Source organism: Pinus tabuliformis, chromosome J, assembly GCF_031772625.1.
Source record: "Pinus tabuliformis cultivar Carrire ecotype Pingquan chromosome J, CPIR1, whole genome shotgun sequence".
NCBI lineage: Eukaryota > Viridiplantae > Streptophyta > Pinopsida > Pinales > Pinaceae > Pinus > Pinus tabuliformis.
The window spans coordinates 879889809-880033987 of record NC_142295.1 but is presented as its reverse complement, the minus strand read 5'-3'; positions in this window follow the sequence as shown (position 1 = coordinate 880033987).

Below are 144179 nucleotides of genomic sequence, written 5' to 3'. Positions count from 1 at the left end.
AGTGTTCTATCAAAAATAAAAATCTCTTTTGGAAAAGTTTGTTTTTGTAGTATTTGAGTGTTTGAAAGAAAAGGGAATTTTTTGTGAAAATAACTAGTTGTCTCGTTTTGAGTGCATTGGAAAAGACAAAAAGCTCTTCTTTTAATTTGTTTGTGAAGAAAGATTTGTGTTTACAAGCATTTGCATTCTCAAACTCTTTCCTAGCTAGAAATTCATTGAAGGGAAAAGATTGCTTAATCATATTAAGTGAATTTTTTAGTGATTTCAAGTCGAGTCTTCACACCACAAGTTTCATCTCCACACCTCTTGACTTAAACAAAAACCAATAAAAATAAAGCTTAAAGTAAAATCTATCTAGTAATCTTTTTATTTCTAGGGCTCTATTACACCAACATAGCTTAGGCTAGTGTCTTGGAGTAGGGAGTAATTAACTCTCCAAGACAGAAAAACAAACAAGTAGCTGTATCTTGCGGTAGGAGAAAAATCCAATTGTTGCATCTATGCTCTAGGAAAGCTCCTCTTAAAGGAGAAGCACGAGATCGGGTCCGAACCAGTGTGGGAATCAATCCTTCCTCATTGGGAACGACGCCGGATATTCACGTATTAAAAACGGTAAACCTCGGATTAACCATTGTCGAGGAACCTGGGGTCACCTGTTGGTAAACGTTGGATTATGTCAAGGAGCCTTCAAGGGGATTGAGCTTGTTACTCTGCCCTTGCGTGCGTATCGGATCGTAGACTGTTCCCCCAGGTATATTTGTTTCCGTTGGTAACCATAGTGACCATATTCTATAGGATTCTTCCTAAGGTGATGGTGGAGGGAAGATCCCACTGTACCTGGAGCAGACGTCAGCTAGACTCACTTGGATTTTCTAGGGGGTTCTCTTCACTCGAGACGGTTTAGTGGAGGAACTTGTGCCAGTCTATTCATTAAGCAGGTTGTCAGGGTAACTGTTCCAACCGCCATTTCTGTATTGAACTCTGCGATGTTGGATTTCATCACCAACTAGTGTTTTCAGTACAGAAAGTTACTGTTTGTGTGTGGTTTGATCTCCTAGATTCTTTAGGCGTGTGATTCAAATTTGTTTGGTTATTTAGAGGCTTTAGGTGGTTTTCATTGAGATTTTACTTTGTTTGCGTTTGAAGTAGTTAAAATATTTAATCGTGGCTGAATTACCGAGGAAGTCCCGTAGACTTCGGGGCCAACCTCCTGAGTTTTCACCGAGCCAGCCTGAAGGGTTAAGAGCCCTCGTAACTCCTAGAGACAGTAGAGTTGGGTCACCTAAAGAAGGAGAGTCTTCTTTGGTGGTACATCCTGATTTTCAAGCTTTAGTAGCAGATTATAATCCACAGTCTGTGTCTGTTTCCGAAATTACTAGTAGCTTTTCATCTACTAGTGATTTAGGTGAGGAACCTGAAATATCCGAACCTGAAACTGAATTTGCTGCTACTCCAACATCGGGGTTTACCTCTCCAACTTCTAGTGGTCCTAGTTCACCCAGGGTAGAAAGAGTAATTACCCAAAATCTTCCTTCTGGACTTATAGCTATTGAAGAACTTGCTACTCTGGAAGAAGAAGTAGGCATCCCTATCCCTAAAAATCAACCTGTTATAGAACTTAGGGAGCGTGAATCAATCTTTTACAGTCCACCTAGGAGCAGTGCTTGGTATCTTTCATTGACTAACTTTTTGAAAAACCCGGGACTAAGCTTTTCACCACCTTGTATTCCTTTTCACCCAACACCTAGGGGTTACTATCCTCCGTTAAATATGTCAAGGCAGTCGTCCATGTTTTCTCAATCTCCAGAAACCTTTTTGTACGGCAGTCCTTCTGTTCCCTCTGGGTATCAGTCACTTACTGGTACTTTTTCGGGAGCATCTCCTCAACCTATTGAACAAGGGTTATTAACTGGAAATAATGATACTAAGCCATTGAGTGTAGAAGATATTCTCATGATGTCAAGTACTATTCCTAATCCACAACCTCAAGGTGGCCAGTTACCGCCTGGGGGGCAGCCTCAAAGTCCTCAATTATCGCCTGGGGGGCAACCTCAAGGTACCCAATTTGTGCCTGGGGGGCAACCTCAAGGACAGTACATACCTACGGGACAGTACGTTCCTCAAGGTCAACCCCAGACTCAATATGTACCTCAGGGTCAACCCTAGTATCAATATGTACCTCAAGGTCAAGCCCAGTATTAGTACGAGCCTCAGGGTTATCAACCCCAAGGTCAGTACTCGAACCAAGGTTTCCAACCACCTTCCGGTCAATCATATGTTCAAGGAACTGGAAATGTACCTCTGAATTATCAACCCTACCCTCAACCCGGTTATGGTCCTCAATATTCTCAACCTGTTATGGGTCCATACCCCGGAATGAACTTAGTGTGGGATCCATCTCAAACTCAATAGGTCTTGCAACCGAATGTACAGTTGTCATCTCAAACTGGACAACCCTTAGTTTCTGGTTCACCCCAGCAACCTGTCCAGTCTACTATTCAAACTTCTGTACCTTCTGTAGTTTCTCAGCCTGGGCCTAGTACGCCTCGTACTCTGCCTCAAACGACTGCTGCAACATCTGTTCAATCTACCCCACCTACTTTTGGAGTATCGACAGCTCCGGTTTCTACTGTTCCTGTATCAACTCCTCAGACATCTTTACCTCAGTCTGGATCCATAATTCAAACTTCGGTTCAAATGCCTGTAGGACAACCTGGTTCAAGTACGGTTGTCACAAGTCAACCTCAATTTACTTATCAACCATACTAGGGACAGTACCAATTTGGTCCTGCTGTGTAGCAGCCAGTCTATCAGTATCAACCATACCCTAGGTATACATATCAACAACCTCAACAACCCTAGTACGGTCTGGTTAATCCTGGTTTTCCGGGAGGATATAATATCCCAAATGCAATTCCAATTCCTAGTTATCCTGGATATCCTCCTCCTGGGGCTGGTCTCATGACCCAGAGTTTTAGGGACCCTAATCATCAGTTACCGTTTATCGCAACTTTGGACTTGCCTGACTTGTCGCACCTTACGAACGATCCCATTAACTATCTTCCGTTTTGGCGCCAATGCCGAATAAGTTGCCTAGTGATATTCCTAAGTTTGAAGGAAAATCAGGAGAGGACCCGTCGAACCATGTGATGACTTATCACCTCTGGTGTGCGTCTAATTCCATTTCAGATGATTCAATCCGTTTAAGGCTTTTCCAACGCACTCTAATTGGTCTTGCGGCCAAGTGGTACATTGAGTTACCGCGAGCCACTTTTTATAATTTTAGTCAGTTAGCTACTTCTTTTTAACTCATTTTTAGTTTCCAGTCAGATATGACAATGGCACGGAATTATTAACTTCATTAAAGCAGTCGACGTCCACTTACATTTTAGATCACATTCATGAATGGAGACGTCGACGGCGTTTAGTGAAGGTTTTTATTCCGGATCAGATCTTAGCTGAATGGTTTGTAAAATCTTTATTGCCAAAGATCACTGAGGATGTAGCTAAGGCTGGAGTCGTTACTGAAGAGCAAGTAATTGCTCAAGCACAATACCTTGACTTAGTTTATATGCAGTCAGGTACGTTACACGAGAAAATCCCCGATCTTCCTAAGCAAAATCAAATCGCTGCAGCTCCTTCAGGGTCTCATGCCACTGATGGTATGATTGGTACGGTTAACACCAAAAGTAAGAAGAAGTCTTCCAAGAATTCTTCTCCTATCATAAACTTGCCAGATTCCCTGACAGGAGATTCTTTCGCGGAAATTTCTGCCGATATTCATGTCGTAGAGTCATCTACAGCCAAATCAAAATCCGGTGGTAAGAAGAAAGGGAAGAAGAAAAATAAAACAGATAAAAATTTGAAAGAGAAACCAGAAAAAGCGGAATCAAATGATGAGAAACGCAAACCTCATTATCCTTGTCTCATTTGTGACGAAGAGCATTTTACAAGAGACTGCACTCATCGTGCAGAGGTTGCGAAGATTGTCAAAGGTTTCCAAACACCTGCTATTTTGAAGGATCCTTTTCCAAGTCAAGACAGTAAGATGATAGGTTCTTCCTCAAATGCCAACGAAGAACCCATACTGATGATGTCCCATGGTAGGATTGCGACTCGATCGCATGATTATGGAAGTAAAAGTCATGTTGATGGTAAAGAAGCAGAATCTTCTCATTCTAACCCATCAACCTCAGCTCCCGGTTCCGATCCACTATAGATCGAGAAACCTAATCCAGACTTAGTAATCAAACCGCCCGCCAAGGGTATATTTCGAAAGTCAGCTTTCAATCGACATGCGAGAGCGGCTCAGAACTATAACATTGTTGAAGATTTAGCTGTTTCACCTTCGGCAATGTCGGCTTTAGAAGTGCTGCAATCATCTCCAGCACAGCGTAAATTACTATTGTCGGCTATAGGATCTGTTGACATTCAGGACTCAAACCTTATAATTTTCGATCCATAAAATAGTACACCACGCTTACCTAATCAAATGGCTTTCCAGATCCCAATGTTAGTAAAAAACAGACCTATTTATAGGACTGTGATTGATGAGGGAGCCTCAATGTGTATTATGTCGATACAGTGTTGGAGATCGCTTGGTTCTCCTTCACTAAATCAATCCCCGATGATTCTAAAGGCCTTTGATGGCCGTGGGTTTCATCCTTTTGTCATTCTACAGGATTTACCTATAGGGGTTGAAGGCAAAACTGTTAATCTAGATGTGGAGGTGGTTGATGCCCCTCTAGATTACAACCTTCTCTTGGGTCATAGTTGGTCTTACGCTATGACAGCTGTCGTTTCATCGGTCTTTCGGCTTATAAATTTCCCTCATAATGGAAAGATCGTAACTATAGACTAGCTGACTTACTTTTCATCCGACCCAGCCTCTTCTGAAAGTATTCAGCATGTCGGCAAAACGACTATCCCGTATAAGGATGTTGGAGTAGGACTAGTTAAAGATGCTGGTTTACTGGGAACTTTTCCTTTTCCTCCTATCAATGCATCGTCTTCTACTGTAGCCATTCATATGATTTCGTCAGACACCATTGTTTATGATGATCCTTGGATTGTACCTTCCGAATCTGAGATAGACTCATTTGGTGATGTTATGCCTTTGAGTCCATATGAAATTGCATATCAGGCCGTGCAGTCGTTTTCTGACCCATCTTCAACCAAAATTGACTTAATGAATGTGGTCCATGAGGAATCACTTTTCACATCAAACTCGGATTCAACAACGTTTTCCGAACTTGTTCACACTGATGAGAAAATTCGTGAAATCCTATGTGTCGATGATTTACCATGGGAAGATCTTCATCATAGATCTTCGTTTTTACCCGAGAGTGATCGTTTTGAAAATGATTTTTCATCAATTTTTATGACTGAATATGTCAAGGAACCTCAAAATCCAATGAAAAATCCTGATTCAGAGTTAAATTTGGGAAACATTTCTCGAACTATTCCTATTGATATTTCGGTTAAGCCTGGAATTGTTGAAAACATTCATATAGGTTCCTCCTATACGGAAGATGAAATTCAAACATATAAGGCCCTATTTCAAGAATTCCGTGACGTGTTTTCCTGGTCATATGAGGAAATGCCAGGAATTGACCCCACAATTGTTGTTCATGAAATCAAAACCTACCCAGATGCTAAACCCGTCCAGCAACGTTTGCGTCAGATCCACCCGAGAAAAGTTGTTGCTATTAAAGCAGAAGTTGAAAAATTACTCAAAGCAGGTTTCATTTATCCAATTCTTTTAACAGATTGGGTATCGAATATTGTTCCTGTTAACAAAAAGCAAGGGACAATAAGAATATGTATCGATTATAGGGACATTAATCGAGCCTGTCCAAAAGACAATTACCCAACTCCCTATATCGATCAAATCATTGATGATTGTGCCGGCAGTGAAATATTTTCCTTCATGGATGGTTTTTCTGGATACAATCAAATCAATATTCTACCTGCTAATCAACCAAAAATGGCTTTCATTTGTCCATGGGGGACATTTGCTTATTGCAAATTGCCTTTTGGGCTCAAGAACGCCGGGGAAAATTTTCAAAGGGCCATGTCTTATGCGTTTCATGATATCAAGCACATTGTGCAACCCTATCTTGATGATTTGCCTGCTCATTCATTACATCAAGCTGATCATCTCATCCATTTACGAGCAATCTTTATGAGGTGTAGGCATTATCGGATTAGGTTGAATCCATACAAGTGTGTTTTCTGTATAGAAACGGGTCGGTTACTGGGGTTTGTTGTTTCGAAAGCCGGCATTCACATCGACCCCTCCAAAGTTGAAGCTATTGTCAAATTGCCTCCTCCTTCGAGTCTTCGCCAACTCCAAAGTTTGCAAGGGAAAGCAAACTTTTTACGTCGATTCATTCCTAACTACGCTGAGATTACAAAGGGTTTTACCCGGTTGTTGAAACAGAATACTCCATTCTTTTGGGATGAGATAGCCCAGAAATCTTTTGATGCACTAAAACACGCATTGACCCATGCACCATTATTGCATCCTCCCAACTACAACCAGGACTACTTCTTGTATCTCTCCGCCTCGCATTCCACCATTGGAATGGTGTTAGTTCAGGAAGATGAATTTGGTACTAAGCACGTGATATATTACCTTAGTCGAACTTTAAATCCAACTAAGCTAAAATACTCACATGTGGAGAAATTGGCATTGGCAGTTGTTCAAGCTGTCCAACGTTTTCGTCATTACATTTTACTACGTAAAACTACAGTAATTTCTGATTGCAACCCTATGATTTATATTTTGACCAAGCAATTGCTATGGGGCAAGTACTCCAAATGGATTGTCATCCTACAGGAGTTCAACTTGGAATTTGAAAAGTCTAAGTCGAAGAAATCTTTAGTTTTTGCGGAGTTAATGTGTGACTTCCCGCGTGCTGACATGGAAACTATGGCGGAGGAGCCCATTGCGGATGAATCCTTGTTTCTAATCAGCACTTTAGATCTGTGGTATGGGGATATCATCGTTTATCTCCAGACCCAATCCTTTCGGCCAGAAATATCAAGGTCAGAACGTCGAAAAATACGATTCCAGTCCCAACAATTTAGAATTATTGGAGATACTCTTTATCGTCATGGGGCGGACTCTATTTTTCGACGTTGTTTAACTCATGAGGAAGTTGAAAGGGTTCTAAATGACTATCACTCTGGAGTGTGTGGCGGTCATATGTCTGGGTATGCCACAACCCAAAAGATATTGCGCGCTGGCTACTTTTGGCCATCTTTGTTTAAAGATTGTATTAACACGGTCAGAAAATGCCACAATTGCCAAATTTTTGATCGAAAGATGTACGCTCCACCTGCTCCTCTCCACCCTATAATTGCCGTCGGTCCATTTGAAAAATGGGGTATCGATTTTATTACATGTAACCCTCACTCAGCTGGGGGGCATGCGTATACCATCCTTGCGGTAGATTATTTTACCAAGTGGGCCGAGGCGATGCCTACATTTGAGGCAGACGGAAAAACAGCTGTGATTTTCATGTTCGATCATATAATTGCTAAGTTTGGTGTTCCACAAGCGATTATCACTGATCATGGGCGTCATTTTCGAAACGTTATGATGACTGAACTTACAGGCCAGCTTGGCTTGCGTCACGATAGTTTAACTCCTTATTATCCACAAGCTAATGGTCTGGTTAAAGCCATCAACAAAGTTCTAGACATCATGATCCGACGAATCATTGGGATTCACAGGTTGAATTTGCATAACATGCTATTTTCAGCACTTTGGGCGTATCGAACCTCAGTAAAAACGTCAACAGGGTTCACTCCTTTCCAACTAGTTTATGGTCTGGAAGCTGTGTTACCCATTGAATGCGAAATCCCGTCATTGCAAATGGCCATCGAGTTACTTCCAGCCACTTCCAAAGAGGAAAAACGTTTGTTATACTTGGCTCAGCTAGATGAGAATCGACGCGATGCTGCGTTAGCGATCGAAACTCATGCAAAACGTATTAAAGCTCAGTATGATCGAAATGTGATCCCTTGAAATTTTTCGGAAGGAGACCTAGTCTTATTGTATGATCAAGCAAATGATAAATTAGGCGCTGGAAAATTCGTACCTATGTGGTATGATCCCTATATTGTCAAGCGAAAGCTAGCAAAAGGGGCCTATGAATTGGTAGACTTTGACGGGGACTCTTTAGGTAAACCCAGAAATGGTCTTTACCTGAAGAGGTATTATGCTTAAAAATGAGTGGAGAATTTTTAGTTAGGTTATTTTTTCTTTCTAGCTGGTGTGTTTTAGTTAAAAGTGTGCTTAGCTTAGAGAGTGTTTTTTGTCATTATTCCTGCTTATCTTGGTTTTACTCTTGATATTGCAGATGTCGACGCCTCTCCAAACATACATTGGTTTTGCTGATGGTGCTTGTCGTAATACACAGAACATTTCTTTCACAGCTTGGGTTATCTATTCGCCCTCTAACGAGTTGGTATCTATGCATGGGGTAAGCCTCAGTCAAACAACGAACAACATTGCAGAGTATAGTGTAGTGATTGAGTTATTATCTGAATCTATTTCATTTGGGATTTGGAGTTTGATAGTGAGGCTAGATTCTAAACTCGTTGTATTACAGCTTAATAGAGTATATGCCATTAGAAATCCAGTGTTATTGAGATTATTTTTGAGAGTGCGTCTCTTGGAACGTGAATTTGATTATATTGAATATCAGCATATTCCAAGATCTTTGAATACATTATCAGATCCAATTGCTTCTCGAATGTTAAGTAGACATTTGCAATAATCATACAAGTAAATTTAAAAACATTCCATAACATGTTTTACAAGATAAGTCGGTAATAGTGATATAGTATAATATAGGAGTGTGTCAAAATATACACCGTCCTCGATCATAGGTTGAAAAACACCTTATGATCGGCAAAAATGATAAGTACAAAAAGCAAAAATGTCATATGTGTCTACAATAGGCGATCATCCTATCACTAGTGATGATCTCGATAAGAAACCACTGTACCGGCCACCTTACAAAGGAACCTCCTAAAAGGTCCTGGGACCCCAATCACATAGCGCTATAGTCGAAGAGGAATGTCATCTATGCCAATCTCTGGAATGTCTCCTGTCAAATGCTCTAGATGGCTCTCCAATTCGGCCAAGGTCTCTGCTGATTCGTCCTGTGGGGCTGGTGCCGCTGCAGCTGGTTGTTTCCTCTCGTAAGGTCGGAGAGTGGCTGGTCGCTATGGACCCACATCTGCATTTGAAACTTTTACTATCAATTTTGGGACGAGATAAAAACAAAAAAAAAATTAAATTATAAAAATGTTGAAAATGATTTTACCTGAGTCATCCCATTGCTCTCCTGGTGGAAGAGCCATGTCTGGGTCATCGCGAAAATCTACCCCAGTGTAAGGAAAGTCCTGAATAGCAAAAACCTGGTTTTCCAACCAATGGAAATACTCAGGTTCGAATCGAATGACCTCTGTCCCCTCATTAGGATGACGGGCCATAACTGCAACCCATCGCATCAGTTTGGGCTCTCGAGGAAGTCCAACTCCAACAGTGAGGTGCTATGGGACCAACATTGGGACCCTATCTAGACCAAAGCTCACAACTAAAGCACCATATCCAAAGGTCTTCAGTTGTCCGTTCTTGGCTCTAGTCAATTGGCCTTTTACATTAGCCAACACAGCATCGCACCAGTTGAAGATGGTGCCTCGAAAGCAGTCAACTGCCATCCACATCTGGGATCCAGTGGCTACATGTAGTGTGGCACTCCCGCAAAGCCTGGTAACAGTAAACGCAATCACCATGAGTTCAGAACGGGATATGGTTTTGATGTCTATCCCTTTGTCTCTAGTCTGGTTGTTACAGAACTCTAGCAGGAGTCTATCGATAGACTGGCCACCTGGCCTAGTCCTGAATAGAGTCAAGTGTTCACCTCTCTTAGGCAAAACAGTCAAAAAGTATATGTCTGCTAGCTCCATTTTGAGCTGGTGACCACCAATGAAGAAGCACTGGTCCTGTATGCTCCACCTGTCTACCAGCCACTGCAAGAAGTCCACCTGGGCCCTCATGCCAGGTATGGCCTAGAATTTGTACAAGCCACATGCCTTCAATGCATCAATCAAAGGTTGATGATTTATCGTGGCAAGATCTACGTCCTCATCCTCCCGTTCTCGCTAATCAAGCATGATGTATACTCTACATCCAACAAAAAGGCGAATTAGAATATGAAAAATTGAAATTTTTAGGTGAATTTTAAGAAATTTAGGGTTAAAAACCATTGCTACGGGGACCAAACCCTCTCTGTTAGAGACAGTGCATGGGTCCGCACTTTGCCTTGACGGTAGGTGCGAACCCCGGCTACCTGTGTTGTGCCTGCGGGCCCCGCGCGCCCGTTTCAAGCCTAAAAATCCTCTAAAAAATGAAATTAAACCCTAAAAAACAATTTGAAACGGATGAAATTGAAGAGTAGGATGATGTGGATTACCTGGAGGAGATGGCGCTCAATTCCGACGGACGGATTTTCCGCAATCTTCATGGGAAGTTTCTGAACAAAAACTCTATTTTCTCACCCAAATCTTAAACGGTAAAAATGAATTGACGAAAGCCCTTTTTATAAGTTTTTTGAATAAAATGAATTATAAATTTGTTTATGTTTCACTTTAGAAAGGTAACATTTGCGGCATTTTTATCCATTTCAAATAGGTATGAGTAATGTTTCAGCTTTTGTTCAGGATAATGGATTTTTCAGGCGAAATCAGTCATTTTCGACGAAAAAAACATTAGTGTCACCTTTAAGCTCTTTTCTGACTCCTAAAACATGAAAAGATCGTCAGGTTTTTCTTTTTAAACTCGCTAAAACGGAACTAAAAAGACGGTCCTCTTACAGCTCTTTTTCTGACCGTAAAAACATGAAAAGATTGCCGGATTTTTGTCGTTTCAAATTCGATATTGGTTATAAAACGACGTGTCGTTGATCGCTTTTTTACTTTTTCAGATCAGAGGCACTAATTACGAAAAGTACTCCTTGGTCGTAATGGTCAAGCGGTTCTCTCAAGTATTATTTTATACTTTTTCGGGCTTGGGAGACACAAATTTACGAAAAAGGTCAACCCTGGAGTCTTCTTAAGTTTTTTCAGACTCTCTAAAATTGAAAAACGCCGAGTTTCTCCCATATTGGAGTCGTTAAAATTTAATAGTAAAGGACCTGTTCAATTACAAATAGGAACGGACCACTCCTTCTTAGGGTTCAAATTTAAACTAAGTTGGACTCATCTGAATGATGAGCTTATAATCAAGAAAATGTTATCCTCCTCAAGCTTGTCAAAAATAAAGAGGTACTTGCTAGAAATGGTGGGGGAAAAGAGAGAAAAATGAGCCTGTTTGTCATACTTTTTAACCACTCTTGAACACGACACTTTTTATTCACCTAGGTTGGGAAATCCTTTGCCTAACAGTTGATCAAACCACATTGAAAGTCTTCAGCGAGTTTCTGGGTATTAACTTTGGGTCAATTTTCACCAAACCATCTGTTGTGTCATTATGTGTTCAAGAGGTCAATGCAAATAAGCCATTCATCTGCAAAATATTTGTCATCCATCTTGACCATCCCTGAGTCAGTCCTTGCAACTAAATTTCTTCAAACTTGATCTATGATTTCGTGTTGTGGGCTTGCCTACGACAGATCGCTTTCTATCGACTTCAGCTCATTATCTAGAAATATGACCTAGAAATCGTCAGTACCTTGGGATCTGCATGCCTCAATGGTAGGTTTCTCGCCTTCGACGATACATTGCATCATTGAACTTCGATCAAAGGATTCCTTGACATGTTCGACATCAACACATCTATTCACATCTCATGGATTGTACTGAGTGCTTTGAGAGCCATTGACATTATTGGTGGTTTCTCTTACACTTGTTAACAGTTTACATGATTGACTGGTAATCAAGTGGTTTCTACCATGTTCAACTTCAACACATTCATTCGCATGGATAGAATCATACTGTTTCGGGAAGTAGAAATGAAGACCCTGGATCTAGTTTCCACCATCCACACTGCGAGGAATTTTGTATTCATTATACTGTGGACTATTCATAAACAGATGGCTGCGTCCATACTATGTCTGCATGAGTCTATACTTGTGATGTATTACAAGATCATTCCTATATCAGAGCAGTAGTTAGTTTTCTAGTCAGTTTTGATCTGAGTATGGGAATGCCTACCTTAGCGATGATATGATCTCATATACATATTTTGCATTGAATTTTTTTACAGGTTCCAACCGGGCTCTCCACAAGATGATCCTCGAAATGATAAAGTACTTCACTCTTCCTAGATGATAAATGAAATCCTCATCTACTATAGACTTCGCACTTTAGGGGGCAATCTGTTACACAAAAATATCGTCACCATGACTATTTGTAGTCAGTATGGGTCTATCATCACTTATACTATCCTCCTAAGCAAGTCTCAGACCTCAGCTCTTGGTGGTACATCCTGATTTTCAAGCTTTAGTAGCAGATTATAATCCACAGTCTGTGTCTGTTTCTGAAATTACTAGTAGCTTTTCATCTACTAGTGATTTAGGTGAGGAACCTGAAATATCCGAACCTGAAACTGAATTTGCTGCTACTCCAACATCGGGGTTTACCTCTCCAACTTCTAGTGGTCCTAGTTCACCCAGGGTAGAAAGAGTAATTACCCAAAATCTTCCTTCTGGACTTATAGCTATTGAAGAACTTGCTACTCTGGAAGAAGAAGTAGGCATCCCTATCCCTAAAAATCAACCTGTTATAGAACTTAGGGAGCGTGAATCAATCTTTTACAGTCCACCTAGGAGCAGTGCTTGGTATCTTTCATTGACTAACTTTTTGAAAAACCCGGGACTAAGCTTTTCACCACCTTGTATTCCTTTTCACCCAACACCTAGGGGTTACTATCCTCCGTTAAATATGTCAAGGCAGTCGTCCATGTTTTCTCAATCTCCAGAAACCTTTTTGTACGACAGTCCTTCTGTTCCCTCTGGGTATCAGTCACTTACTGGTACTTTTTCGGGAGCATCTCCTCAACCTATTGAACAAGGGTTATTAACTGGAAATAATGGTACTAAGCCATTGAGTGTAGAAGATATTCTCATGATGTCAAGTACTATTCCTAATCCTCAACCTCAAGGTGGCCAGTTACCGCCTGGGGGGCAGCCTCAAAGTCCTCAATTATCGCCTGGGGGGCAACCTCAAGGTACCCAATTTGTGCCTGGGGGGCAACCTCAAGGACAGTACATACCTACGGGACAGTACGTTCCTCAAGGTCAACCCCAGACTCAATATGTACCTCAGGGTCAACCCTAGTATCAATATGTACCTCAAGGTCAAGCCCAGTATTAGTATGAGCCTCAGGGTTATCAACCCCAAGGTCAGTACTCGAACCAAGGTTTCCAACCACCTTCCGGTCAATCATATGTTCAAGGAACTGGAAATGTACCTCTGAATTATCAACCCTTCCCTCAACCCGGTTATGGTCCTCAATATTCTCAACTTGTTATGGGTCCATACCCCGGAATGAACTTAGTGTGGGATCCATCTCAAACTCAATAGGTCTTGCAACCGAATGTACAGTTGTCATCTCAAACTGGACAACCCTTAGTTTCTGGTTCACCCCAGCGACCTGTCCAGTCTACTATTCAAACTTCTGTACCTTCTGTAGTTTCTCAGCCTGGGCCTAGTACGCCTCATACTCTGCCTCAAACGACTGCTGCAACATCTGTTCAATCTACCCCACCTACTTTTGGAGTATCGACAGCTCCGGTTTCTACTGTTCCTGTATCAACTCCTTAGACATCTGTACCTCAGTCTGGATCCATAATTCAAACTTCGGTTCAAATGCATGTAGGACAACCTGGTTCAAGTACGGTTGTCACAAGTCAACCTCAATTTACTTATCAACCATACTAGGGACAGTACCAATTTGGTCCTGCTGTGTAGCAGCCAGTCTATCAGTATCAACCATACCCTAGGTATACATATCAACAACCTCAACAACCCTAGTACGGTCTGGTTAATCCTGGTTTTCCGGGAGGATATAATATCCCAAATCCAATTCCAATTCCTAGTTATCCTGGATATCCTCCTCCTGGGGCTGGTCTCATGACCTAGAGTTTTAGGGACCCTAATCATCAGTTACCGTTTATCGCAACTTTGGACTTGCCTGACTTGTCGCACCTTACGAACGATACCATTAACTATCTTCCGTTTTGGCCGCCAATGCCGAATAAGTTGCCTAGTGATATTCCTAAGTTTGAAGGAAAATCAGGAGAGGACCCGTCGAACCATGTGATGACTTATCACCTCTGGTGTGCGTCTAATTCCATTTCAGATGATTCAATCCGTTTAAGGCTTTTCCAACGCACTCTAATTGGTCTTGCGGCCAAGTGGTACATTGAGTTACCGCGAGCCACATTTTATAATTTTAGTCAGTTGGCTACTTCTTTTTAACTCATTTTTAGTTTCCAGTCAGATATGACAATGGCTCGGAATTATTAACTTCATTAAAGCAGTCGACGTCCACTTACATTTTAGATCACATTCATGAATGGAGACGTCGACGGCGTTTAGTGAAGGTTTTTATTCCGGATCAGATCTTAGCTGAATGGTTTGTAAAATCTTTATTGCCAAAGATCACTGATGATGTAGCTAAGGCTGGAGTCGTTACTGAAGAGCAAGTAATTGCTCAAGCACAATACCTTGACTTAGTTTATATGCAGTCAGGTACGTTACACGAGAAAATCCCCGATCTTCCTAAGCAAAATCAAATCGCTGCAGCTCCTTCAGGGTCTCATGCCACTGATGGTATGATTGGTACGGTTAACACCAAAAGTAAGAAGAAGTCTTCCAAGAATTCTTCTCCTATCATAAACTTGCCAGATTCCCTGACAGGAGATTCTTTCGCGGAAATTTCTGCCGATATTCATGTCGTAGAGTCATCTACAGCCAAATCAAAATCCGGTGGTAAGAAGAAAGGGAAGAAGAAAAATAAAACAGATAAAAATTTGAAAGAGAAACCAGAAAAAGCGGAATCAAATGATGAGAAACGCAAACCTCATTATCCTTGTCTCATTTGTGACGAAGAGCATTTTACAAGAGACTGCACTCATGGTGTAGAGGTTGCGAAGATTGTCAAAGGTTTCCAAACACCTGCTATTTTGAAGGATCCTTTTCCAAGTCAAGACAGTAAGATGATAGGTTCTTCCTCAAATGCCAACGAAGAACCCATACTGATGATGTCCCATGGTAGGATTGCGACTCGATCGCATGATTATGGAAGTAAAAGTCATGTTGATGGTAAAGAAGCAGAATCTTCTCATTCTAACCCATCAACCTCAGCTCCCGGTTCCGATCCGCTATAGATCGAGAAACCTAATCCAGACTTAGTAATCAAACCGCCCGCCAAGGGTATATTTCGAAAGTCAGCTTTCAATCGACATGCGAGAGCGGCTCAGAACTATAACATTGTTGAAGATTTAGCTGTTTCACCTTCGGCAATGTCGGCTTTAGAAGTGCTGCAATCATCTCTAGCACAGCGTAAATTACTATTGTCGGCTATAGGATCTGTTGACATTCAGGACTCAAACCTTATAATTTTCGATCCATAAAATAGTACACCACGCTTACCTAATCAAATGGCTTTCCAGATCCCAATGTTAGTAAAAAACAGACCTATTTATAGGACTGTGATTGATGAGGGAGCCTCAATGTGTATTATGTCGATACAGTGTTGGAGATCGCTTGGTTCTCCTTCACTAAATCAATCCCCGATGATTCTAAAGGCCTTTGATGGCCGTGGGTTTCATCCTTTTGTCATTCTACAGGATTTACCTATAGGGGTTGAAGGCAAAACTGTTAATCTAGATGTGGAGGTGGTTGATGCCCCTCTAGATTACAACCTTCTCTTGGGTCATAGTTGGTCTTACGCTATGACAGCTGTCGTTTCATCGGTCTTTCGGCTTATAAATTTCCCTCATAATGGAAAGATCGTAACTATAGACTAGCTGACTTACTTTTCATCCGACCCAGCCTCTTCTGAAGGTATTCAGTATGTCGGCAAAACGACTATCCCGTATAAGGATGTTGGAGTAGGACTAGTTAAAGATGCTGGTTTACTGGGAACTTTTCCTTTTCCTCCTATCAATGCATCGTCTTCTACTGTAGCCATTCATATGATTTCGTCAGACACCATTGTTTATGATGATCCTTGGATTGTACCTTCCGAATCTGAGATAGACTCATTTGGTGATGTTATGCCTTTGAGTCCATATGAAATTGCATATCAGGCCGTGCAGTCGTTTTCTGACCCATCTTCAACCAAAATTGACTTAATGAATGTGGTCCATGAGGAATCACTTTTCACATCAAACTCGGATTCAACAACGTTTTCCGAACTTGTTCACACTGATGAGAAAATTCGTGAAATCCTATGTGTCGATGATTTACCATGGGAAGATCTTCATCATAGATCTTCGTTTTTACCCGAGAGTGATCGTTTTGAAAATGATTTTTCATCAATTTTTATGACTGAATATGTCAAGGAACCTCAAAATCCAATGAAAAATCCTGATTCAGAGTTAAATTTGGGAAACATTTCTCGAACTATTCCTATTGATATTTCGGTTAAGCCTGGAATTGTTGAAAACATTCATATAGGTTCCTCCTATACGGAAGATGAAATTCAAACATATAAGGCCCTATTTCAAGAATTCCGCGACGTGTTTTCCTGGTCATATGAGGAAATGCCAGGAATTGACCCCACAATTGTTGTTCATGAAATCAAAACCTACCCAGATGCTAAACCCGTCCAGCAACGTTTGCGTCAGATCCACCCGAGAAAAGTTGTTGCTATTAAAGCAGAAGTTGAAAAATTACTCAAAGCAGGTTTCATTTATCCAATTCTTTTAACAGATTGGGTATCGAATATTGTTCCTGTTAACAAAAAGCAAGGGACAATAAGAATATGTATCGATTATAGGGACATTAATCGAGCCTGTCCAAAAGACAATTACCCAACTCCCTATATCGATCAAATCATTGATGATTGTGCCGGCAGTGAAATATTTTCCTTCATGGATGGTTTTTCTGGATACAATCAAATCAATATTCTACCTGCTAATCAACCAAAAATGGCTTTCATTTGTCCATGGGGGACATTTGCTTATTGCAAATTGCCTTTTGGGCTCAAGAACGCCGGGGAAAATTTTCAAAGGGCCATGTCTTATGCGTTTCATGATATCAAGCACATTGTGCAACCCTATCTTGATGATTTGCCTGCTCATTCATTACATCAAGCTGATCATCTCATCCATTTACGAGCAATCTTTATGAGGTGTAGGCATTATCGGATTAGGTTGAATCCATACAAGTGTGTTTTCTGTATAGAAACGGGTCGGTTACTGGGGTTTGTTGTTTCGAAAGCCGACATTCACATCGACCCCTCCAAAGTTGAAGCTATTGTCAAATTGCCTCCTCCTTCGAGTCTTCGCCAACTCCAAAGTTTGCAAGGGAAAGCAAACTTTTTACGTCGATTCATTCCTAACTACGCTGAGATTACAAAGGGTTTTACCCGGTTGTTGAAACAGAATACTCCATTCTTTTGGGATGAGATAGCCCAGAAATCTTTTGATGCACTAAAACACGCATTGACCCATGCACCATTATTGCATCCTCCCAACTACAACCAGGACTACTTCTTGTATCTCTCCGCCTCGCATTCCACCATTGGAATGGTGTTAGTTCAGGAAGATGAATTTGGTACTGAGCACGTGATATATTACCTTAGTCGAACTTTAAATCCAACTAAGCTAAAATACTCACATGTGGAGAAATTGGCATTGGCAGCTGTTCAAGCTGTCCAACGTTTTCGTCATTACATTTTACTACGTAAAACTACAGTAATTTCTGATTGCAACCCTATGATTTATATTTTGACCAAGCAATTGCTATGGGGCAAGTACTCCAAATGGATTGTCATCCTACAGGAGTTCAACTTGGAATTTGAAAAGTCTAAGTCGAAGAAATCTTTAGTTTTTGCGGAGTTAATGTGTGACTTCCCGCGTGCTGACATGGAAACTATGGCGGAGGAGCCCATTGCGGATGAATCCTTGTTTCTAATCAGCACTTTAGATCTGTGGTATGGGGATATCATCGTTTATCTCCAGACCCAATCCTTTCGGCCAGAAATATCAAGGTCAGAACGTCGAAAAATACGATTCCAGTCCCAACAATTTAGAATTATTGGAGATACTCTTTATCGTCATGGGGCGGACTCTATTTTTCGACGTTGTTTAACTCATGAGGAAGTTGAAAGGGTTCTAAATGACTATCACTCTGGAGTGTGTGGCGGTCATATGTCTGGGTATGCCACAACCCAAAAGATATTGCGCGCTGGCTACTTTTGGCCATCTTTGTTTAAAGATTGTATTAACACGGTCAGAAAATGCCACAATTGCCAAATTTTTGATCGAAAGATGTACGCTCCACCTGCTCCTCTCCACCCTATAATTGCCGTCGGTCCATTTGAAAAATGGGGTATCGATTTTATTACATGTAACCCTCACTCAGCTGGGGGGCATGCGTATACCATCCTTGCGGTAGATTATTTTACCAAGTGGGCCGAGGCGATGCCTACATTTGAGGCAGACGGAAAAACAGCTGTGATTTTCATGTTCGATCATATAATTGCTAAGTTTGGTGTTCCACAAGCGATTATCACTGATCATGGGCGTCATTTTCGAAACGTTATGATGACTGAACTTACAGGCCAGCTTGGCTTGCGTCACGATAGTTTAACTCCTTATTATCCACAAGCTAATGGTCTGGTTAAAGCCATCAACAAAGTTCTAGACATCATGATCCGACGAATCATTGGGATTCACAGGTTGAATTTGCATAACATGCTATTTTCAGCACTTTGGGCGTATCGAACCTCAGTAAAAACGTCAACAGGGTTCACTCCTTTCCAACTAGTTTATGGTCTGGAAGCTGTGTTACCCATTGAATGCGAAATCCCGTCATTGCAAATGGCCATCGAGTTACTTCCAGCCACTTCCAAAGAGGAAAAACGTTTGTTATACTTGGCTCAGCTAGATGAGAATCGACGCGATGCTGCGTTAGCGATCGAAACTCATGCAAAACGTATTAAAGCTCAGTATGATCGAAATGTGATCCCTTGAAATTTTTCGGAAGGAGACCTAGTCTTATTGTATGATCAAGCAAATGATAAATTAGGCGCTGGAAAATTCGTACCTATGTGGTATGATCCCTATATTGTCAAGCGAAAGCTAGCAAAAGGGGCCTATGAATTGGTAGACTTTGACGGGGACTCTTTAGGTAAACCCAGAAATGGTCTTTACCTGAAGAGGTATTATGCTTAAAAATGAGTGGAGAATTTTTAGTTAGGTTATTTTTTCTTTCTAGCTGGTGTGTTTTAGTTAAAAGTGTGCTTAGCTTAGAGAGTGTTTTTTGTCATTATTCCTGCTTATCTTGGTTTTACTCTTGATATTGCAGATGTCGACGCCTCTCCAAACATACATTGGTTTTGCTGATGGTGCTTGTCGTAATACACAGAACATTTCTTTCACAGCTTGGGTTATCTATTCGCCCTCTAACGAGTTGGTATCTATGCATGGGGTAAGCCTCAGTCAAACAACGAACAACATTGCAGAGTATAGTGTAGTGATTGAGTTATTATCTGAATCTATTTCATTTGGGATTTGGAGTTTGATAGTGAGGCTAGATTCTAAACTCGTTGTATTACAGCTTAATAGAGTATATGCCATTAGAAATCCAGTGTTATTGAGATTATTTTTGAGAGTGCGTCTCTTGGAACGTGAATTTGATTATATTGAATATCAGCATATTCCAAGATCTTTGAATACATTATCAGATCCAATTGCTTCTCGAATGTTAAGTAGACATTTGCAATAATCATACAAGTAAATTTAAAAACATTCCATAACATGTTTTACAAGATAAGTCGGTAATAGTGATATAGTATAATATAGGAGTGTGTCAAAATATACACCGTCCTCGATCATAGGTTGAAAAACACCTTATGATCGGCAAAAATGATAAGTACAAAAAGCAAAAATGTCATATGTGTCTACAATAGGCGATCATCCTATCACTAGTGATGATCTCGATAAGAAACCACTGTACCGGCCACCTCACAAAGGAACCTCCTAAAAGGTCCTGGGACCCCAATCACATAGCGCTATAGTCGAAGAGGAATGTCATCTATGCCAATCTCTGGAATGTCTCCTGTCAAATGCTCTAGATGGCTCTCCAATTCGGCCAAGGTCTCTGCTGATTCGTCCTGTGGGGCTGGTGCCGCTGCAGCTGGTTGTTTCCTCTCGTAAGGTCGGAGAGTGGCTGGTTGCTATGGACCCACATCTGCATTTGAAACTTTTACTATCAATTTTGGGACGAGATAAAAACAAAAAAAAAATTAAATTATAAAAATGTTGAAAATGATTTTACCTGAGTCATCCCATTGCTCTCCTGGTGGAAGAGCCATGTCTGGGTCATCGCGAAAATCTACCCCAGTGTAAGGAAAGTCCTGAATAGCAAAAACCTGGTTTTCCAACCAATGGAAATACTCAGGTTTGAATCAAATGACCTCTGTCCCCTCATTAGGATGACGGGCCATAACTGCAACCCATCGCATCAGTTTGGGCTCTCGAGGAAGTCCAACTCCAACAGTGAGGTGCTATGGGACCAACATTGGGACCCTATCTAGACCAAAGCTCACAACTAAAGCACCATATCCAAAGGTCTTCAGTTGTCCGTTCTTGGCTCTAGTCAGTTGGCCTTTTACATTAGCCAACACAGCATCGCACCAGTTGAAGATGGTGCCTCGAAAGCAGTCAACTGCCATCCACATCTGGGATCCAGTGGCTACATGTAGTGTGGCACTCCCGCAAAGCCTGGTAACAGTAAATGCAATCACCATGAGTTCAGAACGGGATATGGTTTTGATGTCTATCCCTTTGTCTCTAGTCTGGTTGTTACAGAACTCTAGCAGGAGTCTATCGATAGACTGGCCACCTGGCCTAGTCCTGAATAGAGTCAAGTGTTCACCTCTCTTAGGCAAAACAGTCAAAAAGTATATGTCTGCTAGCTCCATTTTGAGCTGGTGACCACCAATGAAGAAGCACTGGTCCTGTATGCTCCACCTGTCTACCAGCCACTGCAAGAAGTCCACCTGGGCCCTCATGCCAGGTATGGCCCAGAATTTGTACAAGCCACATGCCTTCAATGCATCAATCAAAGGTTGATGATTTATCGTGGCAAGATCTACGTCCTCATCCTCCCGTTCTCGCTAATCAAGCATGATGTATACTCTACATCCAACAAAAAGGCGAATTAGAATATGAAAAATTGAAATTTTTAGGTGAATTTTAAGAAATTTAGGGTTAAAAACCATTGCTACGGGGACCAAACCCTCTCTGTTAGAGACAGTGCATGGGTCCGCACTTTGCCTTGACGGTAGGTGCGAACCCCGGCTACCTGTGTTGTGCCTGCGGGCCCCGCGCGCCCGTTTCAAGCCTAAAAATCCTCTAAAAAATGAAATTAAACCCTAAAAAACAATTTGAAACGGATGAAATTGAAGAGTAGGATGATGTGGATTACCTGGAGGAGATGGCGCTCAATTCCGACGGACGGATTTTCCACAATCTTCATGGGAAGTTTCTGAACAAAAACTCTATTTTCTCACCCAAATCTTAAACGGTAAAAATGAATTGACGAAAGCCCTTTTTATAAGTTTTTTGAATAAAATGAATTATAAATTTGTTTATGTTTCACTTTAGAAAGGTAACATTTGCGGCATTTTTATCCATTTCAAATAGGTATGAGTAATGTTTGAGCTTTTGTTCAGGATAATGGATTTTTCAGGCGAAATCAGTCATTTTCGATGAAAAAAACATTAGTGTCACCTTTAAGCTCTTTTCTGACTCCTAAAACATGAAAAGATCGTCGGGTTTTTCTTTTTAAACTCGCTAAAACGGAACTAAAAAGACGGTCCTCTTACAGCTCTTTTTCTGACCGTAAAAACATGAAAAGATTGCCGGATTTTTGTCGTTTCAAATTCGATATTGGTTATAAAACGACGTGTCGTTGATCGCTTTTTTACTTTTTCAGATCAGAGGCACTAATTACGAAAAGTACTCCTTGGTCGTAATGGTCAAGCGGTTCTCTCAAGTATTATTTTATACTTTTTCGGGCTTGGGAGACACAAATTTACGAAAAAGGTCAACCCTGGAGTCTTCTTAAGTTTTTTCAGACTCTCTAAAATTGAAAAACGCCGAGTTTCTCCCATATTGGAGTCGTTAAAATTTAATAGTAAAGGACCTGTTCAATTACAAATAGGAACGGACCACTCCTTCTTAGGGTTCAAATTTAAACTAAGTTGGACTCATCCGAATGATGAGCTTATAATCAAGAAAATGTTATCCTCCTCAAGCTTGTCAAAAATAAAGAGGTACTTGCTAGAAATGGTGGGGGAAAAGAGAGAAAAATGAGCCTGTTTGTCATACTTTTTAACCACTCTTGAACACGACACTTTTTATTCACCTAGGTTGGGAAATCCTTTGCCTAACAGTTGATCAAACCACATTGAAAGTCTTCATCCAGTTTCTGGGTATTAACTTTGGGTCAATTGTCACCAAACCATCTGTTGTGTCATTATGTGTTCAAGAGGTCAATGCAAATAATCCATTCATCTGCAAAATATTTGTCATCCATCTTGACCATCCCTGAGTCAGTCCTTGCAACTAAATTTCTTCAAACTTGATCTATGATTTCGTGTTGTGGGCTTGCCTACGACAGATCGCTTTCTATCGACTTCAGCTCATTATCTAGAAATATGACCTAGAAATCGTCAGTACCTTGGGATCTGCATGCCTCAATGGTAGGTTTCTCGCCTTCGACAATACATTGCATCATTGAACTTCGATCAAAGGATTCCTTGACATGTTCGACATCAACACATCTATTCACATCTCATGGATTGTACTGAGTACTTTGAGAGCCATTGACATTATTGGTGGTTTCTCTTACACTTGTTAACAGTTTACATGATTGACTGGTAATCAAGTGGTTTCTACCATGTTCAACTTCAACACATTCATTCGCATGGATAGAATCATACTGTTTCGGGAAGTAGAAATGAAGACCCTGGATCTAGTTTCCACCATCCACACTGTGAGGAATTTTGTATTCATTATACTGTGGACTATTCATAAACAGATGGCTGCGTCCATACTATGTCTGCATGAGTCTATACTTGTGATGTATTACAAGATCATTCCTATATCAGAGCAGTAGTTAGTTTTCTAGTCAGTTTTGATCTGAGTATGGGAATGCCTACCTCAGCGATGATATGATCTCATATACATATTTTGCATTGAATTTTTTTACAGGTTCCAACCGGGCTCTCCACAAGATGATCCTCGAAATGATAAAGTACTTCACTCTTCCTAGATGATAAATGAAATCCTCATCTACTATATACTTCGCACTTTAGGGGGCAATCTGTTACACAAAAATATCGTCACCATGACTATTTGTAGTCAGTATGGGTCTATCATCACTTATACTGTCCTCCTAAGCAAGTCTCAGACCTCAGCTCTTCATGTCAAGCTTTGAAAATGAGAGAAAGACATTAAAAATCAACAAAGCTCTGGTTCTGCACTTTCTCTTACTGTTGCCTACGGTCCCGTACCCCCTGTTCACGTTACCTGCGGACCTGCCCACTTTGTCTCTAAAGGAGTGGGTGTGGACCCCTGTGAAAGTCAAAAAGGCACAAGTTTATTCTAAAAAACTCACTTTGGGTTAATTCTAGATGATTCTAGAAGGAATTTTGACGTGGATTGTTCGCTCTTAGGTGGTTCATGGATCCCAAAAGAGAAGGAGCTAATCCCTTGATGAGAGGATCTATCCCTTTGAAGGAGGGCTTTATCCCTTTGAAGGAGGACCTAGTAACTTCCCTCCATTGCACTATAAATTAAGGCATTGGGTTGGTTGCTGGGGAGGTTAGAAGCTGAACGTTTTTGAGGGTAAATGCTGGTGGAATTGAGACTTCCTAGTTAAGCTTGAGAGGAGAGATCACATACCTTTTTGGCTTCATTGGGAAGAGAGTGAAACTTGTCAAAGTAGAGGAGACTTCTTGTTGGGCCCTGGGAGGAGCTTGTACAGCATCAAGGCACAGGTTGTAAAGTTCTTCTTTGATTTGAATTATTACAATTAGATTCATTTTTCTCAACAAATTGTCTTATGTCATTTGTTTCATGAATTCCTTGATCATCATGATAAGTATGCTTTATGATATTGGCTTTTCAGGTGCTATTTAATTTGTTTGCTTGTTTGTGTTTGCAGATTCGCTACAAGGGAGCTTATTTGAATGAAAGGGGCGAGGCTTCCACAAAATTGCATTGGACCAAGGTAGGCCTAAAACACTCATTTGCCTTTGTTTATAAATCGCATATTTAGAGAAAGATAGTTTTTGATTGGCTTGCTTGTCACTAGATATCATTAGATACTAGGGAGGTCTATCTTGTCCGCAAGATCGACTCATTCCATGTGACACTCCCCTCACAGGAAATGTATTTGACTATTTGATAGCTAACCTCATCCCAAGGATATGGTATGCTAGCCCTTCTAATGCCATTTTTATCCTCTACAGGGGTTTCATTGTTTTGAAAAAAAAATTCTTGGCAACCTGGCCAATTGGTTTCTCATCCCTACTCCAAGGCAGCCCAAGAGGAAGGGTAGTGACCCTACTAATAAATTCAGGGGTTATCTCCATGCAAAGACCTCTAAAGGTGATAATTGCATGAGTTCTTTTGTGGGGTACGAAAGAGAGAGCAAACTCTTGGGCAATTTCTTCATCAAACCCTTTGAATTTCTCAAAGAAATTCATCCAATTTGCCCTTGTGAAGATGTCCACCACTTGTGGATGTGCATGGAGCCTAGTGGAGTTAGTGGGCTCCTTTGTTATATACCTAGGGGGGATAATATGGGGTACCAAGGGAGGTACCCAAGGTAATAATGTAATAATGGGATGGGCCATAGTAATAAATAAGGTGGTTAACTCATATCATGTAAGGGACCACAAGTAGTTAGTAATAATGTAATGGGTCCATGGTATTAGTCGATGGTATGAGAGAACCATGGTATTGTATGTATGAGGCCTATATAGAGGCTAGAGACTCCACGTGAAGAAGTGTCAAGGATTATTGTATGAACAGGCATATGGCTTGTGGAGTGTTCTCCTTCCTGAAGGAGTGAATGTATGGTGTTGCCCTACCTTAAGGGTTTGATCAATAAAGAATCATTTCATATTATTTCTGGGTTTATTTGCATTGTCTTATATTTTAATATCAGATCTATAATATTTCTGGGTTAGATCTATAACAAGTGGTATCAGAGCACTTTCTTGGGCACAAAAGTGGAGAATTTTTTTTTTATTATTTTTGTAGGATTTCAGGGGTGGCGAGTTTGCAGATCATATATGTACGTTTTGGTGCAAGATCTACTAAATCTAATTGCATATCTAGATTATTTGTGAAAAAATAACCGATTTCAAAAAAAAAAATCGGTTGAATTGGGGTCTGGATGGAGATATCACTGATCTAAAAATCAGTGGCGTTGTAAACAATTTTTCAGGGCAGCGAGTTTGCGGTGCATATATGGATGTCCTAGTGCAAGATCTGAAAAATCTAATTGTATATCTGGATTCTTTGTGAAAAAATACCCAAATTAAAAAAAAAAAATCAGTCGAATCGGAGTATGGATGAGGGAGATATCGCTGATTTAAAATCAGCTCTTTTTTGCAGAAATTTTAGGGACGGCGGGAGAGTTGCAGCGCAGATTTGAAATTCTAGTGTCTGGATCAGGATTTCTATCACATGGATAGATGCAGAATGGTTGTTCCATTTCCAAAAATAGGTCATAATAGGGATTCTGAGCAATATTAACGGAACTATGACAATTTCAAATTTTCTCCAAGTAAGTGAATTTTTTCAAAACTGTCTTCATGGCGACTCTATGTTTTACAGGAAAAGATAATGGTCCTACTATTGAAGAATTCATACAAAGAATAAAGTCCAAATATGGGATATTTTGGAAAGCTATAGTACGGCTTAATTTGACAGAAGAGGCTAACAGATGGTGGAACTCACTTGGCATCAAACAGTTGGACGACTTGTCAGATAAAGAATTTGAAAAACTCTTTATGGACAAATGGTCTTGTGCTAGAAAAAAGAATAAGACACGTCAGAGGTTATGTTCTACTGGTATATCCTTATTGCAGGTTCATGGATTAATTCAGAAAAAGAAGATCATTGTTTCTATCAATCCTAGTTGCAAGCATAATTTTATCAATGTTAATTTGGCAAAAAAATTGCAAGCTCCAACAAAACACATTGAAAATACACAGGTTGATGATAAGGATGTTCAAATTTATAAGGATTTGAAGCTTTCTATGGATAAGTATGTGTTTCATGGTGATTTTTATGCTTCAGATATGGATAACATGGATGTTGTTTTGGGATACCCTTGGATGGAATCAGTGGGTACTATCAATATTAATGTACAGAAGAAATTCCTGAAGCTCTGGTATAAAAAGAAGAAAATTACATTACAGGATATTTCCATTAATAAACAGGTAGAGTCCAAGGAGGCTGAAGCAGAAGATGTTCCAGGGTCTGACATATTAGATGATGAGCCAGTGATGGTCGACAATCAAACACAAACAGAGGCTGAAGTAGAAAAGGTTACAGATGCTGATACATCTAAGGAGGGCTCAGTGGTTGAAGTAATATTGGAAGATAAGACACCACAGCAGGCACCACAACATAACAATCAGGCTCCAGTAAGGGGTGAATTAAAGAAAAAGACACCGTGAGTTAAAAGTTCAACATATCATCACCCACATCACCCCGCAAGACAACCATCAAGCTGGCAACCAATTAGCCACAAGGACAACAACCCCCGCAGGACAGATAGAGAGGAGCGAAGATCCACCTACTACACATCAACACAGAAGAGCTACCACGGTCAACTTCCATCTCACGCGAGCGAGGCACCAGCAAAATCGAGGGTTCACCTTTCTCTTGGATGGCTAGATGCACGTGCATGGTACCAGTGGACTACTCTTTTGAGTAGATCTTATTATTTGTGTTCTTCCCATGTTTCGGGGACGAAACATGCTTAGGGGGGTGGAATGTTATATACCTAGGGGGGATAATATCGGGTACCAAGGGAGGTACCCAAGGTAATAATGTAATAATGGGATGGGCCATAGTAATAAATAAGGTGGTTAACCCATATCATGTAAGGGACCACAAGGAGTTAGTAATAATGTAATGGGCCCATGGTATTAGTCGATGGTATGAGGGAACCATGGTAATGATCCATGGTATTGTATGTATGAGGCCTATATAGAGGCTAGAGACTCCATGTGAAGAAGTGTCAAGGATTATTGTATGAACAGGCATATGGCTTGTGGAGTGTTCTCCTTCCTTAATGAGTGAATGTATGGTGTTGCCCTACCTTAAGGGTTTGATCAGTAAAGAATCATTTCATATTATTTCTGGGTTTATTTGCATTGTCTTATATTTTAATATCAGATCTATAATATTTCTGGGTTAGATCTATAACAAGTGGTATCAGAGCTATAACATCCTTTCTCATAAACCCTCTTGTCATTTTGTTTATACTCTTTTGGGAAACCAAATGTGGAGATGGAGACAACAAATTTTGAGAAAAACAAAGAAACAGAGGAGACTGTGTTTTTTTTTTTTTTTTTTTAAATAAGAAGAATTTTTTTTTGTATTTTTTCCTCTCCTAAAGACTTTATTTCCTCCTCAAATTGAAACCACTTCTTACATATATTCATATTCAATAGGGGGCATGCATGAACCCTACCTCTTCAGACCAAAAATCATGCTAAAACTTGTGTTTTCTCCCTTCAAAACAACTCACTGCCCCTCCTGTAGAAGCATGTTGTCCCTCCCATATAATTCCTGTAGGTGATCCTGTAGAACCTATAGGTGCTCCTGTAGAAAATGTCGAGAGTAGGAATATGGAAAAGATTGATGGAGGACGATGGTTACGAGGCTGTGGGGGCACAAGGATACTATTGTAGCTGAGTTACGAGGAAAGAGTGAAGGAAAAGGTGGTGAGAATGCTCAGGGAGGAGTACTTATTACCCTTTATGGATGTTTCTGGTGATGAGGGGTGAGCTGGTAAGGTATACCTTGGCCATATTCAGACCGTTGGACCCCACCTTCTTCGTCATCATGGCTTCTCCTCGTAATAATCTCCCATCATTGCATCGGAGTTCGCACTTCCTCCATTACCTGTCCTTGGCATCTTGTGCTGGAGTTGACTGTGCACATGTGTGGGTGACATCTCGGATGAGTGGAGTCAACTAGATGAAGGTGGCCAAGTTAATTGGCCACCTTTCCTTCGTTCAACCTCAACCATCTCGTTTCTTTCGTATGACTTCTAATTACACAAATGCAAACATATTTGTTGTGAGGTGTTGTGGCTCTATCTCTGCTGCATGCCTTTATTTCTTTTGATGCATGTTGTCTGCTTGCTGATGTGTGGATGTGTCTTGTGCAGGTTCTTCTCTAGCTGGGTCTAAGTTTCAGGTGCCTTCTCAACATTCATGTATGCATTCTCCTACTGTTGGTGCTGGGTTTTGATGGGATTAGTTGCTACAGGAATTCCTACAGGATCTCCTGTAGCTGCTTCTCCCCTTGAAACTTCAGCTTCTTCCTATGCCTGGAGCTTGAGGATGATTCCATAGGTATAGATAAATATGGAGAGGTAGTAGGTAGGCTTCAGGTGAGGTGGATGGTGCTGCTTCCTCTCTTATTTTTTTGTTTTTTTAATTTTATTGAAAAACTGTTTTTTCTATGTTTTTCTTGGACTGGAAGAAAGATGATGCTTGGGGTGTGATGCAGGCTTCGAAATGATAGCAAGGAGGTTTGAAGACTGTAGGAGGGTTTATAGGTTCTTCATGAAGCTTCCCTATCCCTCAAACTGTCTTTTGTATCCATTTCTAGCTCTCTGTAATTCCTATAGGAGCCTCCTATAGAAAACACAGAGCCTCCTGTAGAAAACATAGTTTTTGAAAAAGAAGCATAGTGGGGTGAAAGAAATGCCAAAAATGATGGAGAAAAGTGTGGAGAAGATGAGATGGGTGCTGGTATGAATGTCAGGGTCCCCTTGGCACCTTCTTCAGCTCCCTGTAGTCCTCTTGCAAACTTGCAATGCAACAAAAAATCATTTTCTTTCTCCTTTTTCTCTTTTCTCTCTCTTTTTTTTTTTTTTGAAAACAACTAGGGCACCTCAGAGAGGTTTTCACCCTAATTTCCTACCCTGGGTGCCTCCAAGGGAGGTTTTCACCTAAGGATCTTATTTTTCTCTCTTCTTTTTTTTTGTCATCACTGGGCTGCCTCAGAAGAGGTTTTCAACCCAATGATGGGATTCAAGTGCCTCATGGAGGTTTTCACTTGAGTCCTTATTATTTTTTGATTTCGTTTCTTCAGTGAGTGGATGAAGTGGAAGCTGAGACATGCTCCACTACCATCACTGTTTTATTCAAATCTTCAATAAATTCTCACTTGGAGAGTGGTCTCTTGTAAACTTTCAACCGATGTCCATTGAAAAGCATGGGGATGGTTTCATCATCAATGGTTCTGATCAGAACTGAACCATTGTCATTGCATTTCTCCACAGTGTAGGGTCCTAGCTATCTTGTCCTCAACTTGCCTTTGAAATATTTGTATCTGGAATCATAGAGTAGTGCCCAATATCCCTCTTGGAATTGCTTCTCCTTGATATTTTTGTCGTGCCATATCCTTCTCTGAAGCTGAACTACCTCTGTATGGAGAAGGGCTTGCAATCTGTATTCATCCAATCCATTGAGCTAAAGTAATCTCTCCTTCTGTGCATAGTTGAGGTCTAGGTCCAGCTGAGCTGCTATCCTTAGTGTATTGAACTCAAATTCTATTGACAGCGAAGCCTTCTTCTCATAGACTAGTTCATAGGGTGTGAACCCTGTGGTGGTCTTCCATATTGTGTTGTAGGCCCATGTGGCCTCAACTAATCTATCTGCCCAGTCTTTTCTGCTGCTGCTCACTACCTTGGTCAGGATCCCTTCCAATGCTTTGTTATTGACCTCCACCTACACATTGGCTTGTGGATGGTAAGGGGTGGAAGTCCTGTGCTTGATTTTATGATGTGTGAGTAGGTCTTCAATCAAATTGGAAGTGAACTGATTGCCTTGATCTGTGACCAACTCTCTTGGATACTGAAACTTGTAGAATATGTTTTCTCTAAAAAACTGAGCTACTTTTTCCTCTGTCGCTACTTTTATTGCTTTTGTCTCTACCCACTTTGTTAGATAATCGGTCCACACAATGATGTATTGTTTATGCTTTGAAGGAGGGTTGATAGGACCCACAAAGTCCATGCCCTACTTCTCAAATGGCTCATAGGTCACTTGAGGTTGCATGGGCATCTCATCCTTTGGAGTAGGTTTTCCCATCCTCTGACACCGATCACACTGGCTGGTATATCTCCTCACATCTTGATGAAGAGTGGGCGAGTATTAGACTGCTTGCAATATCTTGAAGGCAGTTATTTTTGCTGCAAAATGACCTCCACAAGGCCCGTCATGACAGGTCAGGAGGATGTCAAAGACTTCCTCCTCCCTAACACATCTTCTCAAGATCTGATCTGGGCCAAGTTTGAAGAGAGTTCCCCCAATCCAGCTGAAAGGGGTTTTTCCTTACTATCATGCTCTTCTCTTTTGAGGACAGGTGTAGTGGGAATTGTGCTGAAACCAAGTAGTTTGTTATATTAGCAAACCATGGAGAGAGTACTGAGATAGAAAACAGATATTCATCTAGCATTTGGTCATCCACCATTCCTTATTCACCTGCTGGCAAATTTACTTTAGAAAAAAGTCGACAACAACATTTTCTTTACCAAGCTTATCAATAATGGTCAAATCAAACTGCTGCAGTAAAAGCAGCCATCTAATAATGCGAGCATTTACATTTATTTTGTTCATTAAATATCCAATTGCAGCATGATCAGTGTGCACAAAGGTTTGATAGCCTGTGATATAATGTCTAAATTTTTTTAAGGAATGCACGATAGCTAAGAGTTCCTTCTTAGTCATTGTATAGTTTAACTCTACCTTTGACAAGTTTTTTCTTATAAAGTCTATGGCATAAGGTAACTTTTCATCAGTTTGTCCTAAGGCTGCTCCTATTTCTTTATTTGAGGCATCTATGTGAATGTGGAAAGGTAGGGCCCAATTTGGGCCTCTAAGAATTGGGGCAGTCACTAGCTTGCGCTTCAAGCTATCTAGGGCTTCTTGACAGTTTTCTGATCATATGAACTCAACATCTTTGCCTAAGAGGCTAAACAAAGGAGAGGCTAGCTTGCTAAAATCTTTAATGAATCTCCTGTAATACCCAGCTAAGCCTAGGAAACTTCTGACATCTCTCACCTTTTGAGGAGTTGGGACCCTTTAGATGATGGCAATTTTGTTGGGGTCCACCTGCAGTCCTTACTGAGATATTGCATGACCTAACATTATCCCTTCAGTCATCAAAACTTCACATATTTCCAGACTGAGGGGTAGGTTAATCTCAATACACCTGTCTAGAACTTTTCCTAGGTTAGATAAAGCTTCCTAAAAGCCAAAAACATAAGAAGTAAAGTCATCCATGTATATATCTACTGCATCATGAACTAATTCAGAAAATATACTCAATACCACTCTTTGGAAAGTGGTTGGAGCATTGCAGAAACCAAAAGGAGGGACCCAGTATGAAAAATTACCCCAAGGACAAGTGAAAGTGGTTGGTCTTCTGGGCTGATTTGAATCTGATTGTACCCGCTAAACCCATCTAGGAAGGAGAAAAACCTTTTCCCTGCCTGACTGTCTAACACTTAATCTATGAAAGGTAAAGGAAAATGGTCCTTTTTAGTGGCTTTGTCCAATTCCCGATAGTCGACATAGATTCTCCACTTACCATTTTTCTTTGGCACTAGCACTAAAGGAGAGACCCATTCACTGTCAGAGATGGGATAGATGAATCCTGCATCAAGCAATTTCTGCAATTCTTCCTTAACAATATCGTTAAGTGCTATATTCATCCTCCTTTGAGGCTACCTGACTGGTTTGCAATATTCCTTAATGTATATATGATGAGTAAATACTAAAGGGTGCACTCCCTTCATCTCCGTATAACTCCAAGCAAAGGCATCTAGATGTTTTCTCAGTAGGCTTTACACTTCCTTCTCCTGGGAAGTGGATAGGGATGGATTGATTTTCAAGGTTCTTTCTGGGCCAAACTCTATATTCTTAACACGGAGAGAAGTGGAGTTAGCCACACAGAGATCAGTTGAGGGGTTGTTTTGGGTTTCTCTTACTATGTCCTCTAATGGTGATACACTGGGAGGTGGATTCTAAATCAAATTTTCAATCATATCATCCTCATCTTGTTGTTCCCCCCCATGGCGATTTCTAATGCACAAAGCAGTGCAGAAGAAACTTCATCCTCATCTTCCTCCTCCAACTAGAGAGATAGATCATGTTCTAGCAAGGGTTGGGCAGGAGGATATAGGATTAACTACTTGGACATGTGCCCATTTTTTATGGTCATGTTCCCAGCTCGACAGCTGATGTAGGCATTGGCTGTAGCCAACCAGGATCTTCCTAGAATGAGTGGATACCCAGTGATATTTGCCTTTGGCTGGAGAACGAAGAAATCAGTAGGGTACTCCCAAGAATCAATAGATACCATCACATCTTCCACAATCCCCTCAAGGGTCACGGTGGAACGGTCTACTAGCTATAGCATGGTCATGATCTTCCTCAAGGATCCCTGGAGGTTAAGTTTGAGCATTGTGTCCTTTGTCATCACATTAATGGCACCTCCCAGATCAATCAAGGTATGTGGGATCATGGTGCCATTGATGTGGACATCAACTACTGGGCTTCCAGGGTCCAGATATTTTGGATAGATTACCTACCCTAACATCAGGTGAGACAATTGTCCTATGACATTGATGGTTGGGGCATCTCTCTTGCGCCTTCCTGGATGCCGAAAGTACTTCTCTTTGATCAACCTATTGTAGATAGGAACATCTTTTATGGCTTGGAGAAGTGGTATCTTCACACATAAATGTTTCAATTCTCCTAGGAGTTCAGTTTCTTCTGGGGTAGGCTAGACTGTCACAGATAATCTCTCAAGAAAGGGTGGAATTTCTTTAGGTCCACTTTCCTCTTTATCTTCCTCAACCTCCTTGGGTGGAGGCTGGCTATCTGGGAGAACTTTCCCAGATCGCAAGTTAATTTCCTGAATCTCCATAGCATAAGTTGGGCATGATGGTTCCCCACTATACACTTGCTGAGCCTGTCTATTGTTCGAGTTCAGATTTGGCTAGGTAGGCATTTGAGATTGCTTTGGTGGAGCAGGAGGTAACAGTTGTGGTTGGGTAGGTGGTGGAGGCAAAATAGTGGGAAGAGAGTTGTATTGGGGCATCCACCCCAGATGAGATGCATTCCACTGAGGTTGTGGCTAAGCATAGGATTGAAATGAATGGGTGGCTGGTTGGGCATGATATTGAGATGTGAAGGACCAAGGAGGAGGCGTGGACTAGGAAGGATGAGTAGGAAGGCCGTAAGAAGGTATGGAAGTGACTTGGTTGCGGTTGTAGTATGCTTGAGATGTCCCTTGCATCCCCTACTAGTATGGTCTAGGTTGATGTGGCCTTCTTTGGTTTATGTAATAGAGTTGTTCAGTGACTCCCTCAGCCCCTTGATATACACCTTTAAGTCCAAGAAAGGAAGGGCACTTATCTGTAGAATGATTCTCTTCACAGACTGAACAAAACTCTATAGAATTCAATGGGCATTCATTCCTAGGATTCCTCCTGGTGCATCTAGGGAAAAAAATGGCCAAAGCCCTCTCTGCTTCCTCTTGTTTCCTTTTGATATGTAAGGTATCCTTTTGCATGGCAAGAGTTTGCAGCATCTCACTCTTGAAGTCTTCCAGCATGTTTCCAATTTTTCCTTTAATGGATGAGTTAGAGGAAGAGGTACTGGCTATGGGCTGACTCCCCCTACCTTTCTTTCTAGCTACTCTAGAATGATTTCTAAAAACAGTCTTTATGTCCTCATAGGATAGTTGGTAGATTTCTTCCCTGGCCAGTAGATGGAGGGTATCTAAAAGATCTTCCCGAATTCCCCTAAGTAGGACTAACTTTAGAGACTCAAGGTCAAGTGTACACCCATCCCTTTTGTAACTGAGCTAGAACCTCTCTTCATAATCTTCCAAGGACTCATCACTTCCTATGGTCATTCGAAAAATTTCTTCCTTAGTATCTTTTGACCTATAATAGTCTCGATACTTGTTGTTAAAGGCTTGCTGCATCTGAGCCCAAGTTGTGATGCTATTACCAGGTAATACCATGAACCAGCGCAATGCTGCATCCTTGAGAGTAGAAGGGAATAGTTTCAACTTTTGCTCATCTTCTGCATAGTCATAGGTTCGACAGATGACAGCAAACTCAAACAAAAAGGTGGCAGGATCTTCTGTAGTCATACTATGGAAATGAGGTAGGGAAGAAGGGCTTATATTCTTCATTTTGGTGTCCCCATTGGTCTCCCAAATGAGAAAGGTACCCTCTATTCTCTCTCCATTCCCCCTAGTATTTCTATTTTCAGCCATTGGCTCCAAAGGAATGTTTTCTTTTTCTTCTTCCCCTATAGGTTCTTCAAATATGTCTTGTTGTTCACCTAAGGGTTCTTCTTGATCGCAGCTGCCGAAGAAGAGAGAAGGTTGCTTGTGTGAAGCAGTGGGGGTGTTGGGCAAAAATTTTCCTGCGTTATCTCTATTCCTACGAGGCATGAAAGGAAATCTTTTTTGGTTGGTTTTTGTTTCTTTTTCCCCACACTAACAGTACCTCCAGAAACTGAAATTGTGATTGAACAAAACAAATTGCAACTAACTGAAATGAACTTGCTGAAATGAAATTTGCAAAAATTGAAGAGGAAAGAAAGGAAATGCAAAACTGAAGGAAAGGGAATGACTAGTCTACTCTTGTTAAATAGGGAATCCATACAGGTGAGGATGGTTTTAGATAGAGGAGGAATGACCTGTTGAAGAGTTTTGAGAACCCAACTTTTCGGACTACCAAGTGAGTCCATCATTAGGGGACACGACAATAGATAATCTTCAATCTTAATGATGTAGCCATGAGCTGGGTTTAGGGTATATATATTTAGGTTATTAAAGAATGATGTGAGAAATTAAGTCGGCCAATGTATTTATTTATTTAAATATTTTATTATTTATTTATTTTATTTTTTAATTTAATTAAATAAAAAATTAATTGTTTTGAATAATGATACTTTATTAATAAGTTTAAATTAATTAATTATTTATTTATTTATTTATTTGTTATGTTTAATTATTTGTTTATTCTGATTATTAAATTATTATTAATTTTTTATTTATTATAATTTCTTTAATCTATTATAATATTCTTTAACTTTTAATTTTTAATTTAATTATATATTTTAATAAAAAAATTTGATGAAATATGTATATGTATATGTATATGTATATATATATATATATATATATATATATATATATTATATATATATATATATATAATTAAATATAATATATAATTTTATTTGATTAATTAATTAATTAAATAATTATTTATTTATTTGTTATATTTAATTATCTTTTTATTTGATTATTAAATTATTTTAATTTTTTTATTTATTTTATTTTAATTTTTTAACTTTTAATTTTTTTAATTTAATTATATATTTTAATAAAAAAGTTTGATATATATATATTTTAATTTAATTTAATTAATTAATTAATTTTTTTATTTATTTGTTATATTTAATTATTTGTTTATTATGATTGTTAAATTATTATTAATTATTTATTTATTTTAATTTCTTTATTCTATTATAATTTTTAATTTTTAATTTTTAATTTAATTATATAAAAAAGTTTGATGAAAAATGTGTCTATATGATTATTGTTATTATTATTATAGGAGGGAAAAGGTTAATATGAGTGGCGATTAATTAATTAATTAATTTTTTTATTTATTCGTTATATTTAATTATTTGTTTATTATGAATGTTAAATTATTATTAATTATTTATTTATTTTAATTATTTGTTTATTATGATTGTTAAATTATTATTAATTAAGTTTTTTTATTTATTTGTTATATTTAATTATTTATTTATTATTATTTATTTATTTATTTTAAATTCTTTATTCTATTTTAATTTTTTAACTTTTGATTTTTTTAATTTAATTAAATATTTTAATAAAAAAGTTGATATATATATATATATATATATATATATATATATATATATATATATATATATATATATATATTAATTTAATTAATTAATTAATTTTTTTATTTATTTGTTATATTTAATTATTTGTTTATTATGATTGTTAAATTATTATTAAGTATTTATTTATTTTAATTTCTTTATTCTATTATAATTTTTAATTTTTAATTTAATTATATAAAAAAGTTTGATGAAAAATGTGTCTATATATGATTATTGTTATTATTATTATAGGAGGGAAAAGGTTAATCTGAGTGGCGATTAATTAATTGATTAATTTTTTTTTATTATTTATTTGTTATATTTAATTATTTGTTTATTATGATTGTTAAATTATTATTAATTATTTATTTATTTTAATTTCTTTATTCTATTATAATTTTTAATTTTTAATTTAATGATATAAAAAAGTTTGATGAAAAATGTGTCTATATATATATATATATATATATATATATATATATATATATATATATATATATATATATTAATTTAATTAATTAATTAATTAATATATGATTAATTAATTTATTACTGTTTTATGATTTGATTAGACCAATGAATTAATGCTTAAGGAGGATGGTTAAGAGGAGTTTTATAATGATTGTTTTTTTTTTTTTAGAGGAGGGAAAAGGTTAATCTGAGTGGCGATTATTGTTTTTTAGGATTTCTAGTAAAGGTTTCCAAGCGTTACTCAATTTTAATCCATCATCACGGTTAAAGTTGTTTTTCCTTTTTTCTATTTCAATGGCTTCTTTAATTTTTCTTTTAAGACAGTGTTCTTCTTTTCTAACAAGTTTGGCTTTTTCCATGCAGATGTAATGAGAGGAAGAGTGAACATGTTCAGCTAAGGCTGATTTAGAGATTCTTTCTCTTCTTAAGTCAGCAGTGTGTTCTTTAATTCTAACATTAAGAGATCTACCTGTTTCACCTATGTATTCCTTGTCGCATGAGCAAGGAATCACATAAACACCTTTCTGAAGGTTAGGGTTTATGGGATCTTTAACAGAGTTGAATAATTGTTTGATGGTGTTAGCTGGGGTGAATGCTACATTAATGTTATGTTTATTGAGAACTTTAGTAATTTTATCTGTGGTACCTTTTATGTACGGAAGGGAGACCTTAGGAGTTGATAAATTTTGATCATTAATATTATTGTTATTTTTCTTAAGGGATAGGTGCATAGCTTTCTTTATGGTATTTCTATTATAGCCATTTAGCTCAAACACTTTGTGAAGATGGTTGAGTTCATTGTTTAAATGGTCAGGATCAGATATCCTTACTGCCCTAGTGGTTAAGGTCCTAATGATGCCAATCTTCTGTTTAGGGTGGTGATGGGAATTTGCATGTAGATATCTTTCTGTATGAGTTTTCTTTCTATAGACCTGGAAACCAAGAGACCCTTCTCTTTTAGTTAGAAGGACATCAAGAAAGGGAAGCTGGTTGTTGCTTTCAATTTCAATGGTGAATTTTATATGGTCAGAGAGGCTATTTAAATGATTGAGGAATAGGTCAAGCTTTTCTTTTCCATGACTCCACTTAGCAAATATGTCATCTACAAACCTTTTCCATTCTTCAGGGGTGTATGGACATGACATAAGAGCCTTCCGTTCAAAGTGCTCCATAAAGATGTCAGCAGTGTGTTCTTTAATTATGGAGCACTTTGAACGGAAGGCTCTTATGTCATTTCCATACACCCCTGAAGAATGGAAAAGGTTTGTAGATGACATGTTTGCTAAGTGGAGTCATGGTAAAGAAAAGCTTGACCTATTCCTCAATCATTTAAATAGCCTCTCTGACCATATAAAATTCACCATTGAAATTGAAAGCAACAACCAGCTTCCCTTTCTTGATGTCCTTCTAACTAAAAGAGAAGGGTCTCTTGGTTTCCAGGTCTATAGAAAGAAAACTCATACAGAAAGATATCTACATGCAAATTCCCATCACCACCCTAAACAGAAGATTGGCATCATTAGGACCTTAACCACTAGGGCAATAAGGATATTTGATCCTGATCATTTAAACAATGAACTTAACCATCTTCACAAAGTGTTTGAGCTAAATGGCTATAATAGAAATACCATAAAGAAAGTTATGCACCTATCCCTTAAGAAAAATAACAATAATATTAATGATCAAAATTTATCAACTCCTAAGGTCTCCCTTCCGTACATAAAAGGTACCACAGATAAAATTACTAAAGTTCTCAATAAACATAACATTAATGTAGCATTCACCCCAGCTAACACCATCAAACAATTATTCAACTCTGTTAAAGATCCCATAAACCCTAACCTTCAGAAAGGTGTTTATGTGATTCCTTGCTCATGCGGCAAGGAATACATAGGTGAAACAGGTAGATCTCTTAATGTTAGAATTAAAGAACACATTGCTGACTTAAGAAGAGAAAGAATCTCTAAATCAACCTTAGCTGAACATGTTCACTCTTCCTCTCATTACATCTGCATGGAAAAAGCCAAACTTGTTAGAAAAGAAGAACACTGTCTTAAAAGAAAAATTAAAGAAGCCATTGAAATAGAAAAAAGGAAAAACAACTTTAACCGTGATGATGGATTAAAATTGAGTAACGCTTGGAAACCTTTACTAGAAATCCTAAAAAACAATAATCGCCACTCAGATTAACCTTCTCCCTCCTCTAAAAAAAAAAAACAATCATTATAAAACTCCTCTTAACCATCCTCCTTAAGCATTAATTCATTGCTCTAATCAAATCATAAAACAGTGATAAATTAATTAATCATATATTAATTAATTAACTAATTAATTAATTAAATTAAAATATATATATATATATAATAATAATAATAACAATAATCATATATATACACATTTTTCATCAAACTTTTTTATATAATTAAATTAAAAATTAAAAATTAAAAATTATAATAGAATAAAGAAATTAAAATAAATAAATAACTAATAATAATTTAACAATCATAATAAACAAATAATTAAATATAACAAATAAATAAAAAAATTAATTAATTAATTAATTAAATTATATATATATTATATATATATATATATATATATATATATATATATATATATATATATATATATATATATATATATATATATATATATATAGATATATCAACTTTTTTATTAAAATATTTAATTAAATTAAAAAAATTAAAAGTTAAAAAATTAAAATAAATAAATAAATAATAAATTAATAATAAATAAATAATTAATAATAAATAAATAATTAAATATAACAAATAAATAAAAAAAATTAATTAATAATAATTTAACAATCATAATAAACAAATAATTAAAATAAATAAATAATTAATAATAATTTAACAATCATAATAAACAAATAATTAAATATAAAAAATTAATAAAAAAAATTAATTAATTAATTAATCGCCATTCAGATTAACCTTTTCCCTCCTATAATAATAATAACAATAATCATATAGAGACACATTTTTCATCAAACTTTTTTATATAATTAAATTAAAAATTAAAAATTAAAAATTATAATAGAATAAAGGAATTAAAATAAATAAATAATTAATAATAATTTAACAATCATAATAAACAAATAATTAAATATAACAAATAAATAAAAAAATTAATTAATTAATTAATTAATTAAATTAAAATATATATATATCAAACTTTTTTATTACAATATATTATTAAATTAAAAAAATTTAAAAATTTAAAGTTAAAAAATTAAAATAGAATAAAGAAGTTAAAATAAATAATAATTTAATAATCAGAATAAAAAGATAATTAAATATAACAAATAAATAAATAAATAATAATTAATTAATTTTATATATATATATATATATATATATATATATATATATATATATATAATAAACATCAATTTTTTTTTATTAAAATATATAATTAAATTAAAAATTAAAAGTTAAAGAATATTATAATAGAATAAAGAAATTATAATAAATAAAAAATTAATAATAATTTAATAATCAGAATAAACAAATAATTAAACATAACAAATAAATAAATAAATAATTAATTAATTAATTTAAACTTATTAATAAAGTATCATTATTCAAAACAATTAATTTTTGATTTAATTAAATTAAAAAAATAATAAAATAAATAAATAAATAATAAAATATTTAAATAAATAAATACATTGGCCGACCTAATTTCTCACATCATTCTTTAATAACCTAAATATATATACCCTAAACCGAGCTCATGGATACATCATTAAAATTGAAGATTATCTATTGTCGCGTCCCCTGATGATGGACTCACTTGGTAGTCCGAAACGTTGGGTTCTCAATAGTCTACTCTTGCTGAAATGAAATTTGCAGAATTGAAAAGGAAAGAAAGGAAATGCAGAATTGAAGGAAAAGAAAGGACTAGTCTACTTTTGCTGAAATAAACTATTAGTAGAATGTTGCAATAAAAAATAGAAGAAAGCAGTAATCACAGAATAGTCTGACGCTTCCCTAGAAACGGCGCCAAAAAGTGGTAAGCACTAGTATTGCAGCAATAATGTCGCAACTCCTAGGCTACCTACTTTACTCTTATCAACCCGGTAATTCGTAACAAACTTGGAAGCGTCGGTGTTGTATGCACAAGTACTAGTTCTCACTGCAGGTTGTCACTTGGTCAGCGAGTGCAAGATCACTAGGAGCTCAAGCCAACTTCTATGGATTCTAGAAGAAGCTCTATATGTGATGAAATGAAAGAAAGATTATTCTACAGATGCTATTCTAACTGCAGAAAGGAGAAAGACTGAAATGTAAAGCAAACCTAGTAAACCCTAATTAACCAACTAATTCTACTTTTGTAGAAAGCACTATGAAAATCATGAAAGGAATGCCATTACCTACTCAAGGAAGTAAACAACATCTAACTATGCTATTTCTAGAAGTAAATAAGCAAAGAACATATTTTTGGATTTGTATGTACTTTTATGTGAGTTTGACATGCATGTAATTTATTATGTGTAAGTGTGGCAGTGAATAGGTGGTGTTGAAGGGTGTTCTTGGGACTTGAGAAGATGTAGGATGGTGTGGATAAATCATAGGATGTCTCAGGTGGCCTTCTGGAGGATTTTCCCACACTCAGCCTTCGAAAGAAAGCCTACAAGAAAATCTACAGGAGGAAAATAGGGAATCTACATGAGGCCTACAGGAGGAGGCCGAGAGCAGTTTTCACTATTTTGAGGGTGTGAGAGTGGATGGAAAAGGTGGATGAAGGTTCAAATGAGGTGTTAGGGCACCTAGGGTCTATCATGAATCACTAGGAGAGAGAAAGATGATTGGGTTTGGTTAAGGAGAGAGGAAGAAGTTCTATGGAAAAGTGCAGGAAACTAGGGCAGAATTGAGGTGAGATTTGGGAGACCTATAGGGCATGTATCAGATGGAGGGTGTGATTTCTAATAAGCTAGACTACTGCTAGAAGAGATCTGCTACATAGAAACAAACAGTCAACCAAGGAAATTAGGCAACAAGTGAAATGAATGCATTTAGGAAAAATAGAGTTTTGCATAAAAATGGTCTAAACTATGATCTATGAAAGGAAATGCTGAGAAATGCTGTAGGAAAGGAAAGCATGAAAGAAGACTATTGCAAATCAAGAAATGAACATGATGAAGAAGATCTAAAGCAAAGCAAAATTGGACTATTAACCTACTAAAAAGCTACAAACACTAGAATTCCTATGAAGGAGGAAAATCTGTGTTTTTGGGGCAGCAAGAGGGTCTTTGTCTCAAATCATGTTCCCAAAGGGAGGAAGAGAGGCCAAGGCACTGTTGCTAGCATTTTGAGTCTTTTCTAATCACTGTTTAACCTGCTATAGAAAGCAAAAATGGAAGCAAACTACTAAATCATCAAAAGCAACATATTCTTAACCATAAAAGAATATATCTAACAGCAACCTAATCTACAAACTGAAATGAAACATATAAATACAAGTAAAGAGGAGCTTGGCTACTTGGATTGGGCCCTAACCCAAGAGCTTCAGCCCTCTAAGGTAACTCAGTGCTAGCTCAAAAAGGATTCCATCTTTATCATCAAAACAATAGCAAGATTACATGAAACTGTCACAAAATAATAAGCTCGAAGTTAGAGCAGAGTTTACATAAGAAAAAATCCAACAAAAATCCGACCCTAGTGAGGCCCTAGGCCCTTCTACTTACACAAATGAAGCTACCAACAACTTCCTTAAAATCAGGGAGGCTTGGCTTCCAAAACTCGAGATAATCATCAATCATCCTCCACTTGCTCAACTGTCTTCTGGTGCATGATTCGGCTGCTTGTACTCCGAGCTGAATGAAGGGGAATTCGAAGTGAGGAGTAATAAATGAGGGGGATTCCCTCCTATAAGTCCTCTCCTTTGTCCACTTGAAGTTATTGCTGCCATTTTTCCATTAGATCCTTGACTTTGACCTCGAAACTCATCAATAATCTGCATTAAATACATTTTAGACCACATGGCACAATAACTAACTCAACTCACTCTATAAGTTTAAATATAATCAGAAAATCATACAATAAGCTAAGAGAATGGTTGATTTGACTAGGTTAGGAGGTAAAATGAGCCCATATAATTACCCATTTATGAGGCTCATTAAGAACCTACGTATGCATCCTAGGGAACGAGTGAAGGGTATACCCTCAGTAGTTGCTTAGGTCATATAACATGCATTGATAGAAGTAGGAATTTTAGAGGTAGAATTTTGAAAAAAAAATTTCCTGATTCCACTCAAGTGGTGATGTAAGAACCGCCCATTCCACTAACCAATTGACAGGAAAATTTGAAGGAGGAGCCTCAAAGAAACACATGAATAACATCTTCTATTATGGTAAGAAATGACTCACATTGCAACTTTTGAAATCCCTATCAAATATCTAGGAGGAGTGACACAAATGCACATAATTCCCCCATCTTCTCTACCAAATTTTCATGGTTTGGCAAATGAAGATCTAGACACATTCTTATTTTAGTTTGAAGTAATTTGTAGAGGATATTATTAGTGTATTAATGATCAAAGGTTGAAAGTGTTTCCTCTTACTTTCAAAGGAGCATCTCTCTGATGGTTCATGAACCTTGGTAGGAACTACATCCAAACATGGGAGGAAATGAAGAACATATTCTTGAAGAAGTACCACAACATTGAAAGGTCAATGAAGATATTTTCAATATGATACAAGGGGAAGATGAAATCTTGGAGGACTATGTAGAGCAATTTCATTACAACCTTCAAAAATCAAAGCATAAGCATTTGAAAAAAGAGATCTTAAAAACACTCCTTCTTAAAGGAATCAAAGATGAATTTTTAGAACTCTTAAATCTAATGGGAAAAGGTGATGTTTTTCAGTTATCATATGATGATTTTTGTGAATCATGCATAAGGTACTCAAGAGGAATCTCCAAGGCTGGTAATAATTCTAGAGAAGTTTTTCCTTTCTTTTCTAAATCTACTACAAGAATAGGAGATAGAAGAGCTGAAATCAGTGATTTATTTCAACATTTTAAATTTGATTTTATTAGCTCCCTAAATTCACAATTGGATGTTTTGCAGGTTCAGAAAAATCAATAAATTGAAGAAGTGTTTTTCCTTCATTTCCAAAAGGAGCATCCCATAGATAGTTGTTCTGTCTTATCTAGGATGGAAGTAGCATATCAAAGAGATGGGGAAGCTGCAACAAGGTCAAAAACATGGAAACCATGGCCTACATGCATGGCTCAAAACACTTCCTCTCTATTTTCTTACTTGCATGATCCATTATGGAATACTCCTGTGTTATGACAACCATGTCAATCTCATTATAACCCTCACCAATCTTGTCTACAAGTTTAACATGGTTCATCTTATGATTACATAGATACTCTCCCACATCTTGTAGCACAAACACATCATCCATATTCTTCACCATCTCTTCCACAACATCTTGCTTGCCTATCAAAATCATCCACACAACACAATCAACTACATCATCAAAATCCTCCATTCCCTACACAATTTCCTGCTCAACTCATTCCACACCCTCACCATAATAACCCAGTACAACATGCTTACAGTGTTGAACTGCAAAATTCACCTACCCTTCCCACCCATTATATCTCACATGCACCATTGCAGAAAAATTATATTGAGATTGGTAAGATTTCAAATAAAAGAATGCAGAAGTTATGGAAGAAAATGAGGTTTCTTCTAATTTACATCAACAAGCCGTCGAGATCAATAAGACATTAGAAACTCACAAACTTCAAGAAATGACAACTATGGAAAACTAATAAATAAAAGAACGTATTGAATCTTGGTTTCACTCCATCATTTATTTGCAGCATCATTCCATACTTCAATAATTTTTGGCACCAACTTTTCAAGGGAACTTGGTTTCTCATACCCTGCTATTTATTAACATGCATTTTTCAAATTTGGGTATGTACATACTTGAGGCCTTATTTTGAAAATGGCTCCACTGAAAGTATTCTTATAAGTAAGGATATTCATTTCTCAAAACAGAGTAGGTTAGTGTAGAAAATAAAATAAATAAATACATTTTTTTAATGTAAAAATAGTTGTTTTTGTTGCAACGCGCTGTGGAAATCAACATTGGTGATAAATGTTTTAATTTATTTGTATATGTAGATATAGAATATTGAAAATAAAAGTTCTACAAACACTCATATTCATTTTATCACCAATTTTGAAAAATTGCTTGAATATCATAGTTTTTTGGTTTGCGGGTTTGATGAAAGTTCTGAAAACACAGTCAGGACAATCATGTTTTGAGGGACCCATAGTGGATATTTTTAAAACCTATTTCTATTCTAAGTATCCCTTGATGTCTAATTTCCAACCCAATTTGAATCACTCCATTTGGATTTAAAACGAAAAAGTTATAACCAAAACATTGGCAGGGTGCCTAGTAGGCATCTCAAGAACAAAGTTGGGACAGTCAGTTTTTGGAGGCCTAAATGACTATATTTTTAAAACCTGTTTCTATTGTATATTCCTCTATGAATCTAGTTTACAAGGCAATTTGAATCACCCAATTTCAATATCATATGAGAGAGTTATGACCAAACTACTGACTGTATATTGTAAATTTGCACTTTAAAAACTCTATTTTTCCAGCTGTTCACTTGCATATTTGATCCATCAATTCTTCTTGTCTTCAAAACCTGTTTCTATTGGAGATATATACATGAATAGGATTTAATATTCAATTTGAATCTATCATCAAACAAAACATGTATGCTTAAAATATCAATTGTTGGTCTAAGATGGAAAATTGAAAATGATTTTGTTATGCAAGTGGTTCTAAGTAAAATTGACATATCATATCATGGAATTTTTAAAAACTGTTTCTATTGGTGATATATCTTTGAAGCAGCTCTCATTTGGCTTTTAAATCACTCAAATCAGACGAAAAACAAAGAAGTTATGATTAAAACACTGCAGGTTAGCATGATTGGCCACTACTCTCCCGCGGGTAATAAATTAATTCTACTTTACTATTTTTTCCGTGGATTTATTTTACAGAGTAACTATTTGTTATTTTTTTGGATAATTCTTGGGTTAGGGGAGCCTGATCACCTCTCTTTCTCCATGATTTAATGTTTTATTGCAAGTAGACACTCGTTTTTTGCAAGTTCCAGAAGAATAAAAGAAATCAATTTATGAACAAGTAATTCTTGAAAGGAATGTTAATGAAACAAGCGAATTGATTTCCACTTGAAGATTCATGTCACTGTTGCCAAAACATTTTTCCAATAGATCATTTTTTTTCCATTGAGAGATTGATGTTCCCTTAGGAAACAACATCATAGTTGTTGTAACTTAATTTATTTATTTATTTACTATTTTTAAATAAAGTGCTGTTTCTTTTCTGATTTCTCTTATGTTTTTGTGTTTCAAGTGTTGCTTTCTTCAAAGTTGTAGTTTCTGTTTCATTGGCGAATGAACAGTTGTTGTTCAGTGGAATGAACAAATCTGATTTGTCTTTGGATGTATTTAGTAAGTGTTGTTCAACCGATTGAATGATTGTTGTTCAATTAATTGAACATCACTTATTTTTGTGTGTGTTTTGTTGTTCAATCGATTGAATGATTGATGTTCAATCAATTGAAAAACACTTATTTTTGTGTGTGTGTGTTGTTGTTCAATCAATTGAACAACATTTTTGCATTTTTTTTCAATTTTGTTGTTCAATCGATTGAACGATTGTTGTTCAATCAATTGAACAACACTTTTGCATTTTTTTTTATTTTGTTGTTCAACCGATTGAACTATTGCGGTTCAATCAATTAAACAACACTTTTTGTGTTTTTTTCGATTTTGTTGGTCAATCGATTGAACGATTGATGTTCAATCAATTGAACAACACTTTTGCATTTTTTTGATTTTGTTGTTCAATCGATTGAACAATTCTTGTTCAATCAATTAAACAACAATTTTGCATTTCTACGATTTTGTTGTTCAATCGATTGAACGATTGTCGTTCAACCAATTGAACAACACTTTTGTGTTTTTTCAATTTTGTTGTTCAATCGATTGAACAATTGTTGTTCAGTCAAATGAACAACACTTTTGCGTTTCTACGATTTTGTTGTTCAATCGATTAAACGATTGTTGTTTAATCAATTGAACAACACTTTTACGTTTTTTTCGATTTTGTTGTTCAATCAATTGAACAACACTTTTTTGTTTTTTTCAATTTTGTTGTTCAATCGATTGAATGATTGTTGTTCAATCAATTGAACAACACTTTTATGTTTTTTCGATTTTTCTATTCAACCGATTGAACGATTGATGTTCAATCAATTGAACAACACTTTTGTATTTCTACGATTTTGTTGTTCAATCAATTGGACAACACTTTTTGCATTTTCTTTCGATTTTGTTGTTCAATCGATTGAATGATTGCGGTTCAATCAATTGAACATCACTTTTGTGTTTTTTTTTTAATTTTGTTGTTTAATCGATTGAATGATTGTTGTTCAATCAATTGAACAACACTTCTTCATTTTTTTATTTTGTTATTTAATCGATGGAACGATTGTTGTTCAATCAATTGAACAACACTTTTGCGTTTTTTTCGATTTTGTTGTTCAATCGATTGAACGATTCATGTTCAATCAATTGAACAACACTTTTTTAATTTTTTCGATTTTGTTGTTTGATCTAGGTGGCTTTATACACAGACAAAAGTCCCAGAGGACTTAAAAAGGGTCAAAATTCAAAGTGGTTAGATCACTCTCAAACCAGAACTAGATCGAAGTGCTCATCGCCCTAATTCCAACAGTGTGAACGACACTCAAATCTGAACTCGTATGAGGGAGAATGAGCCAGTCAAAGTTGGGCATTGGGCAAGGTTTAAGTGTCCTACAAATTCACCATCAACCGACGTGGGAACCTAGCTCCCGAAAGTGGGAGAAGTTGTTAGATACTTAATTTGTCTAATATCCCTTATATTAGACAAAATAGAAAAAATACCTCTATTTTATAAAAAAATAAAATATATATATATATATATCTATATATATATATATATATATATATATATCTATATATATATATATATATATATATATATATATATATATATATATATATATATATATATATATATATATATGGGGTGGCAGGCCACCAACCCTGCCACCCCCCCAACGACCAACATATATTAAAAACCAAATATATATTAAAATTTTAATGGGACCGACAGGCCATGACCCCTACTGGCCCCCAACCACACTATAACCATAATAATGTATTAAATGGGGTGGGCGGGCCACCCCCGGTGGACCGGCCCACAACCAACCCCTTTACCAACAATCATGACATAAAACAGTTATGGTCCACCAGGAATCGAACCCGCCCGGCTACGTGGCTGGCCCGCTCCACGGGCAGCCTAACCCAAATTTGTTACACCAACTGTATGCAACACATCAACCCAAACCACATAACAACGATTACCATAACTTCACCCATATTCTATGAAAAGGCAATGGTTACCAACGTTTCCATATTACCATGCCACGCCAAAAAAATATATGCACACCAAATTTGGGAGGGGCAGGATTTGATCCTCTGACCCCTCCTCAACCACTGTTGTTTTTAACCAAAGCGCCAACGACCTTACGGTAGTATTTCCACTTGGGAAAGTTTATAAAATCCCACATTCCTTCAGTGTGCAGAGGCCCAGGAGAGCGTGGAAATCAAGACATTTTTTTTTTTGATTAATTTTGTAGGTGGAACCATGAGCTTGGAAAAGACGTAGGAAAAACCATGATTGAGCCTAATTTTCATGAGGGAGAAATTTTTTGAGTGTCCAAATTAAACAAAATTTATGTCGATCTTACACATCTCAGTGACATGAATCCGATGGCATAGACAAAATTTTGATCTAAGAACTAGATCTTCATATGACCCAGAGGAGGGAATCTTTGAGGAATCTAAAAGATTCTTGTAGCCCCAGATTTTCACTTTGTCAGAATTCAAAAATTTGACAGTCAATTTTACACTATTCAATGCCATGAATCTGATGTTTTAATCAGATTTTCCATTTGGTCATTCCATTTTTTGCCACTTTTTAGAGTGAAATGCGGGTGTCAACATTCAATGTGTGAGCAGTCATTTCCATGATATTTGACGCTGCATGATCGATGGTACAGCCAGATCCAGCAGTTTATCATCCTCTTCTTTAGATAACTCCTTGATGTGAGGTATATGAAGTGTGATCATGTACTTCTTCATCTCTTTGCTTGAGATGCATTGTATTGTATAGATCCATGTTTGATATTTGATGTGGGATCTTGTTTTGTCCTTGATGTGAGATGTACTTATTGTCATGTCTTGGTTGAGATCCCTTTGTCATCATGTTGACAGGATACTCATGTGTCACCATGTATGTTTGAATTGAGATCCCTTTGATGCCATGTTGGTGGGATGTTCATTATTAACATACGTGAAATTATGTCATGCTAATAGGAGTCATTTTTTTAATGAGAGTTCCTATAGCGGAACATCTCTTGGAGGCACTCTTGCATGAGGGAATATTCCTTGTGTGATAGAGAAAACACATGCATGTACATGATCACCATTTCTAGCACTTAATGCAGTGGCCTACACTATCTTGACACCGAGGCTTGGAGACGTAGTCCCATCCTGGACGAACTCCATTATCAACATCTTGTATTTTATGTTGTTGATTCTTGTCATGTTCCTTCTTCTTTACAGCATGCATATATGTTCCTTTATGCTATTTTAAATGCAATTCTAATCACATCACGAAAGAAAAATATCTTGGTTAAATCTGGGAGTTGAGTCAACTTAGATCACTGTTCAATCAATTGAACGATTGTTGTTCAATCAATTGAACAACACTTTTGTGTTTTTTTTTATTTTGTTGTTCAATCAATTGAACAACACTTTTGTATTTTTTTTATTTTGTTGTTCAATCGATTAAATGATTGTTGTTCAATCAATTGAACAACAATTTTGCATTTTTTTTCGATTTTGTTGTTCAATCAATTGAACATCACTTGTGCGTTTTTATGATTTCCCTATTCAATCGATTGAACAATTGCTATTCAAACAATTGAACAACACTTTTTGTGTTTTTGTGTTGTTTTTCAATCGATTGAACGATTTTTGCTCAATCATTTGAACAATACTTTTTGACTGTATGTTGTTCAATCGATTGAACAATTGTTGTTAAATCAATGAAACATCCCTAATTTTGTTTTTTGTGTGTTTGTTGTTTAAATCAGTAGAACGAATAACTGTAATTTATTTTTGCTGTTTCATCATTGGTCATTATTTTTTCCATTTTTCTTTCTCTTCTATGTTTTCAATAAAAACCATCTGGTTGGATTTATGCCTAAGATACAGGAAAGATATTAATATTAATACCATTATGACTTGTAAAACCTTTGATGGTTATCTTTATTCTGAAACTGACATGGCTCATTTATATAATGACTGGCTGAATATCTTCTCTGTGGACATATCATAAAATGATTTATTATCTTAATACCATGTTGGTTTATCTTTCACACTATCAATGGATAAATCCCTTTGGTATGATGATATAGGGATAAAATTATAAGTTTCATTGGCAATTTTTTTACTTCTTACACCATTCCTGACTCTTAAGGAGTAAATGAGTCTCCCTCTTTTTACAATAAAAGCATCAAACTATGAAAATATGAAAATGCAACAAACATTGTCTTAAAGAGGATAGGGAGTCTCAGTACGAGCCAACCTACCATGATCATAAGGATGTAACGGGTGACATTCCATTATGGCCACCACACCAAGGTAACGACCTTCTTGATAATTAAAATTGTCAGAAGGACAGGGAGTCTCATCATGAGCCAGCTTGATCACTTTGTTATATTGTGGTGAATGTCACTATGATTATTTGGTTACCATGCCAGCATAATGGTCTCTTTATAGCAAGAAAGGGAAAATCATCTAAATACTAAAAGGGACTCTAACTCATTTGTGGGGTTAAAAAGAAACCTTGTCGAGGCTATGAACGCCTGCTGGAAGTAGTGGCTCTACTTGAGGTATTGAAGTGCTATGTTACATTGCCAAATATGATTTATCCTACTATTTCCTATTGATTCATTTCTAAAGGTGAATTTACCATTTGAACCTCATTTATAACTCTATTAACCGATATTCATGGTAAACTATACTTATATATGCATTATATCAATATTGTCTGATCAATTGATACCAGTAGTCATTATCATTTATCGCTAGTCATGCTTTCGTCATATTTTTCCACCTAAGGAAATATCTTTTCACATAATGATCAATCTTTTGTTTTATTCCTTTTACGGTCATTTCCCATTTTTGTGGCTGTACTACTTTGATTTCTTTTGCATAATTTACACCGCTTTGATAGATTTTCTAGCTGCATTTATGAATCTTCAACGTCGTTTCCCTTTTTCTTATGCTCTATGGTAATGGATAACCTTTTCTGATTGGAGGGGGGAAGATATGCATTATGGGACAGCATGCATAATAATGACCAAACTCCACCATAACTTGCTGATTTGACAAAATATTATTATTGCATTTATACAAAAGAACAGAAAATTTGATTGAAATTTTGCATGCGGCTTATATGTTGCTGTTCAAAACTAAAATTGTGGATTCAAGAAAATTGCATGCAGAATAGTGAATTGTTTACAGTAGAACAACAAGTATCAGGGGCAACTCTATTCGCAGCAAGCCCACACTATTGCAACTAATAGAAGAGGCTTGAGCAACTCGCAAATGTGAACAATTGTTCAGACAGGATGTGCTTGCATGGCTTCCACCTTTTGCATCACTTTCAACATCAGTGGAGCCTACATCAGCTTCAACAAATGCCAGTCCATACATGTCATTCCACATTTTTTCGAAAGTAAAACTTGAGGTAAAATAGCATAAGTTTCTGATTTATTAAAAGTTTAGGAGAATTTCATGAAAATCCATTAAGCATTATTTATCATAATTCATTCCACATCTTTACCACTTCCCATTTTTCAGAGACATAGAAGATTTCAGTTTGGGGAGTGTTACTTTCATTCATTTATTTATTATGACCATGCCATTAATACTCTTTATTATCCATCGATCTCCTTATTCATTCTCAAAACCTCCCTTATTCCATGTTGTTTTATACCAAGCATAGATTTAAACAACAATTATAGCAATCACCTTAAAAAAAAATTTCTAGTATTGCATGAGGGCATGCTAATTCTCTAGTTTGGGGGAGGAATTGCTACACATGATGGATGTTTTCTACTTTCTTTCTCATTTAAGGCATACAATTTCATTTTTATACAGTGTAGAAATTGATTTGTGTATATCTTTAAAACTATAAACTAAATTCTTGTGATTTTTGGACAACAAAGAGGTATCATTAAAATACACAAACCCAGAAAATTTCGAGTTAAGTTAGTTTGTAAAATTTCAGAAATCATGCACTGTCACCTACAACCATTTTTTTATATCTCATGATCTGTGAATCAAAACAATATAATTTTTGGATTAGAAAAGCATTAATATAGTAGAAATCTGCTTGCAAAGTTTCAGCAAAATCTGGTTTGTAGTTTTTGAGAAAATGGTTAATGAAGTTTGACGTTACTTATATCATATTTTGCTGCAAATTCATATACATATAGTTGAAAAGTCAATGTGAAAATTGTTACGCCTTCATCAATGTTGCTAAAATTGAATATTCATTATTTGAGGAAGAAGTTATTTGTTCCATCAATTTCATGACCTGGGATGAACATTTTTGTATTATAGCTTGGTTAATACAGAGGCTTTGGGTTGCATGAGAACATGCCACATATTCAGTTTGGGGGTATGTTGGGCCACTAATATGTCATTATTATTATCACTTTTTAATGTCTATTTCATCCATTTTTACCCTTCTTTATCACGTCATTTATCATAAATTATCATATAATTCCATTTTATAATTATTTATGGTCTCATGGATAAATATTATTTCTTCTCCTTTATTTTTAATAAATTTATGATTATTATGCATGATTTTACCAATTATGGTTTATTAATGAATTTGTTGTAACATCATTCATGATTTTATCCTCCATGATCTTTTCCAAATTACAAATTTGATCTCTAGCTCATAATTAAATATTCCAACTCAGAAGTTCGTTGGAATAAGAAGTGACAGTTTTGCATTCGATGTTTCTGACAAATACAGGAGAATCTAGAAAATTCGAAACATGGATTTTGTCCATAACAAATCGATTTAGTTTTTTAGTGAGTAGTTTTCAAAAATTCTGTCTGTATTAAGAGAAATGGAAGGTTCTTCGAAGACAATTTTCTTAGATTTGTTGTTGCGGCTGTTTTCCATATTCTTCCAATTGCAATACCAAATTTGACTTGTTCCTGCTGAATGTTGATGGAAAGATCTTTCAGATATGATCTTGTTGATCAATTAGTTTTGTACAATGCAAATTTGTAATGGAAATCATTTTTTAATCAAATTTGTTGTAATTTCCCTTTACTCTCTATGTATTTAAATGAAAACAGAGATCAAAGAGAAGGAGAATTGAAGGGGGAATAACAGGGGATAATGGAAGGAGAATTAGGAGATAGGAGATGGACAATTATTAGATAGAGTGTAGGAGAAGAGATAAGAGATGGGAGATGGGAGATAAGAGATTTCAAGTATTACATTTTATTTCTTGTTGAATAAGCTTGATAGTATAGAACACAATCATATAGAACCAATGTTAGTTGTTGGTATTATTATGCATATATTTTTTCGATTGCCTTGAAATAAAAAGACACTCCTTGGGTTGATAATTATTGTCTAGGAGATTAGTTGTTTTATTTATTTATTAAGAAATTAATTTTACCCAACAACAGGGACAAAAAAAATTCCCCGAGGAGGAGAAAAGAAAGGTATCTAGCTTGCAGGGTAATGTCCCGGAGGAATAGCTCTTGGATAGTTGATACCTAGAGGAATAGTTCCTGGTGGGAACATAGGAGAGGCACCCACAAACGGAGGAGGTCTTTGTGGGTGGATCCAGATGGCTCGACTGAGAGGGTAACAACAGGGTGTTGAAGAGCTAGTTGTTGATCATATGTACCAAATTTCTTGACAGCAACCCATGATGCTTGTAACACACAAACAATCAAAGAGCTAGGCTCAGAGATGAGAAGGGGAGGACCAGGGAAAGCACCCAACAATGAAGAATATTTGTAGACTCCCAGTGAAACACTGGTGGGAGGAGTGGCAAACTATTTATCAAACATCGACAAGATAATGGACTCAGTGGAGGTCACTGATGTCGGCTCGTAGTATGTCAACTAATCAATGGTGATGAACTTGCCTTCATGGGGGAAGCAAATCATACGAAAAAGTGCAGATGTGATGGCTGACATGGCATATGTGTACCTACGACCCAAGAGAATGTTGTAATATAGAGGGGCATCAATAACCTCAATGTCTACATGGGCAGTCTTGCCTACAAGAGTCACTGGACAATTGTGAAAGATTCTAAGAGGCTGGGAGGAGTGACCATCCCAAGCACACAAAGTAATGGTGGATGGGGACAACTTCAGTGACTTAATTTGTTTCCAAACGGTAGTAGACATCACACAAGTGGATGCACCTTCGTCAATAATGCATCGGGAGATGATGGCATTACGGACTCGGACTGGTATATGGAAAGCAACAGATGGAGGTAAAGGGGGATGTTCTGGTGTATCAACTGGAAAGACAATGATCATCAGAAAGATCTACTACGCCCAAAGCAGTTAATAGAGCTTTCTTTAGAGATTCGCATGACTGGATTACTTCCAGTGTTGACATAGCAGCAGGTGATTATGCCAAGTCATCTACTATACTGTATGTTTGGGCATCTTAGATAGAATCCACGTTATGGTGTAATGTTCCCTTGGGGATCTTTCGAATAAGCTCAATTTTAGGTTGAGGGATCTGTAATGGACCATTTGGTGTCGTAAGAGGCTTAGTAGATGCTTTGGTTTTGGACTCAATGGCGGAAGACTTTGATGGCTTTTCATATTGACATGACCGAGTTTGTAGGTTGATATTGGAGGTATTAAGCTCATAAAAATTCACTATGAGGATCTGGTAGTCACCAAGACCAGAAGGTTGGGGGGCATGAGCTGCTTGACCTGGCTGAGGTTGAGCAACAACAAATCCTTGTTGATGGAAAGGATTTGTAAGCACTGCTGGTTGAGATGGCACAAGATTCTGAGGTGATTGCTGGATGGGCAGTTGACCTCTAAAAGTTGCTTGAGCTTCCCACATTTGGTGCATCTAGGGTAAGAGAGGACACTCATGTGTATAATGACCATGTACACCACAACATGCACAAGAATTGTTAATACGGATAACCTTGTTTTACTTGCGCTGACTGCCCTGTTGTTGGTTGTTAGTGTTAGGTTGGCTCCCCTTGGGTTCACTAGGTTGATTACCTCGATTACCCTCATTACCCTTGTTACCATTCCACTTATTCTTTTTCTTCGAAGTTTGGGGATTGGTTGCACTCTACTGTGAAAACACTTGACCCTAAGGGGGCGGTGGCTACTGGGGTTAAGGATGCATGGGAGGCTGCGGCGCTAATGCCTGAGGGGATGGAGAGACCAAATGTGCCTAGGGATAATATGGTGGTTGAGAAACAATTTGGTAGATAGGTTGAGAATTCGCTGGCCCTGAAAACATGTTGCTAGCAGGAGGGGAATGAGTGTTGGAGGAACTGGTCCCCCCTGCAAATAGCCATAAATTTTCTGAGTATATGGCAAAGGATGTGAAAGGGTTCCAATGATACCTTCGGTGGCATGAGATGCCCCTGGTGCATTGGCACCTCCAAGACGGGGGAGGTTTGGAATGACAGTATAGATATAACTAGATAGTGAATAAATCATGTCATACCTCAGAGTAGTTTGGAGAGCTTCTTCCTTTGTTTGAGGAAAATTGGATGCAACATCTTTTCCAATGGGTGATAAAAGGCTCCTAAGAAACTAATCAAGATAGACACGGTCTTTGAAGGGTAGAGCAGGACATGTGATCCTCCTTATACGCCATTCCTGAACATGATCGGAAAGACGATTGGTAGAGGAATGACAGAATGAGGTCAAGAGCTCCGTACCAGTGTCGTATCAGAGATGTAACTGAAAATATGAGAGGAACTCTTTAGCGAGTGTCATGAAAATGGACTGAGATGCAGTGAGCTAGTCTACATACCATTTTGTAGCATCTCCAGTGAGCATGCATTGGAACAACTAAAGATGAATGGAGTCATCAGTGATGGAATTGAATGAACACCACATATGGAAGGAGCGGACATGATTAGTAGGGTCCTCTCCATAATTAACCTCAAACTTTGGGATGTTAGAGGGAAGCTTAGTCGACATAGTATGCCAACCAACATCTTGGTGTATTGGATCATTTATCAATTGGCTAAAATCCAGGAGACTTAATGCAACCATAAAAGGTAGCATGGGAGCTATCAGTACAGTTCCTGAGAAGGTTCCAATAGATGTGACTACTGGGCTAGAAGAAAAGCCAACACAAGGTTGGGTTCCAGCACCAGCAGTGGGTCTAGACATGGTGACGATATGAGGTGAAGGAGGCTCGGAATATGAGGAATCAGATAAACTAGAAGAAGAGTTAGTATGGGGACTCGGGGGACTATGAACTTGAACCCTGTGGGGAGGACTAATATGCCCAAGTGGAAATGGGGGATGAAGGCCTAAGAGTCTCCACAACAAATGCCTTGGTGGTGCAATGGTGATAAGATACAAGTGACATGGAAATGGTGAAGGGAGATCAACAATATGTTTTTGTCTCTATGTGTAGAGATAAATTAACTATGTTAAGTCTTGGCTTGGCAGTGTAAACCAAGTGCCCTTCGCTTAAGGTGTGCTTGTGTCTGCAAGTGTGTTTATTAATTAAGCCTAGAACGTGTTTGAAAAAAGGAAAAAAAATTGCTGGAAATAAACTGAAATTGAAATCAGAAAATGAACTACAAATTAATTAACTAAAACCCACCCAAACTGGGGTTGAAAACACTGTGTTGGTTTGTGGCAAAACTAACTGAAAACACAATAAAAATTCCAAGAGATCTAAGCATCGATGTGACTAGGATCAAATGACACTATGCTACTGGAAAGTGGTGCAACAACAACAAAAACCCAGAGAGGAAAATCGCTACAAAAAGATAGGGAGATGGGTGTGAAACCTAGGGCAACCAATGGGACCCTAAGGAAAATGGCCAAACAAGGTTTAAAATGAAACTTTGGATGGAAACAACCTATCTTTGAAGATCTAAAATAGAAGGGTATAGATCTAGAAAATATGGCTGAAAGCGCTACAAAAACTCAGAGTTCTTACTCAGCTAAACTCCTGCTATAAAGGTGGAAGCGTACTAGAAGCCCTAAGGGGATAAATTCCACTTCGATGAGTAAATAAAAGTAGATCAAGGCCTAAACAGGGTGAGGACAATGGTCAACCAACCTAGCAGACAGCTCTCAGCAAAAAAATAGATCTAAAAAAATCCCAGAAACCCTAAAAATCATAGGTACTGACCTGATTTTAGGGAGATCGCACTTTTTAGGCTAAAAGGTGCGCTCTGGACCTCTAGATCACACTTTTGGGGCATAAAAGTGAAATTTCTACTCCTTTATTCCCGGTTGACAAGTCTCGAAAAAATTTGTCCTCTCTGTCGCGGCTGGTTCTTGTGACCTACGGAAAAGACTAGAAAACTTCTGGAAGTTAGAAATTTGACAGATCTAAGGTTAGAAAGCTAGTAAAAAACATTAAGAGACTGAAAAAAGAAGAAACCTCAAGCTGAAAATTGAAGGTCACCTGGGTTTTTGGATCAAAAGTAAAAACCCAGTGGAGTCGCCAATTTGTTATAGTGTTTTCTTCTCAAAGGTGTACAAAAAAAATCACCTAAGGCTGTGGATGAAAAATAGTCTCAACAATATAAATGGCTGTTAAAAATTGTAGATCTACAGAAAATGATAGAAACAAAACCTATAAAAGACCTGATCTATGCCACAATCATAATTAAATAGCAAAATGAAACAGTAATAAATGCGGGTAATTCCAATAATCCAATGGAAACCAGATATACAATGAATACATTTTAATTAATAATTTTTTAAGGGAACAAATAAATGTTACCAGTCCATCCTTCTTGGCTATCCTCAAACTTCTTCAGCTTTTGTAGAGTCTCTCTCCTCTATAATGTGTAAACCCGGAAAATAAAATGTTTGAGCTCAATGGGAACTCAAATAGAAAGAAAAATGGTGTGCAACAGTGATAATAATAAAAGTTATAGTAGTGAGTGCAACAATGGAAATAATCAAAACTGAATAATGAATGGAAAACCCTCCTATTTATAACAAAATATTAGGTTATCCTTGAATAATGAGTGATCTGGAATTTATCCAGGACAAAGAATTAAAGGTATTACAAACTCATGTGCATGGATGTGCCTATGTTACTTTATTAAATGGATCGATAAGATTCTGAAATACATAGACACTCAAGTAGTTAGAGAAAACATAACAATAAAAGATGTAAACACAACAAGTTTAATAAGGAGTTCACCCAATACTCCTGGGCTACATCTCCTGGTCCAGCCTTCAGTGGCAGCCTCTCTATTATGTTTTCAAAGAAGAGTTTCTTTACAACAGTGAGCTCAATTTGAGTCTCACTCAATAGATATGAATCAATAGGATTTGAGTACATAGACTCCCCTTACTTGTACTTGACCTCTACTGGTTACAGTAGTATGAGCCCAATCTGAAACTCATACATGACAGGCCTATGCTGAGGAGCTCGCTTGAACCTCTCAAGCTTTCTCTGGAGTGCATAGACTCTCTGACTCTCTCTAGCTCTGTCTGGCTCAGCTCGACTTCTTCTCTCTGCTCTTAAATAACTCTCTTTCCTGCCTTTTCTACTTTCTTTGTCTCTGTCAGTTCATGGCTTTAAAGCTAGTCTACTTTTTGTCGGTTCATTTCCGCTTCCCAGCATTCTGGTTTTCCTTCCTTTGTCCATTCGAACTCCCCTGTTCTATGTCATCATCATTGTGTAACGCTCCACAGGGAGGTGGCCACCTATTCTACAACAGGTGAGTGTGTCAGGTTCCTTGGACATATTTAAACAGTTTTTATTTTCGTTTGCTCCAAGATGCCCGCGAAACATGAATCTTCTGCCAACTCATCATCCACATCAGACTTCAAATCCCATGTAATCTTGCTTTACAACCTTGTCAAATCTGGTCATTTATCAGGACGCACCTTCACCGTTGATTTTGGCCCCCCAGATCCTACAGTCATCATTCATATCAAGCGGGTAAGTAGCATGACATTTACCTATCCGATGTGAGTGGTTTTCTCTCTCTTCCACTGGACGCATGTCACTCAGTGTGTGGCATCGGGCGGGACTCGGTCAAAACTGCTTACCACCTCGAGGCCTTCCAATATCTAAAAGTACCCCCGTTTCTTGAATTAGCCTCTAGTCTTGCCAATTTGTGCCAGCATACGTTACCATGGGCCAACGATCTGCGCGCTCGATCAAGGGTCCTCGTTGCTTTGTGCTAATCACAATTGCAACTGTCACGAGGATTCCTTCTGATAGCTTGATCTTTCTAAGACTGAATCTATTTGGCATAATTTGAACAAGTTTATAAAAACTTAGAGAGTGTTTACGATCCAATTTGGATCACGACCTTCCCACTGAAAAATATTTTGGACCACCAAAAGTTTATTTTTAAGCATCAATCAAGTGAGGGTATTGATTCCTCGCTTGCCCAATTTCTATCCATTTCACATTACTTGGCTTTGAACCTTTGAGTCCAATCCTGAGGTACTCAACATCCCCTCTACGTGTAGTTCTCACCTTCCTATCTAGAACTGTATCTTCCTACAACTCTTTGAGGTATTCAGGTAACAGATCATCAATAGAAGGCAACTGACTCTGCTCTTCAGGATCTTCAATCAATGAAGGTTCAAATAATCTCAAGCTGTTTGCATTAACAACTGAGTAGATATTCATGTAAGCTGATAAATCAAGTGAAAATCATTCTCACCAATATTCTCAAGTATCTTGAAAGTTCTATACCTTATTGGCTTCAGCTTTTTACCTTCACCTCACATTCAGTCTTTGTTGATATATAGCCAAACTTGATCATCAACTTGGAAACTATGCTCTAGAGTCCATCCGATGCTTGTCATGCCTTGCCTTGTACTTGGCTTGGCTCTTTTCTAGCTGTTCCTGTACTGCCTGGTGAATCTCTTGTATTTTTTCAATGAACTTGGTTGCCTTGTCCACATCACTGTGTCCATCAACCGCTATGTCTTTACCAAAGACAAAATCCAAGGGAGACCTTGGTGTGAAACCAAAACAGGTCTCAAAAGGAGATCTCTATGTAGAAGAATGTTTAGCTTGGTTGTAAGCACACTGCACATAACATAAATGTTCATCCCAAAGCTTGGGATGCTTGCTGCAATAGCCTCTGATCAACTGGATCACTATCCCGTTGACTACTTTTGTTTGGCCATCTCTTTGCGAATGAAAAGTTGTGCTCTTCTTCAGTCTAGTATCCATCAATTCCCACAGACTTGACCAAAATTTCCCAACAAATCGGGTATCTCAATCAGATATAATGGAAGTGGGTAATCCAAAATGAACCAATACATGCTGAAAGAACAACTTTGCAGTTTGTTCAGTTATAATATATTTGTTACAAGGTATTAAAATGCACATTTTTCTGAACCTATCCACAACAACATATAAATAGTCATGACATTTCCCAGATTTAGGCAATCCTCTAACAAAGTCCATGGAAACACTTTACCAAGGACGAGAAGGAACTAGTAGTGGAGTGTACAAGCCTAGTTTGGTATTGCTGGGCTTGCTTTTAGCACACATGATACACCCTCTTACATACCTAGAAACTATCTCATTCATTTTTGGCCAATAAAAAAATCTTTGCAGTTGTGCAATTGTTTTACTTACACCAAAGTGACCTGATATTAGAGAATGTGTGCTTCTCGAATTATCTTTACTCTTTCTATTTGAGGAATGCATAACTTTCCCAAATGATATAAGAGTTGGTCCTTAACATGATAATCCAATTCTTCTACTTGTTTTCCATGACTTAAAGTTGCATATACATCTTTAAAATCTATATCATGAGCATACTGTTCAATGTAGCTTTCATGCAATACTGAATTATGTTCAAGTATAGTGGATGCACTTATGATTGGTCTGGACAACATATATGCAACTTTATTGTGTATGCACTTTTTATATCTAATGACAAGATGAAACTGTTGTAGAAAACCCATCCACCTATAGTGTCTTGATTGCTGCAACTTAGTTTGTGAGTGAAAATATTGAAGTGGTTGATGGTTAGTATGTATAACTCTCTCTTTGCCCATTAAATAATGTTTCCACTTTTTCACACTCTGTACTAATGCATACAATTCTTTATCATATGTGAGATAATTAACTATTGAAGAATTAAATGTCTCAGAATGATAACAAATGGGTTTACAATCCTGCATCAACACTACTCCCATGGCATAGTCATTGGCATCCGTTTCACTCTCAACTAGTCTTTGAAGATCGGGCAATGCTAGTACTAGTGTTGTACTAATCTTTTCTTTCAAGGTGTCGAAGGCTTTCTGCTGTTTGCCTCCCCACTGAAACACCTTGTTTAATCTTCTTAAAGCATGTAAGGGAGCTGCAATTAAGGAAAAGTTAGAAATAAACTTTCTCCAATACTTTACTGCTCCTAAGAAGCTTCTAACTTTGGTAGCAGATTTGGGTTTTGGCCAGTTTACAATGACTGCAACCTTAGAGGGATCTATCTTCAATTCACCACCCCCTACAATATGACCCAAATAATTCAAAGATGTTTTGCCAAATTCACATTTTGAGAGCTTAACATAAAGATTTTCTTTTTTCAAAACATCTAGAGTCTGCTTAACATGATTTAAATGTTCTTCCCATGTTTTACTGAATATAAGAATGTCATCCAAATATACAATGACAAAATCATCAAGAAAAGGTTTGAGTACATCATTCATTACTCTCATGAAAGTAGCAAGAGAATTAGTTAAGCCAAAAGGCATAACCAACCACTCATACAATCTCTGCTTTGTTTTGAAAGTAGTCTCCCATGCATCTTGTTCTGCAACTCTGACTTGATGATAGCCACTATGCAAGTCCAACTTGGAAAAATAAATAGCTTCCTTTAATTGATCCAATAAATCATCTATGCGAGGAAGGGGATAACGATTTTTTATCATTATCTTATTCAGTGCTTGGTAATCAATGCACATTCTCCATGAGCCATCTTTCTTTCTCACCAAGACAATTGGAGACCCACACGGTGATGTGCTAGGTCTGATGAACCCCTTCTCAAGTAGCTCCTATACCTGCTTCTTGATTTTTGCATTCTCTAAAGCGAACAACTTGTACATTTCGATGTTAGGCAATGGAGCATCTTACTGCAAATTAATATCATGTACTATTTCCTTTTTGGGTGGCAGACCTTTAGGTTCTTGAAATAGTATATCGTATTCTGAAACAACTTTTTCTAAATTAGCTTGCTGTTTAGCATCACAGCCCTCAAATACATTGGTTTTATCAAGTTTCTTTTCCTTTACAACCATCAGTAAAAATTGTTTGCATGAATTTACAATTCTTTTCATCTGCCCTAAGTTTATGAGAGTATAATTATTCTTGAGTTTATGAGCTCTTACAATATATTCGACTCCATCTTTAATGAGTTGATACTTTTTCTCAGCTCTATAAAAAATAGCTTTTCTATCATACAAGTAAGGACTTCCTAAAACAATTCCACATATATCCAAAGGAATTATATCTAACTCAACCTCATCTACAAATGCTAACCCAAAAGAAAACCTAAGTTTACATTGTCTAGTCACTTGTAGCTGTGCTTTATCACATAACCAACCTAATGGATATGGCTTTTTGTGAGGTGTGGTTAGTAATCCCAACTTCTTTACAATTGCTTCAGAAATTAAATTTACTTGTGAACCACTATCAAACAAAGTAACAATCTTTTAATGCTTGGAAATAACTCAAATATGAAAAAGCTCATGTCTTTTCCTCTCATTTTCTTCATTATCAGTAGATTGTGCAGAATTACTAGTAGATGCTTTGGAATTTTTACCTTTTATACCTGTGGCTACGATTGTTGTTTCATCTCCTGAGTCTAACCCCAAATCCTTTTGAATAGCTGCAGCAGTCTTCTTCTTCTTGCCCTTGAACTTATTGGGTTTCAGCTCTGGATGCAGAATCCAACAGTGTTCATCATCATGCCTGTTGGTACTATTTTATTGCTATTCTTTTCTTATAAAAATCCATCATTTATCTACCATTTTCTTCCATAAACTCCTCATAGTCCATTGAAATTGATTAATGAAGCATTATAATTGTTAGTTTACATTAAATTTAATTTATGGATTTTTATGTTAAAAATTGGAATTTTTCAACAAAATTACGGGATGTAATGACTTCCTATAATTGGTTTATGTTGTGACATGTGGCATGGCAGGAAAATCGAAACAAAAGATAAGGACGTGATCTAGGATGTACATACATGGTTGAAAATCTATTTAGCATCGAATTTGGAGCTCCTAAATACATGGTCAATGCTGGTCAAACCCAGCCTATTCAACAGAAAAATCTGAAGTTATAATGAATGTACTTGATCTTTTGCTTAATATTAGGGACCCTAAACTGATTTCGATTTGTTTTAGAAATCAGTTAGGATTAGGAAGAACGAAAATAGCCTTTTTGGTTGTAAATTTTAATAAATAGGAGGATTTTGATTATTATTAAAAAAAGAATGCTAGTGAAGACATTGAAAAGAGCAGACTTAAGATTGTAAGCGTATTCCAGAACTCTGTTTTTAATGTAATCTATTCTCAGAACTTAATCAAAGGAAAAATTTCATCAATTATGGTGTTATGAGTTAACGTTCTTATCACTTGAAGTTTTCCAAAGTGTGCCATCAAAGCGTGGAAGAGCCCTACGTGAGGATTGGTACACTTTCTTTTCTATTTCATAGAATTTAGTATTCAGATCTGAATAGTGTTTTATTTCATTTCATTGCTTGTGAGTTTATCAATTTAATTAGAAGTTCTTGTGATTGTTATTTTATGATTCATAGTAGTAGCTTGAAAATTCAATTGCAAAATTATTGAATAAGTCCTTGTAAAAGGTTTAATTGAACATTAAATTTCAAAATATTTCTATGAACTCCGTTTTCATGAATTTGATTTTTAGTATGCTTAGTGTGTTATTTTGAAAGAGTTTTTGTGAATTATATCCTTGTAAGAGGATTGAGAACTCAGACTAGTAACACTCTGTTTTTTTAGAACAATTAATTAAATTAGATGATATAAGTGTTTAAATTGTGAAAGGAAACATACTTCAATCTCTTGTAAAAGAGTGTTGTAGCCTGTCACACTAGACACTTATTTAGACAGATTAGATCCTTTTAGGTCTATAAAATTTAGACATGTGCCTCTAAGTTTACCTACCTTGGTTGACATTAAATTTAGTCTAATCTAGAACCCTAGATTGGTCTCTACATTTTGGCGCCGTTGCTGGGGAGGCGCAACTAGAGGATTTCTAAAAATAATAAACAAAAACAAACAAAAACATAGATTTAATTTTAATTCATCATTTTAGAAGTCATGTTTACTTATGTCTAGACCTAGAGATGATAAAGGTAGATTCATAAAAACCCCCCATCCAAAAACTAATCCACCACTAGGAGCAGACCCTTTAGGAAAAATTGAACACACAACACCAGCTGGGAAAGTCACCATACAAGAATTAGAGGATAAACAAAAATCAAGGCAAAGACTCACACTCATTGAGAGAAAAATTCTATTGGCATACGAATCAAAGAAGAAACATCTCCCTGAATCCTCTATAAAGAGAGAAAGTAGTAAAATAACTCAACAACCTCTCCTTAAATCTGCTGATTTTGAAAAATCTCAAGAAGGAGAAAAATCACTAGAACAATTTCTCTTTGAAACAAGTGAAACTCAACAAGAAATTAAATCAAAATGGCTGAGGAAGGAGGAGGATCAGTAAGAGGACCCACTCCTGAACAACCTAGAGAATATGAAAGACAAAGAGAGGCTGAACGGAAACAAAAACAAGATCAATATTGAAGAGAGGAGGACGAGTCAACCTTTAAATTTCCTATTCAAGAACCAGGAGAAAATCATCATACCTCCATCTGTGTTACCAAAATTTTATGGCATGGCTTCAGAAGATCCAGATTCATTCTTGTTTGAATTTGACATAGTATGCCAAACATATGGTTACACAGACGATGCCCATAGGCTTAGACTCTTCCCAGCAACATTAAAAGCATTAGCATTAAGATGGTTCATGGGACTTGGTGAACATGCAATAACTAATTGGGATGGCATGAGAAAAATATTCCTAAATAAATACCAACCTTATTGTAGATCGAAAGATTCCAAAGATGATATATTTAGAATGAATCAACAAGAGGATGAAAATTTAGAGGACTATTTGGAACGATTTGTTTACAATTTACAAAAATCAAAACATAGAACCATGTCTCTTGATCTGATTCGAACAATATTTTTGAAGGCCATTCGAGAGGAATACTTAGATGATCTTAATTTGATGGGAAAAGGTGATATTTCCACCTTACCTTTCGAAGAAATTGCTGATTTATGTGAAAAGTATTCTAGGAGCAAAGCCAGAAATGGAAAAAAAGCTATATCATCCAAAGCCACAAAATCTGCTTCAGCAAGTGTCACAAGGGTTGAAATAGGAAACTTGTTAGAAGAATTCAAAACAGATCTATTAAGTACCTTAGGAAATCAAATTGAAACTCTGAAAGCAAAGAAGAGACCAGAAGAGGAAGATCAATTAATGGCTGTCTTTTGTCCAAAATGCTGGAAGAAACATGCTTTGAAAGACTGCCCATTAGAAAACATTCAAGTTTGCGCCTTTTGTACTGAAAATCATGATATATTTCATTGCTCTAAAATCAAGATTTTGCATAATTGTAATGTGGAATCTAACGCATATATGGACAATGTGTATTTCATGGGCGCTAAGAGACTATGGCAACCAAGACCTCCACCTCCAGGTATGTTTCCAAACCAGAATTTGCAATTTCCTGCACAAGATCAGATGTATGTTCAGAATTCTTAGAATGTAACCATGCCATGGCAACACCAAAATTACCCACAAGAAAAATGGAAACCATTTCAGCAATACTCTCAACAATATCAACCATATCCTCAACCATACCAACAATATTCTTAGCCATATCAACAGTATCATCAGCCATATTCGCAATATCCTCAAACATATCAACAATATCCTCAGCAACAAGTTGTTCATCAACCCCAAAACACTCAACAAGCATTTCCTGCTCCTCCACCAATAAATCCATCTCAATTACAACTTCCATCTAACCAACCTCCTAGACCCACTTAGATTCCTGCTCAACCTGTACCAAATCCAAATAATAGAGCAGATAGACCAAATTACAGTGTAGATGAGGGACCATCATATCCCACATTACCTTTACAAAATATTGAGCTGAGGTTTGGTAAGGTACTTCAAAAACAACCTCCAATAGCTTAAAAACAAGAAGAAAACGAAGAAAATGAAAATGAAACTCCAATTCAAAGGAAGCAAAATGATGACATAAAAAATAAACAAATACAACCGTTGCATCCACCACCTTTTCCAGAAAGATTGGTCCAAGCAAAACTTCCCATGTCTATACCACAGTTTGATGTTTTAGATGAGCTAAAGAATGTCTATATAAAAATTCCATTATTACAAGCCATAAAAGACATTCCGATATATACTAAAGCAATCAAAGAACTATGCCTCAAGAAGCCTACCAGGAAAAGAGTTGATCCACAAACTATTCATGTTATTGGACATTTAGCTAGCCTTATGACAAAGACCATTTCAATGGAAAAGTATGTTGATCCCGGTATTCCCAGAGTCACTACAATCATTAACAACATACATATTCCAAACACCTTAATTGACCTTGGGGCCGCAATAAATGTGATGACTCTTGAAACAATGAAAACACTGCAGCTCACAAACTTACAGTACACACCAATTGTTCTAGAACTAGCTGATAGGTCTAAAGTGATTCCTGAAGGGATTTTGGAGGACATAATTGTTTCACTGGACTCTTAGGAGTATCCAATGGACTTTTTAGTTCTTCAGCCAAAATCTAATTTAGGAGGACACCCTATCATCCTTGGTAGACCATGGTTAGCAACTGTTGATGCATTCATAGGATGTAGATCGGGTAATATGATTATTTCACGAGGAACTGAAAGAAAACAACTCACTCTCTACCCATCAGCACAATCACCAGCAGTAGCACACAATTTATGGCTTGATGATAAATACAATGATAAGGAAGAAGTTCAATCTGTTTTCAGCATCAATCAAATCTATGATTTTCAAGAACATAATAATGATGATTTTGTAGAATTTTTCCTTTCTCAACCTGATATTTCTAAATTAAGAAATGAACAATACCATGCTGCAGATGAACTTTTGGCACAGAATTTTCAGGAAACATGCACCATTCATTCTTTGCAAATAACATTTCAGAACATTTTTCCCATTCAATCTATCAAAAACACACAAAGCAAGACCATAGAGTTTAGTGCAGGAAAAAATTTGAATATTAGCACTCACCTAGACTCATCTCAGGAGGAAAAATTGATTCAATTATTGAGAAAATACCAAAAAGCATTTTCTTGGGACTACACCGATATGCACGGAATTCACCCTGAAACATGAACTCACCATATTTATATAGATAGTAATATCAAACCAGTGAGGCAACCGCAGAGAAGAATGAATCCCATTCTTCAGGATATTGTTAGAGATGAATTACAAAAACTATTGAAAACCAATTTTATTTATCCTATCTCTGACAGACAGTGGGTATCCCCATTGGTAGTAGTGCCCAAGAAAAATGGCAAGTGGAGGATTTGTGTTGATTATATACAATTGAACAAAGCAACCCTCAAAGATTATTTCCCACTACCATTTATTGACCAAGTGCTAGACACATTAGCTGGGAAATCATCATTCTATTTTCTTGATGGTTTCAGTGGCTATAACCAGATCAGGATGGCCTTAGAGGACCAGGACAAAACCACTTTTACTTGTCCCTGGGGCACTTATGCCTATAATGTTTTACCATTTTGACTTTGCAATGCTCCAGCTACATTTCAGAGAGCTGTATTAGCTATTTTTGTTGATTTAGTTCATGAATGTGTTGAAGTGTATATGGATGATTTTTCAGTGTATGGCCATTCATTTGAGCATTCATTAGAAAATCTTGAAAAAGTTTTGAATAGATGTATTGAAGCTAATCTGTCCCTAAGCAATGAAAAGTGTTTTATGATGTTAAATGAAGGGATAGTATTAGGTCACTATATTTCTTCTCAAGGCATAAAAGTTGATCCATCAAAAATCCAGATCATTGTCAATTTGCCAATTCCGAAGACTCAAAAAGAGGTAAGAAGTTTCTTGGGTATGCAAGCTATTACAGAAGGTTTATTGAACATTTTAGTAAAATAGCTTTACCTCTGTTTAAGCTTCTAGCAAAAGATACACCTTTCAACTAGAATGAGAATTGTCAAAAAGCTTTTGAAACACTCAAAGAAAAGTTATCAACCACACCAGTCTTAAAAGGACCTAACTAGACCCTACCATTTCACGTCTTTACAGATGCGTCTGATACTATAGTAGGTGCCTCATTAGGCCAAAAATAAGAGTCTTTCAATTATGCCATCTATTTCATTAGTAAAAATCTAACACCTGCAGATTTAAACTACACAATCACTGAAAAAGAAATGCTTGCAATCATACATGCTATGACTAAATTCCGACATTATATAACTGGTTATGAGGTATTTGTACATACTAACCACTCTGCCATTAAGTATTTAATGAATAAACCAATCACTAATGGCAGAGTTACCAGATGGCTATTATTATTATAGGAATTTAATATTACAATGTTAGATAGACCAGGTAAGGAAAATCAAGTGGCAGATTTTCTTTCTAGACTGCAAAATTTAGGTGAGGTTGCTCCGGTTGAAGATTCTTTTCCAGATGAAAATTTATTTGCAGTTTCAATAGTGAACCCTTGGTATGCTGACTTAGCTAATTATTTGTCCATAGGAAAAACACCTCCATATTTTACTCCAAAGGAAAAGAAGACGCTGATCAAACAAAGTGCTAGATATTCATGGGTTAATGGAGATTTATTTTACACCGGTTATGATATGATTATTAGACGATGTGTAAGAAATGATGAAATAATTGATATTTTAAAATCTTATCATGATGAATCGTGTGGTGGGAATTTTGCAACAAAAAGGACAGCATTCAAGATTCTCAGTCTTGGATACTATTGGCCATCTATTTTCAAGGACTCCAAGAAGTATGTGAAAAATTCTGACAGTTGTCAAAGAATGGGCAGACCAATAGCTACAGATGAAATGCCACTTCAGCCTCAAGTACATTTAGAGCCATTTGAAAAATGGGCTCTAGATTTTGTAGGACCCATCAATCCAACTTCAAAAGGCAAAAAGTACATCCTAGTATGTACTGATTACGTGACAAAATGGGCTGAAGCAAAAGCACTAGTCCGGGCAACTGAAAAAACAGTGGTAAACTTCCTTTTTGAAGAAATTTTTGTAAGGTATGGAGTACCAAGGGAGATAGTGACAGATCAAGGTACGCAGTTTACTTCAAAGCTGGTCCAAGACATCACAGAAAAATATAAAATCAAGCACAGGAAAAGTACACCTTACCATCCACAGGCCAATGGCCAGGTGGAATCTACAAATAAAATATTGGAAGGAATCATCACTAAGACAGTAGCAATGAACAGAAAGAATTGGGAAGAGAAGCTCAAAGATGCACTCTGGGCTTACAGAATCACGTGGAAAAACACTACAGGATTTACACCATATCAGCTGGTGTATGGAAAAGAGGTAATGCTTCCTATTGAATTTCAAATACATACTTATAAGATGGCTGCAGATTTATGAATTGATCTCATTGAAGCACAAAAAGAGAGAATTATGCAATTGAACCAGTTAGATGAAATGAGGCAGCAAGCAGAGAAGAGAGCAATCCTAATGCAGCAACAAAGGAAGAAGTGGCATGATGCACACATCAAAAAGAAACAGTACAAAGAAGGAGATTGGGCTTTACTCTTTGACTCTAAATTCAGAGATCATAAAGCCAAATTTACAACACATTGGATGGGCCCATATGAAATAGTTCAAGTATATAAAAATGGATCAATAAAGCTTACTACAATTGATGGAGAAGGAAACACCTTTATTGTCAATGGACATAGGTTGAAACTCTATCATAAGCCCATCAGCAAGGAAGACTTTATTCAAAAGGTATCTCAACAAAGGGGGGTTGAGATATTGCAGCCTTCGGCTGTGATATCTCTACCTTAGTTAATTCAGTTTCTTTTTTATAAAAAAACTTAATAAAAATATAAAAACAATAAAAGAAAAAATACAAAATTAAAAAAATTAAATAATGGTTTAGATGTGAAAACCAGACTCTGGCACACTCTAAACTCGAATTCTTACTAGAAAACCAATCATTTGGCTAGTATGAATTCCTTGTTCTACTTGTTTATTGTTTTTCATCAATTCAATAATGACTTGAGGACAAGTCAAAGACTTAGTGGGGGAGAAGAAACAGTGGTTTTTCCCTATCTCATCTCCTCATTTTTAAATCTTCAAGGAATTTGTTTCAGTAATTCAGTATTTCAATAAAAGAGTTGTTTTTGTTCTAATTAGAGGGACCTGTTCAAGCAATGAGATATGCAGTGGGACCTGTTCAGAAGACTATGTCAACATTACCAATATCAGAGGGACCTGTTCAGAAGGCTATGTCAACATCACCAATATCAGAGGGACCTGTTAAAGACTGCATTAAAGATACATCAGGCTACTTCAACAAAGTTTTCAAAGGTTGCTTATCATCAGAATTATAATCAAGGCTACATCAACACCAAGGATAAAAGAAGCTTCACAAACATGGTTCTTCAGATTTTAAAGGGACCTGTTATATTCAATTTCATTTCAAAGGGACCTGTTTTAGAAAATGAAGATTAGTCATACCTGTACAAACAGATCAGTCATACCTGTGCAAGCCAAATCAGCATTTTGTCAACCAACAAGTGTAATGTATTGTTGAAATTTTTATTTTTAACATTTAAAATTCTTAAATTATTTTAGTGTTAAAAATGATAATTATTATTGCTTGTTATCAATTTCAAAAATCCTTATACCCATAACCTTTGTAATATTCCCTAAATACTCACCTCATTATCACTTTGCCTATTTCTATATGATCATTTCCATTTCCCTATCACACCTTAGCCTATTTTTATTTTCTATTCCTACTACGCTCTTCAAACCTTTTCAAAAAATCATCATTTTTAAATCTGACCTCTGTCAATAAAGTACCAACAAGTACTGGATACTCAATGTAAAAGTCTATTCAATGGAAATACATTTGTTAAACCGTCTATCCTCAAATGATTTCATTCATTTCGACTGCTGGAGTTACAAAAACAATCTTTTGACCCAAATCTGCTTATGAAATGTATCCGTTATCATCACACGATTTGCATATTGTGTTATCATGATTATGCTTCTGCAAATCAGTACTGCTCCTCTATATTCATGATTTGAATGCGCCTTCTGACTCTGCAAACAAACTGATAGTAAGACTCTGTTCTCTGCGTTATCATCATAGCAATTGGATCTTATGACATCAAGCATAATGAAGGTCAGCTGTTGAGTTTTTATTTTATAAAACTCTGAGTTCATAAAGTTAGTTACGGAGTTAATGTTCAGACTCTGAGTTTCTTAAAGAGGGCCGAGGTAGTAGGTGATATAAAGGGAGAAAATATAGCAGACAGGCTTATCCAGAGTTTTTTTACTTCTGCCCAGAATTGAGGACGTTAACCAGGTCAGCTCAGTGGAACGCAGGAAAAGAGGTAACAAGTTGAAAACCCAGATTGAATTTTTGAGCATAAAAAAGGGTTAAAACAGAGATTTTTAAAATGACCAATAGAGTAGAGCCTGAAAAATTTGATATTTCAAAATACCATGAAGACCGTGACAAGATTTTAAGGGAAAAAAACTAGTTATCTTTTCTAGAGAAATTTAATGGAAATAATGAAGAGGTTATGAAGCAATTTGAATTTTCCTTCAATGGAGAGAAAGCTTTAATAGGAAATTTCTATTTTAGAATTTCAGAGGATACAATAGCACAAACATTGGAAATTAGTCCAGAAGGGGAAAAGTATTTCAAAACCAAACAATTTAGAGAAAAATCATGGACTCAGTTTATGTCTAGGTCAAGGGTTTCCTCTGTCAATTGGAAAAAGGGTGTTCCTAGAAGTTGGTTAATTCACCCATGGGATGAGATGGTATACATTATTCAAAAATTTGTTACATGTGAAGGAAGTTACATTATAGTATACCTATATCACATAAAAATTCTGTTGCACTTAAAAGGTCAATGCACTATTAGTCTGCCCTATTTTCTCTTACAAAGTTTGACTAAAATGTCGAAGACCATTCAGAAACAAAAAGGTAATGAAGATAGGAGTTTGTATCATTTTGTTTTGATCAAAATTCTAATTGAATTTGAGTTGCAAAGGAGAGGAAAAACATGGAAAGAATTTTTAATTGACAATCAAATCAAAATTAGAGAAGATGAACAGGAAAAGCAAGAAAGCACAGAGTTAATGATTGATATTGATGAGGAAATCCTTGAGCTTAAGTCAAGCAATGTTCCTCAACCCAACAATAGTGTAAGGACAAGAAGGATGAGGCAAGAAACTGCCAAGAAAATTGAAAAAGATAAAATCTTCACTACTTATAGGAGAATAAAAAGGAATCAGACACAAGATGATCAACCAGAGCCGAATGCAAATGCACCAATGGAAATTGAAAGCAGTGCTAATTTACAGCCAAAACAGGAAGTAGAAATGGAAACTGAGAGTAATAAGGGAGAAAGGAAAGAGCCAGCACCTACAAACAAGAAACAGAGAAGGTTAGAGAAACAAATTGAAGAACTAAAAGAGGAATTGATGGAAGCAAACATGTTAGAGAAAGTCATAAAGAAGGAAAATGAAATGTTGAGAGCTCAGAGCAAGAAGATTCAGTAGAAAAATGAGAAACTGAAGAAGAAAGTCAAAGAACTTAAGACTGATCAAACTGAAATATGAAAATGGGCGACAAAATGGTACACTCAGAAAAAAAGTTCTCAAAGAAAAATATAAGAATATGAAACATGAGTCCTGAGTTCAGAAGAATGCCCATGTTCAGAAGAATGTAGATGTATTGCTACAAGCAGCAGAGGCACAAGCAGAAACAGAATATAAAGGGAGCACATCAGGATTAGCATGAGGACATGCTAAATCATTGAGTTTGGGGAAGATGTTGGTACTATTTTATTGCTATTCTTTTCTTCTAAAAATCCATCATTTATCTACCATTTTCTTCCATAAACTCCTCATAGTCCATTGAAATTGATTAATGAAGCATTATAATTGTTCTTTTACATTAAATTTAATTTATGTATTTTTATGTTAAAAATTGGAATTTTTCAACAAAATTACGGGATGTAATGACTTCCTGTAATTGGTTTATGTTGTGACATGTGGCATGGTAGGAAAATCGAAACAGAAGATAAGGACATGATCTAGGATGTACATACATGGTGGAAAATCTATTTAGCATCGAATTTGGAGCTCCTGAATACATGGTCAATGCTGGTCAAACCCAACCTATTCAGCAGAAAAATCTGAAGTTATAATGAATGTACTTGATCTTTTGCTTAAGATTAGGGACCCTAAACTGATTTCGATTTGTTTTAGAAATCAGTTAGGATTAGGAAGAACGAAAATAGCCTTTTTGGTTGTAAATTTTAATAAATAGGAGGATTTTGATTATTATTAAAAAAAGAATGCTAGTGAAGACATTGAAAAGAGCAGACTTAAGACTGTAAGCGTATTCCAGAACTCTGTTTTTAATGTAATCTATTCTCAGAACTTAATCAAAGGCAGAATTTCATCAATTATGGTGTTTATGAGTTAACGTTCTTATCACTTGAAGTTTTTCAAAGTGTGCCATCGAAGCGTGGAAGAGCCCTATGTGAGGATTGGTACACTTTCTTTCTATTTCATAGAATTTAGTATTCAGATCTGAATAGCATTTTATTTCATTTCATTGCTTGTGAGTTTATAAATTTAATTAGAAGTTCTTGTGATTGTTATTTTATGATCCATAGTAGTAGCTTGAAAATTCAATTGCAAAATTATTGAATAAGTCCTTGTAAAAGGTTTAATTGAACATTGAATTTCAAAATATTTCTATGAACTTTGTTTTCATGAATTTGATTTTTAGTATGCTTAGTGTGTTATTTTGAAAGAGTTTTTGTGAATTATATCCTTGTAAGAGAATTGAGATCTCAGACTAGTAACACTCTTTTTTTTAGAATAGTTAATTAAATTAGATGATATAAGTTTTTAAATTGTGAAAGGAAACATACTTCAATCTCTTGTAAAAGAGTGTTGTAGCCTGTCACACTAGACCCTTATTTAGACAGATTAGATCCTTTTAGATCTATAAAATTTAGACATGTGCCTCTAAGTTTACCTACCTTGGTTGACATTAAATTTAGTCTAATCTAGAACCCTAGATTGGTCTCTACAATGCCCATCCTTCTTACAGTGAGTGCATGAAGACTTGGTCTTTTGTACAGTATTGGCCTTCCTCTCTTTCCATTTTTGTTTTCTTTTTTCCTTATTCTTGCTTGCAGTGGGTTTTGATGATCCCCCAACTTCTGGGTTCACATTCTTTCCTCTAGCCTCTAGATGTGTGGCTTGAACAGATACCTCATCTATGCTAGTGGGATTAAACATGAGAATTGTGTATCTTAAGTAGCTGTGTAGACCACCTATATACTTCAGCAGAGTTCCAGGTGAGTCTAAAGAAATTCTTAGAATCAAAGCTCTTTCCCTAAATTCTTGAGTGTAACTTTGTACACTTTGCCCTTTCAATTGTCAAAGAGTTTGTTAGCTCATCATGGCTTGTTGCATATAGGCTAGTGGATAGAATTGCTTTTTAATTGCAGAAACAAATTCACTCCAGACAGAAAGAATCTTACCATGCTTCTTCATGTCAGCTTGTGTCCTGCCTTCCCACCATACCAAGGCAGTGCCTCCAATGCGTAGGCCGGCCAGCTGAATCTTACTACTGTCTGAATCAATGCTCTGCGCTCTGCAATAAACATCAATTTGTCTAATCCAATTATCCAGCTTCTCTGCATTCAACTCTCCATCATATATTGGTAAATCAAATTTAATCAAAGATGTATTCTTTTTGTTTTCAGGGCTACTAGGAGGTGTGGGAAGTTTTTCTTCTTTCCCCTTGCCTTTAGAGTGGTCATGGAGGAGAGGTTCTTCCGCTCCTTTATCTCTTTTTGATGCATCTTCCTCTCTACCTTTCTTAAATTCTCTATACTTTTCCTCTACCATGGCTCTCATGGTCATGAAACTATCCATGAACTAAGGGTCTGATTCCAAGGGACTTTCTTCTGACATTTTCCTCTCAGGATAGACTCTTCCAATTTCAGGGTTAGTTTCAACCAACTCTCCTTCTCCTAATTTAAGCTTTGATCTAGTTAGCATTCAACAACAAAATCCAGCACAAGTTTGTCTAACCTTAGTAACCTAGAGCTCTAATACCATTTGATCTGGAATTTATCCAGGACAAAGAATTAAAGGTATTATAGACTCATGTGCATGGATGTGCCTATGTTACTTTATGCAATGGATCGATAAGATTGTGAAATACATAGACACTGAGGCAGTTAGAGAAAACATAACAGTAAAACATGTAAACACAAGTTTAATAAGGAGTTCACCCAATACTCCTGGGCTACATCTCCTGGTCCAGCCTTTAGTGGCGGCCTCTCTATTATGTTTTCAAAGCAGAGTTTCTTTACAACAGTGAGCTCAATTTGAGTCTCACTCAACAGATATGAATCAGTAGGATTTGAGTACACATACTCCCCTTACTGGTACTTGACCTCTACGGGTTACAGTAGTATGAGCCCAATCTGAAACTCATACATGACAGGCCTATGTCGAGGAGCTCACTTGAACCTATCAAGCTTTCTCTAGAGTGCACAAACTCTCTAACTCTCTCTGGCTCTGTCTGGCTCGATGCTACCCTCAGGTCAGCTCGGCTTCTTCTCTATGCTCTTAACTAACTCTCTTTCCTCCCTTTTTTGCTTCCTCTGTCTCTGTCAGTTCATGGCTTTAAATCTAGTCTGCTTTCTATCGGTTTGTTTCCGCTTCCCGACGTTTTGGTTTTCATTCCTCTATTTGTTCGAACTCCCATGTTCTGCGTCATCATCATTGTGTAACACTCCACAGGGAAGTGGCCACCTATTCTACAACAAGTGAGTGTGTCAGGTTCCTTGGACATATTTAAATGGCTATTATTTCCATTTGCTCCAAGATGCCCGCAAAACATGAATCTTCTGCCAACTCATCGTCAACGTCGAACTTCAAATCCCATGTAATCTTGCTTTACAACCTTGTCAAATCTGGTCATTTATCGAGACACACCTCCGCTATTGATTTGGGCCCCCTATATCCTATGGTCGTCGTTCATATCGGGCAGGTAAGTAGCATGATGTTTACCTGTCCGATGTTAGTAGTTTTCTCTCTCTTCCACTAGATGCGTGTCACTTAGTGTGTGGCATCGGGCAGGACTCGGTCAAAACTGCTTACTGCCTCGAGGCCTTCCGATATCCTGCTGGTTTTGTGGAATCCACGAAATCGAATTTATTACTTTTCCCACATTTCATAGCCATTTCGGGTTTGGGCACTTTGGGGCTTTCCTTCACTGAGGGGGACACCCTGCGATACGTGATTAGCACTTTTGTATCAGAAACCACCCCCGTTTCTTGAATTAGCCTCTAGTCTTGCCAATTTACGCCAGTGCACGTTACCATGGGCCAATGGTCTGCGCGCTCGACCGAGGGTCCTTGTTGCTCTGTGCTTATCACAATTGCAACTGTCACGAGGATTCCTTCTAATAGCTTGATCTTTCTAAGAGTTGAATCTGTTTGGGATAATTTGAACGAATTTATGAAAACTTAGAGAGTGTTTAGGATCCAATTTAAATCAATCAGAAATAATAAAATATTATTAACCCCATTCTAGAAATAACCATTTGGAATATTTTATTACATTTGGTTAGGAGGGAAAAAGTATTTAAACTTTTATTTAGAAATAATAAATAAATAAATGATTTATTTATGATCTCAAGAAATATGGTTAAGGAATAATAAACAAATAATGATTTATTTAATTATTCATAAGGGATTTAGTAAAACGTGACAAGGAATAATAATTAATTGGTGATTAATTAATTATTCCTAGAGAAAAATAAGATAATTAATAATTAATAATTTATCAGTTTATTTTTCAAAACTGGGTCTGATGTAACAAGGAATATTAATTAAACAATGGTTTAATTAATTATTCCTAGAAGATAATTAAACAAATAGTAATTTATTTAATTATTCTTCATGGGTTTAATTATAAATTGCTTAACAAATGTGGTTTATTAAGTAATTTCTCACAGTGAAAGCAATTTTAATATGGTAAAATTGGCCTTACATGGTGTACTTCGATCCATCTAGTAAATTATGGCTAGATGATCATTTTTTTGTGATAACAAGGTGAACTCTCCCCCTCAGTCTTATCTTGAGTATTTTATCTTCAAATCTTTTTCATTCTCTACCTAAGCTTTAAACTTCTTGAAGTGCTCAAATGCTTCTGACTTTTCTTTTAAAAGGAGAATCTAGGTAGACCTAGTAAAATCATCAATGAACAGCAAGAAGTACCTTTCTCATTTTGACTTTTTTGTTCTAGTCAAGCCATAGATATCTGTGTGAATAAGCTTCAAAGGTCTGGATGAGGAGAACTCTTTTGATTTTAAATGAGCCTTGGTCTACTTGCCAAACTGACATGACTTGCATATGGTGTTATCAAGCCTTGAAAATCTAGGAAATCCTTTTACTACACCTATCTTTCTTATCTTTATCAGGCTATCAAAATTCATGTGCTCGGGCCTTTTATGCCACAGTTGTGCTTCTCTTGTTTTACTTAAATAACAGTTGACCCTTGAGTCATTGAACACATAAACATTATTGTGAGTCATGACTTCCTTTCCCACTAGTTTTCCATCTTTTACATTGCATATCTCACAATCTTTAGATCAGAAGGTCACATTATACCCGCTATCACACATCTGACTAAAATTGAGAAGATTGTGTTTGAGGCCTTCCACATACATAACATTTTGTGCTTTTTTCTTATGATCAAGGTTGGCCAATCCTTTTCCCTTGATTCTTGCTGAAGTGTTGTTACCAAAGGTGACATTGCCTCCTCTATCTTTTTCTTTTAGTGATATAAAATTGCCTTTGTCTCAAGTCATGTGTTTGGAGAAACCAATATCTACATACCATTTGTTTTCCTTATCATGCATTGATAATGCGAGCCCACATGGCATGTTCTTTTTGGTCTTTTGTTTTCAGCTTCCTCTATCCTTTTGTAGGTGTGTATGTGTGTTAGCTTGAGATTTAGATAGGTATTCAAACTTGCTTATACAACCGCTAGATTTGTGCCCAAAATTATTACATTTAAAACACTCAACTTCACTTTGTAGGGGAGTAAAGGCATTCTAATTCCTTAAAGAGGAGTCTAGAGACTTAGCAGTCTGATGTGTATTAAACCTAAGATTTTCACCTATTTCTACTTTGACACTTCTACAATCAATAGCTTTGTGTCCAAATATATGACACTTATAGAAGTGACCATAAAACAAGTAGGCATGCCTATTATTAAAAACATTGTAATATTTAGAATAGAAATACCTTGGTCGACTAGTTATTCAACTCTTCCTCCATTGACGATCTCCTCTTTGTTCAAATACTTTTTTGTCTTCATCAACTCTTTCATGATGATTCTTCTTATGACTTTGTGGTTCTTCAACTCTTGCAGACCTAAATTTTATCTTATTCTTCTTCTCAATAGAAGATTCTTGTTCCTTTGATTACCCCAGTCTGTTTCTGGTTCCCGAGGGCCTTTGACAGCTCAGAATCAGATTTATTCTTCTAGTCCCTTCAGCAAATATCTCATTTAGACCCTTCTTGATCTTTGCTTTCTCAAGGTCAATTCTTAGGGAGGCCACCTCTACTTCAAGATACTGGCATTTTTCTTCCCATTCTTGAATCATATTTTGAAGTACCTCCTCCTTTCATCTGGATTCCTCCATCTCAACCTTCAAAGACAGAGAATCATCTTTGCAATTTTTTGAGGTCATTTTTCTCTTTAACTTGAACAACGCCTGTTTCAGCTGCTTGTTCTACACTTCTAATGTTTCATGGTTTCCTTCTTCTCCTTTCAGTAAAAGAGCCAGACTATCCTTTCTCTTGATAGCTTCTTCAAGTTTTTCTTTCTAGTATGAAAACTCCTCATTATCTAATTTATACATTCCTTCTTCTACATGTTGCAATTGTTCCTTCATCTACTTGTTTTTCTTTCTTTCTTTCTTCAACCCATCAAGGGCACTGATGAGTTCTCCTTCAAGGTCTATCACTCCTTTCTCTTATTCCTCTTCAGAGTCTGTAAGACCTTGTTTCTTAGAGTCTACTTCGAGGGCCATAAGAAGATACTTATTTGACTCATTTTTTGATGAGTCTAATTCCGGAGCCAAACTATCTTCTTTGGAATAGAACCCCTTCCTTTTGTATGGTTTCTTCTTTTGAAATGTCTAAGACTTATTTCTAAATTTTAGATCTTCTTCTCCTTCACCCTTTTCTTTGTAGGGGCATTTGGAAGAGAAACGTCCAACTCTTCCACATTCAAAACATTTAAAAGGCAAATTCCCCTTATATTTACTAAAGCCACACTTTAGTTTTTTATCTAGTTGAGGCAAATCCTAATCAGATTCATGGCTAGAGTAGTCTTGATGAACTATGTTATCCTTGCCCTTACTAGATACTCTAAATTTTGCTTCCTTTGATTCATATTTCTCCATTCCTACTCTCATCTCATAAGTTGTGAGAGTACCATGTAGCTGATCCATTTTGAGATCCTTCAAGTTGACCATTAGCCAAGGTTTTGGGATTAAATCTCTTGGGTAGACATCTTGATACCTTTAAATCAATAAATTCTTCCCTGAATTCCTCACCAAGTCCTATAATCATATTAACTACTTCATAAATTCTGAGGAAGTATTCAAAAACGATTTCATTCTCAGTCATCTTCAAGCTTTCAATCCTCATTTTGAAGCTCTGAATTTTTCTTGCTTCACTTTGTCATCTCCTTCATGACATTGTTTAATCTTCTCCCACGTTTCATAAGTGGACTTACAATGCATGACTTTCACAAGTTCATACTCACTAAGACTAGCCAGAATTGCATGCTTGGCTTTACCATTGTATAGATACAGTTTCTTGCCATCTGCATCTGTGGGAGGTATATATGGGACATTGTAATTTACTAGTACAAAGGTCCAAACATCTACCCCCAGGGACATGAGATATGCTTCCATTCTTACTTTCCAAAAGGCATAATTGGCTCCATTAAGGAATGGTACCTTACTCGACTAAACTTCTTAACTCTCTTGCATATTCATAATTTCTTAAGGATCTACCTTTTAGTGGTTAAACTATTACTGAAGGAACTAGGCTTTGATACCAATTCTTGGAATAAGGAACTGCTGGGGGGGGTGAATAAGTAATTTAAGAATTTGTTAGTTTTCTTTTCTTATTGTACTTTGAGTTCTATTGGGAACGGGGTCCCCCAAAGGACGGTTTTGGGGCTAAAAGCCCATGTTTTTGTCAAACTTTGTAATAAACTTGTAAAGACTCCACATTTTGTGGTCACGGAGTGCGAAGGTGTCATAAGCCATAAAGGGTTGTCCGCCCTTAGTATTGTAAAGTAAAGTCGGTTGTAAAAGATCCACCCATGGGATTGTATAAAAAGAGCTAAGCTCTAAGTAGTTTTAGAGACATCAATGAGAGATCATGTAAGAGAGTTGTAGCTCTAAATTAAGAAGTTTAAGTTTCGGGTTGTAGTGTAGGTAGAGTCTCTGCAGCTAAGTGCACAGAGGCCTAGGGTAGAAGTCCACAGTTGAGTGCACAAACCCTTGCAGCTATGTGCGTAGGGCAGATAGAGTTTTTAATCGCTTGAAGATAGAAGTATTCTTGAATTTATGTGTCTTTGTTCCAATTGATGCATCTTGTCATTTTATGTATGAATTTCCTTTATAATGCTTATGTGATGTGCGAAAGTGTATAATTATGTTGGATAACTAAACACAAATGAGAATATTTGTTTACGCAGTGCTAACTGTGAGTATCTAATAAGATAAGTAATATTCTTAAGATAACTGGACAATCTGTGCAATACATTGCCTTAGCAACGCAAAAGTATCTAAACCGAAGGTTTGAGCTACGCAAAAGTCAGTTGTGCCCTTTCACAGAGGTATCGAAGAGGAGGCATAAGGGGTTAGGTAGACAAAGCCCTAAAACTAAGTGACCTACGAGAATGTGGGAATAGAAGGAATAAAATGACATCACGACCATCTTCAGGTGAGGAAACTTGGTTCCAGCATCCCCCCATACTGCTTTAGGTGAGACTTCGATCCGCACTCCGTGGGCTAATGCCGAAAGGGCTAATAGTGTAGAGATTTGTTTGGCTAATTAATGTTCAACCTGGGACAGGCCCCAACAAGCCAACAAATGGTTCCGTTGTCAAGACCAGAATCTGCATAAGAGATGTGTGATGTCGTATCACTAGAATCCAACTAAGAAAGAGATCGGAGATTGGTTGGATAGGAGGATCCACAAATTCGCGACGCAAGATAATAGAAACCTGCGACTGACAAAGGAAGAGTGGCTGGATAGGTACCTATATACAGAGATCCACGAAATATTTTTCTACTCCTTTCCGATTGAGCTATATGAGTGGATCACGAAGCTAGTAGATAGCCAAGGAAGGTGGAAACTTGATGGTCCTATTGTGTGGACCTTCGAGCTAGTATAGAGGTTGGAAGCATTTGAGGACAAGATGACCTGCATTATTGATCATTGGCTCAATCGTGTCATAGGAGGATTTGTAACTGAATTCGTGGTCGACACCTCAGTCAGCTACAGCGAGGCGAAGTGGCACTTTTTCAAAGGACCGTGAGGTAAGTACATGAACTCTTTGAATACCTAGATTAAAATTCTATTATGAAACAAATGGGTTATGGAGCTACCTTGATGTTTGGAGCTACGTGAAGTGGAAAAACTTTCAGAAATGAAGGATAAAAGGGTCCTAAATATAGTCCGTTGATTTCACCTCCTCGGGGTGACAAAGAGGGAATAACACAGGTTTCTCTGCAAAGTGCTATTTAGTTAATAAGACAAGGATTCCCTCGAATACCACCTCCACCCAGACCACCGCCAACTTCACCACCATCACCTACAACTTCACTCATACCACCCCCACCTCCACCACAGTTCAGTATAGAAAATTCAGTGAATCTAGCTTTGTTCAAAGGCTTGGGAAATGAGGAACCGGACCAATTCTGGTTCATTGTAAAAGCTATATGGGAAGCTCAAGGTGTCACAGATGATAACATGAAGAAGGTGACATTGGTTAGTGCTCTGTAGCATCGTGTGCTAACCTGGTACATCAAGTACTCTAATGATAACCCAAATGCTACAGTGGCAGACATCCAGACCGCGTTGAACAAAGAATTCAGTAGGCCTAAATCTAAATCACAATATATTGTGAGGTTTAAGGAAATCGAAATGAAACCAGGCAAGACACCTTGGGAATTAGATCAGAGGTTGAAGTGTAAAATTAGCGACACTAATATGAACTTAACGGACAGACAATATCGTGAGTGGTTTGTGGCTTCGCTCCTGCCACACCTAAGGGTTGCGTTGTTGTAGTAGAAGATAAAAAATCATGCAGAGGCCATGGAGATTTCCATGAGGCTGCATGAAACCTCAATGAAAGATCCAAATCTAAGGGTTCCAACAGATCCATGTGCAGTTGAAAAATCTTTGCCTTGAGATGCAAAGTTTGAAGCAGGACAGAACAGTTTGATCAGAGGTACACGAAGAGGTATGGTGTCTGAAATGCAAGAGTCAGGGGAATGATAAAGACCAGTGTCTGGTCTTTGCGAACTATATTGTAGGAGGAGGACCAATTCCTTTGAGGCCAGAAGCTCAAGTAGAACTGAGCGTGGGGCCCACATTATGGTGCACTATTTGTCAGGTAGCAGGAAAACATGCCACGGATAACTGTCATTTTTCAAAAGTTTGTACAGACACTGCAACAATTGTTCTACAACATCTGTAGGTCGGTAGGGCATGATGAGTGTAACTATAGAAGCTATTAGTTGATGATGGATAGAACACCTACCTATAGGGTTTAGGAAGAAACGCGGCCCCTTAACTAGAGCGCGGGGATGGCGCGAATGGCCTTTCAGGGGCATGGACAAGGTCGAGGAGGAGGAGGACCTGGCAGAGGCCAAGGACAGTTTATCTTCTACAATTGCAGAGGACCACGACACTATGCCCATGATTTTACTAACTCAACACGTCCGCCGTGCAAGTATTACACTCTGTTTGATCACGAAACGGAAGATTGTCCTACGTTAATAGCAAGGATACGTGACAAAGGGGCACTACCACCTCCGCCAACTCAGAACCTGCAAATGATGAGGTCTGAGTCGTGCGAAGAGGATCTGAATGTAAATATAGTGCTCCGAAGTGGAATCACAATAAAAGATGACAAGGGGAAACAGCCCGAGGACAGTACATGTGTTCGTAAAACTCCAACAAACGAGACTAATTTTGATTTGGAGCACGCACGTGAAACATTCATGGAGGCGAAGAAGAGATTCACTAAGGCCTCCACCTCAGGAAGCAAGGATAAGCCTAATTAGGAGATGGATCCTTCCATGCTTACAACCTTCTTAGAGACCTACATGAAGCTACTGCGTGATAGCAAGGTTGTGAAGGGGTTGCGGGAGCTCATAAACAAATGCGCCAAAAACACTCCGGCTGAGCCGCGTGTAGTACGAAATATTAGTAAGCATAAGAAAAGGACGAGATGAGAAATGATACTAACCGTGCAGATAGGAGGGTATCAAATGGATCAGGTTATTTTGGACCTAGGGTGATATGCGAACATCTTACCGAATCAGACTTGGGAATGAATGGGGAGACCTACGTTGCAATGATCTCTGATTCAGATAAGGATGGCGAATCAGTAGAAGATCATCCCCATGGGACAACTATAAGCGGTGACCGTAGATATTGAAGGTGCGAGCATGCTAGATGACTTTGAAGTAATAGAAATTGTGGATGACAGCAACCCCTATCCTATGCTCCTGGGAATTCATTGGGCTACTGATATGAATGGGGTAATCAACCTAAAGAGGTGAAAGATGATATTTGAGAAGAAATCGCTACACATAATTGTACCCCTAGATCTTGCCTAAGGTTCGTGTTATATTGAACCAGACCATGATTATGAGAGTGATGACGATTTGGACTGTATCTATAAGATAACAGCACAAGACCAAGACTGGGTGAATCCAACAGCAGATGTACAAATTACATGGGATCGCGAGAGTTCATGCACCTCAGACTCTGATGAAGAACTAGAGCGTTGGTAGAATCAGCTACATGAGGTGACTACACTGAGATGCAATATGATGGCCCGGTCACTGCACTGTGTGTCATCAAAATTAAGAAATTTTCCTACTTATGATGGCCTGAATGATGTAGATATTTTCCTGGATGCATTTGAGAGGGAGGTACTAGAAAAGTAGCACTTCCAGGCATTGGACTGGGCACTGCACGCTACGCCCACAAGGTGGTGGAGTATGTATAAGTGAAGCTTTGATGATTGGCATGAATGTAGGAAGATGATGAGAACACACTTTGGGAAGCCAAAGATGAGAATGGCAGAAAAGTATGATGGGCAGGATGATCCACGTGCACACTTGGCCAAATGGGCTCAGACTTATGGAGAGAAGCCCCAGCCTAAATGGGTGCATTTGTTCTATCACACACTAGATGTCATCCCGATGAACTGGTATGTAGAAACAGAGCTCCGCCATGGGACAAGTGAAAGGGATATTCTGCACGAAGGATTCATAATGAAATTCATTTTTGAAGACAGGTTTGACAGTATTGATGAGGCGCTACAAGAGGTGAAAGCAACAATGTTTAGGATACCGTAAGATCCTTTAGACCTGATTCAGCCTGAGTGGGCTACTCAGTTGAGTCATGTGCTAGAATGCTATAATGTAATCGTTAAAGAAGAGGATGAGGATCTGTGAAATATTAACATCCCAAAAATAGAGGGTCACCGCGACGTTGAAGGGCTACAGATTGAGAATCTTGATATAATCGTGTCGCTAAAAATGAAACAAGTAAACATCGGTACGGAGGTAGAGCCCAAATTTGCGAAGATTGTATATTACTGGGATGATGCGATGGTGGATAAGGTCACTAAATTGCTCCACGAATACCAGGATTTATTCCTTGCCAAGTTTATAGATCTAGAAGGGATAACTGGTGACCTAGTTGTTATGAAGATCACATTGAAGACCAACATGAAGCTGGTTAACCAAAGGCCTTATCATCTCAATTCGAAGTATAAGGAAAAGGTCCTCTTAGAGCTAGACAAGATGCTCGCGGCAAGCATTATCGAGCCTATGTAGGAATCTGACTAGGTAAGCCCAATGGTGGTATAAGAGAAGAAGGAGAAGGATGAAATAATGACATGCGTGGATCTTAGAAAGCTGAATGACGCTTGCGTACATGATCCTTTCTCGACGTCGTTCACTGATGAAGTGTTGGACAATGTAGGTGGCCAAGAAGCATATTCCTTCACTGATGGGTTCTCGGGGTACCACTAGATCAAAATCACGCTGGAGGATAGGAGCAAGACAACCTTTACAACTGAGTGGGGTTGTTTTCAGTACACTATAATGCCATTTGGATTGAAAAATGTGCCTGCAATTTTCTTGCACGTAGTCATTGCTACGTTCAAGGAGTTTATTCATAAGTTCCTGGAAGTATACTTTGATGATTGGACCATGTTAGGGCTGGTGAAATGCCATGTAGCAAGCTTGCGCCTGACACTGGATACTTGTGGAAGATACCATATCGCGCTCAATCTGAAGAAATGTCTGTTTTGTGTGCCCTTTAGGACCTTGTTGGGTCATGTGGTTTGTAGACAGGGACTGATGGTAGATCCAGTGAAGATTGCGGTGATACTGAACTTGGAAGCGCTGAGGGGTGTGAAATAGTTGCGGGCTACCCTAGGACATACGGGATACTACATAAAGTTTATCAAAGGCTATGCCCAGATCACCGCGCCTATAGAAAAGTTTTTGAAGATGTCACATTCTGCTAGAATGAGGACTATAAGAAGAGCCTGGATGTATTGAAAGAAAAGATGGTCACTGCACCGATCCTAGTCTTCCCGGATTGGAAGAAGGAGTTTCATGTACATGTCGATGCATCGTGTATAGCGTTGGGAGCAGTGCTGACACAGGCTGGTGAAGAAGACTTGGACCATCCTATCGTGTTTGCAAGCAGAAGGTTATCCAAGGCAAAGAATAACTATTCCACCATTGAGCACGAAGGGTTAGCTATGGTATATGCACTCCAGAAGTTTAGGCAGTACTTGTTGGGAGGCCATTTTAAGATGTATACAGATCACTCGGTGCTGAAGTACTTGGTCAATAAGCCTGTGTTGGGGGGGGGGGGGAATCTTCAGGTGGTTGCTATTGTTCCAGGAATATGATTTTGAGGTTATTGTGAAGCTTGGATGACTAAATGCGAGATTAGACCATCTGTCGCACATTGAAATAGGGGAAGAACCCACTAATTTGGAGGAGGGATTTCCTGAACCGTAGTTATTTGCAGTACGCATCGCAGATGATCATTTGGAGGATATAATACACTTCCTAATGACATGAACTACCCTAGAAGGATACACTATCCAACAAGAAGAAGAAATTAGTGGTACACGGGGCAGATTTCTCTATCATTGCTGGGAATCCATACAAAATGGGGTCTGATGAGATATTACAACGATATGTACCTGAGTTTGAAAGAAGCAGCATCCTCGTGGATTCTCATGGGGGCGTCGTGGGAGGACATTATGCAGGGAGAGCGACCGCGTGGAAGATTCTACATGCAGGGTTGTGGTGGCCAACTCTCCATCAGGACTCACAAGAAAATTGCAAGGCTTGTGATGTGTGTCAAAGGACTAGTAGGCCATCATGGAGGGATGAGATTCTTTTGAATCCATAGGTGACGTTACAACCCTTTGAGAAATGGGAGATAGATTTTGTGGGACCAATTCAGCCCTAAGGAAAGACAGGCGCAAGGTACATTATCACCACGACAGAGTATTTGACTCGTTGGGCGGAGGCATAGCCTGTGAAGGATTGCATAGGCACGACTACTGTGAAGTTCCTCTTTGAACATGTACTGATGCAATTTGGCTGTCCAAAGATATTGATGAGTGGTTTCGTTATGCACTTTTTGAATGAGATGATCAGCGCACCAATAGAGGAATTTCAGGTATATCACCAGAAGAGCATGCCTTATCACCCATAGGCTAACGAGACAGTGGAATCATTTAATAAAGTGTTGGAGAACACGCTGACCAAGGTTTGTAATGCTCAGCGAAGTGATTGGGACCTACGCATACCTACAGTACTATGGGCTTATCAAACAACATGCAAGAAGTTGACTGGACAAACCCCCTTTAGGCTTGTCTATGGTGTTGAAGCGGTAATTCCTATGGAATATATTGTGCCTAGTCTGTGCATAGTGGCACTCATAAGTATGACAGATCACGGAGCCCTGGAGGAAAGGCTCACATAGTTGGATGAGCTTGAGGAAGAGAGATTCCTAGTTGGATTTCACCAACATGTCCAAAAGCAGTGCAAAAAAGCATGGCATGATTGACACATTAAGCTGCACATCTTTAAGGTAAATGACCTGGTTTTGTTATATGAAAGTATGTTTGATAAATTTCCAAGGAAATTCAGAATGCATTGGTTAGGGCCCTATGTCATTAAAGAGATTACCGACGAAGGAGCCGTACAACTGGTCAAATTGAATGGAGATCGCTTCCCAGGAAAGGTGAATGGAAGTCGATTGAAGCCATACACTGGTAGTCCAGCCATGTGACTAGATGAAGGTAGCATAGTCTTAACACTCTAGGCAGCTGAAAGGAGGTGCAAGACTATAAAATACACTACTCGGGTTGGGGAGCTGCACGATTGGAGGATTGTGCGAAGTAAGCAAGTGTCACAGGGTTCGCAGCAGCTCGAAGGGGGTTGCGCTACCTGGGGAGAAATTGCGCAAGTTAGCTAGAAAGTGACCATTAAAGTCACTGTTCATGATTTGATGGTTGAAATGTGGCGAAATGGAGCAAGCTGCCGGCATTTAAGATGAAATTTCTGGCTCAGATCCTTTAAAATATGTCACCAATCTGGCATTAATGGACCAAATTTGGGGGGAACGGTCAGATTACAATTCAAAATGCCCTATCAATTACAAGTGGCTTTCTAACGAAAAACAATTGGAATTTTGAGAATTGAGTTGTTGAGATCTCAGGCGCACATGAATTGCGAGCACCATGAGCTTCTGATAGCTAGTAAAATATTTGAGACATTGCCAAAGGAAACACAAGAGTTCTTACAGAAAATCATGTCGATGCCTAAAGAAGTTGTAGATACCGAAGGAGAAGAATCGGTGCCGGAAGTTGAGATGGAGGCAGAAGTAGCTACTCCAAAGGTTGCCAAGGTGCTCGCTAAAGTCCCTAAATCACCGAGAATGCTGGGACTAAAGACAACCCCCACCAAAGAAACCGTGAAAGATAAAAAGGGCAAGCAGTCTGCTATACCAGTGTGGCATCGCCAAGGAGAAACCCATCGAAGCCTTCCGCATAGGAGAATGGAAAAGCTATAAATCTGGAGTCGAAGGAAGAAGACATTGAAGACATCCCGATGGACAATGAGGATGTGGGAGTTGAAGTAGAGGAGGTTGAAACCCAGGGCGCGGACCTTATTACTCAGTTGCTAGATTATGTCCCTCCATGCAAGCCTAAGACCAAGGTGCCGAAGGACATTGATGAGAGAAAGACTCCCCTGCAAACCCCTCTGCTATTGAATGAAATTGTTTTCGATGGACCTTGCTTGAGTTCTTCTGCTGAAACTTAAAGACTGGGACTTGGCCGATCACGTGAAGTTCCCACACCTAGTGACCGAGAAGTTGATGCACCGTATCATTGATACAACTCTTAAATGACCACATTGGAGCCACAGAGGTGGCTTCGAGGAGTATGCAAGGCAGGGTTGCTCAACCTACTTTGGGTGCCACACTACAACCGCACCTCGGTGACAATTTTGGTCATCATGTAGCTGTTGTGCTTGGTGCATGATGGGTGTCTGTGGCTGGAGGAGCCAATACCCATTAGAGATAGGCTGATTCATAGGATAACTCGATTGCCATATATAGGTGAGAAGCCGGCCATGATATTTGGCCGAAAAGGTGGTGAACAAGCTCTCGCAGAGTCTATGAAGGAAAAATTTAAGTTGGTGAAGAAGCCGTGCAGATACGCTATATCCATCACCTAAGACCCTACTATGAAGGTAGCCACACGAACCCTCATAGGTAAGGTGATGAGGAAATGTCACGTCGATGAAGTGCCAGTGCGTATCGTTGCGCTAGCAACACAGTGCGCTGAAGGAGTCTAGTTCAACTGGTCAGACTACCTTCACAGAGAGTTCCTAGTGAACTGCCGCAAAAAAAAAGGAACTCAGCAAGATGTTCCACTACACGTGGCTCTTGCTGTCAATTGTGCTAGTAGCGTGGGAGTTGCCAGAGGAAAACTAGTTCCCTTTGGTTGCACCAGACCTCCCAGAAGTAGTGAAGTACACTTCGTTGTGGGAACCCAAGGATGCGCAACAAGTCAAGGACAATAAGATCTTTTATAGCTTCATAGAGATGAACATCCAGATGGCCATCAATCGCAAGTCACAATTATCGCCTACGGTGTACACCAACCTGCAAGGCTACACCGAATTTAAAGAAGACTTCCATCGAGTATCCATTAGGGCGTGGAAGGACCCTGTGCAGAAATGGTACGACTTGCCATATCTAGAAACAGATGATGCCATTGATGTAGTGCTTGACCAATGGCCGGTAGAGTGGCGCACTACCACAGACTTGATGGTGGGAAGAATCAAGTCTGCCACGCAGAAGAAAAAGGAGAAGGTTAAGCTTAAGATGACACAGCTAGCCAAAAAGAGGAAAAAGGAGGCTGCTGATAAGGCCCAAGCAGAGCACGAGGGCGCGCAGCAGACAGGGAAGCAGACAGGTGGGACAGAGTGGGGCTCTAACAAAGGCATGAGGTCACCTTCACTTGAGACAAAGGAGGATACAGAATAGCACGGCGTAGACCCTCAGGAGACGTCCACCCACATCAAGCGCCCACGGGAACTGGAGAAAGGAGGGCCCATAAAGAAATCAAAGGTGACCAAGACCTCACTGGACCCCATCACATTAACAGAGGGCGACTTGCATGATATCAGTGACACAGTGAGGGATGTCACCGTGGAGGCCCTGTAATAATTTGAGCAGCAACAACAAATCATCTTGGGGGCTATTTAGACAGGGTTTTAGGAGCTGCAAACCTGCCTGTTGCAAGCTAGTACGGTGTCTACCAGCCTGCTTATTGGCACTTCAGAGGTTGTCGATATGCTACGTACGAAGGCCTCCAGTGCGATAGTGCTGCCAGATGGAGCACTGACCATCAAGAATGAGGCTAACAAGCCCACTGTCAGTGCCCTAAAAGGAGCAGGGTTGAACCTGGCAGTGCTCCCACGAGAAGTGCTCCACCTCTTGCAGGATGGAGTGATTGTAGAGCTGAGAACCCATGAGCACCACACCCTCCAGGTGATCAGTGAATAGCGAATCAACAACGAGCAGATGGCGCTATAAATAAATGTTTCCATCACCACTAAGACTGAGGCAAACAATCAGAGAAATCACATTATGCAGGTTTTTGAGGAAGCATGCCGAATGGCCCTAGAGTTGACCATTCCGGAGGAGGAGCCAGTTGAGGTACGCATCCGTAAGCTGGCCATAGGGGTGTGCGACACTCGTACTAAGATGGAACAAGTTTAGTTGGAGTTGAACCTACAAATTATGGAGTTTCGGTTGAGGGCCTAGCCTTCAACTCCACCAAAACTAAAGGAACAACGGGTGACCACTGTCACGGAAGCAGTGGTGGTGGTGGATAGTGCAGTAGTAGACTACACGCAATTGTTTGAGTAGTCATTTGAGGTCCTGACCAGTTTGCAGGAGGACCCCAATGTACAGTGGCTAGAAACGGAAGCGCGCAAGCTACAATAATGCTATGATGAGGTTAAGGGCACAGTGTGAACCATCGCGCTGACACATATACTAGCCAAGCTACAGGAGGCCAAGCAGCTGAAGGAACAAGTGGATGTAGCGCTGCACAAGGAAGCAGTGCTGAAGGCAAGACTAAAGTCCTAGCTAGATGAGGCTTTCATAGTGACAGGATCTATTGAAGGCAAGCTTGCCACTATGCAAGCGACGCAACAAAAGCTTTAGGCTGACAACGCAAGAGTAGTGACAGAGCAGACAATGGAGGACGCGAAGTAGGCAACCACATAGTGCACGATTGAGGTTGTCATCATATGAGTCAACCTAGAAGGACTTTGTGCAAATATCTCTACACTTACAAACTGACTCGAGGGCGGGTCACGATGTTTTTGTTGGGGGTCTGTTGGGAACAGGATCCCCCAAAGGACAGTTTTGGGGCTAAAAGCCCATGTTTTTGTCAAATTTTTTAATAAACTTATAAAGACTCTGCATTTTGTGGTCGCGGAGCGTGAAGGTGTCATAATACATAAAGTTTTGTCCTCCCTCAATTTTGAAAAGTAATGTCGGTTGCAAAAGATCCACCCATGGTCTGCGGACCATGGAATTGTATAAAAATAGCTAAGATCTAAGTAGTTTTAGAGACATTAATGAGAGATCATGTAAGAGAGTCATAGCTCTGAAGTAAGAAGTCTAAGTTTTGTGTTGTAGCATAGGTAGAGGCTCTGCAGCTAAGTGCATAGAGGCCTAGGGTAGAAGTCTGAAGCTGAGTGCGTGGACCCCTACAGCTGTGTGCGCAGGGCAGATAGAGTATGTAATCGCTTGAAGATATCAATAAAGAGAAGTATTCTCGAATTTCTGTGTCTTTGTTCCGATTGATGCATCTTGTCATCTCATGTATGAATTTCCTTTATAATGCTTATGCGATGCACGAAATTTTATAATTATGTTGGATAACTGAATGCAAATAAGAATATCTGTTTATGTGGTGCTAACTATGAGTATCTAATAAGATAAGTAAGATTCTTAAGATAACTGGACAATCTATCCATTACATTGCCTTAGCAATGCGAAAGTATCTAAACCGAAGGTTCGGGCTATGTGAAGGTTAGCCGTACCCTTTCGCAGAGGTATCGAAGAGGAGGAGTAAGGGGTTAGGTAGACAGAGCCCTAGAACTAAGTGACCTGCATGAAGGCACGAATAGAAGGAATAAAATGACTTCGCGACCATCTCAGGGTGCAAAAAATTAGTTCCAGCATCCCCCCATACTTCTTCGGGTGAGACTTCGGTCCGCGCTCTGTGAGCTGATGCCAAAAGGGACAGTAGTGTAGGGATTTGTTTGGCTAATTAACGTTGAACTTGGGTCAGACCCCAATAATCCAACAAGCTCCTTCTTATGTTCTTTCTTATATGAGATAAATCATTCATGAACCAATAAATTACTGAACTTTTAGATACACAGACTCAAACAAAAATCTCATGTAAAGCATACATTTGACACAGTGTTTTCATGTGGAAACCTAGAGGGAAAAAACCACCCATTTGTTGTTTGTTTTATGATGTAATTTAAGCACAACTTAATTACATATGTTTGTTTGCGAGAACCCACTCATTGGAGGCACCAACCCCCTTTGTTCTACCAAGAACCAACTTTCCAAGAGGCACCAAACCCTAAAGTATTCAGGAACCAACCTGTCACTGCCACTATTCTATTTTTTCATACAATTTTCAAACTGAAAAGAGATGCATCAAATATTACAAGTTAAACACCATCTAATGGCAGTCTATATATACAAATTCCGCACTCTGCTTTCTGAACAGTTGTGGCAGTCCTCCTTTTGTTGCTTTCTCTGTGCTCTACTATCTATTCTCAGAGCTCTCCATTTCTTCCAACACAACACTACACTTGCAACGCTCTACTTCAATGCCTTGTCTCTCAGCTCTGCTCTTTCACACATATGCTCACACTCCCAATAGCTTAATGAAGGTTCGCCCTTTTGTTTATGTGAAGCTATTGGCTCGATGTAGTCACTATCATCATCAAATCTGCCCAAGTGTGTACTACTGGCATGGAACCCTATCATTTTGTTGAAACACACTTCCCCTGTGATATTGCTACATCTAGGTTCAGAGGAATGGGCGACGATCACTTCCCTGTCTCATTGCAGGCACTACATGCTGTGTATTAAATCTCAGCTCTCCTTACATATTTCACAGAGGCTCTCCATGATCATTTATGGCTTGCATTAAATCTCACTCATCCTTACATAGTTCACAGAAGCTCCCCATGATCATTTATGGCTTGCGGAGACTTAGTTGGACATTCTCATGGCACCTTTATTCTTCATTTATCTTTACATTGTGCGCATGGGAGTTCTTCGGCCATCAACCTTACTAAACTTCATTTAAATTTAAAGTCACAGCTGTCAATTCATACATCTTTAATACACCTTTATATTGTTGTTATATCAGCAAATTTTCACTATAGACTATTATCGGAGCCTTTTCCATATCGACACTTTTACGTATAAAATCCATACAAAACAATGAACTTCGATAGTCCTAAACCCCTTATGTATAAGCCCCTATTTGTCTTTTCCTCCATAGAATTGAGTGTTGTGACCGAGGGTTCATCCTTAAGGTACTAAGGCCTGCAGACCCTTGACGGGGGTTATATTTCCTTTTTTGGCCCTCACACATTTGTTTCATAAAGCTGGTGCTTTATACCCTAGGAGGCCATTTATCGAAGAATTATTTATGTTGCAACTATTCCAGCCACCAAGGATGGTTGATCTGCTAAGAAATGTACCGGAGAGAGATAAATTATTACTAAGATTTACCGTGATTTACAAAGATGAATAATAAAATAACTAGCAACAGTACACATAAATATTATACACATAATATTTACCCATGAAAACCCCAAATCTAGGGAAAAACCCAACCCGGTGAGATCTCATTACCATTGGCCAAAACCATGGCCAATCCGACCAAGTGAGCCTTCACCACTCACCTCCAGGCCTACATTAAAATAAAGTATTGCGATACTTTAATAGGTTCCATTACATGCAATACCACGAACCATAATACCATGGGTACACTATACCATGTTCCCAAAACCACTACTATTTAAACAAGTCAACCTTGACTCAAACCCCAAGTCAATTTTAACTAACAATTCCCCCGTTAAACTTGACTTGGGGTTCCTTGACTAAATCCATCCAAAACCTGCTAAGTGAGACAATCCCGCTCACTCTAGCCCTTACCCCCTTCAAATTTTTAACTAGAGGTTTGTTAACCCGACATCCCCCTATTACCTAGGTCTAACCCAAACTTTATCGGTAATTACCCAAGGGTAGACATGCCTTACCTAGTCTTACAGTAGTATGCCCATTTACATGCAATTTAAAAATTTCACTCCATTATAATAATAAAAAAATTGTTTACCCTTGTTGTTGCCTTTGTACATTTGACATCAATGTCCATATAAAAAGAACCCATCTACCGAACTACATGGGTCACCAGCCACTGTAACCGCTAGTTATCTAGGTGTTCTCTTTAATTACATGGTTAATCAATTAATTAATCTACGTGCACATATCCTCCTCATCCACTGAATCTCTCATGACCCAATAGTGTGTAGCTTTGCTTCACAATCTTTGGCTTTTGATCTAGATCTGCAAGCAAAACTTGATTATCTCTCTATCTACCAGGACAATACAAACCCTTGGCAACAAAAAACGTCCTTCTGAATCCAACTTAGCTCTGATACAAATTGTTTAGAAATTTATCGTAGAGAGATAAATTATTATTGAGATTTACATAAATGAATAATAAAATAACTAGCAACAATACACATAATATTTGTCCATGAAAACCCCAAATCCAAGGAAAAACCCAACCCAATGAGATCTCATTAGCATTGGCCAAAACCATGGCCAATCTAGCCAAGTGAACCTTCACAACTCACCTCCTGGCCTACATTACAATGAAGTATTGGCAGCCTTTTATAGGCTCCATTACATGCAATACCATGGACCATAATACCATGGGTACACTATAACATGTGCCCAAAACCACTACTATTTAACCAGGTCAACCTTGACTCAAACATTGATTCAATTTTACCTAACACAATCGCGAACTGCGGAAGTGATGTCATCACATGCCATGTGGCATCTTCTGAACAGTGACACGTGTCACTCAAGTCCATTAGGCCATCAAAAACCATAAAATAGCCTGCCACATGTCCCTCCATACCATGACATCATGTTGATGTTAGCAACCACCTAGAATTATCGAAACCAATCAAACGCTGCCATGTGTCCTCATTGGATCTTCTCTAATGCTGCCATCTGTCCTTATTGAAGCCAACCAAACACCTCCACATCTCCTCCTGGAGGAGAGAGAAGAAGGCCCACCATGCCTAGTTTTGCAGCGAATTCCTTTGTAAAAATATTTTTGTCTCTCTCGGTGATTTAAGACTAGAGGCCGCAATCACGATGTCACTTTGAAATGTTGAACATCGATCACCGATGCACCACTATGTGACGATACACCAGTGTGTCGACCTCCGATATTGTGATTGTCGATATCACTAATCGCATATCACATATCTTTGTCATGCTTCACCACAAAACCTCTGATCTCCAATTGTGATTTTTCAAGAACTCTGATATGTGATATCACAAATCTCTAATTGACAATTCACTTCAGTTGTGAACTGAGCCTTGAATCACCCTATCACCGATTTTCACGACCCCCAATATCTGATATTCCTCACTGCATAAGGCCTGAATCACACTGGCCTCTAGAAGGCCATATCTTTTGAACCTCAAAAGATGGCTCCAAAGTCTCTACATATCAAATCATCACAACCACCAAGGCATGAAGCCCCATCATCAAGTTGAGCCTTTTTTGACATCAATGCCAACACTTGCATAGCTAGCCACCTTCATACCATCAAATGCTCATCAACTCATGATGGAATGACATCAAATCCAAAACCTCCTAGTCTAAGATCATGCATTGCTTTCCATGGTCCGCGCCTGGGACAAATGACAGGCTAGGAAGAGGACCTAGTAATTGTTGGTCATGGAACCCCCCCACAGCATGTTTTGGGGCTCAAATCCCAAGTGTGGTCAAATAATGTTGTAAGACTCCGCGAATTGCGGGTGTGGAGCGCGAAATGTATGTTGAGTCATAGGGTTGTCCACCCTAAGTTTTGTAATGTAATGTCAGCCTACCCATGGTCCACGGACCATGGGATTGTATAAATAGAGCGAGGCTCTAAGTTGTAAAGAAAAGGGAGAGATAGATGGAAACGAATGGAGTCTAGAAGATAGCAAGCATAGAGTAAAGGTCTAAGTGTCTTGGGTCGTAGTAGTAGGAAGAGGCTCTGTAGCTGAGTGCGTAGAGGCCTAGTAGAGTCCGCAGCTGAGTGCGCAGACCCCTGCAGCTAAGTGCGCAGGGCGGAGTTGAGTCTATAACCAAGGAAGAAGAATAATAAAGAGAAGTTTGATTCAAAATCTTGTGTATATGTTCTTGTGCTATTTCCTCTTTAAGTATATTTTTTTCTTTATCGCACACACTTATATGAACACTGAACACTGTTAAATATAAATAGACACATACTAATAAGCTAAGTGATCGACAGTTATCGGGTTAGTAGTAAGGAATTGGGTAATAACACAGATCAAGCCTCAAGCAGGGCTGCGCGAAGGCAACATCGCAGGCTGCGAGGTACTAATAGATGCGTGTAGCGACATGCACATTGAAAATCTGCGAACCACTAAAATTCATTAGACATCTCTAGCGTGCGAAAACCTAGTTCTAGCACCCTCCCATACTACTTCAGGTGAGACCTCAATCCGCTCTCCACGGGCTGTTTCCGAAAGGGCTAGTAGTACCAGGATTTGTTTGGCTAAATCATATCTGAACCTGGGTCAGGCCCCAATAAGCCAACAAATGGTTCTGTTGTTGGGACCGGGATCTGCATAAGGGATGTCTGATGTCATGTCACTGGAATCCAACAAAGAAAGAAATTGAAGGGTGGTTGGACAAGAAGATTCATGAGTTTGCAATGCAAGAAAACAGGAATCCGCAAGTATCTAAGGAACAATGGTTGGAGCGCTAATTATATATGGAAATCTACGAAATTTTCTTCACATCCTTTCCTTCTGAGTTGTATGAGTGGATCGAGAAGCTAACAGATAGTCAGGGAATGTGTAGGCTTGACAAACCAATCGTGTGAACTCCGGAATTAGTGCGTAGACTAGAAGCATCAGGAGATAAGATTGCATGATTTGTGGACCATTGGCTTAATTGAATTATAGGAGGATTTATCACTGAGTTCATGGTAGATACGACTATCATCTACAATGAGGTGGAACGACGCTTCCTCAAAGGACCACAAGGTAAGTGTATTAAATATTTGAACACTTGGATTAAGATGCTATTGTGTGAAAAGCGGGTTATGTGAATAAATTAATGTTTAAGACGACGCAAAGTGGGAGGATCTACAGAAGTGGAGGTAGTGAAGAATTAGAAACTAGTCCCTTAATTTCACCCTCGTGGGAAAGTGAGGAAGAGCTTGCAAAAGTTTCTCTGAGAAGCGCAGTCAGTCTGATAAGGCAGCGGATTCTATGCTTGCCACCTCCACCTACACTGCCACCCATCTCACCCTGTTCACCTCCATCTCCACCCACCCCACCTCCGCCACCACCACAGTTCAGTATTGTGAGTGTGATCAAACTGTCGATATTCAAAGGAGTAGGGAATGAAGATCCGGACCAATTTTAGTTCATGGTAAGGGCAGTATGGGAAGCATAAGGAGTCATGGATGACAATATAAAGAAGGCTACACTGGTAAGTGCGTAGTAGGATCGCGCATTAACATGGTACATTAAGCATTCTTATTACCATCCAAACGCGGGAATCACAGAAATCCAGGCTGCGCTGAACAGGGAATTTAGCAGGCCAAAGTTGGAGACACAATCAATTATCGGGTTTAAGGAGATCGCAATTCTCCCGGGTGAGACCCTTGGGATCTGGACCAAAGACTGAAGAGTATGATTCACGAAGACAACATGACTTTGACAGATGGACAGAACCGTGCATGGTTTGTAGCATCACTAACACTGCATTTAAGGACAGTGTTGCCATAACAAAAGCTTTCCACCCAAGCCGAAGTTTTGGAGATGGAAATGAGATTGCATGAGACCCCTATACAAGATCCTGGTCAGGGATTCCAACAAATCCACGCGCAACTAAAAAATCTGTGTCTGGAAATGCAGAGTTTGAAACAGGATAGGACACCTCGGCCAGAGGTGCGCGAGGAGGTATCATGCATAAAATGCAAAGGCCATGGGCATGACAAGGACCACTGCCCAGTATTCGCAAATTACTTGGCGGGAGGAGGGCCGATGCCATTAAGACCTGAGGCACAAGCAAGACCAAGCACGACACCTAAACTATGGTGCATGAGCTGTCCGATAGGAGGAAAACACACTACGAATAATTGTCATCTATTGCAGAAGTATACGCAGACGTTCCAGCAATTGTTTTGTAATTTCTGTAGGTCAGTAGGCCATGATGAACGAACCTACAAAAGCTACGAACTAATGATGGATTGGACTCCTGCCTACAGGGTACAAACCGAAACACGAGCCCTCGACCCAAATGCAGGAATGGCACACACTGGATTTCAGGGGCGCGGACAAGGTCGAGGTGGAATGGGACCAGGAAGGGATTACGGATAACTAGTTTGTTACAATTGCGGAGGGCCAGGACACTATGCTTGCGATTGTATAAATCTGAAAAGGACATCATGTTTGTACTGTACTCAGTTTGATCATGAGGCAAAAGACTGCCCTACATTGATAGTGAGGTTGCGTGAAAAAGGGGTACTCTAGCCTCCTTTAACTCAAACTTTACAAATGATGAGGTCTGAGCCGTGCAAAGAAGACCTGAATGTAAACATAATGCTCAGAAGCGGCATCACCACTAGTGATGATAAATGTAAGCAGTTAGAAGAAAGTACATGGGTTTGCAAGGCTCCTACAAAGGAACCTGAATTTGATTTAGAACGCGTGAAGGAGACATTCATGGAAGCTAAGAAGAGCTTCATGGAGGCCTCCACTTCAGGTAGTAAGGATCAACTAGAACCAGGGATGGATCCTTCAATGCTCACTACCTTTATGGAGACATGCATGAAACTACTACATGACAACAAGGCAGTAAAGGACTACAGGAACTTATCACTAGGTGCACGGGGTCAGGAGAACCGCGCGTGGTCCAGAAACTTGGAAAGCATGCATTGCGCACAGGAAGGGAAATGAGGTTGACTGCACAAATGGCGAGTATGAAATGGATCAGGTAATCCTGGATCTAGGATCAGATGTGAATGTACTGCCAAAACAAACATGGGAATGCATGGGCAGACCCATGCTATAATGGTCTCCTATTCAATTGCGAATGGTGAACCAGCAGAAGATCTTGCCCATGGGAAGATTGCAAGGGGTAACAGTGGATATTGAAGGTGTGAGCACGTTGGCGGATTTTGAAGTGATAGTAGCAATCCCTATCCCACACTACTAGGAATAGACTGGGCCACCTATATGAATGAAGTAATAAATCTGAAGAAGCGGAATATGATTTTTGAGAAAAAGTCACTACGCGTAGTAGTACCGCTAGATCTAGCCAAAGGAGCACGATACACTAAACTGATGAGCGACGATGATAGTGATGACAATCTCAATTGCATCTACAAGATAACCACGTAAGAATAGGATTGGGTGAACCTGACTGCAGATGGTAGGATTTTTTGTGAGCGTGAAAGCTCCTACACTTCAGATTCAGATGAAGAAATAGAGCGATGGCAGAATCTGCTGCATGAAGTAACAACGCTTAATTACAACATGATGGTTAGATCATTGCGCTGCATGACAATAGAGGTAAGGGATCTACCTATGTATGATGGGTTGACAATGGTGGATGAATTACTGAACAAATTGGAAAGCGCAGTACCAGAACAGCAGCGATTCGATGCTCTAAAATGGGCACAGCATCCGACACCCACAAGGTGGTGGGGTACACATGAAGGGAGTTTTGAGGACTGGAGTGGATGCAGAAGGATGATGCACCTATGATTTGGGAAACCATAGATGTGGCTAGTAGATAAGTATGTCAGATGGGATGATCCACGTACACACCTCACGAAATGGACCAAGGTCTACAGGGAAGAGCCATAGCCTGAATGGGTACATTTATTCTATCATACCCTGGATGTCATACCCACAAATTGGTATAATGAGACGGAGCTCTGCCATGGTACGAGCGAATGGGATATCTTGCGCGAGGGATTTCTATTAACTTTCACGTTTTAAGATTGTTGGTGGGATACTGTTGACAATGCGCTATAGGTAGTAAAAGCAGTTATCTCCAAAATACCTCAAGAGCCAATGGAAGTACTTCATCCAGAATGGGTGACATAGCTGAGTTGCATGCTAGAGTGGTACAATGTAAATGTTGAGGAGGATGATGAGGAACTGCGAAATATTAACATTCCAGAAACGGAAGGTTGTCGTGAGATTTAAGGACCATCAATTGAGGATCTCGACATCACCGTGCAGCTAAAAGCAAAGCAGGTAAACATTGGAATGGAGACGGAGCCGAAGTACGCAACGCTTGGGGACTATTGGGATGATGTCATAGTGGATAAGGTCACTGAGTTACTCTGTGAATAGCAAGACTTGTTCCTGACCAAAATTATGAACTTAAAAGGGATCGTTGGTGACTTAGGGATGATGAAGATCACCCTAAAACCCAACGCGAAGCCAGTTAAGCAGCGACCTTACTACTTGAATCCGAAATATAAAGAAAAGGTCCGCGAAGAGTTAGAAAAAATGCTCACAACTGGAATTATTGAGCCAGTGGAAGAATCTGACTGGGTGAGTCCTATGGTAATACAAGAGAAAAAGTTGAAGGCTGAAATAAGAATATGCGTGGACCTTAGGAAGCTGAATGGCACCTGTGTACACGGTCCATTCCCGACACTATTCATAGATGAAGTACTGGAGAATTTTGGTGGTCAAGAAGCATGCTCATTCATGGATGGGTTCTCAAGGTACCATCAAATCAAGATTGCGCTGGAAGACAGAAGCAAAATGACCTTCATAATATAATGGGGCTACTTTCAATACACCGTTATGCCGTTTGGACTGAAGAACACGCTAGCCATCTTTTCACACATCGTTGTGGCTGTTTTCAAAGAATACATCCACAAGTTCTTGGAGGTCTATTTGGATGATTGGACTGTCTTTGGATTAGTTAAGCACCATGTAGCAAGCTTACACTTGATGTTGGATACTTGCTGCCAACACCAGATTGCGCTGGACCTTAAGAAGTGCACATTCCTCGTTCCCTTTGGAAACCTGCTGGGACATGTGGTCTGCAAACAAGGACTGATGGTGGACCCTGCGAAGATTTCCATTATTCTAAATTTGGAAGCATCGCAAATAATTAAACAATTGTGCACTACTTTGGGACACACTGGATACTATAGGAAGTTCATCAAAAGTTATGCCCAAGTAACAGTGCCGATGGAAAAGCTATTTAAAAAAGGATGTTACATATTGCTCGAATGATGATTGCATGAAGAGTTTGGATGTCCAGAAGGGGAAACTGGCCTCCGCTCCAATCCTGGTCTTCCCAAAATGGGATGTGGAATTCATGTACATGTTGATGCGTCAGGTATTGCACTGGGAGCAGTACTCAAACAGGAGGGCGCAGAGGGTTTGGATCACCCGATCACATTTGCAAGTCGGAGATTGTCCAAAGTAGAAAATAACTATTCCTCCACCGAGCACAAGGAGTTAGCGATGGTGTATGTGCTCCAAAAATACTGACACTATTTACTCAAAGGACATTTCAAGATGTATACCGACCATTCCATGTTGAAATATCTGGTCAATAAGCCTGTGTCACGGGGGGTGCATATGCAGATGGCTCCTACTGTTCCAAGAATATGATTTTGAGGTCATAGTCAAGCCAGGATGCCTAAATGTAGGACCAGATCACTTGTCACGAATTGAGATGGGCGAGGAACCCATGAATTTGGAGGAGGGACTACCTTATGCACAGCTCTTTGCAGTGCACGTCGCGGATGGACACTTCGAAGATATAATCCATTTTTTGAAAATAGGAACTGCGCCGAAGGAATACTCAATCCAATAGAAAAAGGAATTGGTGGTGCGTGTGGCGAACGTTTTTGTCATTGCGGGGCACATAAACAAAATGGGAAATGATGAGATATTGTGAAGATATGACCTGAATTTGAATGAGGTCAGATCCTTGCAGAAGCACATGGGGGTGTTGCAAGAGGACACTATGCAGGACACGTGATAGCATAGAAGATTCTTCGTGCAGGGTTATGGTGGCCAACCTTGCACCAAGATTCGGAAGCGCACTGTAAGGCCTGCAATATATGTCAAAGGACTAGAAAACCATATCGGAGGGACGAGATGCCATTAAATCCACAAATGACATAGTAGCCATTCCAAAAATGCACAATCAACTTTGTGGGACTGATCAAACCTTAGGGAAAGACAGGCACGCACTACATCATCACCGTGACAGAGTACCTGACACAATGGGCGAAAGCATAGCCGGTTAAAGACTGCATGATGCTACGACTGCGAAGTTTTTGTTTGAAAACTTGTTGACCCACTTTGGCTGTCCGAAAATATTAATGAGTGATCGTGAAACACATTTCCTTAATGAAACCATTAGCATGCTCACAAAAGAGTTCTGGGTGTATCATCAGAAAATTACACCATACCACCCACAAGCTAATGGGACAGTAGAGCCATTCAAAAAAATATTGGAGACTACGCTAACCAAAGTATGCAACGCACAGCGAAATGATTGGGACCTGCGCGTATCTACCATAATATGGGCTTACAGGACAACGTGCAAGAAATTGATGGGACAGACACCTTTCCTGTTAGTTTATGGTGTGGAAGCTATCATGCTGATAGAATACGTTGTACCTAGTCTGCAAATAGCAGCACTCACAGGGATGATGGACCGCGAAGCTCTGGAGGAAAGGCTCACACAATTGGAAGAACTTAAGGAGGAATGGGCTCTAGCTGGATTTCATTAGCATGTACAAAAGTAGTGTGAAAAAAGCTTGGAATGACCACCATATCAAGTTGCGCACCTTCAAGGTAAACGACTTAGTGTTGTTGTATGACAGTAATTTTGAAAACTTTCCAAGAAAATTCAGAATGCATTGGCTGGGACCATACATGGTTCAGGAGGTCACAGATGGAGGCGCGATCCAGCTAGTCAAACTAAATGGAGAACCCTTCCCAAGCAAAGTAAACGACAGTCGCTTGAAGCCCTACACAGGTGGGCCGGCTATCTGACTAACTGGCCAAAGCACAGTCTTCGCAACCTAAGGATCTGGACAAGGGCGCGGAACTATAAACATACACAGCACATGTTGGTACAGATGTAAGGACACAATTCAGACATGGAGGTCTCATAAGAACGAATATAGTAGGTTCAGGAAGCAGCATCTCAGTGCGATGCAAACATTCAGGTCATTCAAGACTAGTTGGAGGGACTCTGCACCAAGATCGCCACACTGACAGAGTGACTCAAGAACGAGCCATGATGTTTGTGTTGGGGGCCTGTTGGGCATGGAATCCCTCCATAGCATGTTTTGGGGCTCAAAGCCCAAGTGTGGTCAAATAATGTTATAAGACTCCATGAAGTGCAGGCACGGAGTGTGAAATGTATGTTGAGTCATATGGTTTTCTGCCCTAAGTTTTGTAATGTAATGTCAGCCTACCCATGGTCTGATTGTATAACTAGAGCGAGGCTCTAAGTTGTAAAGAAAAGGGAGAGATAGATGGAAACAAATGGAGTATAGAAGATAGCAAGCATAGATTAAAGGTATAAGTTCCTTGGGTCATAGTAGTAGAAAGAGGCTCTACAGCTGAGTGTGTAGAGGCCTAGTAGAGTTTGTAGCTGAGTGTATGGACCCCTGCAGCTAAGTTTGTAGGGTGGAGTCGAGTCTGTAACCAAGGAAGAAGAATAATAAAGAGAAGTTTGATTCCAAACCTTGTGTATTTGTTCTTGTGCTATTTCCTATTTAAGTATATTGTTTTCTTTATCGCATGCACTTATATGAATATTGAACACTATTAAATATAACTAGACACATACTAATAAGCTAAGTGATCAACAGTTATCGTGTTAGTAGTAAGGAATTGGGTAATAACACGGATCGCGCCTCGAGCAAGGTTGTGCAAAGGCAGCATCGCAGGCTGCAAGGTACTGATAGATGCACGTAGCAACGTGTGCAGGGCAAATCTGCAGACCACTGAAATTCATTAGACATCTCTAGGGTGCGAAAACCTGGTTCTAGCACCCTGCCATACTACTTCAGGTGAGACCGCATTCTGCGCTCCACAGGTTGTTGCCAAAAGGGCCAATAGTACCAGGATTTGTTTGGCTAAATCATCTCTGAACCTGGGTGAGGCCCCAATAAGCCAACAATAACTACACACTACACAGTTCTAGGTGACAGGGAGGGAGACTGGTCACTAACACTGTGCAGAGCACAGCTTAGGCATGGATGAGGAACTTAGGGCCACAGTCTTCATTATCGGGAAAAAAATTCGTAGTGGCCACTAGGAGGCAGGATTGCGCAGTTTTCTAAGGGAAGACAACACAAGGCAGTAGAAGAACTAGAGGGGACAGTTCTGCACAGTTGCTAGGAGCAGTGAGTCTCGGTTGCGGGAAGACACTAGGAGGACATTTTTGCATAGTTTTGGGAGGAAAAGTAGGTTAAGGTCTCTATGCATTGTGGCATTTCAGCAGGAAGGGAGGAGGCTTCATGGCTGATCTCACAAAGTGTGTAGTTCAGGTCAGGCGCTTAGGCAGTCTCTGCATTCTGGGAAGGAAGGCAGGTTGCTCACCTCTGGGATTTCATAGTGCAACTGTCCTGGAGGACAACCTTGAGCACTGTGTAGTTCTAGGTAGTAGATAATCATCACTAAGGGATGAGACTACGCAGTGCATCCCAATCGGTGTCTAGTGAGAGGGGGGTTGTCCAGTCAGAAGGATTTTCAGGAAAATGGCTAAGTGTGGGAGGTAAGTGAACTCGTGAGGAACTTGAAATTGTGATCACACACTTAGCATACTTTGAAAACACAACAACATAGACCACCGAGACAATAAGACAAAGCACTAGTCTCTGTGAGACAGTCTAGAGCCAAAAGCAACAAGTGCGACACTTGAGATAGACCTTGGGACGGTCGTGACGAAACTTGTGCGACAATGCTTACAACTCTATGTATGAGTGCGGTCGATGTTTACATAGCTTGGACAACTAAAAAACACAAAGACAAAGCTTAGAAATCACCATAATATGACTGCAAGCATGATAAAGAAATCAACATGCCAAAAGACGACAGTTGGTTAAACAAGCAAAAGGGGTAAAAAGACTCAAAGGTTTCATGGAATGAGCCTGAGTGTTTTCAACCATAAAGGGAAAACCAAGGAAGGCTCTAAAGTTTGAGTGCAAGTTGAAATTTTGGAGGGTGTTGCAGTCGCTACAATAGAACACCAATATTCATCATCTTATTACCCCCGAGGCAATGGCCAAGTTGAAAGTTGTAAATAAATTTCTTGAAACTATGCTTCAATGGACGGTGAATAAACACAAGACAAATTGACATATTATTCTCTTCTCTGCGTTGTGTGCCTATAGGACCTCTGTAAAAATCACCACTTGGTTTACTCATTTCCACCTTATTTTTGAACAGGAGGTGGTCTTACTGATCTAGTATGAAATTCCTCCCTCCACCTTCCAATCGAACTCCTCCTAGACACCCAACCATTAGAACAAAGACTCGTCATGCTTGAGCACGCAAATGAAGAGTGTCGTGTTGCATTTCAAACCATTGAAGTAGCTAAAAAGAGCACCAAAGCTCAATATGACCTTAAAGTCCACCCTCGTACCTTTCATGAAGGTGACATTGGTCTCATTTGTAATCAAACTCATGATGGCTTGGGGCACAGGAAGTTTGAACCATTATGGCTAGGTCCTTACTTCATTCATAAGAGTTTGGGAAAGGGGCATACCTTTTAGAGGGTCAAGAAGGATAAATCCTTCCTAACCCTTGCAATGCACTCTACCTAAAGAAATTTTACCCATAGCATTTCCCATAGAAATTCATGTCTTTTTTTCTTTCTGCATTTAGGTAGCTTGAATTTCCCATCATCTCATCCGTTTTCTTCTTACATATTTGAGATGGATCCATCATCCAAACCACATATCGGTTATGTGGATGGTGTGAGTTGCTTCTTCGGTAATCTAGCCTCAGAAGATTAGGCCATTTTCACCCCTCTACATTTGTTAGCTCACTCCAACAGTGTATACATTTGATCTACCACCAATAAACAAGCCAACTATGATCTAGTGATAGGTTTGTTATCCGATGCCCTTGATCATCGCATCCTTCACCTTCATGTTTGTCTTGATTCCTTGCTACTTGTCATGCAATTGAGTGATGTTTATCATGTGCATAATCCCGTCCTATTTAGAAAATATCTACGAGTTAAGTTTTTTGCATGTGAATTTGAATCCATTTCATTCAGTCACGTTCCAAGAGCTCAACTATTTTCGTCATGAGTAACTATTTTTACTCATGTTTTTATGGTCCCCTTTGGGCCTCTCCCATGTGGCAGCTTCATCGAGTCGCCCTTGTTTAGAGCATCAGGGATGAGTCACCCTTGCATCTATTGATTCTATTCTGAGTCCACTTAAGTCTAATTACATTGTTCCATACATCTTTGTATCACATTCATCCCATTGTGCTCATATATTTCCTCCAACTATATTTCTCTGTCTTTCAAAAGCCCCTGTCTAATTAATTGACCATCCCATATCGAATCGAGTCAGTCACTACCAGTTCAACCATTCCTATCATGATTTGACAAGGGAATTCGTTAGTCTTCCCACCATATTGTATCCTTCCATCATCATCCCTGGTGTCAGTTCATCAGTCACATTACTATGATCCCTCATACCTTTGTTGAATAATCCTCATTGCCTCACCTCTAGCGGGACCTCTTCTTGTAGAAAATCTGTGTAGGTTAACCCAATAATGCAATATAAATCAAAGTAGAATACTATAAACTACTTCTACTATCAATTTGTAGAAGCTAAAATATCGAGCTAAAGAATATAACCAGAAGAAGAAGAATCAATGGCACAATACACATGAAAATACTTTTCAGGAAATCATTAGATAAAAACCCCACACTATTGTATTATCATACATGGTGGAAATACATAGGAATTATACAAAGCCTTAACTCTCACAACTAGCTAGCTCTCAGTACAATCCTCATAAATGCTCACAGGTAATCTTGGCTTCTCTCCAGCCTTCCTCTCTACCCTCCAAGCTCCTATTTCCTTGCGTTGTTCCTTTTGGATGATTCACCTATTACAAAGTGGAAAACCTTTTTAAAACTGCGCAATCCTCAAGGATGAATCCTTGACTGCATGCATGAGTTTTCTCCATGAGAAAACACATGCAACTGATAGTACATTGTCCTCGAACATTAATCTCAGCTGGGTCTTTCTCAGAATAGACATGCATGATTTTTTGATGAGGGAATATTCAGTTAACTCGAGTAGCACTAGTTGAGTGCATTAATGCATCAACTGACTGTTAACTCACTATTAGTTCCTCAAACTAATTTAACTGGACTTAACTCAGTAAACTGAGTTAACTAATTACAACTCAAATATAACTCAATCTTATCTCCTTAATTTAAGGGATAACTCTTGCATGACTTTAGAAAGACTTCTAACTTGAATTTCTCCAACTAATTAATTTAAAATTAATTAATTAATTATTTCCAAGTAGTTGTTAAGACTAAATTCGATTTTAATTCACAAATTAATTCAAGGAAAAATTAAATTGGAATATTCTATTGCCATATTTCAACACTCCCTCTCAACAAGAAAGGGATTATATTCCACCCCGATCCTGTCTCTATGGAACTCGAATTTACACTTTGATAATGCCTTTGTCAAAATGTCAGCATCTTGCTCCTCTGTCAAAATATACTGCAGCAACATGATCCTCCTCACTACACAGTCTCTGAGATGATGATACCGGATGTCCATGTGCTTGGACCTATCATGAAATACTGGATTTTGAGAGAGTTTGATACAACTCTGATTATCACAATAGATCACAGTTGGATCCATCCTCTGATCAAACAGACCAACTAGGATTTTCCACATCCAGATGGCCTCACATGCTGCCTGACTTGCAGCCATGTATTCTGCCTCTGCCGCGCTGAGTGAAACTGACCTCTGTTTCCTACTGTATCAAGAAACTTTCATTGAACCAAAGTTGAAAATCCCTCCTGATGTGATCTTCTGATCTGATGGACTCCCTACCCAATCTGCATCAGTGAAGCCCTGTAGCTTCACTCCCTCTTTCTATATATACCATAATCCATACTAAGATGTGCCTCTGAGGTATCTCAATACATGATTTTCCACCTTCCAAAACATCTTGGTAGGCTGAACCATCGCTTGACTCAACTGGTTCACTGCATTGCACAAATTTGGTCGTGTGTTCACTAAGTACATCAATGAACCCACAAGTTTCCTGTACACAGTAACCTCTACCACTTCTCTTGAAGTAGCAACATCCTTCCTCCAGTTACCTGCTAGAGGAGTCTGCATGGGCTTTCACTTCTCCATGTGGAATCTCCTGAGTATCTCGTTGGCAAACTTGCCCTGAGACATAAACAACTCCCCATCCTTCTGGTACACTTCCATGCCAAGGAAGTAATGCATGAGGCCCATGTATTTCATCTTGAATTCTCTTGCAAGGTCCTCCTTGCAAGACACAATCAACTGATCTTCACCAGTCAATATGAGATCATCAACATAAAGTACGATGATCAACAACTTACCTTTCACCACGATGTGGTACAGGTTCGCATCCGCTTCACTCTTTGTGAAGCCCAACCCAGTGAAGTATTTGTCTATACTAGTGTACGAAGCACGTGGTGCTTTCTTCAACCCATACAACACTCTTTTGAGTCGGCACACATGTGACTCATGATCGAAGGTCTCAAAACCTTCCAGCTTCTTTATGTACACCTCTTCCTCAATTTGGCCATTGAGGAATGCAGTTCTCACATCCATCTAATGGATCTTCCAACCCATCTATGCTGATAGTGCCAACATATATTTGATAGATGAGTACCTTGTGAGAGGAGAAAAAGTCTCATAATAGTCAATCCCCTCAACCTGTGAAAAGCCACGGGCAACAAATTTTGCCTTATGCTTCTCCACACTACCATCAGCAGCATGCTTTACCTTGTGAAGCCAACGGGAACTCATAATTGACTTGTTCTCCAGTCTCGGAACCACATCCCAAACATTGTTATGAACTATGGAGTCATACTCCTCCACCATAGCATCAACCCAAATTAGCTGTTGCACTGCTTCCTCAAAGGAAGATGGCTCGGTATCAACTCATTCCCTAGCAAGGGCCATGTATCCAGTGTACTTCTCAGGTGACCTACTCTATCTGCGCTGAGAAGATGGTGCTCCCACATTCACTCTCGCATCCTCCAACAATTTGTCAGCTTCTCTTGTGCGCTTCCGTCCATCTATGGAAGGCTCTGATTGAGTGGATGTCTCCACTCCTCGAACCTCTGCATGCAGCTACTCCACATCAGTCTGAGGCTCCTCCTCCTTAGGAACCAATAGTTCCTCCACAGCCTGTAGTTGGAGCTCCGTCTCAAGGGAAACTCGCATGGCCTTCTGCTCATCAAACTTGAGATCTCTGCGAACCACTGTCCTCTAACTCGTACGCAAGTACACCCGATAGTTGTGAGGTGTATCAGTGTACCCCACAAATATCCTCTACTCTATTGTCGGCTCAAGCTTCTTCCATGCATCCTTTGTCACATGGCAATACACCAATGAGCCAGAGATCCTAAAGTGACCCAATTTGGTCTCTTGCCGAGGAAAGATTCCTCTAGTGTCTTCATCCCATGTATGCGATGTGGGCTTCTATTCTGTAAATAGACCATTGTGTTGCATGCCTCAACCCACAAGTGAAGTGGTAGGCCTTGGTCATGCAACATTGCCTGTGATGCCCCTACAATAGTTATATTCTTCCTCTCGGCCACCCCATTCTGATGTGGGATATGAGGTGTCGTCAACTCTCATTTAATTCCTTCCACTGCATAGAAGTCCTTAAACTCTTGAGAGACATATTCTCCACCATTGTCGCTTCTCAAGGCCTTGATCTTCTTCCCTGACTCTTTCTCGACCAAAGCTTTGAACTCATAAAACTTTGTGAAAGTTTGGTCCTTCTTCTGCATAAAATAAATCCACCATTTACGAGAATAGTAATCAATGAAAATCACATAACACCTTTGCTTTGCTGTGGATTCCGTCAAGAATGGTCCACACAAATCAGTATGAACTCACACTAAGATAGCCTCTGCTCAACTGTCTCGTTCATGAAAGGAAGACTTGGTGTACTTTCCCAAGGTACAACCTTTGCATGTGTCAACTTGGTCAAGTTTACCTTTGGGAAGTCCTGTAGATATATTTTGCATTATCTTCAAAGCCCCATGATGCAAATGGCCCAACCTCTTGTGCCACAACTCGTCAATGTCTTGGCTTTGCACCAATCCTTCTTTTGTACTCAATGCTGCACAATCATCTACCTCTATTTTATAGAGATTCTTCACCCGAATCCATATCCTCTTGGTCTGACCTATGGCTATGTGTCTTAGGAATGCCTTTCCTTTTCTAAAGACAACATCATAGCACTTGTCCTCCAACATCGCTACCGATACCAAGTTCTTCTTCAGTCCAGGCACATACATCACATATGTCAAGGTGAGAGGAGCTCCATGCTCCCTCTGAAAAGCAACAGTGCCCACTCCTGAAACACTATACCTTCTGTCGTCACCCATCTCTATGGGCATCTTGAGGTCTTTCTCCTCCAAGACACTAAATAAATTTTTATCACCAGTCATGTGGAATGAGGCTCCACTGTCAAGATACCAAACACAATCCATCATCGATGAAACTATGCATGCGATGAGGGTAAAGTCCATTTCGAACTGAGAGGCTAATGCCTCACCTTTCGATCCTTCCGAGGATCCCTTCTTGGACTTCTTCGCTGGGAAATTAGTGCATAATGTCCCATCTTGTGAAAATTAAAGCATATTACTTTAGACATGTCACCCTTCTTCCCTCCATGAGAAGAATTCGATTTGAAATGGGAAGCCTTTCCCTTCCCTTTCCTTGCCTTGTTAAGGCCAATTTTTCTTCATCATCATTCTTGGATGAAGAACCATTTCGTGTGCTCCTCCCGATCTCCTCCTACATATGAACTGACCACAATCATTCCCAATCTGGAAGTTTCTCCCTTCCATTCACAGAGTCCTGGTAGCTATTCCAATTCTTTGGAAGGCCAAGGAGAGTTAGGCTCATGATATCATCATCGACATTAGTTATTCCTACACTGCCATGCTCATCTCTGTAGATGGTGAGCTTGTTTAGATATGTGGAAATAGTATCGCCCTTCTCCATCTTGATTCTTAGAAGTTTATCCTTGAGCGCCAATTTCCTCTGGTCGCTACTATTTTGGTAGAGGTCCTTCAATGTCTTCCACATTGAAAATCGAATATCCTTCTCACGGAGACTTGAGACAATATGGTTTCGAACTCCCTCAAGGATGACCCATCTCACCTTCGCCACACACTTCTTCCACTCAGCCAACTCTTGTGCATTAGTTGAAGCTGGCTTTGGGATTTCTTGATCAATGAATTCCTTCAAGCCATTGTCTTCTAATAGAGCCTCCATTCTATCTTTCCATGTTATGTAATTCGAGCTACCTTCCAAGGCATACTCGAGTCTCAAGCCATAGAATGCCATTGGCCAACCTTGAAGTATGATATGAATTCGATTTGCACCTACAACCCCAAACTTCAAACTTCAAATTCTCTTCTTAGTATACTGTTCACAGCTCCGATACCATGTATAAAATCTGTGTAGGTTAACCTAATAATGCAATATAAATCAAAGTATAATACTATACCCTACTTCTATTATCAATTTGCGGAAGCTTAAAGATCGAGCTTAACAATATAACTAGAAGAAGAAGAATCAATGGCACAATACACATGAAAATACTTTTCGGGAAATCCTCAGATAAAAACCACACACTATTGTATTATCATACATGGTGGAAATACATAGGAATTATACAAATCCTTATCTCTCACAACTAGTCAGCTCTCGGTACAATCCTCACAAATGCTCACAGGAAATCTTGGCTTCTCTTCAGCCTTCCTCTCTACCCTCCAAGCTCCTATTTATTTGCTTTGGTCCTTGTGGATGATTCACCTATTACCAAGTGGAAAACCTTTTTAAAATTGCACAATCCTCAAGGATGAATCCTTGATTGCATGCATGAGTTTTCTCCATGAGAAAACACATGCAACTGATAGTACACTATCCTCAAACATTAATCTCAATTGGGTCTTTCTCAGAATAGACATGCATGAGTTTCTGATGAGGGAATCTTCAGTTAACTAGAGTAGCACTAGTTGAGTGCATTAATGCATCAACTTACTGTTAACTCACTATTAGTTCCTCAAACAGTTTGGAACTAATTTAACTAGACTTAACTCAGTAAACTGAGTTAACTAATTACAACTCAAATATAACTCAATCTTATCTCCCTAATTTAAGGGATAACTCTTGCATGGCTTCAGAAAGAATTCTAACTTGAATTTCTCCAACTAATTAATTTAAAATTATTTAATTAATTATTTCCAAGTAGCTATTAAGACTAAATTCGATTTTAATTCACAATTTAATTCAAGGAAAAATTAAATTGGAATATTCTTCTTGCCATATTTCAACACTTCTTTTGACTTCAGCACATTTATTCTAGGAGAGTGGTCTAGAGGGCAGTGTACCTTAGTTCTATCTTTCATCATTGTTCGGTTCCTCAGATCAAGCAAAGAGAATCATTATTTCCCTTTGACTTAGTTTTTTCTTGCGTGCTCGACTCCAGCTTATTATCGCACGATCGAGAATCGTACTCTTGATAGTTTGGTGATCCAATAGATTGTACCAATATTTCCTTGGTCTATGTGAGATGTTCCAAACCTCATGAGGGGTTGGCCTTTCAGGTATCCCCCCACACTATTGAATGTTAGCAAATCATGATCCAACCTCAGATGCAGTTCCACCAATTTGATGGGTTCGGATTCCGCTACTTGCAACGCCCACAACATGCATGTCTCATTCCAATCTTTAGAGCCCTTCCCTGTGTAGGGGGGCTTCTTTGGTTGTGATTTCCCCTCACCGTGTCAACTTGAGGGGAATTATGTTTTAGGTACTCAAATCAGCAAATGTTATTGTATTCATTCCTAGCCTCTATTTTTCAAGAACATTATGTATGTGGGACTCATTGTATTATTGTGTCACATTTTGGCCCATTGATGTTAGCATATCATGTATTTTGTATCCTAGCCCCATATTGTTGGGCTCACCATTATTATTTGTACTCATTTATCTCAGCGGGTATGGGTATGCCTCCCCCGCCTCATTTCATATCATGTACTCCAAAATAAAGGAGACTTATGTCAGCTTAGTAGGTCTCTCCCCCTCCATTCCTCTATCCTTCCTTGCATTGCTTCAGTTGTCTCTCTCTCTCTCCCTATGACTCCCCTTTGGTGTCTCATGGAAGTGTAACTTAAAATTTATTTCGGTCATACGATTTTCTCCTGACACTCGTATGTTGGGGGGGAATCTGTTATCACCTAAAAGATGATCACCTAGCCATTTATAACTAGGTGGATCGAAATACACTATGTAGGATTAATTTTACATAGTAAAATCATTTTCACCATAGTAAATAATTTAGTAAAACATTATTATTATTATTATTATTATTATTATTATTATTATTATTATTATTATTATTATTATTATTATTATTATTATGATTATCCAATTTTAACGTCACGGCCAAGCGAGACACCAAATTGGTATATGAGACCCCCTTGTTTGTGGGACAAGAGAGCCACCTCCATGCAACAATTTTGACTGTTGAGTCTACAAAGGCATACATACACTACCCCCCTCTGGTTTTTAACCTATGACCTCTTAGGAGGAAACACATGCTCTTAACCATTAGGCCCACTCAAGCACATGCTATTAAATTGTTTCTGATTAAAAAAAAAAACATGAGAATAATTGTATAAATCATTATTTATTTAATTTTCTCTAGAAATAATAATTAAATCATTATTTGGTAATTATTTCTTAACAAATTTGACTAAATCGCCTTGTAATAATTAAATAAATTACTATTTATTTATTATTTGTTATTCTTATTTTTGGAATAATTGTTAAATCGTTATTTAATAATTATTTCAAATTCACACTTTTCTTAATCCTTTCAAAGTGATTGATAAATCATTTTATTTGTTAATTACTTCAACCATTTTCTAACTAAAGATATTTAACCATTTTGAATATCTTTTCTCTCCAAAAAATATAATAAAGTATTTCTAACAGTTAGATCTTCATTTCGTCAATAATATTTTATTATTTTCCAATTTCTAATCTAGCCTAATACTTTGCTATAAATTAGGGGTTTTCCATTCATTCTTCACCATGATCACTATCATCATCATCATTATCATCTCATGTCATTTGAGCTCCCACTTGAGTTATATATTGTTTTGGGTTTTCTACATATCGAGAGAGAGAAACACATCGCTGAAGCACAAGGACATCAAAGGACCCATCCCACGGAAGGGGATTTACAAATCCATGTTGTAAATATTCTTCCCAGGTGTTATTAATAAAAATATTATTCATTTATAGTCTTCTTCTATTATGTTATTGCATCAATTATTTCTTGTTGTTCTATGTCTTAGATTGCATATGATCCTTTTATTGCAGGATTTTCTTCTTTTTTCTTTGTAGGCCTGAAGCATAAACAACCACATCTTGTTGTTAGGGTCACTTCTCACCAGCGACTTAAGTGAAGTATTTTTGGTACACTTGCTAAGAATTTTCATACTAACAACAGTATGTTGAGGGAATTAAGCCCTTAGGTGCTACACCTTAAATCCTTATGATTGAGGGCTATGACAAAGAGTTTCCCACACTAGATATTAAGAAAAAAATTGAATGCATGCCTTTTTAGAAATATGATACACCAAGGTTCTAAGGGGCACTTAGCTCGTAGGCACTAACCCTCAACACCCTATGAAAAGGGCTTGTGACCAAGGGCCACTGTAAGCCAAATATTTTGAGAATAGAAGTATTTTTGCTATGTAAAAATGACAATATGTTCGTCTCTCTGATAGATGGACCATCAATATTCATAGAAAATTATGTTTATCAACTAACAGCAACGGTCCAAATCTATTAGATTTGCAGTCCATATAAATTATAATAAATTTCTCCCCTTTTGGTTGAAATTTGAGGTGTAACATTTTTCATCGTTTTGTTCTTAAAATTTTAGGTTTGTTTGAATTAAGGTTTGCCCCCCTTTTCCTTTGTTCCATGCCCAAATTTTGATTTTCCCCCTTTCTACCTTTCGCACATGAATTTTGATTTTTTCCCTTTTTTCTTCTGAGAACAATCCTTGGAAACCCATGGAAAATTCATGTAAAAATGTTGATCAATTCCTCTTAACTATAAACTCATTTTTCCTGCAACTGCTATGCAACGGAACTCTCCCTAATTGTATACTCTCATTTTCCTACAACATTTTAACTTCGCTTATCTGTCTATCAACAAGTTGAAATGAAATGCTTCACTTTGTCTACAAATATACATTTATTTATAATTCCTTCCCCTTTCACATCAATTGAAAAGGATTTATCCCCCTAAATGTAATATTTTTTTCTACATTTTTTCTTGTGTCTTATATTCCTCCTTTTGACTATTACTCAACTCCTCCTAGTTGTAATTATTTAATGTTTACAATTTATTCATTTCTAACTACAAATATTGTCATTATTTGTGATCTTATCTTTCAGCCTTTGAAAAAAAGAGCTACTCCCCATGAGTTGATTCTTATCCTCATTTACAACTCTTTGTCTCTTAAATATAACATGAGAAAGGAATTGTTCCCCATGATATTATCCTCCAATACTTTGTATATTTAATTCATTTTTTTCCTATATAAAATAATTTTCTTTTGTTGGCGCACTCAAATGAAAAAGTACCTATATATGTAATAGAATAGTGGTGACCTTCAACAACATTATACTTTTTCTTAGGTCTTTAGTGATCATCTTCCAATAGTTTATTTTCTTTCCAATCAAGGTTCATAATTCAATTTAATTTCTTTACACATTAGTTGTTGATTCATATCCTACAAACCTTTTGTTTCACCATTCTTTACCTACAACTCACTCTCTAGAGGCTCCATCTTCTTTATGAGATCTGTTATATATCACCTCTATTGAAGTGATGCTTCCATTTACTGATGATTTAAATGGGATATTACTCCCATAGAGAAAAAACTCTTCTTTCTAATTTCCTTGAGGGCGTATACATTATCTAGGGACCTAATTGCATTCGCTACCAATCTTCTTGAACCCACTTTTCTTATTTCACATCCTTTAGAATGGAATATGAGATTATAACTTTGATGAACCATTTGACTTACACTTAGAATATTTTTCTTTGGACATTCAATAAATAGGACATTTTGAGCTTTATCCTTTCCATTATCAATGTTAACTATCCCTTTACCCATTATTCTAGATAGTGCATTGTTTCCAAATGTAACACTTCCTCCTTTTTCTTCCTATAGAGATATAATTTTTTATCTTAAATCCTATCATATCATTTGAACATCCACTCTCAACATAACATTAAATTTCTTGGGTTTTTAGCATATAGAGAAAATCCACATTCTGCCTATTTTACTTGCTTGATTTCGCAAGCCTTTGTGAACTTGTAGCACTCTCTACCACCACCTTGGATTAATCTCAGTTGAATGGGAAGTGTTAATTTTAATTAATTGAACCTCCATTTTATCATCATGGAAATGTGGTCACAAAGAATCACCTTCCCCCAGCATTAGTGGAGTTTTCTTTGGATAGTACCATATTGTTTGGCTCATCGAGAACTTTTTGGTAGTATAATTTTTTCTTTGATTTGGTGCTCAAATAAAAATTTATTCCCATTTAAATTTTGGGCCCCATTCACCTTTCGACATCATCAATTATTAGCCATGTGGTGCTAACGAGGCATAACCACCACACATGATGGTCCAATGTGGTGCTTTCCATGTCATAATATCATAGCACCGCCACACCATTGCTCCACCCTTTTAAGAATGATCTATTCCAAAAAATTGCGCCACAATGGACTTATTCCTATTAACTGATGACGAGATTATTCATCTAGTGTTATTTTCATACCATCCCCCTATCTCTTGATATAATATATCCCGAACTCGGTGGCATGATGTAAATATTCTCATTAGGTAATGGAAGTAATCCCCTTCCCATGCCTTCCATATATCCATAGGTTATGTTAACTACATGACCTTCCATGAAATGGAATTACAAATTCCCTCCATGGTCCTGAGCTCCATGGTAACATGGCCCCCAACCACATGTATCACTACATCTGATCTGGAGATCAGAAATAGGCTTAAAAACGAAAGTGCTTGGAATCCCCCGAAACTAGTGTCAAATCATAGTGCTCGTCATCTTGATTCCAATGACAGTTGAATCACCTCAATCCGACATTGTATGAAGAATTTATGGCACTCTGACTTTTTTTACCAACAACTAAAATGTCAACAAGAGGGTTGACTAAGATTTTGATTGGGCAGTCTGTATAGCTGACTTCATCAGATGACTGTGTAGGGTACAGATGGTGATGGACCAATCTGTTCTTGACAAGTGGTAGGTTTGTATAAGTGTAGGTGGCCACTTTTGATTGGTCATTTTGGTTTGAGGTGGCCCAATAAGAGGGAGCCATGTGGCCCAATTAGAGGATGCCACATGGGCCTTTGTGGTTGGCTAAAATTTTGTATAAGGGTCGAAGGGCATTATCAAGGTTTGACAACTAGAACTTCCACAATGTAACACAATGCCAATTCACTATGCTACCACTTTGGTTCTTAAATCATATAGGTTGCCAAATGCATTTTGAATGTTATGGTTTTGATGTTTTGGGGGAGGGGCGGGGCACTTGGCCCCAACCCCTATTTTTGTGGCTGCATAAGACCATGGTGTAGGCGGAGTAGATAGGGCAGGGAAAAAATCCCAAGCCCTTGTCATATCATGTCCCACATGCCCACGACAGAAGAGAGTGGGGCAGGGCACTTGGCCCTGGTGCTGGTTCCATCGTCACCCATAGGACCATAACTAATGGTGGGAGTTAAGTGGTGGGGGTGGGAATTTGGCCCTAGCCCTTGGCCACATAAATGCCACATGACCACAGTTAGAGCGGAGCTAGTGGGTGTGGGTAGTTAGCCTCGGTCCTTAGTCATATTGATGCATATGACCTTATGCCTCTAATTAGTGTTTCTTGTTCTACTCCTTCAGCTAATGTTGATAACATATCTTTTGCAACTTTTGAAAAGCATACCAAGGGTATTGGTATGAATCTTTTAACTCAAATGGGCTATGATGGAAGATGCCTTAGAGTCAATGGCCAATGTATCATTAATCCTATCAAAGTGAAGGAACGACCACGATATGAAGGATTGGGTTATGTCCATGAAGAAATTCGAGGGTGCTCCAAAATTGTTGAGGCAAATAAATCATCAAGTGATGATATGTCACACCATGATGGAGTCATAATGAAAAATTGTCTTCAAAGAGAGATGAATGTTCTAAGGGACATGCCAAGTCTAGTTGATCTCATCAAAGTCACAACCCAAAATATAGGTATAAGTGTCATGGGGATTCAAAAAATGCTGGTGATTTTGATCATTTATGGAAAATGTTTCCTTGTATTTTTTTTGATGCATCTTACCATTGTGTGGCTGAATGCGAGTGACATAAGGGGATGGTCAAGAAAATAGATCAAATCCTTTGGATAGTATATGAGGAACCTCTCCCAGTTATGAAGACTTCCTTGTTGAAGGGTAAGCATAAGAATTTTTGTACCCATTGTAGCATGAATGGGCACCAAGTTGAAAATTTTTGGAAACTCCATCCAAAACTTCATCCCAAGAAGGAAAAAAAGGTCATGCGATCCCTTGAAAATAAAGAGACAAACTAGTGTAGTTCCTGAAGCAACCTTTGAAGTGGAGTGGGTACAGAAAGAGAACCCATAAGCCTGGTTAGGCAAAGAATGGGTAGACTATTTTTTACAATTATCTTTCTTTGTAATTACTTGTTGTATATTTCCATTTGGGTACTTTGCAAAGTGAAGTCCTATACAAATCACTTATCTGCAATAAGTGTATTTTCTTTAGCATGTTATGCTATTTTGGCTTGATGATAAGTCCAATTGTATGGGACTTTTGGGATGAGCAATTGTATTTCATCTAGCATGACTGCAATTGTGTCAAACACTCACTTATACAAGTATTTCTATGTGAATCTTGTTTGTGAATTTGATCTTTGGTAAATATTGTGCAGAAGACGACTACATTAATGTGGAAAAAAGTTAATCATGTCATTGAACAAACACAACCAGTGCATCTAAGATTACAAGTGCATCTTGAGGACAACAAAGATAAGTACAAAGAAATGCATCATAAGCATAGTTTCTTATGATTTCTAGGTGGAAGATCAAGTTTGGGTTCAGGAAAGAGAGGCTTCAAGGTGAATTCTTTTTTAGCCAAAGAAAGATGGTTTTGGAGAGAATTTTCCATCCATCAAATATTTTGTTCCTGCATGTTTAGAAGAATTGTAGCAAGCCACAATTTTTGACAGGAAGATAAGGACTTCATGCAAAGGCAAGGTGGATTACCTAATTGATTGGGGCTTAAAGGAACCAATTCAAATAGAACAAGAAGGATTGGGATTGGGAAAGTAAACGATTTTTTTCCTCACTTATTTGCTGAGAAAAGATAGACTTTTGAAGGTCCAAAAGTTCTGAAGATCAAAAATAGGATCAAAAATGAAAGTGATCAAAATCTCCTGAAATTGGCATCAAATCATAGTGCTCATTGTCATGATTCCAACGACGCTTTAATTTCCTCCACCCAACATCATATGAATAAGTTATGGTGTTCTGAATTTTTTGCCTAACAACTAAAAATTCAACAGCATGGTTGACTGGGTTGCTAACTAGGTAATCTGTAAAACTGACATCATCAACTAACTATGTATGGTACGGATAATGGTGGACCAATCTGGTCCCGACATGTGGCAGGTTAGTACAGGTGCAAGTGGTGGTTTTTGATTAGTCATTTTGGTTTGAGGTGGTGTTGATGGTGTTGGACCTGCCAACATTCAGGGGACCTCCCCGGTATGAAGTCCCAATTAGACCTCACATTGTTTGGTGTAGGGGTCCTATCTGGTATTAAGATTCGGTTTCCAAATCCTTAAATATTTTCCTTGGCTCTAGCTGTCAGCATGAGAGAGGGATGCAACAATGTCTTCGAAAAGCAAGGGGGTGTGCCTTGTGAGTGTTCAGTTGCAACTATCTCAAGGTTATTCTACTACAAAGGGGGGGATAAAAGTAAGCCTCTAATTGAGAGGTGATATTACCACCCAATAAGAGAAACACATGAACCATAAATGATCTATCTAACATCTAGCAGAATAGTACACAACGGATGTGACGTCATTACAACCAATAAATGAAGAAAGATTTGTCTAGTATCCCGCGGAATAGTCCACAAGGATCAGACAACAATAACAACCATTACATCACATTCTCAATAATAAGCACTAAACTAACCAAAATAGTTTGACTACCTTAGCACATGTGAAAAAAAACATGAAATACAGATGTCCACAGAATAGTCCTACAAACACTCATAGTCCATGCATAACAATGTAAACTTTGAAACGGGAACTATAAACTCAAAATGGGAACTCTGATAAAAAATCCCATAAAAACATCAAAAACAGTGCTAAAAACGAAAAGTGTTGATGTTGGAATAACACCTTTTTTTTTCTAGGGTAATTTTCAACATGTTTTAAAAATGGCGGTGAAAACCATTTTTTTGTGCAAAAATTGTCCAAAAAACACCCTCAAAACAAAAAGTGTTGATGTTTGAATAACACTTTGCAAAAAACACCCTCAAAACGAAAGTGTTAATGTTCGAATAACACTTTTTTTTTTCAATGGTAAATTTTGTGCAAAAAACACCCTCAAAACGAAAAGTGTTGACGCTAGAATAACACTTTTTTTTCCGAGGGCAAATTTTCAACATTTTGAAATAATGGTGTAAAAGATTTTATCATGACTCCGAAAAACATTAAAATTTCAAAAGAATAATGAAAACATATAAAACATATAAAAAAAAAAATTAAAACAAATGAAAAAGCACAAAAAAAAAAGTTAAAAAAATAACAAAATGTAAATTAAAATATATATTAAAAACAAAACAAAAAATTAAAAACAAAAAAAACAAATTAAAAAAAAAAAAATCAATCATAAAGCTGTAAAAAAAAAAACAAAATTAACCTATAAATATAAGAATTAAAAAACTAAAAATAAAAACATATTTAAAAAAAAAAGACAAGACAAAACAAAAATATGAGAAATATATATATATATATATATATATATATATATATATATATATATATATAAAACTATAAAATTAAAGCAAAAAAAAAAAAAAAAACAAAAAACATTAACAAAAAATAGAAAAAAATGAAAATTAAAAACAAATTAGATTTTAAAAAATAATATAAAATTAACCAAAAAAAGAAATATTAAAAAACTACTAAATTTAAAGTTAAAAACATTTAAAAAAAAACTATATATATATATATATATATATATATATATATATAATATTAAAAAAACAAAATAAACAAAAAACCAATTATAAAGTAAAAGATATATATGTATTTTCAAATTTAAAAAAAAAAAAAACAAAATGCATTTAAATTTAAAACAAAAAATATATATATTTTTATTAAAAAAAAAACATTTAAAAATTTTACTTAAAAAAAAACAATTTCAAAACCATTTTAAAAACAAATATTTTTTATTTAAAACAAAATAAAAATTTAGTAACCATTTTTTATTAAATAAACTTTTAACTTTTTTAAACAATTTTTTTTTTATTTAAAAAAAAAACAAATGAACTCTCTCGGCCGTCTGTGGTGGCACGGCCGTGGGCGGAGGGGCTGCATGTAGCCTCCTCCACCCATGGCCACGCCACCATCGGCGGCCGGGCAACGGCGGGTTGATTCCCTGGAATCGCCCCACTGCCCCCCGGTCGCCCATCGTGGCTCAACCCTCAGCGGCGGCGAGTTGATTCCCTGGAATCACCTGGCCGCCCGTGATGGCTCGGCCCTGGGCAGAGGATGCTGCATGCAGCCCCTCCGCCCACGGATGCACCACCACGGGCGGTCTAGCATGAATCAAATTTGTTTTTTGTAAATTAAAAGATATTTGTTTAAAATTTTTTAAAATTAATTAAAGTTTAAAATTTTAATTTGTTTAATTTTTTTTTAAATTAATTAAAGTTTAAAATTTTGATTTGTTTCAATTTTTTTTTAGTTTATTTACAAGAATAAAAAAAATGCTTATAAATTAATTAAAGTTTATTTTTTTCTTTTAAAATAAAAAAGTCCTATTTAAAAAAACAAAAGTTAAATGTTTGTTATTGAAAATATTTTTTTTTGTTTTAAATAAAAAACATTTATCTATTAAAAGAAGTCAATTGTTTATTTATTTTTTTAAATCAAACATATATATGTTTTTTTTAATTTAAATATTTTTTGTTTTTAAATAAAAATATAGAGTTGTCCACAGGGGTTTGGTCTCGTGGCCAGCGAATGGTCTGCTAAGTCGTTCGTGCCATTGTGTAGGTCACGGGTTCAAGTCTCGTCTTAACTTGAGGGTTGTTCTTGCAGGCTGGGCGGTTCCTCCTAGTGGTTATAGTGGCAGCCGGTGGGATTCGACCCTATGTGTAACGACCTGTAGTTCTGCCGACATGCGACCGCGACCAGGTGGAGAGCGCGCGCAGGTGGAAGGCTGAACGAGCTGCGGTTCGATTGAAGTGTGTTATAGACATTTTTGTGCCTTGTAGCTCCAAGCATGAAATGTCCATAAACCAAGGGCTCCTAAGTCCCTAAAAGTGTTGTTCCAACCCCTAAAGGAACAAGGTCAACCAATTACAGCTTCTCCTAGAAGTTCTCCACCAAAAACTGCTTAGAATAAGTCAAAACAGGATCATTTCAGCTGCTCCACTGGCTAGCTGCGTTGCATAGCACCTAAACACACTAGCTAGGTGCGTTTCAACACACCTAAATGCACTATCAGGGTGCGTTGAGCGGGAAATGACAAGTGGCAGTGTCATTCCGCGAGGTGGAGAGACAATGGAAGCTTCCAGAATCTTCTCCTATGACACTTGCCTCACTGAATTCAACCAAGGATGAGTAAGAGGCTCTCAGTCTCCAAGTGGAAGCAAGAACTGACAGAGAGAAGCCACTAATCAAGTCACAAGCTGACTCATCCTCCTTGCATACATCTATATATGGATCCCTCATCCCAAAGATCCAGGGGCTGGAATTTTGTACATTGCAAGGAATTGTTGTTGGTTTTGAGATAGATATCAGAGTATTGGGTGATTTATACTTTCTTGGAGATGAAGAAGGGGCTTCTTTGCTGGGAGGTTGATGCTGGGTCAGGAATCATCGGTTGTAACTCCTCCTCGATCTTCTTGTATATCAATAAAAACTATTTGAGTTTCTCCTACATGCTTGTGTATCATTGATGCTTGTTACATTTGTATGTTTAGCTTAAATCTGATCCTAAGCTGTTTATGAATATAGATCCATGTCTTTGCGTAGTTTTCTTCTTCTGTAATCTTACAGGAACTTGGTGAAGCTGAGCAAGTAAGGGAGCAGGTAGCTGGAAGCTGTCAAAGAAGAGAGGGATTGGATCAAAGGATTAGCGCAAGACACAAGTCGGTTCTTTCTATCCCCCTCTATCTTTAATTCATAAAGGAAATACAAAAGTAGTTTTCTCTGTTTGTTTCTAAGGCAGCTGTCACACCTTAGTGGGATAGAGCAGTTCTAAATAGACACTTTTCCCGGTAACAAAATGGCGACTCCGTTGGGGAAGATTGTCTAATTAGTTTGTTTGTGTATCTTTTTGTTGTTTGTTTCATAAAATTATAAGTAGCATTCGAACTGCATTTGCCATAACAAATGCAAAGTAGACATCTGCTACTTCAATCCATTCACTGGATCTGTTTATGATTTGAACAGCTGATTCACAAATGATCTGATTGCCCTTTGTGATAGCTCTTAGACCCTCCTTAGATCTACCCCTTGATTGTGCATTACTGATTGCTTTTACTCGGCCAAAAACCAAAGACTGAACTGTAAACCGTGACCCAAAACCCAGATAGAATTCTCGTTTCTTCCCTAGCGCAGGTACTGTGAAGAGTTCCTGCATTTCAGCGCAGTTCCCAAAAGGGTAACCTGTGCTGCAATCCAGTTTCTCTGTGTTACAGGTGCGCTGATCAGACTAGCCCTGTGCAGCTGAGGTTCTTGTGCTTCATTCTTTCCAGTTTTGTCTCTGATTTTTGCAGCCTGTGATCAGTATATGTGTCTGTTTAAAAACCCCTTTTCCTTGCTGTTATTCCGCCTCCTTTGTACAAAAGAACTGTAGATGTTTTTGTGTGTTTGTTGCATCATTTACAGTTTTCCATTGCAAAAGTAGAATAGTCGTACTGTCGTCCTTTGATTTAGATCTGTCGCAAGTGTCGATTTCGATCATAGGAGAAAGTTTGATTGCTGTTGATGGTTGATTATACTTGTACTATTGCCTTTGTTCTGAATTTGTGACTTTCTAGTGTCAAAAACGAGTATTTATTTCAAAATCGTAAAGCGTCGTAATCATCCTTATCTTTTGATTTCGAAAAGAAGCTTGTTTGTGTTTGTCGCTTGAAAGCAAATTCAAATTTGTACATCAACTTTCTTTTTAGCATCAATACTAAGAAAGTGAAAAACAAATACATGCACATGTGCATTTGCATATTGACAGTCTGTTTGGCTTGATTTAGGAAAGTGCATTTACAGTGTGCTCTTTGCTCTTTGTGAAAAGATTGTGTCTTTCTTTTCCCCTAGTAGCTAGGATTTTCATTGCTGAAAAGAGATAAAAGTTTGCTTATCATCTTTAGATTGCATTTTAGGAATTACATCTACATCTCGTGGTGAACCCAAAAGGCAAACTTCATAAGAAAGATCAACTTAAAATAAATTCAATGAATCTAACAACGCTTTGGAACTTAACGCACAACATTTAGAGGTCTAGGCTAGAGACGTATTTCGGCGTCGTAAAGCCTGGTAACTGTTGTCCTCACTGATGGTTGCGTGATTCCTCCACTTTGAGACGATAAGTGCCAGTACGGACTTGTGCTCCCATGTACCGTTCAGTATATATTGGGAGACCCCTATAGGCTTAAAACCTTTATCCATAGGAAGTCGTGTCTGCCGCCCTATCGATCGCAATGCACCGAACACAGCATTCGGGAAGATTGAATGCCGTACCGTAAAAAGTATTCTGCAGTTTTGCGATTGGTTTGGTACTCCCTCTACCTAGATCTCTAGAGCAGTCCCTTTCATTCCTTTTCAAACTCTTTAACGGAAAAGGTCCATCTGAGCACTTGTCACTTCAGGCTCACTAAAAATCAAAGGAGACTAGAGTCATCTTTTTTTTTTATCGACTCTTAAAAACTGAAAAAACAAGTTGTGTCAAAGCGTCTAAAATTTATTTTAAACGGAATATTCATTACCCCTTTCCTACGTTGATCTTGGGTTGAGAAAATGGAATCTACCAACCAAGGAATTCCCCTTGGAGAAAATCCTAGTCCCTTCTCCTCTTGGGGAGATGTTGGTGCACCCCATATGGCCACATTGTCGCTTCCAGGACTGACAATTGGTTTGCCTGTATGGCTCTTCTCAACCTCTGTCGTTCAGAACACCACTATTCCTGAACAATCGAATCAACAACTAGACGAGTCCAGAGTTGCCCACCAACCTTCTACTTCCTCTAATTCTTCCTCTCCTCCTTCATCTTCGCTTGATGGGGCTGGTAAAGCCAAAAGTCAAGTTCCTAAAGAGAAGAAGGAAAAGAAGAAGAAAGAGAAGAAGAAGAAGGAGCCAAAGGTAAATGGGAGAAAACGAGTGTCGTCTAACGAAAATCCACACACTGTACCGACCAGGCCTAAATCGCCATGTGTCATTTGCAAAGGAGACCACTTTCACAGAGATTGTCCTTGCATCCCTCGGATATTAAGGGACTGGTCTCCTAGATTGCACAACTCGGTGTCGTCAACCTCTGATAATCATGTTGAAAGCACACCGTCGACTAGTGAAAGTGAAGTCCCAGGACAGAAAGGAAAATATAGATTTCCTTGTAAATTGTGTGAAGGCGATCATGTCGTCCACCGTTGTCCCTTCTTAGACGAAGCTAAAAGAGTTTTGGATGATCGTCCGGTTTCACCGTTACAACTTCCTCCTGGATATAAAAAACTCTTGCCGAGTCCGTCACTAGTTGAAAATCCGGCTGGCCCACTCAGGTGGTCGGCTGAAGCACCTATCATTGAAGATAAACCATCTGGATCCATACCGGACGAAAGTCAAAAGGTCGAGGTGGCAGTTAACCCGGTCTTGCCTTCAGAGGTTTCATCTTCAGATGATACAATCACTGAAGATAACAAGGATGACACCGTCCAAATTCTCTTCATAAGCACAGACTCCAATGAACATGGGGGCAATATACCCGTTCCTTTACCGCAGGAAGGAAGTTCGTCAGAGTCATACCCGGCCGTCTATTCGGTCCCACCTCCAAGCAACCTAGTTGTCTCCTTCGACTGGAATCAACTAGGCAGACCCCGTTTACCAGCTAGCATACCATTCCGAATTATCGTCCAAATATATAGAATGGTTATGGCTGGTACCATCATAGATGAGGGGGCTTCTGTGAGTATCCTTTCCTCGACTGCTTGGAAAGCGCTTGGTTCGCCATCGCTTTTGCCTGAGATGAGAAATCTGACAGGCTTTGATAAAGGAACCAGTCGACCTTTAGGGATCCTTCCCGATGTGCCCATAACATTGAGAGGGAAAACCGTTCGCATGAACGTAATGGTAGTTCAAGGACCCCTAGATTACAATCTACTCCTTGGACGAGACTATATTTATTGCATGGGAGCAATTGTCTCCTCACTCTTTAGAGTAATGTGTTTTCCGCACGAAGGAAGAGTGGTCAAGCTCGTGGACCAACTTTCATTCCCCAGATCATACAGAGCAAATAGTCATATACCATCCCTGAATGGTCTTTTCACGCAAGAAATGTCTCAATCTCCAGTCCGTCCTCCCGATGAGCGCAAGTAATTCGGAGGGATATGATTGAAACCCAGGGGGCATGCATCCTGGTCTGCTTCGGTAGGAAAACTTCGGGTATAGGGTAGGTTTCCGTGGGAGAATATGACTAGTCTGTACCCCCGTCCGTGATTGGAAGAGGGGGTTATTCCGGAACAAGATTCTCTTGTCAAAGTTATGTGAGTTGGCGGGCATCGTCGCTCACCTTTGTTTGTTTCGATAGACATCGCCTAAGAAGTGTTTTGTTTGCAGTGTGAATAGAACAATCTTTGGGTAACCTGTAAGAGGTAGGCCTCTCTCGGTAAAACAAAGTGTTTTGGCGGATAGAAGTAGAGGTAACCTTGAAACTCTGTTTTATACCTGGGGCATGCAAACCTTTTGGAGTGCAAGAAAAGAGCGACTATTTATTTTTTAAATTTTTAAGACCTCTAACCCTTTAAACTCATAGGATTGGTCGTCTCCTAACTTGCATAAAGAAAGGATGTGGGGCAAAACTCTAAAAGTTGCCGTTTTTATATGAGACATTCTTATCATATGACTGGATTGATCGAGCAGTGTTTACCGCGAGGTTCAAGCTCGTTAAAAAATAAACCCAGACCGAGCAAATGTTTCCACCCGCGTTTAAGCTCGTTAAAAAATGAACTATTCCCCAGTAAATAACCACCGTGAATGTAGTACTTCAGCCATTAAAGCCTTGGTCGTGTTTGCACCGTCACCTCCACTTTTACATTGGCCGATCATTCACCTCCATTTGATTGTTTACCCATTTTGAGGAACAGCTGCGAAGAGTGATTTCACTAGCCATCCTTGTGACACTACCGTGATTGGAAAATTCCAGACCTTACCTGGAATCAGCTGCTACCCATTTTATCACTCGTTCCTCAAAAGACGAGTCTTCTTTAAGCTCTTTTCAACTGACTCGTAAAATATGAAAAGATTGTTGAGTCCTTGGCCTTCTAGCTCGTTAAAGGGACGGGAAGTGCTATCCCTCCTCTAGATTTTAATCTTTTTGGACCTGAGGGATTATTGCACAAAAAGATCGAGTGCTTGTTTTGTTCGGCTCGTTAAAACTATCGAAAATTCATCCCTTCTGTATTGTTTTATACTTTTTCGGACTTAAGGGATTAGATGACGAAAAATGAATTTTGGAGTTACCTTTACGTACCTTTTCAGACTCTCTAAAAATGAAAAGGACCGAGTTATCTTTGTCATTAAACTCGTTAAAAATATTAATAGCGACAAACTTGTCTTTAGACGAGAACGAGTTTCACTATCGCTAGGCTCGTTAAAACATAGCGATGGGTTTTCCCGAAGGGAAAATTATAGAACAAGCATATGTTATCCTCCTCAAGCTTGAAAAAAATAAAGAGGTACTGGTCAGCAATGACTGGGGAAAAATTGGGAAGAAAACTCAAAGAATCTTTATTGGTAGCAAGTCGCTCTTGAACATGACACTTCCACTCCATGTCCGAGTCAGGTTGGGTTGTTTCATTCACCGGTCACATCGCCATGGTCATGCCATACCATCCACATTTGGGGTTAATGCTACCAATCCATCACATAAGTGTCGCCGACATGTTCAAGAGAAGTCATCCAGAGAAGTCACTTGTGTCCCACCCACTAGCATACATTATATTCCATACTTTCATGACCACCACCCTGAACCGTATATCATCAGATTGTTTTCACCTCCATCAAAATCATTTGCTCCGTTCTGTGTCATTGATGTGGGATTCATTAAGGCCCTCCTATGACGGATCACTTCTTGTCGACATCAGCTCATTATCCAAGGAGTTGATCTAGGAACACCCCATTTAGTACTTTGAAGCTTGCATGCCTTAATGGCAAGTTTCTCACTTCCGGCAACAGGTTTACATCAATGGCCTTCAACCGAAAGATTTTGTGTGGTGTTCGACACCAAGTCCTTTATTAACACCACGTGAATTGTACTGTAGTACCTTGAGGGTCATTATCATTATCGGTGATTCCTCTCGCACTTGTTAACAGTTTACATCATTGATTGGTAATCAAGCGATGTCTTTCCATGTTCGACTTCAGGACATTTCGCACATAGATTGACTTGTACTTCGAGTGAAGATCGGACGAGATTTAAGACCCCGGATCTAGTTTCATCCATCCGGGCGGCGATATATATTCAGCGAAATAAAGACATTGAAATGTACAGCATTGCAGCACAGATAATCATCCTACCAAAAGGATGATGGCTCTATCAGAATCATCAGTCTACCCTCAGACGATTGTCTGTCCTATGTACATGAAAATGAATTTATAAAGTTGAGCATGGGAATGCCCGCCTCAGCTAGATCATGAAAAATAGTATGAAGATAATGTATTGTATTGTATCTTATTACAGGTCTCCTCCGAGCATTGAAAGAACTTCAGATCCTCATAATAAAGCATTTCACCTGATTAACGGCCTCATACTTTAGGGGGCAACTGTTATAGACATTTTTGTGCCTTGCAGCTCCAAGCATGAAATGTCCATAAACCAAGGGCTCCTAAGTCGCTAAAAGTGTTGTTCTAACCCCTAAAGGAACAAGGTCAACCAATTACAGCTTCTCCCAGAAGTTCTCCACCAGAAACTGCTCAGAATAAGTCAAAACAGGATCATTTCAGCTGCTCCACTGGCTAGCTGCGTTGCATAGCACCTAAACACACTAGCTAGGTGCGTTGCAACACACCTAAATGCACTATCAGGGTGCGTTGAGCGGGAAATGACAAGTGGCAGTGTCATTCCGTGAGGTGGAGAGACAATGGAAGCTTCCAGAATCTTCTCCTATGACACTTGCCTCACTGAATTCGACCAAGGATGAGTAAGAGGCTCTCAGTCTCCAAGTGGAAGCAAGAACTGACAGAGAGAAGCCACTAATCAAGTCACAAGCTGACTCATCCTCCTTGCATACATCTATATATGGATCCCTCATCCCAGAGATCCAGGGGCTGGAATTTTGTACATTGCAAGGAATTGTTGTTGGTTTTGAGATAGATATCAGAGTATTGGGTGATTTATGCTTTGTTGGAGGTGAAGAAGGGGCTTCTTTGCTGGGAGATTGATGCTGGGTCAGGAATCATCGGTTGTAACTCCTCCTGGATCTTCTTGTATATCAATAAAAACTATTTGAGTTTCTCCTACATGCTTGTGTATCATTGATGCTTGTTACATTTGTATGTTTAGCTTAAATCTGATCCTAAGCTGTTTATGAATATAGATCCATGTCTTTGTGTAGTTTTCTTCTTTTGTGATCTTACAGGAACTTGGTGAAGCTAAGCAAGTAAGGGAGCAGGTAGCTGGAAGCTGTCAAGGAAGAGAGGGATTGGATTAAAGGATTAGCGCAAGACACAGGTCGGTTCTTTCTATCCCCCTCTATCTTTAATTCATAAAGGAAATACAAAAGTAGTTTTCTCTGTTTGTTTCTAAGGCAGCTGTCACACCTTAGTGGGATAGAGCAGTTTTAAATAGACACTTTTCCCGGTAACAAAGTGCGAGCTCCCTTGGGTGTGCGATAATATGTTATGCGCATATGACGAGTGGGCGAGCTGTTTATAGGCATGGACACATGGGTTGAAACATATGGAGGCCGACCAACAAAAGTGTAAAGCCGACGAAGGTTGGAACACGTTTGAGAAGGGGCCGACATGATTTATAATGGTGTGTAGAGGTGTGGGCAGGTCGGCTGGGTAGCCACGACCTCGCCCTGCCATGCATATATATTGGGTGAGCATGGAGCTCATTCTAACCATTGCTCAATGATCCAACGCATAGTATCTTCGCTCAAAGGAGTAAGTGTTATAGACATTTTTGTGCCTTACAGCTCTAAGCATGAAATGTCCATAAACCAAGAGATCCTAAGTCCCTAAAAGTGTTGTTCCAGCCCCTAAAGGAACAAGGTCAACAAATTACAGCTTCTCCCAGAAGTCCTCCACCAGAAACTGCTCAGAATCAGTCAAATCAGGATCATTTCAGCTGCTCCACTAGCTAGCTGCGTTGCATAGCACCCAAGTACACTAGCTAGGTGCGTTGCAACGCACCTAAATGCACTACCAGGGTGTGTTGAGCGGGAAATGACAAATGGCAATATCATTCCGTGAGGTGGATAGACAATGGAAGCTTCCAGAATCTTCCCCAATGACACTTGCCTCACTGAGTTCGACCAAGGATGAATAAGAGGCTCTCAGTCTCCAAGTGGAAGCAAGAACTGACAAAGAGAAGACACTAGTCAAATCATAAGTTGAATCATCCTCTTTGCATACATCTATATATGGATCCCTCATCCCAGAGATCTGGAGGCTGGAATTTTGTACATTGCAGAGAATTGCTATTGGTTTTGAGATAGATATCAGAGTATTGGGTGATTTATGCTTTGTTGGAGGTAAAGAGGGGATTATATGCTGGGAGGTTGATGCTGGATCAGGAATCATTGGTTGTAACTCCTCCTGGATCTTCTTGTTATATCAATAAAACTATTTGAGTTTCTCCTACATGCTTGTGTATCATTGATGTTTGTTACATTTGTATGTTTAGCTTAAATCTGATCCTAAGCTATTTATGAATATAAATCCATGTCTTTGTGTAGTTTTCTTCTTCTGTGATCTTACAGGAACTTGGTGAAGCTGGGCAAGTAAGGGAGCAGGTAGCTGGAAGCTGTCAAAGAGGAGAGAGATTGGATCAAAGGACTAGCGCAAGACACAGGTTGGTTCATCCTATTCCTCTTCGTTTATAGTTCATAAAGAAGAATATGAAAGTAGTTTTCTCTGTTTGTTTCTAAGGTCACTGTCACACCTTAGTGGGATAGGGTCGTTCTGAGTAGACACTTTTCCCGTTAACAAAATGGCGACTCCGCTGGGGATCGTGTCTAGTTAGTTAGTTTGTGTTTCTCTTGTTGTTTGTTTCATAAACTTAGAAGTAGCAATCGAACTACATTTGTCATTAACAAATGCAAAGTAGACATCTGCTACTTCAATCCATTCACTGGATCTTTTTATGATCTGAACAGATGATTCACAAATGATCTGATTTCCCTTTGTGATAGCTCTTAGACCTCCTTTAAATCTACCCTCTGATTGTGCATTACTGATTGCTTTTACTCGGCCAAAAACCATAGATTAAACTGCAAACCGTGACCCAGAACTCGGATAGAATTCTCGTTTCTGCCCCAGCGCAGGCTCTGTGAAGAGATTCTGCATTTCAACGTAGTTCCCGAGAGGGCTACCTGCGCTGCAATCCAGTTTCTCTGTGTAACAGGTGCGCTGATCAGCCTAGCCTTGTGCAGCTGAGGTTCTTTGCTTCATTTTTTCAGTTTTGTCTCTGATTTTTGCAGCCTGTGATCAGTGTATGTGTCTGTTTAAAAACCCCTTTTCTTTGCCTTAATTCTGCCTCCTTTGTACAAAAAGACTGTAGATGTTTTTGTGTGTTTGTGGCATCATTTACAGTTTTCCATTGCAAAAGTAGAATAGTCATACTGTCGTCCTTTGATTTAGATCTGTCGTAACTGTCGATTTTGATCTTAGGAGAAAGTTTATTTGCTATTGACAGTCGATTATGCTTTTACTTTTCCCTTTGGTTTGAATTTGTGACTTTCCAGTGTCGAAACGAGTATTTATTTCAAAATCATAAAGTGTCGTAATCATCTCTACCTTTTGATTTCGAAAAGAAGCTTGTTTGTGTTTGTCACTTGAAAGCAAATTCAAATTTGTACATCAAATTTATTTTTAGGTATCAATATTAAGAAAGTGAAAAAAAATACATGCACATGTGCATTTGCATATTGACAGTCTGTTTGGCTTGATTTAGGAAAGTGCATTTACAGTGTGCTCTTTGCTCTTTGTGAAAAGATTGTTTCTTTCTTTTCCCCTTGTAGCTAGGATTTTCATTGCTGAAAAGAGATAAAATTTTGCTTATCATCTTTAGATTGCATTTTAGGAATTACATCTACATCTCATGGTGAACCCAAAAGGCAAACTTCATAAGAAAGATCAACTTAAAATAAATTGAACGAATCTAACAACGCTTTGGAACTTAACGCACAACATTTAGAGGTCTAGGCTAGAGACGTATTACGGCGTCGTAAAGCCTGGTAACTATTGTCCTCACTGATGGTTGGGTGATTCCTCCACTTTGAGACGATAAGTGCCAGTACGGACTTGTGCTCCCACGTACCGTTGAGTATATATTGGGAGACCCCTATAGGCTTAAAACCTTTTATCCATAGGAAGCCGTGTCGGCCGCCCTACTGATCGCAATGCACCGAACACAGCATTCGGGAAGATTGACTGCCGTACCGTAAAAAGTATTCTGCAGTTTTGCGATTGGTTTGGTACTCCCTCTACCTAGATCTCTAGAGCAGTCCCTTTCGTTCCTTTTCAGACTCCTTAACGGAAAAGGTCCATCTGAGCACTTGTCACTTCAGGCTCATTAAAAATCAAAGGAGACTAGAGTCATCTTTTGTTTTTTCTCGACTCTTAAAAATTGAAAAAACAAGTTGTGTCAAAGCGTCTAAAAATTTATTTTAAACGGAATATTCATACCCTTTTCCTACGTTGATCTTAGGTTGAGAAAATGGAGTCTACCAACCAAGGAATTCCCCTTGGTGGAAATCCTAGTCCCTTCTCCTCTTGGGGAGATGTTGGTGCACCCCATATGGCCAAATTGTCGCTTCCAAGACTGACAATTGGCTTGCCAGTATGGCTCTTCTCAACCAATGTCGTTCAGAACACCACCATTCCTGAACAATCGAATCAGCAATTAGACGAGTCCAGAGTTGCCCACCAACCTTCTACTTCCTCTAACTCTTCCTCTCCTCCTTCCTCTTCGCTTGATGGGGCTGGCAAAGCCAAAAGTCAAGTTCCTAAGGAGAAGAAGGAGAAGAAGAAGGAGCCAAAGGCGAATGGGGGAAAACGAGTGTCGTCTAATGAAAATCCACACACTGCACTGACCAGGCCTAAATCGCCATGTGTCATTTGCAAAGGAGACCACTTTCACAGAGATTGTCCTTGCATCCCTCGGATACTAAGGGACTAGTCTCCTCGTTTTCACAATCCGGTGTCATCAACCTCTGGTGATCATGTTGAAAGAACACCGTCAACTAGCGAAAGTGAAGCCCCAGGACAAAAAGGGAAAGCTAGATTTCCTTGTAAACTGTGTGAAGGCAATCATGCTGTCTACCGTTGTCCCTTCTTAGACGAAGCTAAAAGAGTTTTGGATGATCGTCTGGTTTCACCGTTACGACTTCCTCATGGATATAAAAAACTCTTGCCGAGTCCGTCGCTAGTTGAAAATCCAGCTGGCCCACTCAAGTGGTCGGCTGAAGCGCCTATCATTGAAGATAAACCATCTAAATCCATACCAGACGAAAGTCAAAAGGTCGAGGCGGCAGTTGACCCGGTCTTGCCTTCAGAGGTTTTATCTTCGGATGATACAGTCACTGAAGAGAACAAGGATGACACCGTCCAAATTTTCTTCATCAACACAGACTCCGACGAACATGGGGGCAATCTACCCATTCTTTTACCGTAGGAAGGAATTTTGTCAGAGCCATACCCGGCCGTCTACTCGGTCCCACCTCCAAGCAACCTAGTTGTCTCCTTCGACTGGAATCAACTAGGCAGACCCCGTTTACCAGCAAGCATACCACTCCAAATTATCGTTCAAATATATAGAATGGTCATGGTTGGTACCATCATAGATGAGGGGGCTTCTATGAGTATCCTTTCCTCTATTGCTTGGAAAGCGCTTGGTTCGCCATCGTTGTTTCCTGAGATGAGAAATCTGATAGGCTTTGATAGAGGAACCAGTCGACCTTTAGGGATCCTTCCCGATGTGCCCATAACATTGAGGAGGAAGACAGTTCGCATGAACGTAATGGTAGTTCAAGGACCCTTGGATTATAATCTACTCCTTGGACAAGACTATATTTATTGCATGGGATCCATCGTCTCCTCACTCTTTAGAGTAATGTGTTTTCCGCACGAAGGAAGAGTGGTCAAGCTCGTGGACCAGCTTTCATTTCCCGGATCACGCATAGCAAATAGTCATATACCATCCCTAAATGGTCTCTTCACGCAAGAAATGTCTCAATCCCCAGTCCTTCCTCCCGATGAGCGCGAGTAATTCAGAGGGATATGACTGAAACCCAGGGGGCATGCGTCCTGGTCTGCTTCGGCAGGAAAACTTTGGGTATAGGGTAGGTTTCCGCGGGAGAATATGACTAGTCTGTACCCCGTCCGTCGGTGGAAGAGGGGTTATTCTAGAATAAGATTCTCTTGTCAAAGTTATGTGAGTTGGCGGACGTCGTCACTCACCTTTGTTTATCTTGGTAAACATCGCCGAAGAAGTGTTTTGTTTGCACCGCGAATAGAACAATCTTTGGGTAACCTGTAAGAGGTAGGCCTTTCCTGATAGAACAAATGTTTTGTCTGCAAATTGAGGGGTAACTTTGAAACCATATTTTATACCTGGGGGCATGCAAACCTTTTGGAGTGCAAGCGAGGGGCGGCTATTTATTTTTTTAAATTTTTAGGACCTCTAACCCTTTAAACTCGTAGGATTAGTCGTCACCTAACTTGCATAAAGAAAGGATGTGGGGAAAAACTCTAAAAATTGCCAATTTTATATGAGACATTCTTATCATATGACTGGATTAATCGAGAATTTTTAGCACATAGTTCAAGCTCGTTAAAAAATAAACATAAGACATGAGCAAATGTTTCCACCCGCGTTTAAGCTCGTTAAAAGATGAACTATTCCCCGGTAAATAACCACCGTGAATGTAACATTTCAGCCATTAAAGCCTTGGTCGTGTTTTCACCGTCACCTCCACTTTTCCATTGGCCGATCATTCACCTCCATTTGATTGTTTACCCATTTTGAGGAACAGCTGCGAAGAGTGATTTCACTAGCCATCCTTGTGACAATGCCGTGAGTGGAAAATTCCAAGCCTTACCTGGAATCAGCTGCTACCCATTTTATCACTCCTTCCTCAAAAGACGAGTCTTCTTTAAGCTCTTTCCAACTGACTCGTAAAATATGAAAAGATTGCTGAGTTTTGGCCTTCCAGCTCGTTAAAGCGACCGGAAGTTCTATCCCTCCTCTAGATTTTAATCTTTTTGGACCTGATGGATTATTGCACAAAAAGATCGAACGCTTGTTTTGTTCGGCTCGTTAAAACTATCAAAAATTCATCCCTTCTGTATTGTTTTATACTTTTTCGGACTTAAGGGATTAGATGACAAAAAAGGAATTTTGGAGTTACCTTTACGTACCTTTTCAGACTCTCTAAAAATGAAAAGGACCGAGTTATCTTTGTCGTTAAACTCGTTAAAAAGATTAATAGCGACAAACTTGTCTTTAGACAAGAACGAGTTTCACTATCGCTAGGCTCGTTAAAACATAGCGATGGGTTTGCCCGAAGGGAAAATTATAGAACAAGCATATGTTATCCTCCTCAAGCTTGACAAAAATAAAGAGGTACTGGTCAGCAATGACTGGGGAAAAATTGGGAAGAAAACTCAAAGAATCTTTATTGGTAGCAAGTCGCTCTTGAACATGACACTTCCACTCCGTGCCTGAGTCGGGTTGGGTTGTTTCATTCACCGGTGACATCACCATGGTCACGCCATACCATCCACATTTGGGGTAAATGCTACCAATCCATCACATAAGTGTCGCCGACATGTTCAAGAGAAGTCATCCAGAGAAGTCACCTATGTCCCATCCACTACCATACATTATACTTCATTCTTTCATGACCGCCATCCTGAATCGTATATCATCGGACTGTTTTCACTTCCATCAAAATCATTTGCTCCATTCCGTGTCATTGATGTGGGATTCATTAAGGCCCTCCTTTGACGGATCGCTTCTTGTCGACATCAGCTCATTATCCAAGAAGTTGATCTAGGAACACCCCCTTCAGTACTTTGAAGCTTGCATGCCTCAATGGCAAGTTTCTCACTTACAGCGACAGGTATACATCAATGACCTTCGACCGAAAGATTTTGCGTGGTGTTCGACGCCAAGTCCTTTATTCACACCACGTGAATTGTACTGCAGTACCTTGAGGGTCATCATCATTATCGGTGATTCCTCTCGCGCTTGTTAACAGTTTACGTCATTGAGTGGTAATCAAGCGATGTCTTTCCATGTTCGACTTCAAAACATTTCTCACATGGATCGACTTGTACTTCGAGTGAAGATCGGACGAGATTGAAGACCCCGGATCTAGTTCCATCCATCCGGGCTGCGATATATATTCAGGAAAATAAAGACATTGAAATGTACAGCACTGCAGCACAGATAATCATCCTACCAAAAGGATGATGGCTCTATCAGAATCATCAGTCTACCATCAGACGATTGTCTGTCCTATGTACATGAAAATGAATTTATAAAGTTGAGCATGGGAATGCCCGCCTTAGCTAGATCATGAAAACAGTATGAAGATAATGTATTGTATTGTATCTTATTACAGGTCTCCTCCCAGCATTGAAAGAACTTCGGATCCTCCTAATAAAGCATTTCACCCGATAAACGGCCTCATACTTTAGGGGGCAACTGTTATAGACATTTTTGTGCCTTACAGCTCTAAGCATGAAATGTCCATAAACCAAGAGATCCTAAGTCCCTAAAAGTGTTGTTCCAGCCCCTAAAGGAACAAGGTCAACAAATTACTTCTTCTCCCAGAAGTTCTCCACCAGAAACTTCTCAGAATCAGTCAAATCAGGATCATTTCAGCTGCTCCACTAGCTAGCTGCATTGCATAGCACCCAAGTAAACTAGCTAGGTGTGTTGAAACGCACCTAAATGCACTACCAGGGTGCATTGAGCGGGAAATGACAAATGGCAGTATCATTTCGCGAGGTGGACAGACAATGGAAGCTTCCAGAATCTTCCCCAATAACACTTGCCTCACTGAGTTCGACCAACGATGAGTAAGAGGCTCTCAGTCTCTAAGTGGAAGCAAGAACTGACAGAGAGAAGACACTAGTCAAATCATAAGCTAACTCATCCTCTTTGCATACATCTATATATGGATCCCTCATCCCAGAGATCCGGAGGCTGGAATTTTGTACATTGCAGAGAATTGATGTTGGTTTTGAGATATATATCAGAGTATTGGGTGATTTATGCTTTGTTGGAGGTGAAGAGGGGATTCTATGCTGGGAGGTTGATGCTGGATCAGGAATCATTGGTTGTAACTCCTCCTGGATCTTCTTGTTATATCAATAAAACTATTTGAGTTTCTCCTACATGCTTGTGTATCTTTGATGTTTGTTACATTTGTATGTTTAGCTTAAATCTGATCCTAAGCTATTTATGAATATAAATCCATGTCTTTGTGTAGTTTTCTTCTTCTGTGATCTTACAGGAACTTGGTGAAGTTGGGCAAGTAAGGGAGCAGGTAGCTGGAAGCTGTCAAAGAGGAGAGAGATTGGATCAAAGGACTAGCGCAAGACACAGGTTGGTTCATCCTATTCCTCTTCGTTTATAGTTCATAAAGAAGAATACGAAAGTATTTTTCTCTATTTGTTTCTAAGGTCACTGTCACACCTTAGTGGGATAGGGTCGTTCTGAGTAGACACTTTTCCCGTTAACAGTAAGGTGCAGGTCTAGTGCGCAGAACTAAGGAGAAGAGGTGCAAATTGAGATGCGCCCATTCTTAGGCAGGACTACACGAAGAAAACTCACTTGACTTGGTTGTGGGTGAAGGGCGCGGGCAAGAGTGCCCAGCAGTTGGGTGAGGGCGTGCACGAGTGTGTGGCGCTCGGGTGATGTGTAGGAGTGCCCAACGGTGAAACGAAGGAGCACTCGTCTTGTGCGACGACTTGGCATGGGTTCTTGGGTGACTCGGGTGAGCGGCCGCCCATCGTGCAAGTGTCCACAGTGTGACTTTTGGTGAAGTGTTGAGATTGTGAACAGAGGTGTGTCTCGGGCAGAGACGACCGTGTGTGGCGACTTGGAGGCGTGCCCAAGTTGGGCAAACAACACGATCGTGCGATGAGGTGAACGAAGGGTTGGTGAGTCGTGCGAAGGTGGCAACGAGCTAGGCAACTGAGTTTGCCGAAGTTGAAAATTGGCTAAGTGTAAATTTGGGGTTTCCCAAGATTTAACTTGTACTTTGTAAAAGTGAAGATTGTATAATATATTTATTCGGGAAGACTCATATTACAGGGAGTTGCCCCTCCCTTTATACTATTATGCATTTCTCTTGTATAATGTTGTTTATGTGAATGTTATGGGCTTTCACTTGTATAAAGGAACACATTAATAATACTTGGTAACGAAAATAAGACTAAGTATGGAATGTTAGGCGTAGTCTACAATGGTAAGTATTGGTGAAAAGAAAACGGTTGGTAGTGCTGCACCTCGCTATAAGCGGTTGAAAGACTACCGCAGGTGTAGGGGCGTGACAGTTGGTATCATAGCCAGTCCAAGTTTTGTAGGAAACTTGGTGAACTAAATCAAGGAGCTGATTCTACGAAGACCAAAGACTTGGCAGGAAGCTCAAGTTTTGCAGGTGACAGGTGAGATATCAGGGTGATTCAGGTGAATGGTGAAACAAGTTTAGCAGAGGTGAAGTTTAGTGCTTGGACCAAGCCGAACGACAAGGCATGGCAGGTTTGGAAGAATGTGAATGGAAGCTCTTGCTTACCTTATATAGTTTGAAGCGGTTGAAAGAAGAGAACCCCCGGATTCGAGATAAGCTTGAAGTCTTGGAAAGGAATGTTGAAGACAAACTTCTTCAACTTGGTTGGACAATGTAGCAAGATGAAGTTGCAGATTGTGCTGACAAGGAAGAGGAAGCCGTGATGGTTGAGGATGTCGCAATTGTGACAACAATGGAGGATGAACTTGGGATCGATCAAGTTGGACCAGGATTGTGCAGTTTGCAGACATGGGCAGATGAGGATACTCACATGGAGGAGCCTCATGATGATGATGTAAGTACTGTTGATACTTGTGTTTCACTTGAGCATTTGGTAGATGAACCATTTGTAGGGAAGGGAAAAATCAGTTTGCCAATGCTAGGGAGGATCTTACCATGGATGACTATGGTGAAATCTTGTATGGAGAAGCAAGGATTGTCGACTGTTGCAGGACTTGTTGGGGTTGTTTGTGACCTTATGGTAGAAGGTACAAAGGCCCGTGACAAGGGAGGAACATGATGATCGTTGTGGAAGAGTGGGTCATGCTTTAGCCACATGGAGAATTGGCTAGGTGCCCGACATGACTCATGGATAGCTTAGAGAAGGGCACACACTTGGGTATGATGATGCATGGGTGGACTTCTCATGGCCGAGACCAAGAGATAGTCTTGGTGGAACCTTTAGTGGGGGAGCTATGATGGAGAAACTCATGTGATGATGATATGGTTGGGTGACCGAGTTCACTAAACCGAAGATTACAGACTTGGATGAGGATGACCGATTGTTGTGATGGCTCTACTTGGTTGGACTACATGGGCAACTTAGTCATGGACATCAGGTTGGAGACATGGAGCATGGTCGTCTTATGCAGGAGCACTTGTAGAGGTGTCACTTATGGACATCAAATGAGGAGTGCCAAGGCAGGGATGTTGTGTAGGTGGATTTGCTGATGTGACATGGAGACTTATTATGTATGAGCCAGTGGAGAGGTTGTACACTCTTGTGCAATAAGGCCATGGACTTGGATGGAGTTGTGAGCAGGCTATGGAGCATTCCTACTACATGGAGAGCTGAGGCATCTTACAGAGACCTTTGGGCCGAGACTTGTATGCTTGCTAGAGTGTTGGTTGGAGATGACTCATGGAGCTCATGATGCAATGAGGTTGTGACTTTTAGGGACTTCATATATGGTGGACTTAGAGGATCTGATGCATTGAGGAGCTGAGGTCAGAGACTTTGATGTAGGATGGGGTGCATACTTTCAAGTACATGTATGGGAATGGCTTGAAAGAGTGACTTGATGTGGAGGATCGATATGAAACACTTTGGAGGGATAGAGTTACAACAATGATGATGCCTTGGTGGCAACACTTGGGCATGGGTTGAGCCGAGACTTAACCACTTTTGACACATGGGAGCTGATTGATCTATGATCATGGGCAGCACATGGATAGATGAGACAGGTGTATACTTGTTTCTATGGTAGACTTGAGGGATGGCACATTGCAAATATGATGGAGGTTGCTTCATGGACCTGGATGTGGCACATCGACAGTTGAGAGATGATCTCTTCACTTTGAGGAGATGGATGTTTTGCAGATGGATGATGATGTTGGGGTAGATGTAGCTGATTTCATGCAGCACATTAGTACCAGACATCATGGATAGCATGTTGCAGATGAGATGAGGACTACTTCATGGACCTGAGCATGGCTTACACTTATATGGAGATGGATTCTTGATCGAGTTGAGGATGTGACGGGATGTTCTGAGAAACAACTGATGGTGGCATGAGGATGTGCATTCTCATGGTTTGAGCGTGACAGTTGGACTGATCACCCGACTAGTTCAGACATGGGGGTCGACAATGTGCAGAGATGTGTTAGCATTTGTTGGAGTATCATGGCAGCAGTTCACACGAGGATGACACATGATGAGGTCGACACGAGAGGTTGCAGGAAGCATGTAGCTTGAGATGGAGGGGCCAGCCTTCCATGATGGAGAGCAGCATGTGGAGATTGTGACAGGGTGGTCGATGGTCATGGATTGAGATGATTTCCGATGTATGACATACCGATGGAGTGTATACCTTGGTATGGTGATCTTGGTGACAGATGGTTGCCGGGATGAGACATGATGGAGATGGTGGTTCTACATATGTTGCAGGGATGGTTGCAGTATGTGGAGGAGTTGACATCATGGTTGAGATAGATATTGATGTTGATCTTGGTGGATGGCTACCAGGATGGTATGTTGTCGAGGACGACAATGATTTCAGGTGGAGGAGGATGTAAGGACCTGCAGTTCTGCCGACGTGCGACCACGACCGGGTGGAGAGCGCATGCGGGTGGAAGGCTGAACGAGCTACGGTTCGGTTGAAGTGCGAGCTCCCTTGGGTGTGCGATAATATGTTATGCGCATATGAGGAGTGGGCGAGCTGTTTATAGGTGTGGAGACATGGGTTGAAACATATGGAGGCCGACCAACAAAAGTGTAAAGCCAACGAAGGTTGGAACGCATTTGAGAAGGGGCTGACATGATTTATGATGGTGTGTAGAGGTGTGGGCAGGTCGGCTGGGTAGCCACGACCTCGCCCTGCCGTGCGTATATATTGGGTGAGCATGGAGCTCATTCTAACCATTGCTCAACGATCCAACACATAGTATCTTCACTCAAAGGAGTAAGGCGCAGGTCTAGTGTGCAGAACTAAGGAGAAGAGGCGCAGATTGAGATGCGCCCATTCTTGGGCAGGACTGCATGAAGAAAACTCGCTTGACTCGGTTGTGGGTGAAGGGCGCGGGTAGGAGCGCCCGGTGGTTGGGTGATGGCGTGCACGGGTGTGTGGTGCCCGGGTGATGCGTAGGAGCACCCAACGGTGAAACGGAGGAGCGCCCATCTTGTGCGACGACTTGGCATGGGTTCTTGGGTGACTCGGGTGAGCTCCCGCCCATCGTGCAAGTGTGCATGGTGTGACTTTTGGTGAAGTGTTGAGATTGTGAACAGAGGTGTGTCTCGGGCAGAGGCGCTCATGTGTAGCAACTTGGAGGCGCACCCAAGTTGGGCAAACAACACAATCATGCGACGAGGTGAACGAAGGGTTGGTGAGTCATGTGGCAACCGTGCGGAGGCGCCGACGAGCTGGGCAACCGAGTTTGCCGAAGTTGAAAATTGGCTAAGTGTAAATTTGGGGTTTCCCAAGATTTAACTTGTACTTTGTAAAAGTGAAGATTGTATA